Source organism: Chanodichthys erythropterus, chromosome 12 (genome assembly GCF_024489055.1).
Source record: "Chanodichthys erythropterus isolate Z2021 chromosome 12, ASM2448905v1, whole genome shotgun sequence".
Lineage (NCBI taxonomy): Eukaryota > Metazoa > Chordata > Actinopteri > Cypriniformes > Xenocyprididae > Chanodichthys > Chanodichthys erythropterus.
The window spans coordinates 9,560,167-9,704,345 of NC_090232.1; the positions used below are offsets into that span (position 1 = coordinate 9,560,167).

A 144,179-nucleotide genomic window follows, 5' to 3' on the forward strand; every position below is an offset into this window, starting at 1 on the left:
TTCTATAAACTTGCTACAGCTACTGTGTGTGTGTGTGTGTGTGTGTGTGTGTGTGTGTGTGTGTGTGTGTGTGTGTGTGTGTGTGTGTGTGTGTGTGTGTGTGTGTGTGTGTGTGTGTGTGTGTGTGTGTGTGTGTGTGTGTGTGTGTGTGTGTGTGTTTTGTTTATATTACATTGTCGGGACCAAATGTCCCCACGATGTAATATAAAACTGAGTTCACCTACATCGCGGGGACCAGCCACCGGTCCCCACAATGTAAATTACTTAATAAAAATACTAAATGATGTTTTTGTGAGAAAATAAAGGTGTGCACAGTTTCCTGTGATGGTTAGGTTTAGGGGTAGGGGTAGGGTAGGGGGATAGAAAGTATGGTTTTTACAGTATAAAATGCATTGCGGCCTATGGAAAGTCCCCACAATTCACAAAAACAAACGTGTGTGTGTGTTTTCAATCATGACAACTCTCGGAATAGATTTAAACGGAATTTATTAAAGGGTTTTACTAAAGGGTTAGTTCACCCAAAAAACGAAATTTCTGTGATTAATTACTCACCCTCATGTCGTTCCAAAGCCATAAGGCTTTAGTTGGTCTCTGGAACACAAATTAAGATCTTTTTGATGAAATCGGAGAGCTTCCTGTCCTTCAATTGACAGTCCACGCAACTGAAATTTCGATGCTTCAAAAAGTTCATAAAGAGATCGTAAAACAAATTCATATGAATTGAGTGGTTTAGTCAAAAATTTCTTATGAGACTCAATCACTTAAAATGATGAATAGATTGAATTTAGGCTTTTAGTCACATATAAACATTGATCAGTGAACATAAACAGAGACTCAACCGAACCTGCTTGATGCGCGAGAACAAACCTCTTGCTGAAGCTCAAACGTGCTGCGTAACACATTAAAATGAACCTCATTGGCACAGGATTTTTCCAACCATTTCTTCTACATGTGGTCGGTGTAAATCTGCAGAGGGCTCTCTTACCCATCTCTTTTGGACATGTATATTTAAGTGGTTTTCTGACATGTATAGTTTTGTGTTCAAGCTTGATCCAGAGATTGCATTATTTGGATATTCTGTTTCTTTGTCAGACCATAATATCTCTGTACAAAGCACCATTATTTATGGAATGATTATTGCTAAGAGCATCATTCTAAGACTTTAGAAATCGGATACTATTCCTCAGTTCAAGACCTGGTTGACTTATCTTACTGGAATATTGCATATGGAAAGAGTCCGGTATGGAATTATGGGTAACCTTGATAAATTCTACAGTATATGGCAACCATTCATGGATCATCTTAACCAGTTAAATGCTAGCTCTGGTCAGTAATGTAAGACATAATATGCTGTCTGCTCCGCCTTCTACTGAATGCTTGTTTGTTTGTGCTTTACTACTGGAATTGCATATGCGTCCTGTTCTCAGTCTTTTTATTTATTTATTTTTTCTTTTTTTTTTTTCTTCTTTTTTAAACATTATTATTAATGGTTGATGATATTAATAATTATTAATAATCTTTTATATTGTTGTTTTTATTGTTAATATTATCACTCATTGATTCGTATATATTTTTTAAAGGTCATTTTTTGTTGTTTTTTTGCCTTTTTTAAAATGTAAAATTCTAATAAAAATACTATTTAAAAAAAAAAAAAGAACCTCATTGGTTCTCCCACTTTAAGCAAGCATGCTTGAGCTTCTGTTTACCACAACTGATGTGTGAGTTGATGAATGTTTATATGTGAATATAAGCCTAAATTCAGTCTGTTCATCATATAAAGCGATTGTTTCTCTTTAGAAAATTTTGGAATAAACTGCTCAACTCATATGGATTAGTTTTACAATGTGTTTATGAATTTTTTTGAAGTGTCAAAGTTTCAGTTGCGTGGATTATCATTGTAGGGACAGGAAGATCTCAGATTTCTTTAAAAAGATCTTCATTTGTGTTCCGAAGATGAACTAAAGTCTTACGGGTTTGGTACGACATGAGAGTGAGTAATTAATGACAGAATTCATTTTTGGATGAACTAACCCTTTACTAAGAATGGAATGTACTTAGTCTTGGATCTGCTTCTCTGCTGATGCATGAGTGAAGGCTACTGACGAAAAATGCACATAAATAAGCAGATAGGCAAGTTGAGCCAGTTTCAAAATCTGCTAAGGGGTAATTAAATGTAATGTCAGAATCCGAATGCAAAGTTTCGGCGTAAGAAATGTCTAAAAACCAACACGTTGAACGATGTTCACTAACCCTGCAAAGTTTTTCAGTTGGATTGGTGTTTATTCTCTTTAGCATCCTGTATAAAGTATTTCACTCCGTTCCCTGATCATTCATATTCAATTTCAGCGAGTGAAGAATAAATTTATACTCATGCATTATGTATTACGTACGTTATTGTTTCTTACAGACAGCATGTTGACGCTGCTCAGGCCACCATTTTCTAGCATTTTCGTCCTCATTTTGACCCTCACTCTCTTCACACTCTATTCAAAACATCCAAAGGGTGTGGGTTTTCCAAGAAATGCATGGACCTCTGCTTCTCGTAAATACTATACCGTGTATCATGCATGTTATTTTTTTGACAAACATTGATGTTGTGATATTCAAATGATGTGGATTTGAGATGGATCGTAAGATAATAATTATTTATTTCTTAGCCAGCAAGTATACAGTGAAGTGATCGACTCCCATGAGTGTATGTCAAATGTTTTTAGTTCTAATATTCCAACCAACAGCCAGCCTAATTTTTTGACGGACGTGATAACTATGAAACATGCTAGAGACATTATGCTTTTTGTGTAGTTCATTTTAGGGAATGAAGTTTATTTTGTGTCTTAAATAAATTACGTCACTCAAGAGACTGACATGTTTGGCTTGTCAAAAATGCTGCATTCATCAAAAATGCACTGTAGACGTCCTCTCCTGTGTAGCCTATGGTATGTGAGTTATTCAGTACAGCATAATCACAACGGATGTCTTTGTTTCAGTTTTCTGTCCTAAAAAAAAAAAAAAACAGTTTTTCACAAGAACAAAGCATTTCTTCCTGTTTTATTCTGCTATGGAATTATCAAAGAAATGTGTAAGTACAGAGTTTTCCTGTTTTTGTATAAAGATTAAGACAATAAAAATATATAGTTTTAAACAAAATTCAGATATTAATGTATTTGCAACGCATATTTTCCCCTAGATGGGGCCATTTCTGTAAAACTAGTATGTGAGAGGTTTCTGATTCTTTTTTGGGTTGGGCTGAGTTACAAGAAACTAACCAAAGCGAAAGGGAAATGGAGAGAGAGGGCGGTGGGGGGTGGGGGGGATGGAGAGAGAGAGAGAGATGACGATGACAGCTGTGAAACACATAAAATAACTTATCTTTATTAATATTAAAAAGCAGTCCCAAACAAAACAAACAACTGTACTTCTCACTGAAATGCATATTTCTGCATAGCAGAATGACATTGGTATACAATACTATAGATTATGTAGTCTACATATTGTATATATGTACCAATATGTAAAATAATGAACTGTTCATACTGATATTGACGTAACCAGTGTCATGTGGTCAGTGGTTTACATTCATATATAAAGACAGACAATACTATTTAAAAGCGACTAAGTGGTCTAATCATTCATTTTACACAAATACAAACTGACCAGTACCAGCATGATTGTTATAAAACAATCAAAGGCCAATTGTGGTGTTGTGCTCAACTTGCTGCATGTCAAATAAAACATTTTGTAGTGCTTTTTTTTCTTCTGAGAATAGTCCAAACGATCACTACACATATAAATAGTAAATACATGTTCTAGTTGGGTCAATGAAGACTACAGTATCCTATGAAATGATCAAATAAATGATGCTTTGTTAAAAAGCTGCAACATCTGTAACTTCAACTTCAAATAAACAACACACAATCATATACTAAAAGGGTACAACAACAGAAATTCTTTAAGTTTTTTGCTCACAGGTAGTTGGTGAATACTATCTTTCCCATAACTCTGCATCACGGCTCTTCTTGCCAGCTCTTGTAGGCTCTGTGGCGCATCTCCCCGATACGGCATACTCAGACTCTTTTTTGGGGATGCAATATAGTATCCTATCAGGTGGAAAAGGCAAGTGAAAGTATGTTTACTCCCCGCTAAACTGAATCCTCCTCCTTTTAGGAGCACCCGCACACTGGTCGGGCCCTCGGGAGCCCGATAGCTGAGAGTGAAGAAAACATTTGCCTGCATGCTGTCCCGGATCAGGAACGTCCCAAGAGGGAGTTCGGCCAGTCGTGCATGAGCTTCGTCTGCTTCCATGGGACCCCAGTAAAATCCACTGTGGTTCAAGTAATTCACAGCCTGGGTGATGAGGTCACATTCCTGCTGGTCCCGAAAGGGGTGAAAGTGTGTGGGTGGCTCGGAGCAGGGTTTAGGGGGTTCGGCCGGCTTGGGGACTGGGCCCTGTGGCGCAACTGTATGGTCAGAGTCATTATGCTGGACCATTCTGAATCGGGGCCCACTCATACCATTCCTCCATGGTCCCAAAGCATAGATGAATGGTTCTGCAGCCTGTGCAAATGAACAAAGAGTACAAACATCAAGAGGTGGGAAGAGCTCATGCCCAGACACATTCAAGATCTGCGAGTGTGCGAGAAAGTGCACGAGACATGAGACAGTACATGAGACAGTGCGGTTGATTTTAAGCTCAGCTTTAACCCTCTGGTGCTGTATGTTTTGGTTTTTTGTAATTTTCTGCTTCATCGGAGTGGAATCATGGATATGATTTGAAAAGGTTAAATCACCACATTGGAAAGGAATGGGAAGCGAATTTCATCCACTGGAAACGTTTGTTACTGCACCTAAACAAAATCTTATACTGAAAGCTCAATTTTTGATATATCAACCTCAAATTTGGAACCCAACTTGTTTACTTGTTGAGCTTTCAACAATGTTTAAGTTAGAAATGTTATTTTTAGGTCTATGCTTAAAAATTGATTAACAGGTAATAAATGGATAATAACTATTCCAGAAATATAATTTAGTGCCATACAATCCTCTAAAAATACTATATATATATATATATATATATATATATATAGTGTGTGTGTGTATGTATGTATGTATGTATGTGTGTATATATATATATAGTGTGTGTGTGTATGTGTGTTTGTAGGTATGTGTGTATATATATATATATATATATATATATATATATATATATATATATATATATATATATATATATATATATATATATATATATATATATATATTAGGGCTGTCAAACGATTAATCGCGATTAATCGCATACAAAATAAAAGTTTGAGTTTGCCTAATATATGTGGGTGTACTGTGTGTAATTACTATGTATATATAAATACACACAAATTAATGTACATATTTAAGAGAAATATGTTATTTATGTACAAAATAATTTTATTTATATAATAAATTATATAAAAATATAAATAAATACATATAATTGTAAATATTTCTCAAATATATACATGAATGTATTTGTATTTATATATACATAATAATTACACACATTACACCCACATATAATAGGCAAACTCAAACTTTTATTTTGTATGCGATTAATTGCGATTAATCGTTTGACATCCCTAATATATATATATATATATATATATATATATAAAATACATACATGCATACATACATACATACATATATGTATGTGTATACAGCTATGGAAAAAATTAAGAGACCACTTAACATTGATTTCTGAACTTGGAGTGGTCTCTTATTTTTTTCCATAGCTGTATATATATATATATATATATATTATAAAAAACATTATTGAACTAAAATATAACTTTTTTTTTATAAATGTTTTAAAAATTGGTCTTTTTAACTGCCACACTAACAGCACCAGAAGGTTAAACAATTTATTTACTGGAAACAGAAAGCAAAAAGAATTTGACTATTTCTATGAAGATGACTCATAAGACTCAAAAAGCATAAAGAAAATTTTGTTTTAAAATAAGCCAAATCAAAGTCAGTGTGGCGTAACCAACATGCAAGATGCCAATTTGTTGCTGTGATAAAATTACCATAAAACAGAAAAGCAGACCCCTCATGACACTGTCAAACAACTTTTACATTTTTTGAAAAGGCACATTTTGTTCAGGTCAAATAGGATATCCCTTAGAAACTGTTTTAATATTAATACAAAAAAATAAATATTTAGAAAATGATTATTATACACTGATGACTGCGTACTTCACTCAAAGTGAAAGTATTTTTCACTTGATGGTTACAGGTGACCACATTTGTAAATCAAAATAGAAAAGTACATTTTAAGAAAAATGTATGAAACCAACATGAATCCATCGATTGCATTTAGAAGAACTTAGCATACATGTTTTAAAGTAGATTTTAAACTATTTCTCACTTTTGTCAACTCGAAAACTTTGTTTTATTTATATTTCCCTCACTCATAATATTCTATGAAAACAATATTTATATCAAACTTTAAAAATATATATATATATATTTTAGGCATATTTTAAACATCATAAATATGCCTAACACATTTTTCTATGTATGTTTATTTATTTTATTTTCTTTGCTACATAATTCTTCTAAAGTCTTGATGTTATAGGTTCTTTAAACGCGTTGGTTGTAACTGTTAGCAGAGGAAAAGCGAAGCCCCCTGCCTTCTTAAGCTGAAATCCTTTAGCCTACATAAGCTGAATGTTTTCTCGAAAGAACTCAGATAGGCATCACATGAACTGAATTAAGACGGTTCTCGTGTGTAACAGGCAGAACCTTTTCAATATTCGATTATCTGTCACCTACGTGTTTCAGAATAACCATGAAGTTATATGTATACTGAAAAAGGTTTCCATAAAACGGTGTCAAAAACATGGAGAACGTCACGGTGAAATTAAAGGTGACAGAAACACCTCCAGCCGCTCGCAGATCAAAAACCACTATCCAACTTACCGCAAATGCAGTTTGATGTTGACTAAGCCAGACTTCTCCACAACTGTGTACAGATTTCCTGCGATGCTACATTTTTAGTTGTAACATCATTGTTAGGCTGACCATTACAAAAGAATACCGAAAGCGAAAGTTTAAAAAATAAAAGGCGGTCTCGCCTGTCACCTCAATAACTGGAAGATGACATTTATTTCCACGAACTGCCAGGACTGTATGGACTCAATGTGTCCAACCGTCTCTTATTTAAACCATTCTCTGCACTCAATGTGTGATATGCAGAGTGAAATCCTAGATGTAGGAATGCGGTTGGATTTTGGCATCTCTCTCATTCAATTCAATAGGCTTCTCCTTCAAAATGGCGAAGATCTTGGCGATTTAAGCAAATAATGCATATATAAAGCCTGATATAAGCAAGCAACTGCAGTATATTCACTGACTGAAATTAATATGCATGCTAATTTTATTACATTTTCCTGATATTAAATGTGCACTTTTGTTTCACTTTCACTTTGGACGTTTTGGTTTACTTTAAATCACGTGATCTTCTCCAAATCATGGACAGGTTAATCGTTAAAAGTATCATGTCTTAGACCTGGCTTACTTTTATCAAGACTATAACCCTAAACACTGTGGATTACACACGACAGATAAAAATGAGTCACACGTTTATGAAAATAAAATTTTCATAGACTCGGAAAACAGCAGAAATTACACTATTTTTGTCATTTATACATGTATGAGAAGTTTACAAACATAAGATAGCTACATGACATAAGATACACAAATACATTATTGTTGACAATGTAGGATTGGGGTTTTGTAAGTAATAAACTTAGAAACACAACTCATCTTGCACCATTTGTGCTGCAGACATTATGAAAAAAAAAACAAGTCTTGTTTCTTGATGAAGCGAAATGTACTTTTCTAAGGAATCAGACTTTCAGTTTTTGCCTGGTAGCAGATAAAATCCCATAGACTAATGTAAACACAGATCATCCTTTAATGCAAATGCAGGTCAATATTATATAGCATCTTACATTAAGATTATTGCTCAAACAGAAAAATGCATAAATACTCATTTAAAGGTGAAGCAAAACGTAAACAATGTTAAAGTGTCCGGTTTGTTTTTAGTGTGCCAATAAACAACAGCATTCACTGGTAACTGGAAACACATTTTGGAGTGTAAACAGATGCTGTACAGTTAACTGTTCATTCTGTAGATGTCTTTAAGATAACTTTAATCAGACCATCTGTAAAAATATCTGATAAAACTATATCCATGACAGGAAAAGCAGAAAAGATTTACCTTGAATAATTCATCATACATTAGGTTATGATGCAGTTTCATCAGAAAACACTCCCAAATCCATAAATATCTTTAACAAGTATGAGGTTGCTTAAAACATAATTAATCATTATGCACTTCATTATATTTTAATCTATATTTCCTTTTTTTTTTTTTTTTGCGGATTTTGAAAAAAATACCTTGCACTGCACTGCAGATGAATCCAAAGATGAAATTTCACTTGAAGCAATGTGACCTTTGAAATGAGCCCCAAATTCCAAAAACATCAACTCTTGTGCCAGTGACATCAACTGCCTGATGTACCACAGCACCTGCACAGTCACCTAAAGAGAATTTACTATGGCTGTTCACTACTGCCCTATCTTTACAGGGAAAAAAAACTCACCACAACCCCCTCATAGACCTGTATTCAGGTGCTCTTTTATTTCAGTTTCACTTTAGCTGGGCTCTAACACATTCATGTGTAAACATTTGATGATTGCTGTAAAAGTGTGTGTGTATGGATACAAATAATATAGTATGCCATGTCTAAAATGGGAAAAAAATCAGAGAAAATTGGATTTTTAAAGGAAAGGGGTAGTTTTTCAGTCATGTGTTGATTGCCATAATAATGGAATATTGCAGACTGATGAAATCAATGGAATTAAATTAAGCTTCACTTTCAGAATGATGCCCAAACACAATTAACTGAAATGAACATCTTGAAACAAAAAGCAGAAAAACATATTACAACAGCACAGCTATTTCGGAAATACTTTCTGTGCATTTCATTTTACAGGAAAACGTCCAAATTTGCACTCCTAGTTTCACTAACCTAAAATCAACAGCTGTAAAATAACCACCCAATTTGCCTTTAGAGCAGATAAAGCAAACCGCTTCCAAGAAATGTACTTGACAAAAAGCTTACACTGCACTCTACTGGCAAATGACAAATGCTTTAAAGTGAGTGAGTGAGTGTATATTATTACTAACAAAAGTGAGTGACGTGACTTGTAGCTAAGTATGGTGTCGTATACTTGGAATTTGTGCTCTGCATTTATCCCATCCAAGACGCACACACCGTGAACACACACCCAGAGCAGCGGGCAGCCAATTTTTGCTGCGGCACCCAGGGAGCTGTTTCACCTCAGTCGTGGTACTGCGTCTCGAACCCGCAACCTTTGGGTTACAAGTCCGACTCTTTAACCATTAGGCCACAACAGCCCCTAAAACAACAAACAACATTGCAAATGTAATCATTTTTTTAAATGACAATCTGTGTAACATGTAGAAACATAAGCTTCATTAACCACAGTCCTCACATATAGTGATAGTAAATAATTTATTGTATTTTTAACCCCCCAAAACTTTCCATTTGTACTTTATGAGGAGGCAGATGCTGTTTCATGTTCCTCCTTCCTGCTGCTGCGTCTCAGCATGTAGGCAGCAGCTGTTAGAGCAAGAATACCATATGTGGCAAGAACAAACTGGAAAAGGGAATAAGCGGGAGAAGAAAAAAAAAATGACACATTGAGATAGTGGTGACGTGAGCAGGAGATGTTCTGGTTATCTTTGATCAGTCAACAATCTGACATGCTCTTAAAAGCAAACTGTAATTCTTTAATAATGACAAACATGAACTTACATTTCTGCGTCCTTGTAATGTGTAGCTGTTAAAATGCTTCCTCCATCCTATAAGTTCTGTTGGGGTTGGTGCTTCGATCCCAAAGAGCTGTCTCTGTCATAAAAATACACAATACAAAATATTAAGATATGACGCCATGTCCACAAAAAAAAAAAAAAAAAAAAAAAAAAAAAAAGAATTGGTAGGTGATATCATCATACTTTTATGTATGCCAATTTACTAAAAACACAATATGCATATGGCATTTTTATTATACTGTAATATTTAGTGTTATATATATGTATTTGTGAGCAACTCCTTATATAATGGTAGAGACTTCAAAGGCTAATTTTCATGTTTGTTCATTCATTCATTTAGGCCTATTCATTTATTTATTTATTTAACATATAGGCCTAATGAACAAGAGTGATATATTTTATATGTTTTATTTAAATATTTTCATATATATTTTATTTATTTAATATGACACCATGCATGGCTGCGATATGTTGAATAATGTATTATTATTATTATTATTATTACTATTATTATTTGTCTACCTTCACTTCGCTGATAAGATGACCAAAACTTGTGAGCGGAATCCGTGTCTTCACGGGGGAGGTCGGCATGTCTAGGCACAAAATACATATTTTAAAACGTGTACTGCTGTAAATCAAAACAAATGACGATGGAAATATTAGTATGTCAGTCTTGAAATGTATATAAAACCTCAACACTTACTGTATTACTCTAAAAAATACAGTTTCTACAAGGGCATACTTCGGTTGTTTACAACTGTGTTTAGTTCCGGAAATTTATAATGTCAGCTCAGCATCCAATTAAAACTCCCCTAACGAAGACTTTCAGCCAATGGCTGCAGGTTTGGAGGCGGGACTTAGATGTGGTTACGCAAATGATTTAAAGCGCCCGCGTTTGAATTTTGGTCAACATTCATTGTGTAAACGAACGTGCTAACCGATGTCAGAGGATAGGAAGTTACTGAGGCGATGGGCTAACGCACGGATATCTTTTAACGCTTTATTCCTCTAATGTGACTCCTCCAAACTAGTGACATAAATTTTAATAAAAGTGTCTTCCTTAAGGACACAATGAATTATTTTTTAAACTCTCCGTTTCCCAGATCCAGATTATCCTCTGAAAACATTATCCCATGGTTAATGACCCTTGGCATTTGGATGTTTAGTAGTGCTCTGAGATGTTTAAAAACATAAGATATGAATAACTTTATCATCTATAATTGGGGTTTTTAGCTTAATGATCTTAGGAACATAATTCGTCTTGCACCATTTGTGCTGCAGACATTACGTTATGTTTCTTGTTGAGACAAGATGTACTTTTCCAAGTAGGCTAATCAGCCTTTCAATTTTTGCCTAGTATGCAGATAAAATTTCATATAGCCTGCTTACTTTGAAAAAAGACATTTGAGGCCAGAATATCAAGATTTGATGTATGCTTTTTAGCATTAACTGCAAGGTTTCCTTTCTGTCCCATTAGTGTAAAACAGGTTCAAAAGTTACTTATAACAAAATGCATTTTTCTGTATGTGTGTGTGTACAATAAATTCGTATTTATATGGGAACATGTATGTGTATATATGTGTATATGTTACAACAGACTTCTAGTTCCCAGGATGCTTTGCTTCTGACTGTTAAAGGAGAGTAAATGTTAAAATTAAGTGTTATTTCATTTTTTTTTATTTTTTATTTTTTTTGCTCAATATTGATATAGGGGGAGATCTGTTAGTGTTTAAAGTTGTATTATTTTGGAATTTAAAAGGTTTTCTGGTATGTGTGAGTTTTTGGGGTTACCACTGTGCTGAAGAGTAGAGTCTGTGGTTAGGGTTATGATTGACTAAATACCATTAATAATAACTTTATTTAAAAAGTAATGGCTGTGCATGCTATAGAACAGTGATAGTCTCCTTGGTAGAAACTTTAGTGCAGGTGTGCTTTTGTTAACTAATTTGAAAAAAAACCCGAAATATTTAAAATTTAAATAATTATAAAATATAAGAAATGTGTTACATATATATGTACAGTACCATATCTGATCACATATAAATCTATATATTATGAAGTATATTACTGAATATAAAATTACATACATTATGATATATCAGTAAATATATTATCACATATTTTTCAATATATGAAAAGCAGCAGTTCCTTATGTATTATTCAATATATTGTAATATATTTATGCAATACACTATTCTGTATATTTTCAAATATACTGTTAAATCATGTAATATATTGATCATTCATATATATAGGGAAATATATTTTCTTTCCATAAGGGTTATGCTTTCTGCATGCACTTCTCTTTTTGATTCTTTGTTATAGGAGTCTGCATGTTTACACTAAACATGACGTATTCATTTTGTCAATATCTAAAATTGAAACAATACAAAAAAAGGTTGTTGTGCTGTCAATAAGTCAAATCAACTGAAGCAGAAATAGAAAAGTAGCCTTCATGTGTCCCAGGTGAATTGAGGAAGTTGTTTATGTCTGATATGGGCTTATGCCTCTTTTCACCTGCCACTTACTGGTTACACAAGGGAGGAGTCATCTTGCAATTTTAGATTGCCTTTTACCAGAGGAACTACTGAGGCCAAAAAAGAGAAGGCTTTTTGACATTTAATATCCTGTCAGAGTGGAAAAAAAGAACTCTCATCATGATATTGCAAATTTCTGCAACCAAGGAATCAACATAAAATCAAAAATATAGCCATTTAAATTAAATGTGTAATAAGCATGAGGATCCCAATATTTTACCAGGAGTCTTCTATTTTGTTTTATTTTGCTACGCATGTAAACCCGAATAAGTTGGTTAAAAAATGTAAAAATTCAAAGTTTAAGCAGAACTGGCAGATTTTTATTTTGTACTCATACATTTTAATTGTTCTTAACTTGAGTACACTAATTCAGGGACGACAAGTCCCCCTAATAATTAGAATTGGCCAAATTGTCCCCCCAATATTTGATATAATTGATGCTGCTCTGTTTTAGGCTGGTCTGCCTCAGCAATCTAACAGCATTCATCACTGACAGAATGAGTGAGCTGGCCAATCAAATCGAAGAAGGCGGGGCTTACTATTCACAGAAGATGAATGCGAATTCCAATGCAACGTTTTTGTTTTAGCAGTGAAAGACTACATAAAGAGTTAGTTGCTAAACATTATTTTACGACTTGAAATATTCAGAGACCGACAGTAATATCCAGTGATACTACTCAAAATTTGTATGACATTTTGCTGTTTTCAATTGAAAACATGCTATTATTTAACTAATATGATAAATGTAATTCATAACTGAATGTGATGAAACAAGAAACATTTTATGTTTTTGACAAATTAGACATACAAATAAGAGTGATTATTTAAAAAAAAGTTGCAAATAGTTTAAATTGATTACTTAAGTTAACTATAGACCTGTAACTTTTACCGATCTTATTTCTTTTTCATTATTCCCTTAATCCCTTTTAATTTTTTAATTATTTAATTCCTTTTAATGATAAAAAAAATTAAAAAATACCCAATAAAATAAATAAAGCCTGGTTTACTGAAATCACGTGACTTGGGCAGTTTGATACGCGCTCCGAACCACTGATTCCAAACAAATGATTCGTTAAGCTTTGAAGCTTCATGAAGCAGTGTTTTGAAATCACCCATCACTAGATATTGTTGAATAAAGTTGTTATTTTGTTCGTTTGTTTTTTGGTGGTGCACAAAAACTATTCTCATAACATTATAACATTAAGGTTGAACCACTGTAGTCACATGAACTGTTTTAAATATGTCTTTATAGCTTTCTGGGCATCTGAAAGTGTTAATTATCCATGCAGGCCTTACTGAGCCATCGGATTTCATCAAAAATATCTTAATTTGTGTTCCAAAGATGAACGAAGGTCTTACGGATGTAGAACGACATGAGGGTGAGTAATTAATGACAGTATTTTAATTTTTGGGTGAACTAACCCTTTAAGTTTGTCTAAATTAAAATAAATAAGTTCATAAATCTCAAACCAATGAAATAGTTAAATTAAAATATATAAGTTCTGTGAACTTGAAAGAAAAAGAAAGCACTGAAAAAAATTTAATTTGACTGAACTTATTTGTTTAATTTAAGTTTGTCCTACTCAAACCAATGAGTTATTTTGAGCATTAGGGTTTGCAGTGTATAAAATATAAAATACAAAAATATATAATATACAATAACTGTCTTGAATTAAAGCTGGTTATGTGGAGCACTGGGTGTGTCCAAAAACCAAGATGTGAAGTGATGCATTGTAGTGGTGAGGTTAAATACATGCCTTACTAGAAAAGGCTACTTCCTCTTTTTGTATCCTTAACTCTAAAGCAGTGTTTAGTGAAGTGGACATAAAAACATGTCTGAAATAGTTTTACAAAAATCTATTTGCATAAAAGACATTCTAAAATGGTCTGAAAAATTATTACCGAACTACAGCTACAAGTGCAGCATGTAAATCTATGTACACATGCTCTGTTTGACTGGTCTGCATAGTTCCCTTAAATCATGCTGCTGAAAAAGGAGACACGATTTTGTAAGTTTCAATCAGGCTATTCAGTTTCACTACCTCCTGTGACTCACTGTTTGCATGTTTGAATTCTGTTTGTTTTCCTTTATTATGGCTACTGCCAAACTGGAGTTTGCGTGCGTAAGAGGAGCAGACACAATAATAGGAGTCAGGTAATCAAATTTCTTTTTTTTCTTGGAATTTGCAGGACTGGCAGTACTTTAATATTCTAGTGCAAACGTCAGCTTGCGATTGTACAAAGTGTGGCCTAGAGAGTAGATATAACTGAGAGAGCACACGGCTGATGGAGTAGTCGTGAGTAAAAAAAAAAAAAAAAAAAACTAAAACAAATTGAACTACACTCATATATGTAATTAAAATACTACCAATAATACAAATATGTATAAAAAAATAGACTATATTATATATATATATATATATATATATATATATATATATATATATATATATATATATAAATAAAAATGTATGCTTACAACCTACATGTATGCACATTCAACTGGTTCAAGTTGAGTTGGTTCTATTCTACAGGAATGTTAAAATTGTTTATTGATCACATGAAACCACTGACAATAACATTGTGGAACATCCAGGGCATTAACTCATCAAGTTTTGGATGTAAAGTCAAAACCCTGGATTTTAAGAAAAGTGTATTAGACATAGACATAATATTACAGGAAACATGGCGCAGAACTGATGAGGTCACTCTTTGTCCCCCAGGATATCGGGAAATATCCATATCATCCCAAAAAATATGAAAAAATTACACGTGGGAGAGATTCAGGGGGCAAGAAAAAAACGTAAGCAGCTTAATCAAACTACGAAAGATATATTCTTATGTGCTATTTATATTCCTCCCTCTGAATCTCCTTACTATAATGAAAACATCTTTGAGACCCTCCACAATCAAATCAACCACTTCCAGGCCCAGGGATGTGTGTTAATCTGTGGGGATCTCAATGCAAGAACGGGATCCCTACTCAACTACACCACAGAAAACGGGAATTATTATATATTTGGACAGAGCTTTTAACAAAACAACATACATTTTTCAAGGATTAACTCGGCGGGCGGTTTGAGCTCTGAGATACACCTATAGTTCATTTTATGGTTGCTCAACAGTTGACTACATGATCACAGATTTAGATCATCCGCAAAGCGTTCCTTTGGATAAGCAGCATATGTAGCCTATTCTTTTTCAAAGCCTTCACGGTCAAACCACTAACACCCCTATCAGATCACAGCCAAATTACTGTGTATCTAAAAAGGACAGAAAATACTAACACATGCACAACCCAGTTAGCTGTATAACATTACAAAAAATTACAGATGGGACCAAAACAGCACAGAAAAATACCTGACTGCATTTGACCACCCCCAAGTGTGCTTTTTAATGGATAACTTTATAGAAAAATATTTATCCTCATAATGAAGATGGCATAATTATGGCTGTAGAAAACATAAATTACATATTTGATTATTTAACAACAATATCTAATCTTAAAACCACTAAGAAATCTCATAAGCAAAAAGAAAAAAATGAAAAATGGATTGATTTGGATTGTAAAAAAAAAAAATAAAGAAAAATTTGAGACAGCTTGAAAAATCAAAAACACAAGACAACCAGATGATTCAGATTTAAAACTATTGAAGAATGGGTCAGTTTTTGGGACAAATAGAATCTCCTGAATAAAAAGAATCATAACTATTCAAGACGGTGACACATGGAGAAAGCACTTTGAACAACTTTATAGCAAATTAAACATGAATAGAACAAACACAGATCATATAGAAAATATAATTTGCAAATATTAAATTCGGCTAGATTACCCAAACACTGAAAAAGAGCTGATGGATAAAATACAAACCCTTCCAACAAAAAAGGCAAGTGGACCTGACGGCATCCTAAATGAAATGATTAAAAATACAAATCACAAATTCAGATTGGCCATAATGAAACTGTTCAACTTAGTTCTGAGTGTTGTCATTTCCCTGACACCTGGAATAGAGGACTCATAACACCCATATTCAAGAGTGGAAACAAATCAGAACCAAACAATTACAGGGGCATCTGTGTCAGCAGTAGTCTGAGGAAGCTGTTCTGCACTATATCAACACAAGACTCATACACTTCCTTACAGAACACAATGTCCTGAGCAAAAGTCAGATTGGATTCTTACCAAATTATAGAACATCACACCATATCTTCACCCTACTTACTCTGATCGACATATACGTTAACCAAAACAAAATAAAATTTTTTGCTTGCATTGTAGATTTCTAGAAGGCCTTTGATTCAATTTGGCATGAAGGTCTTCTGTCTAAACTTCTAGAATCAGGTATTGGGGGTAAAACATACAACATTATAAAAACAATGTACTCAAACAATCAATGTGCTATTAAAAATGACAATAAACAAACCGAATTCTTCACTCAAGGGCGGGTTGTGAGACAGGGCTGCCCACTATCACTATCATTAATGAATTGGCAAAACAACTTGAACAATCAGCAGCACCTGGTCTCACACTACATGACTCCACTATAAAGTTCCTCCTGTATTCAGATGATCTGGTCCTGCTGTCTCCAACAGAAGAGGGTCTACAGCAGAACCTGGACATCCTGCATCAGTTCTGTCAGACCTGGGCCCTGACTATTAACCCAACTAAAATAAAAATTCTAACATTCCAGAAAAGACCTAGATGTTAGGGAAAGAAACACAATTTCACCCTTGGTACGAAAACAATTGATCATGCCACAAGCTACACATCGGGCTGAAAATAAGTGCAACTGGAAAGTGAATGAACTGAAAGAGAACGCAAGAAGGGCCTTCTATGCCATCAAAAAATCAATCCAAATTGAAATACCAATCAGAATCTGGCTCAAAATATTCCAATCAGTCATAGAACCTATTGCACTATATGGCAGTGAAGTTGGGGTCCTCTCCTGAACCACGAATTTAACAAATGGGACAAAACCCCAACAGAAGCCCTGCATGCCAAGTTCTGTAAGAGTATCCTGAGAGTACAGAGGAACACACCGAACAACGCATGCAGGGCAGAATTAGGCCAATACCCTCTATTACTCCGCATTGAGAAACGAGCCATCAAACATCTAAAAATGAGTGAGCCCAACTCTTATCATTCTAAAGCCCTTAAAGACCATGAAGTTAACACTGAAAAAAGCCCCCTGATTCAGATGGTCCTGAGGCTGCAAAAACAAACTAACACGACTAACAACAGCCACCCTCAACCACAGAATTCGGCCCAACCAAATTACAAAAGCACAAAAAGAAAATTACCTGACCTATTGGACTGAAACAACAGAAAAACAAAGTAAACTTGGATGTTATTTGGCCCTAAATAGATACTACACCACTGCAGAATATCTGAGTACAGTGAAAGACTGTAAATTAAGAAAAAGAATGACGAGGTACAGACTGACTGTAGAGACGGGCAGATACAGACAGAACTGGCTGCCCAGAGAGAGATGCATCTGCCCGTACTGTGACCTGGGAGAAGTAGAGACAGAGCAACACTTCCTCACTAGCTGCCCTAACTATGAGGAAATCAGAAAGAAATTTTATCCAAAATTCGAAATACTTTGCCCTAACTTCATAAAAGTAAACAATAAAACACAACTTCAACATTTATTAGGTGAAAAAAAGAGATTGTATCCTACTAGCAGCAAGATACATTGATACCTGTCAGAAAAAGAGGGAGGAGTTGACTAATCAGTAATGCGCTCACACACACACACACACACACACACACACACACACAGAATTCTAAATTGTTCATAGAATTCTAAGTGTTGATTGATTAATCATTCTGCTTTTTATGTTTCTATGTGTGCATGTGATTCACTGTATTGAAGATAGAAATGCTTTGGCAATGCCAATAAAGCACTTTGAATTGAATTGAATTATAACGAAAGTGGATTGATTGAGTGACTATTTTTTAAATGAAGAACTTTTTATGTTTCTGTTCACTAAATGATATGTTTTTTCTTTGATGAATAGAAAGTTCAAAAGTGAAGCATTTATTTGAAATAGAGTTTTACTATCAATTTTGATCAATTTAATGCGTCCTTACTGAATAAAAGTTTTCTTTTATTGTTCTCTTTTTACAGGATGGGACTCTTGGGAGCAAAGTCCATCATTCTTTTTATATTGATTTTGGCTCAGGGCTCAGAGTACTCTAGGACATGTAAATGTGATCAGCAATTTTTTTGCAATTGCTCCTCAAATCATCTCCAACAGGTCCCAAAGGTTCCACCAAACGCTCTTGGCCTTGACCTGTCTTTCAATCAAATTGAGTCTATTAACATAAATGATCTCAGCCCTTATAGTGAGCTGGAAACCCTGAACTTGCACAAGAACAAGCTCAGTTTTATACACAAGGAGGCATTCAAATCTCAACGTAATCTGAAAGTTCTTGATCTGTCCTTAAACAACCTGAAAGAACTGGATTCGTCTTGGTTCCATGAGCTAAAATCTCTTCAGCATTTGAACCTTGTAGGAAACCCTTACTCCACCTTGGGACCTGCTTCCATCTTCCAGTCTCTCGTTAACTTGAGGACGCTGCAATTTGGTAGTCCTTCACTGAGGGTGGTTCACAAGAATGGCTTAGATGGGCTCACTCATCTGGACGAGATGACATTTATTGGCAGTAACCTGAGGTCGTATGAGAACGGGAGCTTGAAAGCAGCCCGTCCCATCGGTTTAGTCTCTTTGAGCCTTCAGAATCTGTTTCAGAATGATCCAGAACTAGTCTCTAAGGTACTTCAAGATGTCTCCCACCCTGAAACTCTGCTGACTATCAAAGACGTCACACTCAGAACGAACACTTCGACAGAACCCTTCAAAGCGGCGAAAGAAGGTGGGACTAAAAGCTTGAGTTTCCAAAATGTAACCACAAGCGATGAAGCAATCACCTCTTTATTGCAGGTCATGGATGGTTCTCCTTTGTCTTTTCTGGGTCTCATAGATGTACATTTATTCGGTCAAGGGTGGTGGCAGAAAGCTTCGTACACACATTATGAAAACTTACATACGGCCTACATACGTAATCTTGACATCCAAGGATTTTTTGAGTTTAGTAGCATGATCCAGTTGGGATTTCTCCTGGAGCATCTCCATAAGGTGTCTGTGATCAACGGCACAGTGTTTGTCATTCCTCAGCAAACGACTTTTCTGTTGAGAAAACTTGAATACTTGGACCTTAGTCAAAATCTCCTGTCAGACCTGACAATTGAACCATCCTTATTTACAGGTTTCGGTGCATATCAAAACCTCAACACCCTTAATGTGAGCCAGAACATTTTAAAATCTCTTGGGCTGATGTCTCGGTTGGTAACTAACCTTAAGAGGCTCATATATTTAGACTTAAGTCACAATAGTTTTGTTTCTATGCCAGAAAAGTGTAGCTGGCCAGCGACTCTTAGGTTTCTGAACCTTTCCAGCACAAAGCTACGTACGGTGACCGCTTGCCTGCCTTCTACCTTGACGGTTCTGGATCTCAGCGAAAATGATCTGATGGTGTTCAACCAAAGATTTCCTCAACTTACTACACTTATATTGACAGGAAACCGATTTATGAAACTGCCACAGGGGGAATTATTTCCGAGGCTACGTACGCTGCTTATCCAGAGGAACGCTTTGCGGATGTTCAACGGGAGCTCTTTGAGGAGGTTTAAAAACCTGCAATACTTGGAGGCGGGTAACAACAATTTTGTGTGCTCCTGCGAGTTTGTATCTTTCTTCAAACAAGATGTTGACCGTTTCATCACACTACGGGATGGTCGTTGCAATTATGTGTGCGACACACCATTTACTCTCAGAGGTGATGCTATTGAAAGTGTCAGATTGTCAGTCTTCGAGTGTTATATGATCCCTGCTGTCTCAGTGCTTTGTTCTGTGATTATCATAGTGCTTGGACTTATTGTTGTCACCTGCCATAAGCTTCACATTATATGGTACCTGCAGATGACAAAAGCATGGATAAAAGCCAAACGAAAACCTGCAGTTGGTCGACTGGCCGAAGAGCTCCGCTATGATGCTTTTGTATCCTACAGTCAACATGACGCTGAGTGGGTCGAGGAGATCCTTGTTCCAGAGCTGGAGAGCTCTCAGCCTTCGTTCACCCTGTGTTTGCACAAACGGGACTTCCGGCCGGGCCGTTGGATTGTGGACAACATAATCGACTCGATTGAGAAGAGCCATCGGACTCTCTTTGTTCTGTCTGAGCACTTTGTTACCAGCGAATGGTGTCGCTATGAGCTGGACTTCTCGCATTTCCGCATAGTCGATGAGCACAATGACTCCGCCGTCCTAGTGCTTCTAGAGCCAATCAAGAAGGAGACCATTCCTAAGCGTTTCTGCAAGCTGCGGAAGATTATGAACTCCAGGACGTATCTGGAGTGGCCCGAGGAAGAGGAAAAGAGAGGCGAGTTCTGGACCAATCTGAGAGCCGCCCTACAGAGAGATGAATGTACAGAGGACGCCTCATGAAGGGTTTGTGTGACAAATTCAGCCCAATCAAAACTAGCCCAAAACTGGACCAATGCCAGAACTTAATGTCACTATGATGCATTTTCAGATTTAGTTTTATTTGTAGGCCTACTGAATCCATTGTTTTTATTGTTAACTAAAACTATTAATTGAAATGAAGCAGAAATATAATGACACTTACAAAACTTTAAAAGGGTTAGTTCACCCAAAAATTTGATTTCTGTCATTAATTACTAACCTAAGACCTTTATCTTCAGAACACAAATTAAGATATTTTTGATGAAATCCGAGAGTCAACGTGACGACAGTGGTTCAAGTTATGAAGTGACAAAAAGAAAAAAAGAACATTCTACGTCAGAATGCCGGCTTCTGATGTAGAACCTGCACTGTCAGCATAAACAGAGTAGGAGACTGGCAAGAAAGAAGAAATTGTTGGATAAAGTTGTTATTTTTGGGGGGGGGGTTTGCGCACAAAATGTATTCACGTCCCTTAATATTAAGGTTAAACCGCTGTAGTCAAGGTCTACTACCTTTCTGGGCCTTGAAAGTTGCAATGACCTTGCTGCCTATGGGTGGTTCAGAAACCTCTCAGATTTCATCAAAAAACGGGTTTGGAATGATATGAAAGTGAGTAATTAATAACAGAAATGTGTGAACTAACCCTTTTTTGAAAATTAGAAATGATGCCTTGGCAACTAAAAAATAACACTGCTGTATAATTTAATATAACATTTGCGCAGTTTAAAACGTCACATTCATTAAAATGGCAACATAGATACTGTAAGAGCATCTGCTAAATGCTTTAAAATGAAGAATTTACAAAGCGACAAAATACAATGCCTGTCAGCTGAGGCTTTAGCGGGTTGTTTGGATAATATAAGTGCAGACAGCCCTGCTTTTACTTCATACGTTGTTACCGGAGTATTACACAAGACGTGATCAGAGTACTAACACCACTGGAATGCACGTGGTTTGAGGAACAATAATAATAGTTAGCATAACAAATATTAACATTCCAGGCCATGTGTTATCAGTAGAACGTGTTTGTGTAATGTGAGCTGTTACAATGAAAGGGTTATCTAAATGTTATTTAATGTACTGTAATGGCTAACCGTTTATCTCCAGTATCATTTCAGCCATTATCAGTTCAGCCGTTTTCTGTTACTTGGTAAGTCATTTATTTTAGATTGAATGTGAGCTTTTGCAGTGAAATATATAGCAACAATAAACTGCTATAGAATCAAATACTGAACTTTTTTTCTTCTGATGATATCCTTTTATTCACATAATGATATTTTAGACTTATTTAGAAGGTCTTTCGTTTTTAGCATGTTGTATGTAGACTTTGGCTGAGGAACTGCTCTAGATATAGCTTTACTGGCTCAAACCATATATAGGTCTATTGATATAACACCTATCCTAACCCCATTTCCAGAAAAGTTGGGACATTTTATTAAATGCAATTAAATCAATAATCTGCGATTTGTTAATTTCTTTATTTAACTGACAACAGCACAAAAAAAGTTTTCCCAGACCAACTTAAGTGTATTTTGTAAACATAAACAAATTTGGATTTTGATGGCTGCAACACATTCCAAAAAGTTGGGACAGAGGCATGTTTACCACTGTGCCACATCACCTTTCATTTTAATTACACTTTTTAATCATTTGGGAATTGAGGATACTAATGGTTGCAGTTTTGCAAATAGGAATGTTTGCCCTGTCTTGCCTGATACAAGACAGCTGCTCAACAGTCTGTGGTCATCGTTGTTTGATTCTCCATTTCATGAGGAACTGTATATTTTCAATAAGAGTCAGATCTGGACTGCAGGCAGGCCAGTCAAGTACATCCACTCTATAGGGCTTCAGGGCCACTCTGTTGTAGCACATGCAGAATAAGGCCTGGGATTGTCTGGCTTCCAAGGAAAGATGTCATCTTGATGGCAGTATGTCTCTGTACAATCCCAAAATACGTATGGTACCTTCACACATATGCAAGTCACCCATGCTGTTTGCACTGATGTACTGTACCCCATACATGACAGATGTTTGCTTTTGGACCTTTCGCTGATGAAAGTCTGGATGGTCCCTGAGAACTCAATGTCTGTTTTTCCCCAAAACAAGCTGAAACATGGACTCAACTGACCACAGCACACATTTCCACTGTCTTTTGGACCGTCTGAGATGAGCTCGGGGCCCAGAGAACTCAGCAGCATCTCTGCATAGAACTGATGTATAGCTTTTTCTTTGCGTAACAAAGATTCAAGTTGCATTTCTTGATGCAGAAATACAATGGTTTTCCATAGTATTCCCGATATTTATATTTAAAGGGATAGTTCACCCAAAAATGAAAATTTTATGTTTATCTGCTTACCCCCAGGACATCCAAGATGTAGGTGTCTTTATTTCTTCAGTAGAACACAAATGATGATTTTTAACAACAACCGTTGCTGTCTGTCAGTCAAATAATGCACGTCAATGGGAACTCTATCAATAAAAGTAAAAAAAACACGACAGACAATTCCAAATTAAACCCTGCGGCTTGTGACGACACATTGATGTCCTAAGACACGAAACGATCAGTTTGTGCGAGAAACCGAACAGTATTTATATCATTTTTTACCTCTAATACACCACTATGTCCAACTGCGTTCAGCACTCGGTTAGTGAGGTCTGATCGAGGTTTTTGAGGAAAACATTCCAGGATTTTTCTCCATATAGTGGACTTCATTTGGGTTCACTGGGTGGAAGGTCCAAATTGCAGTTTCAATGCAGCTTCACAGGGCTCTACACGATCCCAGATGAAAAAAAATAAATAAATAAAAATAAATTATATACTTATTAAACACAAATGCTCATCTTGCACTGCTCTGCTCTGCGCCACGCATTATGTTGGAAAGGTCACGCGTGACGTAGGCAGAAAGTACCGCAGTAGGGTGAAAAAGTTTATCTACTTTTCTCCTCCAACTTCAAAATCGTTCAATATCATTATTTTACCTTTTTTATTTGTAAAGGGCGTTTGGCTTTGCAGGTTTGCTTTGTAGACACAGGATTGGTACATGTGACCTTTGTAGTGTGATTTACTACATGGAGAAGAATCCTGGAATGTTTTCCTCAAAAACCTTAATTTATTTTTGACTGAAGAAAGAAAGACATGAACATCTTGGATGACATGGGAGTGAGTAAATTATCAGGAAATTTTCATTCAGAAGTGAACTAATCCTTTAACAGAGAAGCATGATGAATTCTCATGCAGTGCCAACTGAGGACTTCGAAGGTCACACACATTCAACGGAGGTCTATTGCCTTGCCCCACACGGACTGAGATTTCACTAAATTCCCTGAATCTTTTCACAATATTATGTATGTTAGATGGTGAAAAACCTAATGTTTTTGCAATTTTTGCATTGAGAAGTGTGATTTTGAATTGTTTGACAGTTCTCTCATGAAACTTGGCACAAAGTGATGAGCCATGACTCATCTTTGCTTGCAAAGACTGAGGCTTTGGATGCTCCTTTTATACCCAATAATGTTACCCTCACCTTATTACCAATTCATCTGCTCATTATGGACTGTTTCAGAACAGTTTAACTTGGATATTCTGTAATCTTTTCACTTTTATTTTGCCCTTGTCCCAACTTTTTTTGGAGTGTGTTGCAGCCATCAAAATCAAAATGTGTTCATATTTACAAAATACGTTGGTCAGTGAAAACATTGGAAATCTTTTCTTTGTACCTTTATCAGTTAAATAGCGGTTCAAGAGAATCACAGAACTTTATTGCATTTTACAAAATGTCCTAACTTTTCTGGCCATGCTGTAAAAATTATATTTTTAAATAAATGTTTTATATTGATAAATATTTTTTAATTTAAAGCTGCTAAATAACATGTCTAAGGTCTAATGTCTATAGGTTATGGATGAGTAATTCCTTTACAATGTTTCTGTAATATATGTGTTGAAATAATCAATAAAAACCATTCATTCAAGTAACATGCCATAAAAAGTACTGAAACCAAGTTGTAGTCATTGCTTTTAAGAGGAAAATGTGGCTTTTTTTTTTAAGATTTCTTTTTTTAAGCAATCAGATTCAGATCTCTTTTTCAGTAAATCTCATGATTTGCTACTAAAAATGACAGCTTTTAAATTGTATTTTATGGTTTTAGCGCCACCTGTTGGATATTTTATGATTTTTCATTTAAGATGGGGTTTACAATTTGAAGGAACTAATTTTTAGCTGTGAACTCGTATCTAATCAGTGAAGATACTGGTGAGGTGGGAAAGACCAGATCAGAGTGTTGTTTGGGTTTTTTCACCTGTTATTACACCATTTCTCAAATGGTCTCACAATAAAATCTGCTTATTCTCACAATGAAACCCAAACCAGGGCACATTTGTCCAATGATATGGAAGTACAGAAATCACAAGATCTTCATATTGTACCTGCGTGGAGCTCAGCAGATGGTGGATGACTGTATCAAATGCTTTTGTTGCCAATTCAAGTGATTCAAAGAAAAGGTTTTGGTACAGTGATTACTGGTCAGGGTCGTATAAATTGTTGTCAAAGAATAAACTGTAACCTTTGACTAAATATTGCATGTTTAAATAATGTAATCACAGTCAGTGTCCTTATCATTAAACTCACCAGTGATCCTTAGTGGGTTCATCATCAAGCTAATTAGTGAACATAATGCGTGAGAATTTTATTCTTTGGCTCCAGAAGTATTTGCTCAGGAGTCTTTACAGATAGGCTCTGCCATCAAAATCAGAGTATCTCAGAGTCAGATAGCATTTAACAATAATCACATCATCCAACCTGTCTGATGAGAAGTGCCTCATTGATGAGATCTATTGTGTTTATTAGTAACCTGATTTATGAGCTCTAGTGCAGTGAGATCATTGGTCATCAACTGAATCAAGACATAATTACACCAGTCTACCGGAAGCTAGTTATTATAGTTAATAAAGTTTTAAATATGGATATTTTTCTTACAAAAACCCATCGCTTCGCTTCAGAAGGCCTTTATTAACCCCCTGGATCTGGATTATTTTATGATAGATGATAGATGCACTTTTTGGGGGGGTTCAAAATCACACACCCCATTCACTACCTTTATAAAGCTTGGAAGAGCCAGGATTTTTTAAAATATATCTCAGATTGTGTTTGTCTAAAAGAAGATAGTCACCTAGGATGGCTTGAGGGTGAATAAATCATGAGAGAATTTTCATTTTTTGGTGAACTATCCCTTTAAGTGAACCAAAATCCCTTTAAGACAAGTCATTTCCCTCGGCGGCCATCTTTGAAACGCCTCTCGGGCATCCTGGGCATCATGCAGCTCCTATCTCTTTGAATGGGGAAACATCAGATTCTCCAAAACTGTTCGCCAACCTTATGATTACATTAAATATTTGAAATCGCCAATGAAATCTGACAACGGCTGTCTTATAAATGTTTTATCCAAACGCTCGAATCATGACAAAAAAACGTATTTTTTAGGCTGGATCAAGCTAATCTAAATGCGCGTCTTTTCTGCCATGTTTCAGAGGCGCGCGTCTGACTGTTTCTATAGAAACCGGTGCTTCAAACGGCTGCTGCAGTGACGCGATGATTTTACCAGTCGGCGATTGGCTCTTATTTAGAAGGCGGGACTTATTCCGCCATATTGCGCGTTACACTTTCTCCCATTCAAAACAATACGAGTGACACGTCTTGGTTTATTCTATAGACTTTGAGTGAACGTGAACAGTTGAGAAAGAAAATGCACAGACTGTGTGTCAGGTCTTAAAGTGACCCAGTGATTGTCTACATGATGATTATGTCATCATTAACAAACAGCCAACATCACCCGCTCACTTTTTTTTTTTTTTGGCTTTCTTTGCCATAACAAATGTGCTTTATAAACAGTTACGGCAGCCAGAGAAAACTAATGTTAAAAAAGCAACTAAAGTCACCGCTGATCTCCATCGTTGTGACTTCAAATGAAAGTATTATTTTCATTAAAACAGAAAAAAAGTCAATCTGGTTAGTAAAAAGTAAAGCTGGTAATGCTATGTTTGTTGAGTTGTTTAATGCTGCTTTGCTGAGATCTTGAGAGATTTAATGTCTTTTATCTTCAGTTGATTTCCTCTGAGGCTGTGGCTGAAGTCAGTTATAGTTCTTGTTTTTCTCTTCCTTCAGTGATTCTGCTTGTTATCATCAAGTGTCTTCAATGTTGGCAATAAAAACAAGAGTTCTTAATTCATCTTTGATGTCTGTATGTTATTCAGATGTTTAAATTTTACTAATTTTAAATGGTTGACTTTTCATTCATTTGATTAATTCTTCCTCAATTCTTATTTGTTGAATTTAATTAATAATATTGCTTGTAATCTGTTGCCAAAATTTTAATGAGTAGATATATTACTTTTTACAGTGGTACTGATTTCAAAAGTGTGGCCGGTGAAAATGCTGAGTGGCTAGTAACTTTGGAAAACCAGCTAGCCACGGAGGCTGGTGAGCAAAAAAGTTACAGGGTTAGTTCACCCAAAAAATGAAAATTCTGTCATTAATTACTCACCCTCATGTCGTTCCACACCCGTAAAACCTTTGTTAATCTTCAGAACACAAATTAAAATATTTTTGAATCTGATGACTCAGTGAGGCCTTTATTGCCAGCAAGATCATTAACACTTTCAGATGCCCAGAAAGCTACTAAAGACATATTTAAAACAGTTCATGTGACTACAATGGTTCAAGCGCCGAGAATACTTTTTGTTCGCCAAAAAAACAAAGTAACGACTTTATTCAGCAATATCTAGTGATGTGCAATTTCAAAACACTGCTTCATGAAGCTTCGAAGCTTTACGAATCTTTTGTTTCAAATCAGTGGTTCGGAGTGTGTATCAAACTGCCAAAGTCACGTGATTTCAGTAAACGAGGCTTCGTTACGTCATAATGTTTCAAAATTTCAATGGTTCACCACTGGGGGCGTGACTTTGGCAGTTTAATATACGCTCCGAACCACTGATTGGAAACAAAAGATTTCTAAAGCTTTGAAGCAGTGTTTTGAAATCACCCATCACTAGATATTGTTGAATAAAGTCGTTATTTTGTTTTTTTGGTGCACAAAAAGTATTCTCGTCGCTTCATAACATTAAGGTTGAACCACTGTAGTTACATGAACGGTTTTAAATACATATTTAGTAGCTTTCTGAGCATCTGAAAGTGTTAATTATACTGCTAGCAATGCAGGCCTCACTGAGCCATCAGATTTCATCAAAAATATCTTAATTTGTGTTCCGAAGATGAACGAAAGTCTTATGGGTGTGGAACGACATGAGGGTGAACAATTACTGACAGAATTTTCATTTTTGGGTGAATAACAGTTTAATGTCATGCCAATATATATTTTTTGGTGTGTAATTATATCTCTGCTTCAAAGCACTTCCTAGTGTGACAACTAGCCCTGGTCACCTATATACGTAAATTAATTTTCAGACATTAACTATATCTCTCTGTGGGTCAACTTCTGGATGGAATTTGCCTCCTTTTAAGGATTAATCTCTTATAAATTCAAATGGTAAATTTAATGTAAATGAAAAAGGGAACTAGAACAAGTGGGAGGTCTCAACTGTTCCTCATTCAGTCATTTTATGCTTTGCTCTTGAACAATTAGTGCAATAACAGTCCCATTGATGGTACCTGAGGTTAAGTGTGCTCAAGGCCACTGAACTCTTATTCATGAGTCACCTTTAGGGATTGAATCAGTTCAGACTATAGGCTTCAACCACAATTTGCATCAATGCTAACAAATAGAAGTGGTACTCCTTCAGAAAGTGTCTATTTAAGTGACAATAAAAGTACTTGGTCTGAAAAACAACAGTCATCATTTTAAAAACAAATGAAGAACAAAAGTTCTCAGGCATGAAAATAGTCTTCCACAGAAACTAGATGAGTTACCACTCCTTCTGCACATATTATGAGGTGATTTGCATACACAGGCACACAGCTACTTGTGTTAATGTAAACAGATATTACTAGTTTCAGTGCCAAAAGTTCTCAGAGACTGGTTCTCACACACATAACACAGTAAATAGAAAATGTATTGATATGCCCTTTGGGGCTTCTCATACTGCCACAGTGAAACATTTGGAGAGTCCCTTCAAACAAGGCTAGTCCTTGAATAACTTATGAGGTTTCCTAAGATTGCATCATGACTTCAGAACCTTAAAGCTGAAACTTTATGCACAATGCTATCCTTAAGCTCCTGCAAAAAGTTCCTAAAATGTTTACACTGAAGTTTCTTGAGTATTCCACGTATTCCATTTAAATCTTGAATTGTGTTTAACTGGAATTATTGTGTTAATGAATGTTCATAAATGACAGTCTGAATCAGCAGGTGATTCTCATGTTAAATTGAACATAAAACATTCACACGTTTTTCCAAACTGAAAAAAAAAAATAAAAAATGAAAAGTTCAAATATAAATGTCATGGTTGACCAGACTGTGAGGGTTGTAACATTACTTTCACATGTACTTCTGTTGAACCCACAAAGATTGCACGAAATGGGACTGTCTATAAGCCAACATCTGGTGTAACTGCAAAAGTGACTAACATGCATTCACACTCTGTGGTGGTTTTGTGTGTGGTTTTGAATAACCATTTCAAATTAAAATGAACTGAACGGTAACGGTGGAGTAGTGCAACTGTCTTTGTCTAGACCTACAAGTAAATTTGATTGCAATAAATTCATCCACAACATTTAAAGTGTCCATGTTTTCTAATAGTGTTACAGCTCAATCCAGTAGTCATATTATACAGTGCTTCTTGTACTTGACATTAATTTACACACTTTGGGGATAAGCAGTAGATTTTCAAAGCACATTTACATGAATGCATTTAGCAGAAGCTTGCATCCAAAGGTATACACTTTATCAGTGCATGCGTTCGCTGGGAATCGAACCCATGACCTTGGGAATGATTAAAACGTTTAGTAAAAGGTTTCTGCCAAAATACTACAGTGGTTTCTACTGTATACTGGATAAAAATTCAATGTAAAGAACTGGCAGATGAAAAATACCTAAATGAAAATTCAAGTTATGCCTCTCCAGCACAATTACACAGGGTTACCCACACGATTGCACTAACATAATGCAATGGACATTAAATAATGCAGCATAAAAACACACCAGTGAGTGTAATAATTGATAACAAAAATAAGAAATCCACACGTCCTGGGAATGTCCTTTTCGCAATAAAGGCAATTCATATTTTTACTTTAAAAAAATCGTCAGTATAGCAATTTTAGCCTAAAAAAATATTGTATTATTGTATTATATTGTATTATTATAAAAAAGTATTGCATATTATCAATTTTTATATAGAACTAGTCATTTCTGAAAACTTCTTCAGTGTGTGTACAAAGCTTTCTAGAAACCTTGTGTCATTATTGATGACAGTGATGGACAATAACCACGTACAACAATTCCAGTGCAGTAGCTACAAATATTAATGTTATTAATATTATTTAAGCATCTTGACAGAAAGCTACGTTACCATGATAAATGTTTGCAGTGCGCCAAATCAACAAGTGAGCTGTGCATCAGGCGCTCGATCACTCACAATTAATGACAATTTCATCAGAAAGGATTTTAAACGGGTTGCTCAATCAGGATGCACGACCAAAATGTTTATGTCGACCGCAATAGTCATTCAAAACGAAGGGGGCGTGGTTACAGTATCACTGAAGCACCGCTGCCCGCGCGCTCCACCACAACAGTCAGCTGGGGAGAGGCAGGCGTGTGTGTGTGTGCGCGCGCGTGCCGACCAACCGGGAAGCGAAGCGCAAGCAGAGCAAGACCCCGTACAACGGCGCAGGCTACAAGTCGAGAAGATTTCTACCCACTACATCCATTCCGTCCCCATCATGGCCGACCCAACGGTTGCCGAGGGCGAGGGGGGCGCGCGAGGCTTCGCCAGGCAAGGCGCGCTGAGGCAGAAGAACGTGCACGAAGTGAAGAACCACAAGTTCATCGCGCGCTTCTTCAAGCAACCGACCTTCTGCAGCCACTGCACCGACTTCATCTGGTGAGTATGTTAGAGGACGTAGAGGTGTTGTTGTATATACACGGCTGCGAAGGGCACAGGTGACTCACTTGATGCTCGTGAAAGGAAAAACACCAAAGCGTTTGAACGCTCTCAGACATCCGCAGTGGTGTCAACACTGAACAAAGACGCTTGAGCGCAGACGGAAAAGACAAGCGCTTCGCGCTGCGAGTCCAACGCAATGCTGCAGCTCTACAAGATATTTATATGTCAGTGCACTTGTATGTTTACGCATTTGGGTCAGTTAGAGCACAGTTATTTAGGCTCTTCTCTTCATTTAGTAAGGGTAAATGTTAAAGTGTATATCACGAGAATGAAATTCCTCGCGCTATGATAAGCCATCATCATCATCCTAGAGATGGATTTGGCGATTTTGCGGAATATGGCGCGCGCCTGCGCGTCTTGCTGCTGCGCGCATAGGAATGCGTCCAGATTTGGTTTCTGTGCTGTAATCTCTTACACAGTCTCTCCTCTTTTGCAGGGGTTTCGGCAAGCAAGGCTTCCAGTGTCAAGGTAAGACTCTTTGCCCTCCCCTAGAGAAATTTGAGTCTGTACATTTTCAATGACTGCAACTATTCATGTTCTGTTACCTGACAGCTGCTTTCATTTTGAACGCTAGCAGTGTTGCAAACACGAGTACATGGCTCTTTCGTTTCATTTGCGTGTGTATGAGGAAGAAATACAGAGAAGCATATTTGGTTTCTAGTGGTGGGTTGAAGAAATTACTAGTGACAGTTTGTGTTGTACTGCAGGGGCTAGTTGTCACATCCAGCATACACCCATGACAAAACTTAACTATTTTACGTTCTGGCCAATTGGTGGCTAATTCCTATGAATTTTTGTACAACTTCATTCCTATGTTTCAGTACAATCTGACGGTTAACATTAGGGGTGGACCCATATTTTTGTACAAATTACATCATATGAACTGCAAATTCATGCAGAAATAGTTAAGTTTTCTCATTAGATATATGTTTGTCACAGTTTATACGCCAATGAATATTTACTGGGATAGCTTGTTTATGTATAGGCATTTACCTTAAAGTTTTAGCTGCAAAGTTATTGCACAATTACACCATTATTTCCATTGCATATGAAACTGCTGCTAGAGAATTGAATTGAACTTAATATGCTCTTAACTTGGTGTCATTGAGTATAGCTCTTGGTGACAACTTCCCTATATGAACATTTAGATATGAAATACAATATTCAGGCCGTGTTGCCTTGAATGTCAAACTGCCATTATACTGGCATTTGGCAGCATTATCCTGAACACATCACCTCCCACTCAGATCATTAATGGGCTGTTAAAAACTCATCATCCGCAATTACTATATTACAGTGGCTACTTTCTAAGACAGCGACAGTATATTGTGGCAGAAACCGGGGCTAGTTGTCACATTTTACAACAATTAACATTTCTTACTTAAATCAGCTAAAAAGCATCAAACTTACTTCAGCCACACAACAAACACCAGCCACTACTGTGAAACGAACTGCTTTGACTAACACAGGTGAAACTAAATAAGTTAGACGCAGAGGATTTAGACCAATCAAATATGATTCAATTACATGTGGACTTGGCAATTAGCTTAAAGGTAATTAATGAATCAAGATACCCCACCCCCTGCACACATCTGTCTGGAAAAAAAGAAAACCTGGAAATTCTGCTGTGGATTTTCTCCATCTGTTGTATGTGTATTTTCAGCAAATCATTTTAGATAAAATCTACCTGTATCAAAGTAAAACTTTCTAAATTGTTCCATGATGATCAGTAAGGATCTCACCGCTTTTGAGAATAATCTTTGATATTTAAGCTCAGATCTCAGTAGGGACTGCTATATTATAACATTACACCACAATTAATACACTGAAATTGTCATCTGTGTGTTTTAGCACAATGAGTTCTGTACAAATGGCCTGCTTGGCTTGTCTGCGGAGATAACGCCTCGTTCCCATGTTTCCTGCCTCCACATGGTCTCCAACAAATTCTAAATTTATGGAATTGATTAGCATATTTTATCACACTTGGAGAGACATCTCTCTTCCACGGCTCTTTATCTTTGCAGTCACTAATGTTGAGTACTGTTGTGAATTTGTTTGGGGTTTTTTTTTTACAAATTTTCTCATATTTCATCACTGCATACGAAAGCTTTTAACGTCAAATCTACCATCTCATGCCATTTTGTAAAGTATATTGGCATGATACCAATTTTTAGCAAACAATTGCTATTGCAATTTTCATTTTGGTAGATTTTATGTTTACCAAGCAAAAGACCATATTCGCTCTGTTGATAGATTTATAGTTCTCTGTAAGGGCCAGCCAGGGCCATTGCTGATGCAGCGATATGTTAACAATTCATGTTGATCATTTACTTTGTGGACACACACACACACACAAACAAATACACACACATAGAAATGCAACTGTAAAAGAAATAAAGATTGATTCAACAAAGCATAGATCTGGCCTCCATTTGTCTATGCACATTTGCAGATTGAATAGAGTGAGATAGAACAGCCTGCACTTTTCCTTGTGCCAAAATTACATTTACTCACTCAAGAATCATTGTCAATCATTTAGTCATTCATGTGGGCATTTAGTTGGTTTTTAAGGACACTATGAAATCCACATTTGAGTTTTGTTGCTTTTAGTCCTTGTCTGTTAGCTTGGAGACCATCCTTATTTTATAGTGTACTCCTAAAAATTGACCAAATCAATGTTTTTAATGGGAAATGCATCGACAAAGGACAGAAAACAAGATTCTCTAGTGATTTCATGGGTTCTTTAAATTCATTTTATATATATATATATATATATATATATATATATATATATAATATATATAATATTAGTATTTGTATTTGGTAGCAATGAAAAATAGAAGGCAAGAGAGGAGGTCAGAGCTGTGTGTCCCTGACCTGCTTCAGTTAACAAAGAGATGCGTTTGATACCAGCACAACAGCTATTTTTACCATTTAATTTTACTGGCAAATACTTGCAGACTGAGACTCAAGTGAAGAGAGAAAGAGAGCGAAAATGCAAACAAGAGGTTGAAGAGAAGGCTACTGTTCAATTAACCAAGACATGCTTGACAAAATGCTTATATTAATGCCTTTGTTACAGCCACAGCCAAATACAATGCTTTTTAATAATGCCAGCACATTAATTCATTCATTAACGTCATTGATCTTTCTAACACTGCAAAACATGTACTTGATGTGCACCTGCGTGTATGTAAATCTATAAACCCGACCAGGTAGGTTCGTATTAAATTACACAGACTTAAACACGATGGATCAGTGCCAAAACAGTTGATGTCTTTGTCATTCATTTCTATTATCAGTCCAATTCTTATCGTTTATATGTACGTTTGGGGTATGAAAATATGCATATACTTTGAGTGTATTAAAAAACTGTCTGATATGTAAACGGTCCATTAGAAAATTGAGTGCAAGCTAAAAATCGTACATTTTTCTTTTAAAGTTGGGTAATTAAAAGCATTAGGTTGCAAAAATATATATCTATTTTAGTGTTTGCCATCCCATGTTCTGGTCTCTAGTTCTGGTCCCTTCTTCAGTTTGTTTTGTTCACTCATTTGTCTAATAAAACTTGTCAGACCTAAAAAATATTGCCACTAGACAGACAATGACTATGAAGTAAACAGTAACATTTAGTTTACAGTAGCATTATAAATAAATGTGCACAACTAATGGGACAGTGGATGAAATGTTTGGAAATGTTATGATAGTAACTGCATGGACACTGTTGTTGCTTGGTGAGTTTTGAAGGGACAGACAAACTGATAGCAGGCCTTTGCTACAGAACCCCGTCATCACTGACTGCATGAACCTTCTGTAATGACACAGCTGTAATGACTGGAGGGCAATAATTGAATGCAAAGATATAATTAATAAGGACCTTGACTCTAATTAAGATGCATGTAGCTGTGGGATTTAAGAGATTCCATAATGAATGTGTGCGAAGTCCTAGTTTTGCCGGTTGTATGCGGTTTACGTACACTGTAATTCCTTTTATTGGTAGTGATTACTAGGACAGGCATCACAAGGGATTTTAACAAACCCCAAACCTTAAAGTTAATAAATTTCGAAGCTGAGTTTAACGTCAGCATGAAACAAAAGCTGTGATCGTCTGTTCTTTGCTATTGTGACATTTATCCAAGTGAAACAGCTTCTCGTACAAGAAAAAATGTAGGGCGGGACTTGATTTTGTCCATTGGGAATTGATTGGATGGTTGTGGTTTGCTATTGCTGTGATGTCATGTGATTGACAGGTTGTTCCGCCCTCCCGCCAGTAAACAAGTTATAGTTGAAGAGAAGAGGGGCCTCATTTATAAAATGTTGCACAGAAACCGTCCTAAATTTGATCTTACGATCATTTCTTCGATGTGCATTCATGTGATTCATAGAATGAATGTACGCACAGAAAACGAGCGTAAATCACAAATGATCTTGAACTTGTTCTCAGCTGAATAGTTTCAGTTCTCTGCGTTTTAAACAACACCCAATTAATGTAATTTACATATAAAAGATCACAGACATCGTCCGAAACCTTGGTGGGTTGCAAGAATAGCTTAGATTTCCAAAAACCTGCAGTAATCTGACTAGGAAAAGAGCATACGTCTACTCAGACCCTGACGTGTCGCTAAGCACTTTTCCACATCAAAGATCGTTTTTATAAATATGAGCGTTGGTGTGGATTTAATCATACGCACACTCTAAGATCAAATCTGTGCATACGCACACTTTATAAATGAGGCCCGAGATGGTGCTGCAAGAAGCAGAGGAGGTTATTTTGATAAAAGATTATGAGGGCATGTGAATAAAAAACAAAATAATGTGAACAGATAAATAATTTATAATAAATGCTGCAATATTTCATAAAAAATTTGATTGATGATTAATGGTGTGACAAGACACTTAGCTCAGATGAGACGAGATATGAGAGGGTCCACGAGAAAAGATTTTTGCACAGTATTTTTAAGAAATCCTCAATGACAAAATTTTTGACTGGAAAAACAGTCTGCAGGTGCATTTGAAATGTTTTAACTAATCATCTTCTATCAATTCTACTTTCCAAGTATGAATTATCATATGCATTGAAAGACAACAATATACAAGCACTGTAAAAGGTTTTGCCTCAAACTCAACTGACTGGCTTCTCTCCTGTAAGAGTTCACATGAGTTTCTTCAGACCTTACTGTACATGAATTATGAGCTTCCATAACTTCAGATTAAGGCTGTGTGTGTGACCTCCAAATTGAACTCCTTTCCACAAACAGTATAAATAACAAAAATAAATAACAGTTTTTTTTCTTAGACTTATTAAGTGCAAACAATAAGTGCAACCATAATCTAGTACTCTCTCAATATTCAAAGTGCAAACACAGAGCTAAGAGGTGGTTACAACTACACAGCCCAGCCTAAGATAGGTTTGATTTTGAGAGACAGGCTATTGTATGTAGGCAAGGCAATTTTATTTGTATAGCACATTTCATACACAATGGTAATTCAAAGTGCTTTAAATAAAGAAGAACCAAATACATAATAATAATGGAACACATAAGAAATTGATATAACAGTAAAAACTATCTAGATGTAAGAGTTAGGAAATTTTTGTTGTCCGTCAGAGCGGATCTAAACGGATCTATGCATCAGAGCGGATCTAAATGAATCTTCCTCACGCAGAGGGATAACTTTTTGTATTTGTCAGGTAGCTGTGCGTTTAAACATTACCCTTACAGACAAATCTTCCTGGACTAACTTTATGCAGAGCTGCATCCAGGGATAACAAAAAAAGAAGAAACTTACTTCCTAAGTCTCCCAGCTCTTTCAACCAGACAGCAAGATATAAAATGCATTAAAAGTCAGAAAATAAAAGAGATACATAAAATATATAAAATGCATTAAAAATGAAATAAATAAAAAATAAGAAAAAGAGTTGAAAGAATAAAAAAATAGTGTGTATAAAATAAAGTATAAACAGTTCGGACATAGCACAGTGCTCAATCAGCAAATGCATAGGTAAAAAGATGTGTTTTGAGTCTGGATTTGAATGTGGCTACTGTTGGAGCACACCTGATCTCTTCTAGAAGCTGGATCCAGCTGTGGCTGGCATAACAGCTAAAAGCAGACTCTCCCTGCTTTGAGTGAACCCTTGGTATTTCTAAATGACTTGATCCTGATGATCTGAGTGATCTGTTAGGTTTATATTCTATGAATATATATGCAATGTATTGAGGTCCTAGGCCATTTAGTGATTTATAAACAAGTAGCAGTACTTTAAAATCAATTCTAAATGCAACTGGAAGCCAGTGCAAGTCTAATTTGCACACATCAGGGAGCTCGCGTTTTACTTTCGCTTTCAAATTCACGATCACACATACTCTGTGCATAGGGAGTGGCGGTGCTGAGTATGCATTCTATAAGATAAGACAAGACATTTATCAAACGCTTAAGGGGGTCGCACACCGGGCGCGAAGCTCGGCGCCGCGCAGCGTCGCGTCTCTGACAACTCAGGTATCGCAAACCAGCCGCGCACATTATATACGCGCAAGCTCAATTTTGACTCGACTCCTGATAGAAGAGCTGCACAATGGGAGTGTTTTACGTCAACAGGGAAACGTTACATGCATATGCTTTAATATTTCGCACTGAGGTTAGTGTACATGGAAAAATGGCACAACAAAGCAAAAGGAAAGAAAATGCTATGTTTATCATACATTTTTAGACTTTATTCAAGCTGTTAAACTTTAGAATGTGAAACTAATGTATCTTGCAGCACAGGGTGAAGTCAGTATGTACATTAACGATGATTTGAGATAAATATAATATACATTTAATGTAAAACAATGTACATGGCGCTCTGTGGCGCGGCAGGATTTTAAACAACTTCCTGAGTCGTTGCTGGGCGCCGCGGACAGGCGCCGAATGTCGCCGCCGGTGTGCGTACTCTCATAGAAACAATGCGTTCGAATTTTAAAGATGTGGCGCGGCACCGAGCTACGCGTTCGGTGTTCGACCCCCTTTAGACTCTGTTGTGCAAAGAATCCTCTGCCATGGTCTTGTCAGTCATCTCGCCTTTTCTAGTTACATGATCAGTGAACTGTGATTCCTGCTGCACTGTGTGCGACTCTGCAGCTCATGCTGGATGAAGAGTGGCACAAAGGAAAACCAGTTCCTAAACAATCAACTTATATTGTCATGCCAACAGCATGATAAACAAAACCATTAAGTAATTAAGCAATTAAAAACTTGTTCTCATGCGCAAGTGTGACCACTTTTTAATTGATTAATCGTGCAATAAAATCTCTACCTGTATTTAGTGTACTCACGCAATCTTTTCATGTTCACATCTGCCTAATTTGGCTTGCTTCTACCAAATGTCAGGTGAATTTGCACCAACATACAATAGCGTTTGATTTGATTGGAAGCATAGCCTTTGACATCTACAAGAAAAGATATATGGGAAGCATTTATCTTCCCTTTTAAACTTTGTATATTTATTTTTTACATCCAAACGATGCATAATTGTTTGGTAAGATTAATTGCATTCTGTTACTTTCATTTAGCATTGTATTGTCATGACCCTCCAGTTAAACTTACATTGAATTTACATTGAAGGAAGGATCTGAGCCACATCTAATGATTATCCTAGAACATGAACCATTCGGAACACCCTAGTAACCACATAACAATGCCCTGGCAACCACATACAACACTTTAGCATCAGGCAGTGACATTTACAAGCACAGCTCTCTCTTCTTTAGTTCACTTGAGTTTGTTGTATTTAAGCGCCATGTATTCCAAGAAGCGCAGGAGCAGTTCAGGGTTAATTGGCAAGTGTGAGGGTGCAATGGTGTTCATAATTTTCTTGGTGGTGATGACCACACATCAAGTTAGTCAGTCTAAGCAAGAGCATCTTTTCTATCACTGCTATGCAATATTTTGGTGTTTGAGGTGGGATGTACCAAAGGTTGAACTTGTTAACTTCTATTGTGCAGGTTCAGACTTGTTTAGCTACTTAGAAAACATGCCAAACACGTCATGGTTGGAAAGTGTGTCTTATCATAATACAGAAATGCGTAGGTGTGAACTAAGCTAAGCTGTGCCACTTAAGTTGTCTCTTGTCAAGAACAAAGTTTGAGAAACAACTAATATGACAAATTATATTGCAAGATGTCTGTAACATAGACTTTATAAAAAATCGATCATGTCATGTAAGGTGAATAATTAGGAAAACTTAAACATTTCTATAACATTAAACTATCTCATGTAAATATATTAACATAAGTGAGTAGTTTGTAATTAAATAGAGTTCAACAGTGCCCACCCCCTTTTTCAGCAGTGCTGGTTCCGGAAGTATTTTTCCATAAATTTTTCCCATAGACTTCGTTAAAAATTATAAGCCATGAACCAAGCCAAACAGCTGGTGAATCATAAGATTACAAACTTTGATTTGAAGCAAACAAGTTTTTGAAAATTGGGCAAAATGATAAAGGTACAAGACTGTGTACTTAACGGCTTTAGTGAGGGAAAGGAGCCAAAGCATGGTTTTAAGATTTTTAGAGGAAATAAATTTGAAACATCTTTTTTAATCTTCCTTTGATTTAATTATTCTTTATTCTCGCCATGAATATAGCCTTTAAAGCTGGTATGGCGTTAAAAAAGAAAGAAAGAAAGAAAGAAAGAAAGAAAGAAAGAAAGAAAGAAAGAAAGAAAGAAAGAAAGAGAGAGAGAAAGAAAGAGAAAGAGAAAGAAAGAAAGAAAGACAGAAAGAGAAAGAAAGAAAGAAAAAGAAAGTGAGGGAAAGAACTACAATCCCATGGAGCATTGCGAACAGCATAATCAAATTAAAAACAATGGAGAAATATTAGGGTGCGTTCACACTTGTCATGTTTGGTTAGATTAAAATGAACCCTGGAGCGATTGCTCGGTTAGTGCGGTTCATTTGAACATGTGTGAATGCTGACGTCCGAACCCTGGTGCGCACCAAACAAGCGGACCGAGACCGCTGAAAAGATGGGTCTCGGTCCGCTTCCAAACGAACTCTGGTGCGGTTCGAATGATATATGAACGCAACATGGACCAAAAACATTTAAAAGAACCAAAAACAGGAAGACGAGACCCTAAAAAGGACAGAATCCTCACGCATGTCGGTTTTTCTCGTCATAGACGCGAGTTTGCTCATCACAGGCATCAGACGTGTCTCCGCGCAGCAGATCGTTTGTGTGTGACGAATGGATTCCCGCCGCTGTTTTGACTACTTTACACATTTTATAAGCTCTTCACGAGTTCACAGCTGGCCAAAATACCACCACATGCAGGCTACGCACCGCTACGCACACAAAACGAGTGCATATGCCTCAGCACACAGCATTGTTTTGGATGTTCTGTAGGTTCCGACTCAAAATAGGCAATACGTCATAAAATGTATTGTGAATGTATCCCTATGCCTTAAGGTTTGGTATCTTTTTGTTCGGTGATAAAATTGCCAATCTAAACGCTAATCGGACCAGGACTAAATGTTTTTTTTTTTTCTCCTTTGGTCCGGACCAAATGAACCAAATGAACCGAACTACAAGTGTGAACGCACCCTTAAACTTCTCATGTACAAAATGTTGATTATATATCTCAAAAACATAATTCACCAGTGCTTAATAGGAGTGTGTAGGGCTAAAGAGATGTTTTGGCCTGTGTTGCTTTTTTCAACACACAGCATCATGGGTAATGTAGTTTTTTCACTAGGATTCCTAATGTTGAATATGATTATTTTAAAAAATAAGCTGGAATAATGCAGGCTTACCATTGATTAACAACCTCATAGCTCACAGTAGGGCTGTCTTTAAAGGTTTCAAATTTATCATTCAAAATCTATTTTCCTATGGGGAAAATGAATGGAAATTTTACTTCTGGAACCTGACTATTGCACTCTTTAGGCTGCAAATGAATGCAGCATTGGTGAGCATAAGTGACTTCTTTCAAAAACTTTTGAACGAAATTGTGTATACTTTTTAGATTAAGGGAGATACGTGTTTTAACCTCTACCACATCTTACCCCACGCTCCTCTACATGTTTTTCATTGTGATATTGTCAAGAGTTAAGATCCTTTCTATAGGGCATATTGCAATAACTATATAAGCGTCCACACCAAGGCGTGATAACGTTCTGTTTATTATAAACACACACTGCAGTTTTGCTGTATGCTGCTTTAAATGCTCAAGTGCTTTAAAGCAGGATGAATTCTGATTGGCTGTCAATGTTTTTATCGTTCATCAGCTAGAAAAAAAAAGTTATTCCAACGATATTGTTACTCTGTGTTGTTATCGTTATAGTTGTGGTGTGTACTCTGCTATTCTTTTAAATTTTTAAACGATTTTTAAAATTAAATTTTTATCGTTATCCTCCTTGGTGTGAACGGGCCTTTAAAACTGAGGCAGACTATAAACTTGGCATTTAGCGGAGAGAACAGTTCCACCCTCTTTAACCCTTAGGTCTTGTTGCTAGGCAACAACTGACAAATTACAGAAGGAATGTCCTGGAATGCTTCTCTGGAAAAGGGGAAGGGTTTGCTGAATAGAATAGACCGTTTACATGTGAAGGGGAGATCCTTTAGCTTTAATCTGGCCGCTGTAACTCGACTGTACCTGCCTTCCCCTTTATGTAAATCAGAATTAATTGCAGTGGCTGGAATGTGCATGTCAGATTAGCTAGATTTACCATGCGAACATGTTTGTGGTTCCCTCTGTCACCTCCACCCCTGTAATTGTGTTTACCTAGTCTGTCAAGTTCGGCGAGGTATTCAAAAGGGTAAAATGTACATAAAGAAAAAGTGTTTTGCTGAAACAGATTTGCAGTTAAATCACAGATTGCAACAGTTGCCACTGAGTTATCAACCTCATAAATAATTTGACAAACTATGCATATTTAATAGTCTGGTTAATAATGAATGCTAGATGCCAGTGATTAAAGTCTGAAGGCCTATAATGTGTTGTTGTTGTTGTTGTTGTTGTCGTTGTGTGTTTCTTTATGGTTGTCAATCCAGTTTTATTTGTCAGAATATTCAGTTTATATTGCATATTTACAAAAAATGATGCTTTAATATAGGCATTAGGTAAGACAGATACACCTTTATGTTCCTGAAATTGTTAACAAAATAGACTGAACATGTTCTTAACAGGTTATGATGGTCAGCCATCATACATATTCAAAATTCTTGTATCAAAAGAGTCTTTAAGACTTTCCTTCTTTCTAGAAAATACATGTACTTATGAGCGTGTGAAAAAATTAATAATCAACTGACAGGAATAACACAAAATATGTATCATTCTGCAGCTTAGAAACTCAGCTTTTTAATGCATCTAACCATTTTGATCAACTCTTAACAAATGCGGAGTCATCCCTCTAAACCGAAGTGTACCGCCAGCCGGCACCACTTGGCTATGAAAAATTAAAAATCATATTTTTCAAAACTGCTGCCTTGATCAACACAAAATTTGAAAGCTTAGAGTCTGAACTTTACAATGCATGTAGCAATTTGATACTAAGTAGTGCTGAGTTATTTGCTGATAAATAATAATAAAAAAATGCATAATATATGAAATTTTGTTTTTTACAACTGTAATATTTCAAAAACATCATACGGCTCAGATAGTAAAGTGTCACATGTCATTTGAAAGGTCTCACGGAGTAGAATACAACAAGCACAATTGTTTTGGGCTTTGTCTAAACTTGAGCAAGTTTTTGTATGTGAAACACCCATACAGGTGCGGCATTTATGTCCCATATTTGATTCTCTCCATTAAAAAGAGCCCAAACTTACCATAATCTGTGACTTAGATCTAAAGATATTTCTCATGGAGTTCTAACACACATAAAACCCCACAGATGCACATGTAGCTAAGTAAAATCAAATGTAGCTTTCATGTGACGTTTTTTGCTCATAACTTCATGAAACATGCATAGATTGTGGAAAATGTTACGGTATTATTTCCATTAGTTATTGCATGTCAAATAAGAAAGATATGTAAAATTTCCCTTGAGCACACTTCATTTTTTTGTCTTTTATCAGTAGTTTGTAATGTAATGAAAATGTAATAATGAAATTTAATGATTTTTTTTTTCTTTCTAAAAATTCAAAAAGTTTTCTGTCCTACAGAAAATTACCTACCTTTTGACTTTACTTGCTATAGTTTTGGAGTCTCAGAAAAAAACAACTCTAAAAATGCCTTCAGGGATTAAAGGGTTAACAAGATAAATTAAATACTTATACTTAAATAAGTGTATTTTGTCTGTACTGCACTGTCAGATTTGTTTACTTTCTTAACTTGTTTGAACCTAAAACAAATGAAAAAAAAAAAAAAAAAAAAAATGTCAGTGCAGTACGAACAATACACTTTTATTAAAGATATGCTAATTATCTCAAACGGTGTTGCTTCTCAAGTACATTTATCTTGAGACAAATATTTTATAGAAATGTTAACCAGACAAATAACTTGTCTTTACTTGCCACACTGTTAGACTGATTATATATATATATATATATATATATATATATATATATATATATATATATATATATATATATATATATATATATATATATATATATATATATATATATATATATATATATATATATATATATATATATATATATATATATATATATATATATATATATATATATATATATATATATATATATATATATATATATATATATATATATATATATATATATATATATATATATATATATATATATATATATATATATATATATATATATATATATATATATATATATATATATATATATATATATATATATATATATATATATATATATATATATATATATATATATATATATATATATATATATATATATATATATATATATATATATATATATACAATTTTTTCCCTTTTCCAATCCCATGCTTTTAGGGATATAGGCTTTACATTTTCTAGTAAAGTATTATGAACTGATTTAATTTTTTATTCTGCTAGTGACAATATCATATTTAGACGGATCAATACATGCATTCTTTATTGATGACCATACATTTACTTGGCAGACATTCTGAAGTGATTTACAGTGACTTCAAAGTATACATTTATCATTATGTGCATTTTTGGCTAATTTGATTGTGCTTTATGATTTATTCTAAAACAATTTTTAAATATGTTTCACAGAATTTTCCTCTAAAAATCAGCACAGTATATTTCGTTTGGGTCTGCATGAAATCCATGGGATCCCTAATGGGAATGGCTTGGGCTCTTTTAGCATGTGATATGTTTTCATAGTTTCACCTAATGCTAGTTTAACTTTGTATGCAGAGATTTAGAGTGAATGTCACCCTTTATTTGTTCCAATGACTGTGATGAATATGAAAATATTTGTCATTGTCTTACCTTGTTGCTCTTCCTGTTTGTATTGGCCAGATAATTTGGTGTTTTGGTGATTCATTATAATTGTTATGGGATGTATTAGACTATTATTAGACAGAGGCACATTCTGGTATAACCTTGCGCTGTGAGGTTTATGATAACGCTATAGGCAAATTAGGCAAATACTAGTGGGAAGAGCAAGACTCTTGGCTCAGGTCCACAATTCTGCTAAACCAGCAAGACTGGGCTTGATGATGCAAAGTTTAATAACATATGGCAACTTTTATTGGTTGATATAATGATAGTTTCACTTTTCACTTACAGTATATGCAAATAATCCCAGAGCATTATGGGATATTACACTCTTAAAAACAACCCAAGTTGGGTTGTAAATGTTTGGGTAGTTTTATTAAAAAAAATTTTAACACAACTATTGTTTAAAAATGACTATATGGCTGGCTTAAAATGAACCTAAAATAGGTAGTAAATTGAAAATCAGACCCATAATTAATAGAGGCAACAATAATAATCAAAAGGTGAACATTTATTAATAAGCAATTTATTAAATGTTTATTGTTTAATTATTATTCATTAAACTTATTAATACATGTTAATTTATTAAACATATTATTAAATGTTCATTTCCAACCTATTTTGGGTTCATTTTAAGCAAGCAATACAGTAATTTTTTAAACAATAGTTGAGTTAAATAAAACTAACCAGCAGGCTGGTCAAACCTAACCCAACCGCTGGGTTTGTTCATTTTTAAACCCAGAATTTTTTGGAGTTCACATAACAAAATAGCAAAAACTGGAAATATAATGTATAAATACAATAATTGTAGTATATAAATAATTCTAAAATATTATATAATAATATATTATAATATAATTTCATCCTCCTAAAGATGTACCTACTGAAGAATATCTGCTTTTGAAGACATACAGTGTTTCCAAGAAGTATTTGGACACTTGAGCGTTACGTAAATATGTCTGAATGTGACTGCAATAGACCACAAAATACCTAACCACGTGGCATCTGCAAACAAATGATGCCACAGCTTTACTCGGAACTAACAGAGCATTTATTTTGAACCTGTTACACTAACATTTGACAACCACAAAGGTGTCCAAATACTTTTTGTCTTCATTCTGAACTGTGTATCTACCATTTTATCATTTAAAACCTAAGAACTGTACTTATGCTTTCTTTCTGTAAACTAAATGCCACTTGCTTTGATACTATATTGATATCGAATACAATAAAAAAAGACTAAATATGTTTTAGGGTCACTTGATAAAGTGTTCTCTTTATGCTCTCTCTCATCCCCAGTGTGCTGTTTCGTGGTCCACAAACGCTGCCATGAATTTGTTACTTTCACCTGCCCAGGGGCCGACAGGGGCCCTGCATCAGATGTAAGTGAAGCTTGTGAGCGCACTAGACCTCAAAAAACTCCCTCACCCACCCTCTTTGTATCCTTCAGCTTCTCTTGCGCCATCTTTTCTGATAGTGAAATACACTTCCTTTTCACTTGAAAGAAACTTCTTCCTGTGACTAAGCATTACACACACAAACACACACTTATTCATGTATACACACTGCTTGGTGAGCAGTTTAAATATTTATTCAGTGGTAACTGATTATGTACTGTTTAATGAAGCCTAACACTAATCATGTTCCTCATGTGTTTGCTTGCACTATATAATCACATGCACACAGTCAGAGACATCAGTTTTCTCTTCTCTAATCTCTATTTATAACCGCGCTTCCTCCCTATATGTGTAAAAGCAGGCGCACACATGCGCACTTCCTGTGTTGTGCTTTGTTTCTGCATTGCAGCCAATTATATTTGTTTTCCTTGAATGATACTGTACTTGACGAGGGATGTTTGTTGCACCTCCATTGTGTGATGCTGATGCATGGAAAAGCTTTGATTTTTGGCCTTTACACCGTTGACTCCTGTATAAAAGCTTGAAGAATGCCAGAGAATGTGTTGAGTGATTAGACCATCAACTTGCTTTTGTTTAATTGTTTAACTTTCTGCCATCATTTAAACAAAGGGAAAGCAGCAATCTAAAGTCTGCTTCTTCATATAGCTGCACTTTATTTTTTTATAGTGATATTTGCAGCATTTTATTCCTTGGGTCCCTGCGCTGGCGCCCCCTAGCTTTAGGAATTTAGCATATTGTTTTATATAGTGCTTGATATCCACTGAATTGTTTTTCAACTCCTTCCTGTATATCTTGCTGCAATTGACCCTTAGCTAAGCTCTGTTCTTTTTTCCATTTTTCTATTGATTTTTCTGTTCATATTTTTTGCAAATTTCTAAGAATCAATTGGGAATTGGAAAGTGATTACAACTGATAACATTAGTCCAGGGTTGCCATAGTAAACTAAAACTAAAACCGTAAAACTGTAAAAATCATCAAGTAAAACATTACTTGAAAATTAATAATTTCATTTTATCTAGTTGCCATGGTCTAATTTCTTATTTTTCATTTAGTTTAACTTGATATACTAAAATAACTAAAAAGTAAACCTGAAATAAAAAATAATAAAAACTATTTAGACATACTTAAAAAAAAAAAAAAAAAAAAAAACTTGAACATAAAAATGACACACACAAAAAACACCCAGCAAAATTACTAAAACTTCAACCAAAATGAAAATGAAAACGGAAAATATATAAATGAAAACTAATTCAAAATATCAATAAAAACTATAATGTTATCTCAATATAATTAAAATAACACTGCATAATAGTAGGTGAACAGACCTGTTTCTAATGTATTCGCTATGACATGATGAATTCCAGCAACACTGTAATATTAATCAATGTGTAATTTAAATGATGTTAAGCAACACTGGAGCAGATGATATATATATATATAATTATGGGTCAATGATGTGACGGGTCATTTTTTTGTCCAAAGGCTTTAATAATAATAAAAACAAAGATATGACATCCAACATATGTAAGGCAATACAACTAAATCTCTTTTATTAAATCCAAAAGGTTTTAATTTTTGCTACATATAAAGGTATTTTAAAGATTTTGAAGTGTCAAAAGGTCATTCTGTTTAACCATCCAAAGGCCAATACAGCCATTTCATTTGTGATTAAAATATCTTCACATGTAATAAAAGTATATATTTTTTATTCTGGCATGATTTTATAACATCATATATCAAAATAGTGCAAAATGGTATTAAAATTATGTGTAGAAGTTGTTATGAGAAAGAATGTCCGGAAAAATGAATTTAATTGATTTCATTCGGAGTAACCAAAATAAAGGGACCATTTTGGATCAAGTCAAGCAGTCAATATCATTTGACAGGATGTGACATCATTCAGACATCTGTAAAGGACCACATGGTCATGAAGCAAAGTAACTAACTCTCTCAACTGTTTGAAAAATTCATGTTTTCACTTGCTCATACGCATATCCCGAAACATCGGGTCATTCCGTTCAACTGCTATAAAACATGGAAAATGTTGTCATATTTTAAAAACTTGTACTAAATATAAAATGTTTGATTGTCCTTTTGTTAGCTAACTAGCAAGCTGACTAGATAGACATCAGCCTGTTAGCTTTGTTTGAAAATATTGTCATTCAGGATGTCATCCGGTAAAACCAAAATTTTGGTTAAACAGAATGACTTTTTTGGTGACAAATTTTGTCCATCTTGTAAAAAAATGACAAAAGCAGTGTTAATTGACTATAAAAACCACATAATCTCTTCTTTTTTTTTACACTTTTAAAAACCTTATTCATCAATGACCCATATATATATATATATATATATGGATATGTTGTTGTTTTTTTCTTATTTTAAATTAGTTATCTATTGATTTTAAATAAATATCACAAATATATATATATATATATAATAGTACTAAATAATGTTATTATTATATATTCCAAACCTGTATATACTCTACTTTCCTGCTATAGCTTGCTTTGTAGCTTTGCTTGGCTTTTGTATTATCATTGTAACCTAAGGTTTAGCAATATCACTTTCCTGTTGAGGTAATTTCTTGCTTTGATAAGAAATCGTATGTTTTTGTGTCACAGGACCCTCGCAGTAAGCATAAATTCAAGGTACACACATACTCCAGCCCCACATTCTGTGACCACTGTGGATCTCTACTGTACGGGCTCATACACCAAGGGATGAAATGTGACAGTGAGTCTAAACCTGCACACACACACACACTCACACAGTGTGTCACTGCACAATGAATCCCCTCATACAGTGACCTCTGCAGGTTATGATGATGCATTACATGATGCACTGTTTGAGCTACTCTGTTGCATATGTAAAAATATCTTGTTTTTAAATCTTGAAAATGTTATATTTATTTTTGTGTGTGGTACAGCTGTTTATTAAGTGTTGTTCTGTAAATGTTTTTTTTTTTAGTGTGGGTGTGATCTTTTGTGTGACTGTGGGTGTGTTTGAGTGTGTATGTGTGTGTGTCCTGTGTCTGCAGTGTTTGTGTGGGCACTTCATAGTAGTGAGTGAGAACCAAACGCTACATGTGTAATGCTGTCAATCTAATTATCTGTGGTTTTCTGCAGCTTGTATGATGAATATTCATAAACGATGTGTGGAAATGGTTCCCAGCCTGTGCGGAACAGACCACACCGAGAGGAGAGGACGGCTGCATATCACTGCTAGTATCACAAATAATGTTCTCTCCGTGACCAGTGAGTTCACACACACACACACACAGACACACACACACACATTCTTTATATATATAATAATGTTCTTAAATTAAGCAAATTTAGTGATTCACAACACCTCCTGCAAAAAACCCAGAACACTGTAGCAACTGTCTGAAATACCCTAGTAACCACACATTTTAACACATTAGCAATGTCCTGGCAACCGAATCAGCCACATAGCAATGTCTTGGTTTGCTGGTCTTAGCTGGTCTCTTGGCCTGGTCAGGCTGGTCTTTACACCATCTTTCAGAAGTTTGGGGTCAGAAAAAAAATAATAATAATTTGGAAAGAATTTAATACTTAATCAGCAAGGACGCATTAAATGGACCAAAATGACATTAAAGACATTTATAATGTGACAAAGAGTTCTGTTTCAAATAAATGCTGAATAAAATATTAAAGGCCCACTAAAGTGCCTTTGAATGCACAGCATTATTCAGTGTTTTGATGTTATTTCCACTGAAACAGGAAGACAGGGCGGGACATATCTAACAGCTCCTCACCCTTTTTGAAATAGCCAGTAGCACTCGGCCATTGCTGCTAAGTTGGTAAAACCTCAGTTTCTTTTCAATCTCTAATAGTTTCTCCTCCTAATCTACTCTATTTTGCTTCAAAATGCAGCATTCTGTGCAGAATTCAAATGGGTCTGATACTTTTTCTGGTCTGCGCCGACTCATCTGCTCTGTGCTGTCGTGTCTCTGGACCGGAGCAGAGTGTGTGCACGCTGTGGCAGTTCTCGTGACACTAACATCAAAGCAGACTTCATTCGCCTCAATGGAAAGCATATTTACACTCTCTGAATCGTTTCCTATCCCCTTTATAGTGCACTATGCGCCATTCACCATGTAGAAAATAGTAAATGTGTGAACAAGTGACCAATTTCAGCCACAGCATCTATTTATAACATAGGGGGCGGGAGGCTTTAGATTCTAGAGAGCATTTGATTGGACAGTGCAGGGTGATGTCATCGAAATCGTTGATCCATATTGGCAGAAGTGAGAAACTGTAAGTTTTGAACGCTTATATCTTCTAAATACGAATTTTGCCATTGTTTTGGAGCACACTAGCTTAAAGATAAGAGTAAGGCTAACATATTCATACCAAACGCCAAAAAACTTTGATTTCATGGCAACTTTAAAGGTTTCCACAAAAATATTAAGGAGCGCAAGTTGTTTTTAACAATGTTTCTTGATCACCAAATCATCATATTAGAATGATTACTCAGGGATCATGTGAAGACTGGAGTAAAGTTTTGGACACTTTTCAACTGGTCAGGCTAATATAGCTTGACTCAAAATTGTTCTAAACTTAAATCAGTTTAAATCACCTTGACCAGTTTGGTTATCTGACAAAACCTTTTATAACCCCAGACACTAAAATGTAGTTTTTTAGGTTGCACTATCGGTGTGTGGATATTTGGTCCTGACATAGATAGATAAAGATTTTATTGGTTTAGAGTTAACCCTTTACAATAAGGTCCCATTAGTTAATGCATTAGCTAACATTAACTAACAATGAGCAATACATTTGTTTAAGTATTTGTTAATCTTTGTTAACATTAATTCATAAAAATACAGCTGTTCATGTTAGCTCAGATCCATTAAATAATATACAACTTTTGATTTGAATGTATTAGTAAATGTTAAAATGAACATGAGATTAATAAATGCTTTTTTCATTGTTAGTTCATATTAACTAATGTAATTAACAAGTGTTAACAAATGAAACCTTATTGTATAGTGTTAGATACACAGATAAAAAAATGCACTGGGTTTTTATGTGTCATTTGTGCTTTTTTTAATTGGTTGGTTGCTTTTCCAACAAATGCTCTGATAATAATTTACTCATCTTTATGGACTCGAGGTGCTGAGGAAGGGCTTTGTTCAGAAACTAGAATAGCCACAGCTGTGCTGGTTTTGAATATGGGATGTTAAAAGCAAATATGGTCAGTGCTGTTGTGGGTTATGTGATGTATTAGCAGGGCAGAAAGCAAACTGCTTTACTAGCTTCAGCCAGGCATGCAAATCAGTAGAACAAGAGAAGAGAATTGGAAGGAAATGTTGCAATAATAGTAAATTTTGCATTTTTTTTTAGCTTAGCTATGGAGGATTTCTAGATCTTGTTACAAAAGAAAAAATGAGAAAATGGTTTTCATGAGAAATATTTCTATTACTCAAAAAAAAAAAAAAACACTGCTCAGCAACAAAGTGTTCTAAACGAGTTTGTGTTGTTCCTCAGCTCTTTTTGCCTTGGGCAGAAACAGCATCCTCTGGAAACATGAGATCAATCCGCCAACGATCGCCCCACATCCCATTCACACACACCCACACACCAGCTCACCCATCCATCAGCTCTCTACAGCTACATTTAGAAGACTGTTTGTATAGATAGCTGAAGTTTCATACACTTTGCCTATTATTTCTAGCAACCTTACAGATTTTTTAGTGTCAAAAGGTGAGCTGCATATGACATTGTTATAATATAATCCTAGCAACAATCACCCAGCAGCATGGTAGCAATATTCTAGCAATAGGGTTGTCAAAAGTACCAACTTCGGTACCAAGTGGGTACTGAAATTTTAAAAATGTGACGATACCAGTATTTCCCCCTAGCCAAGCATTTTGAGCACTGTTGAGCGGATTCTTAAACAGCTCTGATTGGCCCTTGTGTTCACACACTCAACAGATATGTCTGTGATTGGCTACAATGATAATCTGAATATATTAGGGATCCACTGATAGAGGTCTGCTTTCAAACGTTCCTGTGTGTATCTAAAGATGTCTGTTTACAACGTTTTTGAACCGATTATCATTGTAGCCAATCACAAACATATCTGTTGAGTGCGTGAACACAATGGCCAATCAGAGCTGTTTAAGAATCCGCTCAACATGCTGGGGGGAAATGCTGGTATCGTCACATTTTTAAAATTTTTAAGACTTTCAGTACTGAAGTTACCTACTTAGTACCCTACTAGCAACCACACAAAACACATTAGATGCCTCCTAACAACACCCTAGCAACCTCCTAAACAGCCTAGAAACTACCTAGCAACCACCCATAACACCCTAGCAATCACCCAGAACGCCCTATAAACTGCCTAGCAATTCTACTAGAAATTTAGTTTAGCTCAGTGGTATTATTGTTAACTAAAGCTACTAAAAATCATTTTCGTTAGTTGAGAAGAAGCTGTTATAAAATGAGATGAAAACTTATAAAATAATGAAAATTAGAAATGGTAGCTAACAAATAAAATAAGTTGAAGTACTAACATTGCTAAGACTGAAGTAAAAATAAATTAAAGCTAAATAGAAATATTAAAAATACTAATAACATTGACAAAAGCACATAACGATTGCTAAAATTCTAAGAAAAGGAAAATGAAAACTGAAAAAATAAAAGATAAAAGATAAATTAAGAATATTAATAAATACTATAATAGTATTTGAATAACACTAAAATAATGCTTTGTTTTGATGCTTTGTAATACAAATTGCACATAAAAGCGCTTCAGTTGAAATTGTGCATGTACATATCATCGCTGTCGGGTGGAAACCTTATATCTCTAAAAACGCTACTTTTCAGGAAATGGAAAAAACACAATTTTTTTTTACCCTTATGTCTTGTTCAGGTCATTTTGACCTGGAGAGGATTTTCTTCAACCTACGATCAATCAGTTCTAAAAAGGAAGACAAAACCTGTCCTAATTGAAAGAAAACTAGTAAAAAAAAAAATTTTTTATCCAGTATTTGGACCATAAAATAGCATAATGAGCAATTTTCAAGCAATTTTTAAAAGGCTGGTCATTTTTGACTGGGAACACCAAGGGTCCGATTTACTAAAAGCTTGCGCCAGCGCAAACCCTATTTTGGCGTGAAAAACAACTGTCAGGATTTACTTAAGACACGTAGTAAAAAATTAGAACAGAAAAGGTGAGGACAAGTTTATTTTTGCAGCTGACCTTATTGCACATGCATTTGTAGGAGTTTCCCTTTCAGAAGCAAACATTTATGGGAGGAGAGTATTTAAAGGAACACTCCACTTTTTTTGAAAATACACTCATTTTCCAACTCCCCTCATTTTTAAGCGCGATGCTAACAGTCTAATCAGATTCAATGAACTATGCTAAGCTATGCTAAAAGTGGTACCGCCAGAACCGGAGATCGGCTGAATGGATTCGAAAACGGTAAAACTCAACTGTTTAACTCTAGGGGAGTTGGAAAATGAGCCTATTTCCAAAAAAAGTGGAGTGTTCCTTTAAATGAATCATGCAAGGTGATTTAATAAGGTTTGCACTAGTCAATTTACTGGTATTTGCGCCATTATTTACTGCCCAAAAAAAGCATGTCTTAAACCAGATGCTAATTTGCGCTGCTCTTTTTCGATTGTTTTGGTCATTATGGAAATGATCCGGCCGTGTCTGTGTTTTTTAATTGTGCGTCTTCAGTAGATCACTTGCAGAACTTTCCACTCCCATCTGCACTTTTTTGGAATTGCCCTAATTTACCTTGTCTAGTAAATCTGGCCCATAATGTGTTACAGGTTTTTCAGCAAATAATTAAACACAGCGTTGTCAAAGTTGATAATATGACTTTATATGTGGTCAGACACTTGCAGGTGACATTATAGTAACATTTTGCCAAAATCAAACTCAAATGGAGTTTCGAGGTTTCCGCCTCACAGCGAAGATATAATAATGCTTTCATTCCTGCATTCATTGGTTTTCACATTGTGTATTTTAATTTACAGTCAAGGAGGCTCGTAACTTGGTGCCAATGGATCCAAATGGACTGTCAGATCCATACGTGAAGCTTAAATTAATTCCAGACCCAAAGAGTGAGAGCAAGCAGAAGACCAAAACCATCAAGTGCTCCCTCAATCCTACCTGGGAGGAACACTTCAGCTTGTGAGTGAAAAATAAACCAATCTGCAATCAAGTGCATGCATTTATGTGGATGTGGATTTTTAACATGTGTGCAATGTCTGTTTCCATCTTCATGTTATCATAGTAACCTCAAAGATACAGATAAAGACAGGCGTTTGTCAGTGGAAGTGTGGGATTGGGATCTGACCAGCAGAAATGACTTCATGGGGTCCATGTCTTTTGGCATCTCTGAGCTGCAGAAACAAGCTGTTAATGGATGGTAAGCACTAACATGATGAGATACACCTGCACATCAGACCTCAGTGCTCGAGGTTTGAGACCATCACCTTGATCTGTGTGGATTGTAGGTTTAAGTTGCTGGGTCAAGAGGAAGGGGAATATTTCAATGTTCCAGTTCCGCCAGATGGAGAGGAGGGCAATGAAGAACTGAGGCAGAAATTTGAGGTGGAGTCCACCTTCTCATTTTGCAGACACATTTTTATTTTTTACATCTAGCTTTTCTTCCTTACTCACAATATTCTGATTTCTTAACGCCAGAGAGCCAAGATTGGCCCCGGTACTAAGAATATAGATGGCTCTTCAAAGAACGACATCTCCAAATATGATGCCAATGGCAACAAAGACCGCATGAAGCTCACAGACTTCAACTTCATTATGGTGCTGGGCAAAGGCAGCTTTGGCAAGGTAGCACACACCATTCATGTACACATACACATTCACACATGCCATCATGTTACTATAAGGGCTGTTGAAGCAAACATTACATTTAGAGATTAAATACACTACTGTTCAAAAAGCTTGGGAGAATAAGAGAACAAAAAAACAGCATTTATTTGAAATAGATTTTTCTTTATTGTCACTTTTAATGTGTTTAATATTGTCGATTTAATGTGTCCTTGCTGAATAAAATAATTTCATTTTAAAAAAAAAATTTATTGTAAGATGTTTTGGTAACACTTTATTTTACAGTGTCCTTGTTACGTACACTTTAAAGACTGATTGAATAGTCAGAAATTTATAAGAAAAAAATATTAAAGGTGCCCTAGAACCAGTTTTTACAAGATGTAATATAAATCTAAGGTGTCCCCTGAATGTGTCTGTGAAGTTTCAGCTCAAAATACCCCACAGATTTTTTTAAAATTAATTTTTTTAATTTAAATTTTTTTAATTTTTTAAATTAATTTTGGGGCATCATTAACTATGCACCGATTCAGCGCACGGCCCCTTTAAATCGCGCGCTCCCCGCCCCCCGAGCTCTCGGCTATAATACAGTGCATAAACAAAGTTCACACAGCTAATATAACCCTCAAATGGATCTTTACAAGATGTTTGTCATGCAGCATGCATGCGTCGGATCATGTGAGTATAGTATTTATTTAGATGTTTACATTTGATTCTGAATGAGTTTGAGGCTGTGATCCGTGGCTAAAGCTAACATTACACACTGTTGGAGAGATTAATAAAGAATGAAGATGTGTTTATGAAAATAGCAACAACTTTCTTGTCTCTGTGAATACAGTAAAAAACGATGGTAAGTTTAACCACATTTAACAGTACATCAGCAACATGCTAACGAAACATTTAGAAAGACAATTTACAAATATCATTAAAAATATCATGTAATCATGGATCATGTCAGTTATTATTGCTCCTTCTGCCATTTTTTTGTTGTTGTTCTTGCTTGCTTACCTAGTCTGATGATTCAGCTGTGCACAGATCTACACATTAATATTGGCTGCCCTTGTGTAATGCCTTGAGCATGGGCTGGCATATGCAAATATTGAAAGCGTACATATTAATGATCCCGACTGTTACGTAACAGTCCGTGTTATGTTGAGATTCGCCTGTTTTTCGGAGGTCTTTTAAACACATGAGATTTATATAAGAAGGAGGAAGCAATGGAGTTTGAAACTCAATGTATGTCTTTTCCATGTACTGAACCCTTGTTATTCAACTATGCCGAGGTAAATTCAATTTTTGATTCTAGGGCACCTTTAAAAACACAACATTGTATCCCATACTTATCAGTAAATAATTTAAAAAGACCTTCTTAACAGAAAATTTATTTATAAATGAAAGCCATCATGGGGTGTTTAACAAAAAAACAATGTCCTTTCTAGGCTTCAAATTATGTAATGTAATTATCATCACGTCAGTTATACATAATTACTCAAAAAAGCATGTTTATTTTAAATTGAAATAAACTATTAATTAATATTTCAATTATTTGAATCACTATCACAGTATTCATGCTCTGTCTTTCTCCAGGTGATGCTGGCCGAGCGTAAAGGCTCAGATGAGCTGTACGCAGTGAAGATCTTGAAGAAGGATGTGGTCATTCAGGATGATGATGTGGAATGCACTATGGTGGAGAAGAGAGTTCTCGCTCTCTCTGGCAAACCACCCTTCCTCACTCACCTCCACTCGTGCTTTCAGACCATGGTACACATCACACACACATCACATACACATGACAACCACTTTATAATCTCATACTCAATTGTGTTGTTGTTTGTAGGACCGCCTTTACTTTGTGATGGAGTTTATCAATGGTGGAGATTTGATGTATCAGATACAACAAGTGGGAAAATTTAAGGAACCCCATGCTGTGTATGTATTTACTCCCAAGCACACAAAACTCTTAAATAATGACAAAATTAATTAGATAAATATTCATTTAATTATTTATTGAAAAAAAAAAGCTATTTTATTTTTTATTTTAAGACCGGAGTAATATCTGCTGAAAATTCAGCTTTGATGTCACAGGAATAAATTATATTTTAAAATATATTATAATAAAAAAATACTGTTATTTTGATTTATTCCTAGAGTGGATCAGTACTTTAGCTTGTTTTAATTCTAGTTTTTGTTTACCATCAGGTTCTATGCTGCAGAGATTGCCATCGGCCTGTTCTTTCTTCATTCTAAGGGAATTATTTACAGGTGACATGTTTGTTTTGTTGGTTTGTGAGTGTATGGTGAAAATTCGAACGGTGGAATCTAAGCATAAAAGTTAAATGCAACAATTGCATAATTTAATTGTCTTTTACAATAACACACAGTGTATTATGCATTTTTTACCACTGTGATGTAAATTGTCCCTCCAGTTAATTTGTGTTATATTTTTGAAAATAAATTATGTAGTAAATTTGTAGCACCAAAGTAATGGAATCAATTTTTTTGCTATCAAATTTCTCATATTTCATGATTCATTGCATTGTTAGTAAAGAATCATACTCAAATTGTTGTGAGAGAAAATATTTACTAATATATGTATTCGTGTGTGTGTGTGTGTGTGTGTGTGTGTGAACTTTGTGTAGAGATCTGAAGCTGGATAATGTGATGTTGGACTCTGAAGGTCACATTAAGATCGCTGATTTTGGCATGTGCAAAGAGAACATGTTTGATGGGGCCACAACCAAAACCTTCTGTGGCACTCCAGACTACATTGCCCCAGAGGTGTGTGTGTGAACATATTATGTGAAGTAGAGCGAGTCTATGTTAGTGTACACGAGGCATATAAACGCTCTCCTGTGTTACAGATCATTGCATATCAACCGTATGGGAAGTCTGTTGACTGGTGGGCTTATGGAGTTCTCCTGTATGAAATGCTGGCTGGACAGGTAAACTAATATTACATTAATTCTGGGTTTAAATTCAGATTGGATGAGCCATTTTCATAAGTAATTACGTATTTGTTTGTGATAGATACAGTGGTGCCAATGTTTTTCCACCCCTTTAGCCTCCTTTTGATGGTGAGGATGAAGATGAGCTATTCCAGTCCATCATGGAGCATCATGTATCTTACCCGAAATCTATGTCCAAAGAAGCAGTGGCCATATGCAAGGGGGTAGGCCACACAGACAAGCACACACTTTATACATTCTTGTCTATGAAAAGTGAAAGTGACATGTGAAGGCCAAGTACTGCAACCCATACTCAGATTTTGTCTTCTGCATTTAAAGGGTTCGTTTACCCAAAAATGAAAATCCTCTCATTAATTACTCACCCTCATGCCGTTCCACACCCATAAGACCTTCGTTCATCTTCGGAACACAAATTAAGATATTTTTGATAAAATCTGATGTCTCAGTGAGGCCTGCATTGCCAGCAATAACACTCCCTTTTTCAATGCCCAGAAAGGTACTAAAAACATATTTAAAACAGTTCATGCGAGTACAGTGGTTCAACCTTAATATTATAAAGCAACGAGAATACGCCAAGCTTCGAAGCTTTACGAATTTTTTTTTTTCGAATCAGTGGTTCATAGCGCCAAGATCACATGATTTCAGTAAACGAGGCTTCCTTACATCATAAGTGTTTTGAAATTTCAATACTTCATGTGATTTGGCAGTCTATACGCGCTCTGAACCACTGATTAGAAACAAAAGATTCGTAAAGCTTCATGAAGCAGTGTTTTGATATTGTTGAATAAAGTCGTTATTTTGTTGTTGTTTTTTTTGGCACACAAAAAGTATTCTCGTCGCTTCATAACATTAAGGTTGGACCACTGTAGTCGCATGAACTGTTTTAAATATGTCTTTAGTAGTTTTCTGGGCACTGAAAAAGGAAATGATCTTGCTGGCAATGCAGGCCTCACCATCGGATTTTATCAAAAATATCCTAATTTGTGTTCCGAAGATGAATGAAGGCCTTACGGTTGTGGAACGAGGGTGAGTAATTAATGACAGAATTTTCATTTTTGGGTGAACTAACCCTTTAACCCATCCAAGTTAGTGCACACACATTAGGAATAATGAGTAGTGAACACATACACACTGCAAACCGTGGACACACACCCGGAGCAGTGGGCAGCCATTTTGCTGTGGCGCCCAGGGAGTGACTGGGGGTTAGGTGCCTTGCTCAAGGCCACCTCAGTCATTTCCTGCTTGTATTGAGAATCGAATCAGCAACTTTTGGGTTACCAGTCTGACTCTCTAGCCATTAGGCCACAACTGCCCGTATGCTTGCATACACTAACAGACAATCACGCGTGTTTGTAGCTGATGACCAAGCACCCAGCGAAGCGTCTGGGTTGTGGACCAGAGGGAGAACGAGATATTAAGGAACACGCTTTCTTCCGCTACATGGACTGGGATAAGCTGCAAGATAAAGAAGTTCAACCCCCCTTCAAACCCAAAGCAGTAAGTAATAATGGAGCTGTGTATGTTTTTATTTCTATAGTCCACTTCAGACATTCTTCTGTCTAGAAGTAGCTTTGCAACTACAGTCAACTAGCAGTCATTAGAGTATTAGTAGACTGTCTGCTTAATATCTCCTAAGGGGCCGTTCACACAGAACGCGTTTTTCTATTCCAATGCGCTACTTTCCCATTGTTTTTCTATGTAAACACGCGCTTGACGGATGTGCATGACCGTTACGCTCGCGTCTCGCGTCTTTTGCAGCGCCTCTCACATGAGCGCCGCGTTTTTAAGACGGCGTGTCAAGTTAAAAGAATTTCAACTTTTACACGCAGCGCCGCTCATCAATGTCAGTTCCAAAACAGTGGACCAATCAGAAGAACTCGAAGGCGGGGCGAGCGTTGCGAGCTTCTGTTTACAGTAGCAAGTTGGCATGACAACTGTTTTATATGACGGCAAGATGGCGGAGGAGGCGCTCATTATTATCTTATTTTCTTTTTTTCCATGTCAAAACTTGTATCTGTCAATTCTGCTGTTTGCCTATTTCTATTATTTCCGTTATTGTCGTTATTTCCTCACGTCTCAAAAGCGCGTTTCGAGACCCTCGCGTTCTACGCTGCGCTTTTTTTAAAACCACTCCTGAGCGCCGCGTCTCGCGTTTTTAGACGCAAAGACGCGTTCTGTGTGAACGGCCCCTAACACTGTATTTTGATGTTCCCCAACAGACATTCTACTGACTATAAGTAACTTTGCAGATCCATGTCAACTTATTCTACTAACCTGAACCCTAACAGTCTACTAATAATCTAATGAGAGTTAGATGACATGTAGTTGCAAATTTACTTACAGTTAGTAGAATGTCTAAAGTGAACCATTGAAATAAAGCGTAACTGTGTTCTTATCAGGAGGGTGCATTACAGCACAAGTGGCAATAAAAGTACAATGGCAACCTTTTTACACTTCTTTCTCATAGTACACTGTATTTTTGCTGCAGCATATCTGTTATTTAAGTGCCTAATTTTCAGAGAAGATTTGGTGCATGTGGACAAGATGCTGTGGTTCCAACCTGCTCAGTGCAGGAAGTAAAGCGTCACAGTTCATGTTCCACTGTTAAACCACAAAGAATTTGTGAACACGAATATGTGAAAAGTTTGCATTCAGATTCAGACTCACGAATGCTGTAGAAAACAATAATGGAGCATTTAAAAAAATTTTGAATTTTGATTGTGCAGATTTTGCGGGTTTTCAGTGTTGTTTGGTGTGGGGCTGAGTCTGATTTAGGATGTGGATATACAGTGACCCCAACCACCAAAATGTGTGAAAAGCGTTGATTTTAAAAAAGTATAGCACACTTTACACACATTTCACAATAAAAGAAGTTAATAATGACAAAACAATACATATTCTGTTTCAAAGCCAACCAGCTGCTTTGGCTTTATACATGTATATATGATTGTATGTTTGGTAAGATTTATTTAATGCATTTAAAAGAAATGTCTAATGCTCACCAAGGCAGCATTTATTTGATCAAAAAACAGTAATGGTGTGAATTATTACAATTTTAAATAACTATTTTCTATTTTAAAATATTTTAAATAGTGCTGTCAAATAAATTAATCACAATTAATCACGTCTAACATAAAAGTTTGTAAATAATGTATAATATGTGTATATACAGTGCTGCTTGAAAGTTTGTGAACAACTTGCAGAATCTGTGAAAATGTGAATAATTTTAACAAAATAAGAGTGATCATACAAAATTCATGTTATTTTTTGTTTAGTACTGTCCTGAGTAAGATATTTTACATAAACAATGTTTACATAAAGTCCACAAAACAAATAGCTGAATTTATGAATATGACCCCATTCGAAAGTTTATGAACCCTTGATTCTTAATACTGTGTGTGGTTACCTGGATGATCTACGACTGTATTTTTTGCATATCTGAATCCTTTCCAGCAGTGACTGAATGATTTTGAGATTCATCTTTTCACACTGAGGACAACCAAAGTCCCTTTAAGACAAGTCATTTCCCTCGGCGGCCATCTTTGAAACGCCTCTCAGGCATCCTGGGCATCATGCAGCTCCTATCTCTTTGAATGGGGAAACATCAGATTCTCCAAAACTGTTCGTCAACCTTACGATTAAATTTGATATTTGAAATCACCAATGAAATCTAAAATCAACCGGCTCATAAATTTAGTTTCCAAATGCTCGAATCATGACAAAAAAACTATATTTTTTTCAGGCTGGATCAAGCTAATGCGCATGCGCAGACCTAAATGCGTGTCTCTTCGGAGGCGCGCGTCTGACTGTTTCTATAGAAACCGGTGATTCTAACGGCCACTAAAGTGACGCGATGACTTTACCAGTCGGTGATTGGCTCTTGGCTTTAGAAGGCGGGACTTATTCCGCCATATTGCGCGTTACACTTTCTCCCATTCAAAACAATACGAGTGACACGTCTTGTGTTATTCTATAGTCTTTGGGACAACTGAGGGACTCAAACACAACTATTAAAAAAGGTTCAAACATTCACTGATGCTCCAGAAGGAAACGTGCATTAAGACCCGGGGGGGGAGAAAACCTTTTGAATTTGAAGATAAATTGTACTTAATTTGTCTTCTGGCAAACATTTAAGTGTCTTCTGTTGCTTCCAAAGGGCAGTACTAAATGAGAAAAAAATTATATTTAAACAAAATAAGAAAAAGTGGACATCTTCATCCCCTTCAAAAGTTTTCACCCCCAGACTCTTAATGTATTGTGTTTCCTTCTGGAGCATCAGTGAATGTTTGAACCTTTTTTAATAGTTGAGTTTGAGTCCCTTGATTGTCCTCAGTGTGAAAACACCGGTCTCAAAATCATACAGCCACTGCTGGAAAGGGTTCAAATATGCAAAAGATGCTGGAAATCTCAAGAATTTTTGAGACCTGGAGTATTTTTCTGAAGAACAGAGCTCAGTTTAACTGCTCAGGACTAGGGCTGCACGATTAATCGCATGCTATTCTCACGCGCATTTCGTCAGTAAAGCCGGTTCCCTGATTACCGCTAAATCGCCATCACCTGCTTTCAAATGAAGCGGCATTTAATAGACAGAGCCGTAGATCACTGAAAAGCCACGCAATATCGCGTTCATATCGCAGATGAATCGCCTGCGATAATGAATGCGATATTGCGTGGCTTGTCTGTGAACTACGGCTCTGTCTATTAAAAGGCGCTCCGTTTAAAAACAGGTGATGGCGATTTAGCGGTAATCAGTGAACCGGCTTTACTGATGAAATGCGCGTGAGAATAGCATGCGATTAATCGTGCAGCCCTACTCAGGACAAACAAGAGACTCATGAACAACCATCACAAAACATAAAAACAGTGGTGGATCATCAGGTATCCACACATAGTATTGAGAATCAATGATTCACATACTTTTGAGCGGGTCGTTTTTATAAATTGAGCTATTTTTTTGTCTTGTGGACTTTAAGTAACCATTTTTTATGTAAAATATCTTACTCAGGACAGTACTAAACAAAAAATAAAATGCATATTGTATGATCCCTCTTATTTTGTTAAAATTATTCACATTTTCACAGATTCTGCAAGGGGTTCACAAACTTTAAAGCAGCACTGCATATATATATATATATATATATATATATATATATATATATATATATATATATATAAACCATGATACAATTTTTTAAGTTCAAAGGAATGATTAAAATAGAAATCTTTTGTAACAATGTAAAAGGCTTTACTGTCACTTTTGATCAATATAATGCATCCTTATTGTATAATATTAATTTCTTAAAAAAAAATCTTACTGACCGAAAACGTTTGACCAGTGTATTTATGCAAATTTATATCCGTAGCTGTTGCAACAAAGTTTAGTTCTAATAATTAAAGTGACAAAAATGCTCAAGTAATTGCCAGAGCTTCTCATATGAATGTATCCATGGCAACTAAAAAAAATCATGTGGTATGTGTTAAGAAGAGGGGCTAATGAGATTTTTAATGCTTCTCTCCCACTTTTCAGATCATTCCTAAACCCCTGCTCTTATGTTACAAACTGCATTTGATAGAAATCGCATTACGAGTATTTTAACGTTTAATTTTATTATTTGTTTAATTTTGACTTCTTTGTGAAGAGTCTTTGTGTATAGATGACCATATAACAGTGCTGCCGGAGTCAGATTAATGTTCGATTGTAATTTTATTTAAATTCTAAGCGTATATGTCTAATAATGCATTTGACTGTGGCCTGATTGGCCAGTTTAGTAAGCTACGCCCCCACTTTATGTGACACGAGTTCAACGAATAAACATTTTAATGTTAAATTAAAATGATTTCATCCGTTCACAGGTAAGTGGTTTGGATACAGATCCCTTATTATTTTCTCACTATCCCTCTTCACTCTCTCACTTTTGTAATGCTTGGAATTTTCCAATTCCACGGAGCACATTTTTCTGAATGCTGCACCTTCATCGCCTGAAAACACAATGCTTCTTTAACATGTGCTGACTTACATTCTGTAATAGCAAAATAATTGGCAGCATCAGAAATATGCTTCCAACACAGAAAATGATGTGCCTGAAATGTTTGCAGGAAGGTGATTGTAATACAATATGTTAATTCATATATTGTAGTTATGCAATACAGATATATGCTCATCATTTTCTGTCATTACGCATTCCCTCGATGAAGGGAATGTACAAAAGTACTGTTATTATTATCACACTTTTGGATGAATCTTTTCCCATTTTTTCACATTTGAGGCTTCCATTTGTCATTAATTCTTCATTTGGTTGCTCATGCCGTTTTATCATTTTCCCATCCCATATCTCTCTTCTCTCGTCTTCTCCACAGTGCGGTCGAGACGCAGAGAACTTTGATCGTTTTTTCACCCGCCATCCTCCCGTCCTGACCCCTCCTGACCAAGAAGTGATTCAAAACCTGGACCAAGAAGAATTTCAGGGCTTCTCGTATATTAACCCAAATTTTGCATCTGTGAAATCCAAGTAGCCAGTTTTAGCCAAGCACAATACAGGGACCAATGAGATTACAGATCTTGAAATTACATAGTGTGAATGAACCAATGAGAGAGTTCAACCAGATTGATGGAGGAATGGGTTTTTTTTCAATCTATTTTGTTCCTTCCTGTTTATTACTTGTTTGATTTAAAGGATCAAGGGAAGAGATTGACTAACTTTGTAAATGAACTTCTAAAGAGTGAGCGAGTGTGTGGCGGCTTTGCGAGATTTTGACTATTTGATGCTTGTATATCATGGACTGTGGTGTTACGGGTCTCAGAAAACTCAAAAAAAAAAAAATCTGGGTGAATCCAGTGTCCCAGTCCCATTTCACCCCAAAATCAATTTATTTTGCTTAAAGGCATGAAGCTGTTTTGCGAGCATAACTTTTTTTTTTTTTTTTTTTTTGCATTGTGACATTATTGTCATCACAAGTTAATGAGAATCAAACAAATAACATGCTTAATTGTGATGAAAATGTGGCAAAAATGTTTTATCATTTTAAAAATAGGCTTAATTATTTATTCTTACAGAGCCCTGCCCGTGAAATGCTGGGAGAAAAAATATGTACATTGCGGTCACAAACTAAAAATTTGTTCCCACGCCTTATACATTAGTGTTGTCAAAAGTACAGACTACAGTACTGAGTCAATACTGAAATTTTAAAAATGTGTAGATACCATCATTTCCCCCTAGCATTTTGCGCAGATTCTTAAACACCTCTGATTGGTCATTGTGTTCATGTGCTCAACAGATATGTCTGTGATTGGCTACAGTGATCAATACTTCAAAAAAATGTTATAAATAGACATCTTTGACGCTCTTCACAAAGAACTTACATTCAGATACACACAGGAGCGTTTGAAACTAGGCGTCTATCAGCGGATCCTTAATATATCCGCTCATAGACGCCTGCTTTCAAAAACTCCCGTGTGTATCTGTATATGTAAATATGTCTATTTAATATGTTTTTGAAGCGTTGATCATTTTAGCCAATCACAGACATATCTGTTGAGCTTGCGAACACAATGGCCAATCAGATGCGTTTAAGAATCCGTTCAAAATTCTAGGGGGAAATGCAGGTATCGTCACATTTTTTTAGATTTCAGTACCGAAGAAGGTACTTTTGACAACAATATAATACATAAATAGTAAATGTAATTTGTTCCCTCGTTTTAAGTAAATCATACACACAATTTGTCCCTTGATTTTCTAAATCGAGGCCACATTGTACTAATTAATTTCCTTGTTTTATTTAAATCAAAACAACAAATTTTGTTGAACTAACAAATTAGATCAACGCAGCCACGATTTACTGAAACAAGGGGATGAATTTTTAATTCGTGGCCATGACATATATACTTTTGTCCGTATGTCATGTCCGGGGGCTCCGTATATTCTAAATGTTTTTTGTTTTTGTTTTTCAGTTTGGGGTGAAATGTAACCTGGACATGTCCTTGATAGGTTTTATAAGATTCATTTATTGCTTCTGATGTAACATATCTTTAGAATTTTCAAATATAGCTGCCAAATCTCTCTGTCTCCCCATAACACACACACACACTTACACAAACCATGCGCCTCAGATGAACCATTTACCACTTATTGATCAGGATGTTTACTGGGTCACCCCATTTTAGTGCTTTTTTCGGTTGGGTGTCGTACGTGTGTTTGTGTGAAACTGTGCCAAGTCAGAGATTAAAAGTTTAGGAACTGGTCATGCAACGTGTAGTTTTCCAACCAGTGCTGCTTGGATACTCATAACCACATCCTTGAACCAACTGGAAATGATAGTGATTTAACTACAACAACTTAATTCCAGACATGATGATGATGATGATGATGTAACTACTAACGAGAACATATCTTTTATGTCTTTATTCTGCCAAATCTGTGATGTATGACATTTTTTGACTTGTTACCTGTGCCTGGCAGTGTTTGGATCAAATTACTGTGAAACTGTGGACAGACTGTTTCTATAGAGGAAAATATATGAATATGTATTTGGAATATATTAATGATCTCTGTGTGTCTGTATATTTTCCTCCTCTGTGTTTATTCTTGCACACACAAACAGTGCCGAAACGAAGTATATGGATACTGATATTTTAGAATGTTAATATATATTTAAGTTAAAATATAGTCCATAAAATGAACCATAATTTTTAGATGACAACATTTCATTTTCATACAGCTGGTGAATATATGTCTGCAATTTAAAGAGATTTTTTAATGTTTTTGAATCAAACATTTTTTGTTTTTGTTTTTGAAAGAAGTCACTTGTTCTCACCAAGGCTGCATTTTTTTTTTTTTTGTTGATCAAAAATACAGTAAAAACAGTACTATTGTGAAATATTATGATTTAAAACACTGTTTTCTATTTTAATATATTTTAGAATGTGCAATTTATTCATGTGAAAATCATTTTAATATGCTGATTTGGTGCTCAAGAAACATTTCTAATTGTCTTATGGAAACCTGATACATTTTTTTTAGGATTCTTTGATGAATGAAGTTTAAAAGAACAATATTTATTTGAAAAATAAATCTTTTGTAATATCATTTTTTGGCACTTTTGATCAGTTTAATGCATCCTTGATGAGTAAAAGTGTTCATTTCTTTCAAAAAACAAACAAAAACTTTTGAATTATAGTTTACTATCCATTTTGAGCATAAAGAAAGCAAATAACATCAGCTACAATGATACCAAATACCAGCTTGAGCTGGATTTTCCTGCAGGGAAATAATGATTATAGATTTTGAAACATAAAATGTGATAAATAGAGATAGCGATGTTCATAATGCGAATAGTTAATAAATTTCCACAATGCAAGTACACTTTCACCAGTCTTAAAAATATGCTATCAACTCTTCTGAACTCACATGCATGCTTATTTATTATCATAGCGTACCAATACTACCTGCGAAATAACCATCCGCGAACAGCAGATCCATTAGAGAACAAAAGGAGCGTTTTGTATAAATTGTGCATTTGGACTTCTGGGTCTCATGAGAACATGATGGCGTAGTTGTTGAGTAGATACAGGGACCAGACTCTCAAGAAGCACTTCTCTCCAAGGGCCCTTTTTCTTGAGCTGGTTTTGGGCCTCTGTCAGAAGGTAGGACCTTGTTGATTGTCCTGTCTTGAATGAAAGGGCATTTGGTGTCTCTGTTAATGGTTTATGTGTTTAGCAGAACTTTCTTGAGCTGTTTGTCTCCAGTTGGTGGCTGGACTTGATGTCCAAACATTCATCTCATTCTCATGGGTGTTTTTCAGATGTTAATGGTCCAGTCTGCTCTCCTCTGTACTGTCCCTCTATGTTTTTTGTGGTTTATTCTGCCTATTCCAGATTGACTCTCAAAGTTTTGTTTGTCTTGAGTTTTTGATTCTGAAGCTGTGGGTTCCTCTTCATCAATTTCCTCTTGGTCTTTTTTGCCGTTTATTACTTCTATCTGATTATCTTCTGTGATGTTTTTGTTGTTGTTGTGTGTTATCTTATGCATTTATAATGATAGACGTTTGCTTTAATGTCAACATATAATCTAAACTGTCCCTATTTGCTTTCTTAAATGCATGTTCTTGATCTTTTGGCATTTTTTCCAAAGTGCCTATCATCAACTTGCTCCACTTATGAAATTATTTAAGTTTTTGATGTCACCAAGACCTCATGGGCTATTAGATAATGTTAACCAATTAGCAGTTTCCAATGGATACATTTTTTCTTGTTGAATATCCTGTTTCAGTCAGAAATGCACCACATTTTGGAAGTAAATGCAATTTTGTATTGACTTTAAAACCAAATTTTAATTGCATTTTTGCTAGAGCAAAAGTTGTAAAATGTGGTTTATGCTTTTCAAAAAAATCTATCCCATTTTGTAGAGATGGAAAAATCAAATAGTCGATTCAGTTAAAAAAAATGGTAAAAGAAAAAAAAAAAATTTAAAACAAAAATTCTTTCACAATACAGTGATTAATGTTAATTTTGGGGTCGATAAGATTTAAAAAAAAAAAAGAAACGAATAATTTTATTCTGCAAGGATACATTAAATTGATCAAAAGTGACAGTAAAACATTTATAATGTTACAAAACAAAAATTTATTTCAAATAATTTTGAAATAAATTTATTTTAAAAAGTGCTGTTCTTTTGAACTTTCTATTCATCAAATAATCCTGAAAAAAAAAGTATCACATTCATAACTCTCTTTCTCTCTTTTTCTTTCAGAAAAATCGACGTGACACTGGGAATTTCGACAAGGAGTTCACCAAGATGGCGGTTGAGCTGACACCAACCGATAAACTCTTCATCATGAATCTGGACCAAAATGAATTCCAAGGCTTCTCCTACACCAACCCTGAGTTTGTTATTCAGGTTTAACACCAAACAGACGGTCTTAATACCCAGAAAGCATTATTTTGTCCCTGTGCATCTTGATTGTCCTCTCTCTTCACTTAAAAGGCACAAACCCAGCAGGATCAAGCAGAACCAAATCAGGATTATACTCAGTTTTTCAACCAAGGCCTCAGAAACTCTTGAAATTGAATTCGCCAGAGGAGAGAGAACGGTTATAAAAGAGTGTATTCATAGTCTCCATGAGAATGTCTTGTCTTTTCATCTCCAAGAGAATTATCCTACCTCTTTCTTTTATACATTCTCTCCATTTATTCAGTCAGCATTTTACTGCAGCCCCTCGTTTCCAAATGAATTAACCTGACAACATGCAGCACTAATGGCTTTTTTCCCCAGAGCTAATTAAGCCTTGCACACCCTTGAGCCTTTTAAGTTAAAATCTGGTTTAAATTAGTAAAACATTTCGGTATCGATTCAAAGCAAAGTTCCAGTGCATCAGTAAATGATAGATAAGCAAATATCCTCAAGCATTTATTGCTAGATGTTGGTTTAAATGGATGATATCTTTCAGCTTGTTGTGAGATTCTGAGCATTAGCTTGCATATCATCAGAAGCAAACGGTCAAATAATGATATCCATATGGCCTTTAGTTTGCTACTGGCATAATGGCTTCTGTTCATTATTTATGTCATGATAGCTGGTGGGAATAACATAGGCCATCAGGCTTAATTTATAATTTACATGCAACTCAAAAGCACATAAAGCTTTGAAAATCAACATTTTTATATTAAAACATATCACTTTAGTTAAGTGGCAAAAATATGTTGATTGTTTACCTTGTTTTACATATCATTTGGTATTAAGAATATTTTAAATAATTAAAAACTCTGATATTAAAACAGTCTCAAAGGTGCAGTAAGCAATTTCTGAGAATTTGAAATCAAACCGCTTTTCTTATATAGTTCTGGCATGAAACTCTAGATGGCACAAGCTGATAGGTCTAACTCATTTGGTAGCAATCACGTCATTATCTGCATAGCACAGCCGATTGGTTGTTGTTGCATCAGCAGCCAATGAGTTTCGGCTCAACATTCAAATAAATACCAGCAGTGTTTGCTGTTAGCAGTATGCAGCATGCTTTCAGAAACCCTTTACCTTCCCCAGCTCCACCTGTATAGATCTGCTATGGGGTTAATTCAGGTATGTTACATGTGCAGCAGCAGCAGCACGTCTTACAACCTCACAGCAATGCCTGTAAATGTATTGGCTGTAGCAAGTCTCGGTACTCGCTCTGCAGCAGCAGCGTAGCAGATTTATTCCACCAAGACCAAATACATTAACATTACCATATGCATGCCAATCTCTATTACCATACCAATCTCCAGAGAGTTGTCAGACTGATCCACTTTCAACAGTGTTTCTCAGAAATTGCTTACTGCACCTTTAAATCAATTAATGGGCCAATGTGAAAAACAGTTATGGCATACTAAGTCACAATAAAAAAAGTTGAATTTATGACATAAAGCCAAATTTGTTTATATATGTGATTTTTACATTTTAATCTCCTAATTTCAAGTTTTTGTGTCATATTTCCGGAAGAGGATTAGGGCCAAGCAATAATAAAAAAATAATAATAAATAATAATAGCAATAATAAAATAAATAAAATCTCGATATTAAAGTTGTTAAATTTTGAGAAAAAAACTCGTTAAATTTCGAGAAAAAAGTAGAGATAAAATGTTGAGAATAAACTCATTAAATTACGAGAAAAAAACTCGTTAAATTTCAAGAAAAAAGTCGAGATAAAAAGGTTGAGAATAAAGTCATTAAATTACAAGAAAAAAGTTGTTAAATTACCAGAACAAATTCGTTAAATTATGAAAAAAATGCCGTTAAATTTTGAGAAAAAAGTCAAGATAAAATGTTGAGAATAAAGTCATTAAATTAACGAATTTATTCTTGTAATTTAATGAATTTGTTCTCGTAATTTAATGATTTTTTTTTCATAATTTTATGAGTTTATTCTCGTAATTTAATGACTTTATTCTCAACATTTTATCTCAACTTTTTTCTCGAAATTTAACGAGTTTGTTCTCGTAATTTAAGAACTTTTTTCTCGTAATTTAATGACTTTATTCTCAACATTTTGTCTTGACTTTTTTCTCAATTTAACGACATTTTTCTCATAATTTAACGAATTTGTTCTCGTAATTTAATGACTTTTTTCTCGTAATTTAATTACTTTATTCTCAACATTTTATCTCGACTTTTTTCTCAATTTAACGAGTTTGTTCTCGTAATTTAACGAGTTTATTCTCAACATATTATTTCGACTTTTTTCTCGAAATTTAACGAGTTTTTTCTCGAAATTTAACAACTTTAATCTCGAGATGGTTTTATTTTTTTATTATTGCTTGGCCCTAATCCTCTTCCAAACATATTTGAATTGTGTCATTATTTCTTTTTAATCTCCTAATAATTACAATTTTTGTCATAATTATTCACTTTTATGTCATTTGTGACTTTTCTGTCATAATTTTGACTTTTTTAAACTCATAATTATGACTTAATATGTCATAATTTCAACTTTTTATGTCATAATTAGGATTTACCAAAGGATGTTTTTTTCCCTTATGTAGCGGAATTATATTTTTTACTGAGAAGTTTACATAATTTCTAGAGTTTGAGAAGGAAACTTTCTGCAAGCATGACACAGAAGCAGTGACTAGCAAAAAGTAATATTAAACAAATAGATGAAAATTAGCTTGTGAATAGGGATAATGAGACATCTTTGAGGGCACAGAACAAATGATATTGTAGGATTTTGCAGATTTTTGATTTGCAGACTGATTCCCTGATGTATTGGTACATGTTGTAGTGCACATTCAACCTTTACTGTGTTTAAAGTATTAAGTTTTACCACATATTTTTAATTGATTTACAAACAGATGACGGGTGCATACGGTTGCAATCCTTGATAAAGTGCGTTAGTGCTGTTAATGGCATCGGCATCAGACGTTGTTCCATGCATATCACGGGCTGCAGAGAATGTGATTCATACCGTATGAGCTGAAAACTACAACTCCAGCTACCAGTCTTGACTGAAACCCTAATGTGCCATATATTTTGTTGGGGAATCTGCAGTGTTTAGGGAGCTCATTGTGTGCCATGTGTCTGTGTTAAACAGACTCCATAAGGAGTTTTAGTCTACCCTATGCATGCCTGGTAGAGCCCTTGCTCTTTAACTCTGTGTTTACTTATTAACCAAGTGTGTCAGTAATGGTTGGATCTGTTGTAGCATAGATCCTTATAAGGTTGATGGTGTGTAAACATTTATATTTGTTAACGTTTCATTTTGTAATTAGATATATGAAATAGAAATATAAGTATTCTAGTCTTCCAAATGAAAACACATTGTGTGATCATGTAAACAGTGACAATATAAGTATAATCTGCTTTTCCCGAGGCGATAAATGGAAAAGTGGGGATACTGTAAAGATATTGTATAATATTTATTGTATAGTGTATATGGAAGGATAAATGTTTTTGAAGGACCTGTAGCCTGAACTACACAGATGTGAAAGCCAGACTGAAGGATAGAAAAGCTGTTATCTTAACTGGATGTTTTATGAAAAAGACATCAGAAAGTGCAGATACAATAAGTGAGTATACAAACTGACAGCCTTGCTACCGTTCCTGTCCTGAACTATTAAATTGCTTTGGCATGATGTGCATAACTGTAAATTAATAATGTGGCCTTTAAGTGATCAAAGTAATTGTCACACCTTTGAAATAAACGTGCATATTTTAGCACTGTAAACCCCTGGCCCTGGTTAATTTTTTAGTTTTTCTATCATGATGAAGACTTTAAAGGGCTTCCTGTGCAAGAATCAATCCCCCCAAATGAGTTTTTATACTATGCAAGACAGATGCATGTCATTGACGACACATAAACATTAACATCCAGACAGCAGCAGTGGTTGGCTATATTGGGGAGGGATATCGCTGGTGATTGCAGAGATATTTTGCATGTTATTTATTTATGCTATGTGGATTATTAAAGCTGAAGTTTTCAAATGCCAATCTGTGTGTTCTTAACTTTTGTAAGATTGTGTTATGAGGTTAAAAGGTTATGAGTCATTTTAGCCCCGTGGGGCCCATTCACAAGAAACTGAGAAATCTGCACCTGAAAATTATAGGATTTTTTTCTAGCATTTTACTTTAAAAGTCACAGCTTAACTTTGCCACAGACATTGTTGAACCACAGTAGGGGGCACATCTACCCTAATATTCATACTAGTAGGCTATATGCATATTATGTATGTATGTGTGCATCTGCATGTGCTTTTGTTTATATTACATTGTGGGGACATAATATAAAACTGAGTTCACCTACATCGTGGGGACCAACCACCGGTCCCCACAATGTAAATTAATTAATAAAAATACTAAATTATGTTTTTGTGAGAAAATAAAGGTGTGCACAGCTTCCTGTTATGGTTAGGTTTAGGGTTAGGGGTAGGGTAGGGGGATAGAAAGTACGGTTTGTACAGTATCAAATGCATTGCGGCCTATGGAAAGTCCCCACAATTCACAAAAACAAACGTGTGTGTGTGTGTGTGTGTGTGTGCCTCTGTGTATGTGTGTCCATGTGATGCTCACAAATTGGGGCAAAAAATGAGTAAAATACAGAGTTAAATCTATTTTTAAAAATGTAGTATTTGTTTTCCTGTTAAATATATCAGTCATTGGGACACAAATAGTTTTCTGAGAATGAAAGTATAAAGCAGCGACTGTCAATTATGAAACATACAGTCAGACATATAACATTATCGTACATACATTAAACTTGAACATCAGAACTATCACATAAGCAGGCAGAATACTGAATAATAGGCTAAATGTAGCAACTTAATATTGTATACTGTAAAAAACAACATAATGTCAAAATAGCATCAGTGTCCATCTACGAATAGCCTATTACAATAATTGTATACGTTTTATACGATTTCATAATTATTTTAATAAGTTTCCATTAATTCATAAAATTTTTTACAAGATTTTAGAGTTTTAACTAGCTAATTAAATTTGAAGTGGTCTAAAAAGAACAATAAATTAAATATTATTGCGCTAAAAGTGTGGCCACTTATGCATCTTACGAAATTAAAAGTTGATTTTTACTGTTTTAAAATTATGTTCAGTTAATTTGTTAGTTTGCAGTATGTTCTTCTTTAAATTGCACAGATACTCTTTTGCATTGCGTAACTTTGCACTATCGAGCGCAAAGTAAGAGGCGGTGCTTTACATTCACAAGCACGAGCAGAGAGAGACCCACCAGAGACTCAACCAAAACCACCTCAGCATGTTCCACGGGAATGCGCACGGTTCAGTCATGGGCAAACTTCACTTATCTGAAGGAATACCGAGAAAACCCGACCTTACAGCAATGACTGTTGGGAGAAAGTCATTCTTGGAGTTGATTTTTGATGTATAAGGTAAGTTTGGAGCGTCAAAATGAGGATTTACCTACTTGAAGGAGATAAACCCAAATTATCTCTCTCACTTACCGCGTAAAAGAGCACAGCATGAGGGGCGCGTGCCAAAACTTAAAGAAAACTTCACTGACATATGAGAGAGTTCATTAACACCAGTGAATTTCCTTGTGGATAAGCCGGTCTTGGCCCTCACTTGTGTACACTGATGCCAGAGAGCCGCGTGCAGGATGAAGGTGTGTAACCGTGGAGTGCAGATGCTCCTCACCACGGCGGGGGCTTTCGCGGCCTTCAGTCTGATGACCATCGCGGTGGGCACCGACTACTGGCTGTACTCGCGCGGCGTCTGCAGAACCAAAAGCGTGAATGACAATGACACGAACCGAAAGAATGAAGAGGTACTCACGCACTCTGGGCTCTGGAGGCAGTGCTGCATGGAAGGTACATTGTTTTAAAAACGGTGATAAACCGCTTTTTACTGCATGTTTATGTGGATGAAATGAAAGCAATATATATTAGTGCTGTCAAACGATTAATCGCAACCAAAATAAAAGTTTGTTTTATGTGTGTGTGTGGTGTATATATAATATATACATGTATGTGTGTGTATTTAAATATACATAATAATTATACACATCACACACACACATATATTATGTAAAAACAAACTTTTATTTTGGATGTGATTAATCGCGATTAATTTTTTTACATATATCTAAAATTGTATATATGTGTTATTTTTTTATACATTTTGACCCTGATAATTCCAACTAAAATACCTTACCATTATAGTTATTGTTGCAATAAAACTGGTACTGAACAAAAATAAATAAATCATCAAATGATCATTAATGAAATGACAGAAAGGTTCTGAAACCTGCAGTGTTTGGTTGAGATTTAATGGTTGATTTAATTTAATGTACTGAATAATTGAAATATTCATATAAATCTACTTTTTTCATTTCATACAATAGTTTTACTGTGTGTTTTTTTTTTTACATGTTCCATGCTAGTATCATGCTTGAAGTATTTTGGATTACTCATGAATATAGTAGCCTAAACACTATTCAATGTCCACTATTACATATCATTCCTAACTTATATAATCTCTCATCTATCACCATGACTGCTCTTCACTTTTTTTGCAGTGGAGTTGTGTTGACTATAAATGTATCAAAGTTGGAGCTGAATCAAACCTCTTTCCTGTGGGATGATTTCTTTATTTAATTATTGATTGAATTATTTTTACTTTCTTGCACACTACGCGGTCCTCTAGTTTCGACCCATCCCTCACACCCTACTCTCTGACCTATATCTGTTCAACGTCAATTCTTTTAATGGAATGTGTAATGAAGCGTTCACTCTGTTAAAAGGGCATCAAAGTGGCAGAGTTCACTTTATGTGTGTGAATGCGAGAGCGAGTACGAGATGCTTAGGGTACGAGATGGCAGTTATGAAAGATGGTTGGCACAGACTGTGCACTTTCTCTACAAATGTCAATTATGCACACAAAGAGCTACATCAACAGAAATACATCTCCTAAACATCCAGATACAGACACACACACACTAACATACACCCATATGGGGACCATTTTGTCAATTTTATATTGCACATAACAACAAAAATAGCAATGGAGGCTCAGTTTGTAAAGTTATGCCACTTTAATCAACTTCTATATTTTGATTTACATCTTTAATTATAGTTATGTGGTTCATATGTGGAATGAAACTATAAGAGAAAGAGAAAATGTGTTGCCCATTTAAAAGAGAAATAGAGGGTTTGCCTGTGTTTTTTTAGTGACTAATTAGATGGGAGGATATTGATATTGTTAATGATTTGATAGCATTAGTCCAATCATGTGGAAAATGGCATTGGCCATTAACTGACGCACGTGTGACTGTGAAGGCGTCTGGATGTGTGTGTGTTTCTTACAGGCGTATTTAAGGGAGTTTGTAAGAACATTGATCATTTCCCAGAGGATGCAGATTATGAGCAAGATGCTGCGGAATATCTACTGCGTGAGTATCTACAAATGCTTGACATTCAGTTAAAGGTCAAACACATACAATAAAAATAGCACTTAAAAACTTTATAGAGCATATTAAAAAAAATTATAGCAACATTTTAAATTACAGTTCAATTATTTAGATAAATCACAACAAATACTGACTTTAGATCAGAGATACTAATGAACTTGTGTGTGAAAATAAATAATATGCCAAAATATTAACAGTCAGTTGTACATTTTTGTTTTGTGCGTGTGTGTGGCAGGTGCTGTGCGCGCCTCCAGTCTTTTCCCTATAATGAGTGTGGGACTGCTGTTCATTGGTGGAGTGTGTGTAGCCGCCAGCGAGTTCTACAAGAGCCGACACAACGTCATTCTGTGCGCAGGCATCTTTTTTGTCTCAGCTGGTATGTCTATGCACATATATAGACTTTTACCTAGTTATTTAAATGGGTATGTACCATAGATGTTATTTTCAAATACATCTAAATATGAATATATCTGAAAGTGGCTATCACAGGGTGAACCTCTCCAATAGCAGCCTATTGTTAAATTAAGATTTTTAGCCTTTGACCTGTAGGTGGCACTGTAACCAAATTTATGTGGTGTTTTTATGGCAATGAAATGGAAGCCAATTTCTGCCACACACACAAAAAAAAATGCTTTGGTAAATCATAATTGATGCTTTGCAAAGACCTGACCCCCTTAGTTACTCTTGCTATGTCCGATAAGCCAAGGCGCTCTCATGCCACACATCATGTTATAATATATAGCGGAGCAAAGAGGACACTGACAATATGCCAACAGACAAGAGTTAATTTTGGTATAAAACTAAGTGTTAGCTTTCAAATTTTGTCATTTTTGTAAGAAATTCAAACAATAAGTACCATTTTGTGACCATGTTTCGTGACAGATCGCCTCAGTTCAAGCGTCATGTACACCAATAATCTCTTCCTACTAGTTATAGCACGAAATAAACATAAATGAACATCAGAAGGTAGGTTGTCAATACACAATTTTTCCCAAAAAAAGTCCACCGATGTTAATCTACTAACTCTCCTGTCTGGTTTCTTTGTTGGACAAAATGGTGAATTTGCCGTTATGATTGGACAGATCACCTGTCAATCAAACCAAGGGTGAATTTTGACAGAAAAATCATAATTATGACGTAAAAAATATAAATGATGAGATACTAATTCAAATATGACAAAAGGTCATTATTATTACTAAAACCAAAAAAGTTAAAATTCTGATAAAAAGTTGTCAAAAAATGTCAAAATGTTTACATGTCATTTCAACTTTCCTTTTAATTTCATAATTAGGACTTAGTTTCCCACAATTGCGACTTTTATCTCATTTTTTGGGGCGATTTTTGTCTTTGTTATGATAGGGTAGTATAAAGTGGACAGGAAGCGAGGTGAGAGAGAGAGAGGGATGGGATCTGGAAACGTTCGCAAGCCGGGACTCGAACCCGGGTCGCCCAAAGTGCAACAGCGCTATATCCCGGACATCCTAACATAATAACTTCTATGAACATTTAGCTTATTTCTAGGTACATTTTTTAGCAAATTTGTCCCCAAATTATGACTAGGTTTGAAACACACACACACACAGACATGGATTGCAGCAAAACAGGGAAAATTGATTGCATGCTTTTCTTTCAGGTCTCAGCAACATCATCGGCATTATCGTGTACATCTCGTCCAACGCTGGCGACCCCAACCAGAGCGAGTCCAAGCGCAGTCACTGGTACGGCTGGAGCTTCTACTGCGGCGCTCTTTCCTTCATCATAGCAGAGACTGTGGGGGTCCTGACCGTGCATCTGTTCATCGACACGCACCGTGTGTTGAGAGCGCGTTCGCATCGCACTTTCCAAACCAGCACGCATTCCCTGCAGCATCGCCGCTCGACCAGCTACCGTTCCCGCTACCGCTGGAGGCAGGGTCAAAACCGCTCGTCTGACTCCCGATCTCGCGAACCCTCCCCTGCCCGTCGCGGGAACGACCTCGGGCTGTACGCTCTGGGACGCGGGATTCCACCCACAGCTACCCACATGCTCGCGCACAACTCCCTCAGCACTAGCCATGGTTTTGCACATTTTCATAACTCTGTCATTGTTAATAACAGCTTTGCAAATCCTCACTCTGTGAAATCAGAAAGAGGGCTCCCGCACATACAAAACTCGTTGAGCACTGAGAAAGGGTTTGCACATGGACAAAATTCAGTCAAGCCGGAAAATGGAGTCATGCTGTCGCAGAACTATAAGCTCAACTCAGTAAATCCCAGTAAAAGCCCAGCGCACGTGCAAAATTCTGGGAATGACATTGCACACGTGCAAAATGCTGTAAAAGAGCCCTCATATGTGTCTCAAAGTGGGACAAGAACAACTCCAGTGTGAAAAGAAATGCTGCTATTTGAAAAGCTATATATGAAAGGTCTGAGTGAAGATTAGCTTACCTTTACTGAATATGTGCATATTATTTTCTTTTAACTTTATGTACTAAATTATGAAAGCTTGTTTGCACCATATGATTAAAAAGGTAATTGTAACTTTATGTCTCACAAAATAACTTTTGAGTTTATATCTCGGAGTTCCGACTTTATAAACACAATTCCAAGTTTATATCATGCAATTCTGACTTTATAACTTGCAATTAATTGTGTTTAAATCTCGCAATTCTGAGAGAAAAAAAAAGTCAAAATTGTGAAATAAAAAGTCGCATTTACCTATTTGTTTATTTAGTGGCAGAAACAAGCTTCCAAACTAAATGGAGTGGATTGACAAAAATGGTGCTGTTTATTGTCCCTCTGCTGTCTTTATGCAGAAGCAAACATGCTACTTCGTCCTTACTTTGGATGTTTTTCGGATGCAATACTCATAATGGCCACATGAGCAGCCAAGTGCAACTGTCATGTCAAAAATAGACACTCAGTATTGGTTCATCCTTCATTTCTAGATCCTTATGAATCATAAAATCAATCCAGTGTAAAATAACACAATGCATGATCCTCAAGTCAGTGCTCACACATCTGCAAATTCCAGCCAGTGGTTAAACTTAATATTATGATGGTGCCATATATCTTTGGCTGAGGAAAACATGCACAAACCAGTACTTTTAAGCTGACAGTGTATTCCAGTGTTTGGGAACTGTGCAAATTATTATCCTCAAAAGAGACATTTTCAGTGCAGCATAGTAGCAAATAGCATTTGGGCTTTGGTGTATATTTTGTATGTGTCTATTGGATTGGGTGATTTAACAGACAATTTTATACAAATTAATGACAACTCAATTGATAGGACAGATAGCTTGGGGCAACGAGAGTTAAGTGGATTGATTTTAGATTCGGTGACGACAGAACAGAATGGTGACATTAGTGTCTGGGTCACACATGACTATGACTGAACCTTGAACCCTTGTTTTAGCATATTAGCCAATCGGAAAACATAGAGGCGTCTCACTGCCTCATTCATTTGTTGTCACCGTTTGGAAGGCAGAGCGGGAGTGTTACAAAATTTTTAGAAATTTTAGTTTTTTATTTTAGTCTTTTGATATGAAAAACTATGTGTTATATCTTACAGAATAAGTACCTCATTTTATTTAAATTAGCAAATTTTATGTACACTATTGCTCAAAAGTTTAGGGATGGTAGGATTTTTTATGTTTTTAAAGAATTGTCTTCTGCTCACCAAGGCTGCATTTATTTGATCAAAATAAATGCAGTAAAAACTGTAATATTTTTAAACATCAGTACAATTTAAAATAATTGTTTTCTGTTTTAATACAGTTAAGCTGTAATTTATTCCTGTGATGATGGCAAAAGTGAATTTTTAGCATCATTACTCCAGTCTTCAGTGTCACATGATCCTTCAGAAATCATTCTAATATGCAACAATTGTGCTGCTTAATTTTTTTGTGCAAACTGTGATTCATTAGAAGTTCAAAAGAAGTTCCTTGCTGAATAAAAGTATGAATTTACTTAAAAATAAAATAAAAATTAAACTTACTGACCCCAACGGCAGTGTACATTGTGCAGAGTGCACTGTAAGAAAATTAAAAAAAAAAAATCTTTTTTTTAGTTAAAAGAGATTTTATTAAGATGGATCCATATCAGTTTGGCACAACAATGGTGTTCCTTAAACAGATGAAATATTCTCACTCTTGGCCAGAAGGTTTCTCTGAATCTTCGTTAAGCTGTCCAGCTCTTCTCTAAATCTACAAGTTCCATGCCTTCACAGTAAGAGCGAGGACGAGACACTTTCACCTGGATAAGTAGCATAGTTTTCACGCTACAACAATACAATCTCAATCAGTTACAACAATTTAGAAACAGAGTCTGTGTTTGTGTCTTACCGTAGTTGTATTCCTGCTGAGCTGCTGCAGTAAAGGGAATGGTGTCCACTGAATCGGCTCGATTGGCCAGCTACAGACCGACAGGTCACTAGCTTTCCCTGAATCCACTACACCATCTGCCAAGCTGCAGTTGCTGAGATCCCAACCATACTGAGAACTGTAAGCCCAAACATACACAGAAAAATCAAGTTAACAACTTACTCTACTTGTGTACTTTGGAATATTCACTGCCAATCAAATGTTTGGGATGTTTGTATGTTTAGTTTTAGTTTTGTTAGTTTTATTCAGCAAGGACACATTCAATTGATCAAAAGTGACAGTAAAGACATTTATAATATATATAAAAAAAATCAATATATCAAATATCAAATTTCAAATAAATGCTGTTCTTTTCAATGTTTTATTCATCAAAGAATCCTGAAAAATGTATCAATGTTTCCACAAAAATATTAAGTGTAACTGTTTTCAACATTGATAATAAGAAATTTTTCTTGAGCAGTAAATCAACATGTTAGAGTAATGGCTGCTAAAAATGTAGTTTAGAAATAAATTACATTTGAAAATATATTGAAATAGAAGACTCGCCCACTTTTTCATCAGCATTGGTTCTGGAAGTATTTTCCATTCATTCCTCTAGGGATTTCAAAAAAGTCTTCGTTAAAGCGTTATAAGCCATGAACCAAGTCAAGCAGCTGCGAGATGAGTCATAATATTACAATAGTTATTTGAAGCAAAAAAGAATTTTAAAATTGGACAAAAATACAAAGGTTCAAGACTGCGTATTTAACGGCTTTTGTGAGGGAAAGAACTGCAATCCCATGAAGCATTGCGAACAGCATAATACAAACAGCATATAAGTTTATTGCAAAATATGCATATATACTGAAATATTTAAATATTTTGATTACACTCGATTACATCATTCGCAAGGCTTCATGGGAGTTGGTAAACACGCTTTTGGAGCGTGTTGCTTTTTTCGTTGGTGTAATTTTCTGTACACAATCATGGATAATCTACTTTTTCACCAGGAATTCCATTGTTAAACACTCTTAAAAATAATGCGGACTGACAGCTTCAACAGAAGCATGTACCATCGATTAACAATCTAGTAGCTCACAGTAGGGCTGTCTTTAAAGGTTTATAAGTTATCATTAAAAATGAATTTCCCTATGGAGAACTTTAAAGGTGCCCTAGAATTAAAAATTGAATTTATCTTGGCATAGTTGAATAACAAGAGTTCAGTACATGGAAATGACATACAGTGAGTCTCAAACTCTTTATTGTTTCCTCCTTCTTATATAAATCTCATTTGTTTAAAAGACCTCCGAAGAACAGGCGAATCTCAACATAACACTGACTGTTACGTAACAGTCGGGATCATTAATATGTACGCCCCCAATATTTGCATATGCCAGCTCATGTTCAAGCATTAGACAAGGGCAGGACGTCTGCATGTGCACAGCTGAATCAACAGACTAGGTAAGCAAGCAAGAACAATAGCGAAAAATGGCAGATGGAGCAATAATAACTGACATGATTCAAGATTACATGATATTTTTAGTGATATTTGTAAAATGTCTTTCTAAATGTTTTGTTAGCATGTTGCTAATGTACTGTTAAATGTGGTTAAAGTTATCATCGTTTATTACTGTATTCGCGGAGACGAGAGCCGTCGCTATTTTCATTATTAAAAACTTGCAGTCTGTATAATTCATAAACACAACTTCATTCTTTATAAATCTCTCCAACAGTGTGTAATGTTAGCTTTAGCCACGGAGCACTATCAAACTCGTTCAGAATCAAATGTAAACATCAAAATCAACACTGTACTTACGCGATTAGACATGTTGCATGATGAACACTTTATAAAGATCAATTTGGAGGGTTATATTAGCTGTTTGAACTTTGTTTATGCTGTTTAAGGCAAGCGGGAGCTCCGGGGGCGGGGAGCGTAAGCATTTAAAGGGGCCGCAGCCTAAGTCGGCTCATATTTAATGATGCCCCAAAATAGGCAGTTAAAAAAAATTATAAAAACAAAAAATATGGGGTATTTTGAGCTGAAACTTCACAGACACATTCAGGGGACACCTTAGACTTAAAAAAAATGTTCTATGGCACCTTTAATGGAGATTTTACTTCTGGAACGCAATTGTTGCACTCTATAGTAGTGTTGTCAAAAGTACCGACTTTGATACCAAGTTGGTACTGAAACTTTAAAAATGTGACGATATCTGCATTGATTGGCAACAATGATCAACGCTTCAAAAACATGTAAACAGACATCTTTGACGCTCTTTACCGAGCACTTGCCCAGACCGGTCCGCTGATAGGTGCCTGCTTTCAAACACTCATGCTTTCAAAATGCTTTTGAAAACACCCATGGGCTTTCAAACGCTCCCGTGTTTTGATCATTGTAGCCAATCACAGACGTATCTATTGAGTGCATGAACACAATGGCCAATCAGATGTGTTTAAGAATCCACTCAACAGCAATCAAAATGCTAGGGGGAAATGCTGGTATTGTCACATTTTTTAGAATTTCAGTACCAACTTGGTACCAATGTCAGTATATTTGACAACACTACTATAGTATAGTATTTCACTGTTTTACTGTATTTTTGATCAAATAAATGCAGCCTTGGTGAATATAAGAAACTTTTTACAAAACATTTAAAATCTTGCCGACCCCAAACTTTTGAATTGTAGTGTACCATGGTACTGAAATTCATTTACCATGGCATTCACAGGGTACTTTAAAGAATACCATTGTATTACTATGGTACCATGTCCAAAAAACAATGGTAAACCATTGTTTATTCAATAATATGCAAATAATCTTACGGTACCCGTGAGGATATATGGTGTTGAGGTGTGTTCCGCTTCCATGGTATGTGGATACCACAGAAAGAGTGTCATCATGGTAACAGCAGGTACGATCAAGTGCTCTCAGATGTAGTAATTCATCTGAGCGGGTGAAGGCAGGGTTATCCAACGAGTCGTCAGAGCCTGGCCAGGACCTTCCCCAAAAACGAGCCGAAAGCTCATCAAAGTGATTGAATCTGCGATAACTGTGTCCACAGATACAGAATACAAAAGAATATTAATAAAATTCACATATAAGAGTGTCTGTGTGTGTTCACTCGACCCTGTCCCTCCCTGTGCCACATTCAGTTTTCAGGATTGTTTTAACTAGCTAATGATATCCTGCAAACTATTTCCAATAACAAAGCCAGGCTACTACAGATGACTTCATTGGAGTGTTTGTGTGTTTAAAACGATTGCACATGATACCTGCTGCGTGTTTGTTCCACTTTGGCCTGCATAAGCATGCTTTTATATCGGCGCACTGCGAGATAAGACAGAAGAGCCATGACTGCAGCGACAGCGATCAGTACCCCAAAACACATGCCAACCAAACGCGGTCGGGTCATGCGGAGGTCACAGCGCTGCCCCATAAACCAGTAATCCTCTCCAACAGGACACCTTCAGAAAGAGAGAGTTTGGTCAAACCTGCAGGTCATTTCAGCAAGTATTTTTAATTAGTTCTCCTGGAAAGTTGCATTTACAAGCTATACGTATCAGTGAGAAGGTTTCTTCCTTTATAAATGGGAAGATCTTGACTAAAAAGCTGCAATGAAGGCCAGATTTATGCCGCAAGTACATGTAACTTACTGGCAGATAGGCTGTTGCCCGAGGCGATGGACACAGATGCCCTGATGTTTACAGTATTCAGAGTGGCAAACAGATGTACAGGTGGCATTGCCTTTCGAAGAAACACACTGGAACCCAGATGGACATTCAAACAACCATTCACAAACATCTGCCTGCAAACCTGAGAAAGAAAGAAACAAAAAAAAAAAAGGGGGGGGGTATTTTCAAATGCTATTGCGTTCCCCAGTGGAACTTTGCGGAATAATATGAGGTGTTAAGGACAACTATATTTCAGTGCTTTTGAGAGCTAATGCAGTTTCTTGAGTAACACAAATGTTATGCAAGCGAACGCACATCTAATTTTTTTCAACCGCCCTTATAAGCTCCGTATTATACGAATAAATGCGAGAGATATTAAAAAAGATGTAACTGGTTAAAGGGATAGTTCACCCAAAAATGAAAATTTGATGTTTATCTGCTTACCCCCAGCGCATCCAAGATGTAGGTGTCTTTGTTTCTTCAGTAGAACACAAATGATGATTTTTAACTCCAACCGTTGCCGCCTGTCAGTCAAATAATGCTAGTGGATGGGTAAGTAGTAAGGTCTGTAGGTCTGATCACGCTCTGACAGCAGAAGTGATGTCTAGCACTCATTGAAGTATAAGCGCGAGACATCACTGCCGCTGTCAGAGCCAGATCAGACCTCACTAAGAGAATGCTGAACGCAGTTGGACATAGTGGTGTTTTAGAGTTAAAAAATTATATAAATACTGTTCGGTTTCTCGCACAAACCGATCGTTTCGTGTCTTAGGACATCAATGTGTTGTCACGAGCCGCAGGGTTTAATTTGGACTTGTCTATGCAAGTTTTATTTACTCTTGTAGTTGAAGTTCCCATCCACTAGCATTATTTGACTGACAGACGTCAATGGTTGGAGTTAAAAATCATAATTTGTGTTCTACTGAAGAAACAAAGACACCTACATCTTGGATGCGCTGGGGGTAAGCAGATAAACATCAAATTTTCATTTTTGGGTGAACTATCCCTTTAAGATCTTGTTGTTCAACACTCACCTCCCACAGTAATATTTTTCACTTTAACTCCTCCCACAAATATTCCTTTCTTCGGTAGTGGGTTTAACCCCGCCTCCTGTAACAGAGACTCCACCCTTCCCAGCCAGGAGAGTGCTTCCACTGTTTGGAATTGAACTACTGTTTGCAGAACTGGACCACTGATGAAAACACACATGACAGAGTCAATCAAAGGCATTTAACTGACACGCCATCAACCACAGATATTTTAGATCAGGTTTTTACAATTTTTTTTTTATCTGCTGAAGAACAACTGTGACTTTAATTAAGTACTACCTAAGATTTTAAACTTAAAATATATTTTGATTGTTTTAATAATTTATATCTAACAATATATTTTATATAGCCTAACAATATAATGTATATTTAATAATACATTGTTTTTTTAAATAATATTTTAATTTAGCTTCATTTTGCATTTGCATTTCTATCACAATCTCATGAACCCTTTGCAGTTCAATTATGATCCTATACATATAATTAGGGTACATCTACATGACAACAATATACTAAAAACTGAAAAGTTTTTTCTTTGTGTACAGACAACACCATTGTCAAAACGATCCCCATTCACACGGATTCGCGAAAAAGATTAAAATGCTGTATTCTGCTGCAAGGCCAGTAGTTGGCGATGTCACTTTGTAAAGAAACACTATGCACCTATAGACTGAACATGCATGCGCATGACGTCACTGTTTTCACAAATTCGTGTTTTTGTAGATTGTATGGAGACGATAATTGTATCGTTTTCAAAAACATGCACTTTGAAACCCATTTTCAAAAGTTTGCTTTTTTAGGCACCCAAAACGCCATTGTCATGTGAATGAATGGCCAAAACGTATAAAAAGTGTTTGATTTAGTTGAAAATGGTGTCGTGTAAATGGCCCCTTAAAGTTTAGACAATCAGTCAAAACACTTAAAGGAACACTCCACTTTTTTTGAAAATAGGCTCATTTTCCAACTTCCCTAGAGTTAAACAGTTGAGTTTTACCGTTTTCGAATCCATTCAGCCGATCTCCGGGTCTGGCGGTACCACTTTTAGCATAGCTTAGCATAGTTCATTGAATCTGATTAGACCATTAGCATCTCGCTCAAAAATGACCAAAGAGTTTTGATATTTTTCCTATTTAAAACTTGACTCTTCTGTAGTTGCATTGTGTACTAAGACCGACAGAAAATGAAAAGTTGCGATTTTCTAGGCTGATATGGCTAGGAACTATACTCTCATTCCGCCATAATAATCAAGGAACTTTTCTGCCGTTCCATGGCTGCAGCAGTGCAATGATATTACGCAGCGTCTCTCACAAATGTCTCCATGGTTGCAAGGCACGCTCCCTGTACAAAAGGGGGGTCACAGGCGGTGCATAATATCATTGCACCTGCTGCAGCCATGGAAAGCTATGCTAAAAGTGGTACCGCCAGACCCGGAGATCGGCTGAATAGATTTGAAAACGGTAAAACTCAACTGTTTAACTCTAGGGGAGTTGGAAAATGAGCCTATTTTCAAAAAAAGTGGAGTGTTCCTTTAAATTACATTAAAAGAAAAATGTGTTCATTTACATCAACAACTACTTTTTTAAATACTGACTGAATGGCAATAATGATTTCAGCAAAATCTAGTCTCTCAGCTAACCTACAATGCACATCTCTAAACAGATGAATTGCAAATATACAGGCCAATAAAGCTACCTGTGCCAGGTCACTTGTTGATTCTGGAATCCAGAAAGGCTCTGCAGAAATGTCTCCACCTGCAGGAGTGGATGATTACCAAACATTATTGCAATGCCAATCAAATGGGATGAAGCATCTAATGACATGAGTGTGCATACACTACAGTTCAAAGGTTTGAGGTAAGATTTTTTTTTTTTTTTTAAGAAATTAAAATTTACTAGTTTTTTTGTACTAGTTTCCACAAAAATATTAAGCACAACTGTTTTCAACATGAACACCAAATCATGTGACACTAAAGTCTGAATATTAAAACAGACCATTTCAATTGTAATAATATTTCTCAATATTACTGTTTTACAGTATTTTTGATCAAATAAATGCAGCCTTCTTTAAAAAAAAAAATGTACCAAACCTTTGAACGGTAGTGTACATAAAGTAATTCAAATGGTTTTACCTCAAGCAGTCTCATACTAGGGGCATAATCCCCTTCCAGGATGATTTGTAAGAGTACTTGAAATGTTTTCTCTGTAAAACAGAACAAATGTTTTTCATGAAAACAAAAGAGATCCCTTTTTAATCAGACATGTGTAATAACAAGGAGTCTCAGAGAAGCAAAATCAACAGAAATGTTACTCACCCTTGATAATTGCTGGCTGGTCCTCCACTATGAAATAATGCTGCCCATGTGGCCACTTCCTGTCAACGCTCGATGCAGTAGAATTGATCTTAGATGTTTGGGTGACTGCTTGTGAAGATATTGTGTGTGCTTTTGTTTGAATAAGATAAGAGCTTGTGGTCATATGTTGGGGAGGTCTGACAGTGCTGGGTTGAGGCACTGGGATGTGCGTACGGACCTGGGCTGAAGTCGTTTCTGTGGACGTGGCATGTGGATTCATCTGCAGTGTAGTTACTGAAGGTGGGTGAACCGCAGAAGTCTGACTGGTTTCCCAATGTGGAGTAGTCACACTAATAGGTGTGCTTGTCCGAAAGGCACGATCAGTTGTACTGACCTGAGAGATGTAGGAAGCTGTGGTGTCAGATGATGAAGTACTCAATGTTATGGTAGTGTGGGCAGTAAAGACATTATTGTTTTCTGTTGATCCAGTATGAATGTCATTAAATGGAGATAAGCCAAGAGTCGTCTTCAGACTTGTCGCACTAGTCAGAGTAGGACTGGAATGACTTACACCCATTGTTTGACCACTACTCATCTCGTTGATATCTGTTACATCGGAAAATCCCACATTGCTCTGCGTGTTTTCAGAAGATGGAATTGAATACTGAGGTGTAAATGTAGGGAATTCAGTATGCATACTTGAATTTGTGTTGGCATTCTGTGATGGGGACACTTCAGGTTTCTCAAATCTAACTGTAGAGCTATCTTCAACCATGAGGTCAGAAGTCACATTAGGAATAATCGGAGGACTTGCAGAACTTGACAAAGAGATCGATGGAGAGCTGGTAATGGGGCTTTCTTGTTCTCCTAGTACTGTAGATGGTAAATACGATGTGCATGGAAGACCAAGACAATCACTTCCAGATGGTGATAGACCCTCGTCCTCTTCTGGTGTACTAGGACCTTCAGTAGGAGTCAGGTTTGGAGGGATGGTAGTTGGGAAAGTGGTGAAGGCACTGGTTTTGTTATTGTTGTGTGCCGTCAGATCAGACATTGATGCAGATGCGGAGCTGGTTTCTTGGGTGCTTGTATTGTGCTGACTCTGGATGGTGTGTGAGATGCGAGGGGTTGATGCTTCCAAAGAAGTTAAAGTTGGAGTTGGAAGTGTGTTAAGTGAAGTGTGCATGAACTCGCTTGAGGTTGTTGGCTCATTCTCAGTGGTAAGAGTTATTGGTGGCTCACTTGGAGATGTGGAGTAACCTGAGTATTCAGTCATGTCGCTATCAGAAAATGCTAATGGATTGGTTTGATTAACAACTTGAAACTTTGATACTGTAGCAGACGTACTCCGAGTAAGAACTGAATCATCATAGATTGTTTGATTTTGATTAGTTGACCTTGGAGAGCGATCTGTCCTGTCCATTTCCGATGCTATAGGCTGGTTGTCATCTGTGATAGTGTTTGAACTAAAAAAACTGGCCTGAAATTCACTCGTTCCGACATTCTCTGGTATTGTAAACACATCCTTGTTTGGGAGCGTCACTATTGTAGCTTTAGCCTTGTTAACAGTGTCACTAAGGAAGTCTTTAAGTTTAGAAGTTGTATCAAATGGCTGAATATTTTGTGGACTTACCGTAATAAAGCTGGAAGTCGGAAACATTGAACTTGGAAGACCTCTTTTAGTCATTTTGGACTGAATTGTGTATTGTGAACTTCCTCTATGCAATTTAGTGTATGCAAAATCAGTAGTGGCTAAAAGTGCACTTGTTTTTGACGCAACGTCAGTTGCCTGTCTGGGTGTAGTTTGGACAGACAGCAATGGTGGTTGGATTTCAGTAGAAGCCAAAGAAGGTTCATGGGACAACCCGACGAGTGTGTTCATGTGTGTGTCAAGGGCAGAGGTGGTGTGCGTATCAAAATAAGAATGTGTGCCAGTGAGTGCGAGGTCGGAGTTCCAGGCTCCAGCCGTTTCCTGTCCATTGTTGGTGATTTCCTGCAGAAAGAGGGGGCTGCGCTTATCAGCCAGGTCAGACACACCTCCGCCCTGCTGTATATTCTTGCCCCTGAGAGCGTGTGTTTTGGGGGCTGCATTGCTGCTCACTGGAACATCTGCGGTGTAGGTTACATCGTTTGAGCCACTCGGAGAGTTAGACACTGAGTTAGCGTCAAAGTGGGTGTAAGGAATCATAGCAAGAGTGTGATTGTCCTCTGACGTGTTCCATCCTGAGAAACACACACACACACACACACACACACACACACACACACACACACACACACACACACACACACACACACACAGAAGAATGGAAACAGGAATTATGAGATTATTCAAGACACAGGATTCTAATACTAAATAAATAAACATACAACAACCTTCTCTGAAAATATTCTAATATGCTGATCTAATATGCTTGAGTAATGTTTCATATCAATGTTGAAAACAGTGAAAACAGTGATACTTTTTTAAGATTCTTTGATGAGTAGAAAGTTTAAAAGAACATTGAAATTAATTGAAATGTTACTGTAAGTTTTGATCAATTAATATGTCTTTGATGAATAAAAGTATTAATTTCTCTACAGAAAAAACAGATTGCTGACCCCAAACTTTTGAATGATAGTGTAAATATTAATATGAAAAAATATTACACTGATATTGATGAACGCTAAATACATCAACATCGAAGACACTTGTTTTTTGTTCTGATGTGTTTACAAGATTAGCAGATTATATGTGTACAAAAAGTACCATGCTGTTATTTTGAACTTTTTGTTCATCAAAGAATCCTGAAAAAATTATCACATTCCTCAAAAATGTTAAGCAGCACAACTGTTTTCAACATAGATAATAATAAATGTTTCTTAAGCACCAAATCAGCCGATTAGAATGATTTCTGAAGGATCATGTGACACTTAAGACTGGAGTAATGATGCTGAAAATTCAGCTTTGCATCACAGGAATAAATTATATTTTAATCAAATAAATGCAGCCTTGGTGAGAATAAGAGTCTTCTTCCAAAAACATTTAAAATCTTACCAACCCCAAATTTTTGAATGATACTTATAGTATTTTGGACATACCATGGTACCCCTTACCAAGAAGCTACTGTACCATGTCCTTATAAAAAATGTATGGTTGTGGTATTATGGTATAGTGATGCTAATACTATGGTACTTTGAAATTTACCATGGTCCTAAATTCATGTGGTATTTACATGGCACTCTATGGTACTTCCTAGAATAACATGGTACTACCACAGTACATGAACAAACCTTTGATACTTGGTATTGGCATTATACGTGTCCAAAAAACATGGTATTACCATATTTACCTAAGTACTATGTCTAAAAACATGCTATTGACATCCAACTGGCAGGCATGTAAGTGACCTTATTACACTTACTCAGATGTAATGTGGCAAATGTTTTATCAGTCCTTCTCAAGCTCCATTCAATGACGGTTCTCCCAGTGCCAGAGAATAACGCACGCTCCTCTTTTTTGTAAGTAAGTGTATCCCCATTCCCAAACTGAATCCTAAGGGCACCTTTCCCAACAGAAATGACATCTATCCAAACAGTCTGGTTTTCATGTGCAATAACCCAAGTGCAGGTAACATTCAACAGTTTTTCTGTGCTTTCGTTGGTTATCCTGTTAAATAAAAGGCTGTTTGGGCGTAAAGAGTACCGGATTGAGCCACTCCTCTCTCCAAGAATTTTAACGCCACAGTCTTGCACGTTTAACAATGTCTTACCTACAGAGAAACATCATTATTCATCATCACCTTCAATAATTAAGAAGCATTACATATTTCTTCTGAAAGTTAGGCCATGAATTTCAGTACCATATTTCAAAGTATCAAAGTATTAACATCTGATACCAACACTATTGGTGGTAAAGTACCACCACAGCACTTTTTGTAAGGGGTAATACTGTGGTACTTTGATAAATAATATACTGAGTTCATGTACCATGGTATTTACATGGTACTTCCAAGAATACCATAGTACTACCATGGCATGATGTCCAAAAACATGGTAGTACTTTTGATAAGTGTGTAAATTCTGTGGTGCATAACAATTCACTAGGCCTAGTATATGGAATTTTAAGGTTACTTTACTATAAGGTAAATTTATGTAGGGATATTATATATAGCTAAAATATAAAAAGAAAACTATATGAAATACAGTTTTTTTTTTAAGAATATTGCTTATCAGTAGGCTACATTTTTAACATAAAGCAGGATAATAATATGTTTAGCATTTAAATATCTCCTATCGTCTATTAATGAAATTATCTTCTTACCTGGAGCGAAAATAAATAACAAAACATAGACAAAACGAAACATTTTGCGAGACAAAACATTCCAGGATGGAATCCGTCCACACAGTTAATTCCATAAAGATTATTATACTGTTCTAAAATATGATGTAGACAATACTTAAACTAGTCGAGAAGAATGTGTAACGAGTGCCAATAGCAGTTTTCGTTCTGTTTCTTTAAATGGACCTTTATAGAAGAGTCGAGTTCATCCTTCAGTCCGCCACAGAGAGGTTGAGTAGAACTCACCGCAGCTCACTTAAATGAAGCGCGCGCGTGCGTGCGTTTCTGTGAGCGCGCAAGCTCGCCTACAGAGTGTAGAAAACAAGGCAACGTGCAAACATATGATTACGATTAGGCATCTTTTTAAGAGGGAAAATGGGACGGAAGCGGTTAAAAGTTAAGGGGACAGACAGAGAAGATTTTTAAGATTAGGTTAACTACCCAGGTTGTGTGTGTTTGTGTGAGAGAAAACAGAGAGAGTGCTTGTTTTCACTCCCCTGACGAGCTTGTGCTGTCAATTCAAACTAAAAAATAGTTTAACACAGAAGGTCATTCAGAGATCATTGTCAATGTTGACTCATCATGCGTCTCAAAATCAAGAGATACCTATTTAGACAGCAGTTTTGGGGATTGAATGCACCTAAAACAAAACAAAACAAAAAAAAATTAGGATTACCATAGTATTGTTACCACAGTATCTTTGTGTGAGGGTGTAGACACAAGTACAAATCAGTTTCAGTACCAATATTACTAAAACAATGTCTTCTTTGGAGCTGCATTTGTATAGGCAAGTGAAAACTAATACTATACTATTTCAAACTCTAATATCATTGCATTTAAAACTCTGCTTAACCATTCCCAAATGCACAGAAATTCTGACACTCACAAAAGAAGGAAATGCCTGAAGCGTCCCTCCCTAGCTTCTCATCATCTCAGTGAGAGGTATGTTCACAGACATACTAACACACACATAAACACAAGAGGGAGGGAGAAGGGTTTATTACACCTAAAAAGGAAACATGGGCTTATTTAAGTTAATAAATGGGAGATAGGAGTGTCTTTTAAATCTAAAATCTTTTGAACTTAACATCAACTAAAGTCTGAAATTAGCCATTATGGCAATAGCATATTGCTTATTTATTAAGTCTAGATTAAGGATGAATCATATGTCTAAAATTGCTGTAATCCTAAATTTTGATATAGATTAGTTCTCACTGAAATTGTGTTCTCCGCATTTTGCTCCTCAAACTATTTTGACTATTATGTGAAATATGTAATATTCTGAATGAAATACAAGGTTGAGACAGACACATTAGTCCTTTTATGTTCAAGAGAAAATCCTGAAATACACAAAATTTAGAAATGGCATTAAAGGAATTCATGTGCAAATGTGAAAGTATTCACTATTTTAAGCCACACTGTAATAAATGTCTACTGCTTGATATTATTTAGGGTGAGTTAAAAGTTATAGTGGAAGATTGTATTAGTTTTATTACAATGATGATTGAGTACTGGACAAGAAATGTTTCCTAATATAGCCTGTTTAAACTCTTGGTTCCAGCTCTGGAAAAGACTTTGGGTAAAATTTTTACCTTACTTTGAAAGCATTTCCAGTAGGTGGTGCTGTGACATACCAAACACAACCACTCCTAAATATGATTATGAACTCTTGCAGTTTCTTGTTTTGTACATTACCATTCAAAGTTTTTTTCTTTTTTGCTGTTTTGAAGGAAATTAAATACTTTTATTCAGCATGGATGCATTGAATTGATCAAAAGCTTAAGTAAATAAATTTAGAATCTTACAAAAGATTTCTGAAGGATCATGTGACAATGAAGACTGGAGAAATGATGCTGAAAATTCAGCTTTGATCACAGGAATAAATTACATTTTAATTAAAAAAAAAATGTAGCCTTCGTGAGAATAAGAGACTTCTTTCAAAAACATTTAAAAAAATCATACCAACCCCAAACCTTTGAATGGTAGTGTACTTAACATTGATACTTAATTCGGTAACACTTTATTTTACAGTGTCCTTGTTACATATGTTACATGTACTTACCATAGTAATAACAGTAAATTATGCATAATTACATGCAACTAACCCTCAACCAAATCCTAATCCTACCCTAACCCTATAGTAAGTACATGTTGTCAATTAATATTATTCTGTACTCAATAAATACAGTGGGTACAGAAAGTATTCAGACCCCCTTAAATTTTTCACTCTTTGTTATATTGCAGCCATTTGCTAAAATCATTTAAGTTCATTTTTTTCCTCATTAATGTACACACAGCACCCCATATTGACAGAAAAACACAGAATTGTTGACATTTTTGCAGATTTAATAAAAAAGAAAAACTGAAATATCACATGGTCCTAAGTATTCAGACCCTTTGCTGTGACCCTCATATATTTAACTCAGGTGCTGTCCATTTCTTCTGATCATCCTTGAGATGGTTCTACACCTTCATTTGAGTCCAGCTGTGTTTGATTATACTGACTGGACTTGATTAGGAAAGCCACACACCTGTCTATATAAGACCTTACAGCTCACAGTGCATGTCAGAGCAAATGAGAATCATGAGGTCAAAGGAACTGCCTGAAGAGCTCAGAGACAGAATTTTGGCAAGGCACAGATCTGGCCAAGGTTACAAAAAACTTTCTGCTGCACTGAAGGTTCCTAAGAGCACAGCGGCCTCCATAATCCTTAAATGGAAGACGTTTGGGATGACCAGAACCCTTCCTAGAGCTATCGGGGGAGAAGAACCTTGGTGAGAGAGGTAAAGAAAAACCCAAAGATCACTGTGGCTGAGCTCCAGAGATGCAGTTGGGAGATGGGAGAAAGTTGTAGAAAGTCAACCATCACTGCAGCCCTCCACCAGTCGGGGCTTTTTGAATGCGGCCAAGTACAGGATATCCTGGACGAAAACCTTCTCCAGAGTGCTCAGGACCTCAGACTGGGACGAAGGTTTACCTTCCAACAAGACAATGACCATAAACACACAGCTAAAATAATGAAGGAGTGGCTTCACAACAACTCCGTGACTGTTCTTGAATGGCCCAGCCAGAGCCCTGACTTAAACCCAATTGAGCATCTCTGGAGAAACCTAAAAATGGCTGTCCACCAACGTTTACCATCCAACCTGCCAGAACTGGAGAGGATCTGCAAGGAGGAATGGCAGAGGAGCCCCAAATCCAGGTGTGAAAAACTTGTTGCATCTTTCCCAAAAAGACTCATGGCTGTATTAGATCAAAAGCGTGCTTCTACTAAATACTGAGCAAAGGGTCTGAATACTTAGGACCATGTGATATTTCAGTTTTTCTTTTTTTAATAAATCTGCAAAAATATCAACAATTCTGTGTTTTTCTGTCAATATGGGGTGCTGTGTTTACATTAATGAGGAAAAAAAAATGAACTTAAATGATTTTAGCAAATGGCTGCAATATAACAAAGAGTGAAAAATTTAAGGGGGTCTGAATACTTTCTGTACCCACTGTATATAATTACACTGTAACAATGACACCTTAAAATAAAGTGTAACCCTTAATTTTTATAAATACTTTCTGGTTTATACGTCAAAAAACAAAAAATCTTATCAGTGAGCGAACTGATCACATTGACAAAGATTCATAACGTACATCTGAAGACATAATTAAGATGCTTCAAACTGATTTAAAGTCTTTATTGTTGTAGCATTCATATGAATTATTAACATTATTTGCAAGCTCTTTTTGTATGAATGAGGAGCTTGTATGTGTATCTAGCATAGAATGCTGCAGACCTGCAAATCACAAGCAGCCACAAACAAAATTATGAACACCGATTTAAACATGTATCTAAATACAAAAAGAATAAAGAATGAAGAACTGCAGAAACAAACAGTTTGTGACAAAAACTCCATGGTCTTTGTCATCTGACGGGATGATCTTTATCTGGATGAAAAAGAACAAATAAACATTCATAAGCATAAGCTCCACCAGAAGTGAATGTTCAAGATAAATCTGCAGAACTGAGGCCAGTGGCGTCAGACCAGAAGTTCTGGTGGTGCTGACGATTGCGTATCCCGCTCCAACCACTAACCCTACCTTTCACTATATCTAAAAGCTCAACCCTAATGAATGCCCAACTACTAAACCTACCCTTAATGATAAGCTATACCCCAACACGGATCTGAGACTGCTCGTCTGGCACTGCTGTCCTGTTGTGACGTATGGCTCTGCGGTTCTGCAGTTGGTTATTATTGGAATATTTAGAAATTGCAAACAGTAACTAAACTCACAATGAATATTTATGCTCATTCATAGACATCCTTCTTGTCTGCGATGTACTGAGCAATTTCTTGTGGTGTCATCAACTTCTCTGCCTCGGCGTCAGGGATCTCAAAACCTGTACACGTGAGAAAACACTGTATCAGCTGGGTAAATACACATCCAACAATGCATACATTCAAAGAATCCATAAATACAAAACAATGGTCATAATGTGAAATGTAATACATGAAATTAATTATAACCATTTGTAAATGCAAGTACAAACCAAATTCATCTTCCATAGCCATGATGATCTCCACTTGATCTAAACTGTCCAATCCCAAATCTTTCATGAAGTGGGACGTAGCCTGAAGCTATAAAAATAAAAATCATCAAACAGTTAATCTGCAGAGAGCAATATATTTGGAGCTGGTTTGAAATATTTCAGACAAACATGTCCATCTGATCAAACTGATGGAGTATTTACTTTCTCAGGGTTGATCTTGTCATAGAGCTTCAGGACATAGAGGACGCGGTCATGGATCGTCTCTAGGGTTAATGGAGGCAAGTCACCGTACGCCCTCCACTGAAAGACCTGAAACGAACTGCCAGAGATCTACAGAAGAAAACAAAACATTTTAGAAAGTATATATGTGATCCCTGGACCACAAAATAAGTCGCACAGGTATATTTGTGGCAATAGTCAACAATACAGTGTATGGGTCAAAATTACCGATTTTTCTTTTATGCCAAAAATCATTAGGATGTTAAGTAAAGATCATGTTCCATGAATATATTTTGTAAATTTCCTACCATGAATATATAAAAAATGTATTTTTGTGAGTGGATAGGCATTGCTAAGAACTTCATTAAAAGAGATTTTCTTAATATTTTGATTTTTTTTGCACCCTCAGATTCCAGATATTCAAAGAGTTATATCCCGGCCAAATATTGTCCTCTCCAAACAAGCTTATTAATTCAGCTTTTAGATGATGTATAAATCTCAGTTTAAAAAAAATGGACCCTTATGACTGGTTTTGTGGTCCAGGATCACATATAGACACCTAGAGCAGTGTTGTTTTAATAATATTTATATATGATTATAGTATTAAAGTTTTGAATTAGCTTTTATTTTTATATTTTCAGTTTTCATTTTATCTTAAGTTTTAGCAGTTTTGTTATGTGCTATTGTCATTTTCATATTTCTATTTACTTAGCTTTATTTTTTATTTCAAATTTTAGTAATGTTAGTACTTCAACAGTTCGATTTTTTTTTAATTTAAGTTTCTTAAGATTAAGTTTTTCATCTAATATTTATATTTTATTCTATTTCAATTACCAAAGACAATTTAACAGTTTTAGTTTTAGGTAACAATAAAAACACTTTAACGAAACTGTTCAGTTAATGATAAATGGTGAGTATTATGATAAGTGAATCATATATTTGTTTAATATCTCAGAATATCAATGAGAAAGAATGAATCAAAGAAAATTGTTGCCATTATACTATACATTTTTAAACTTTTAAACATTCATAAAGGTATTTGTACGTACAATCTTGTAATACATACAAACTATTATAATTGTTAAACCATGAGTGATTACAGCAAACGATATTAAAAATTGATAAATAAGAAAAGACCAATCTAATTATCTGTTATGCCACATTAAGATAACACATTAAATTAGAAACAATTTCGCTGACTGCATTCAGCTCGCTTGGTTCACACCTATTTCGTTGCTGCACACCGTACATAAACTGAAAAGAAGTGAAATAAGGCAGTTTGTCCATCATGTTGAAGTCATAACTAAAGACACGGGTAGGTCATTGGATGTCATCAGTCAATCATTAAAACACACCTGCGCCAGCGGAGACTTGTGTCCATTAGTCAGATGTGAAAATGTTCGGCCATGGGTGAGCGGAGCTGCTGTTAATGTCGCGGCACTATTTACACGGTTAAAATATACGGAACGGTGGTTCAGGGATCGGACACACCGGGCAATGATGCGCGCCGCCATGTTTCTCAATCCGCTCCCACAATGCACGAGACTGCCACTGCGCATGCGCGACACACTGTCCTCACGAGACATCAAAAATTACTTTTTAAAAATGTAAGTTTAAAGTAAAAATTTAAATTTTAGTTTGACCACACATACTATATTACATATTAGTAAATATTCAAATAACTATGAACTTTAACTATAAAAGCTGTTATGACCTTTTCTTTTTTTGTTCTTTTTGTTGCATTTAAAAAATAATGGATAAAATAATATAGTTCAACATCCTCCCAACTAAAACCTTAAAATTAAAGACATATAAAGTATTTAATCTTTCACAGAAAAAAAAAGTCCATTCACAAAATTATATTTTATTTTGTAAAATATTTTTACATATCACATACAAAAAGTACAAATTCTCTGTAACAATTAGCTGTGCCCGTATTGAGATTTAACAACACAAACACAAAATCTTGTGTAATCATTTTTTAAAAAGATTTTAACAGTGTAAGATTTTAAATGTTGTTGAAAAATGGTGTTCAAGAACTTTGAATTAAAGTGACTGACAAACATTTTGTTGAACTGGGACGTTTGATCTGTTTATGAAGATTTGTAATGAAACACACTAACATCCCCATTTAGATATCCAGTCAGCAGAGTGTTTGGCCCTGCCCATCGAGCTAGTCGACACAACTCGTCCAGCACGCCAACAACTTTCGCCACGCTTCCTCTAAGATCCCAAACAACAACATGACCAGACTGAAAAACGCCAACGAGCCCAGAGCCCAAGACATCACCATCTATTAACCTAGAGAAAGAGAGTAATATTGATTCAACTTTACTGCTAACATAATGTGCACTAACATCACAACATTTATCGCTTCTAGTCTTACTGCTGTTTGTGTTGATCAGGGTAGTTGATAGAGGTCAGTGTGATGTGTTTGCCAGTAAGAGGATTCATGGCAATCAGAGTAAAAAGGGATGCGTTACTCTCTTCATCACACACATTTCCTGCATTTTGAAGTAATACACACAGCACACCCTGCAGGAATGAAAGCACAAGGTTATTACTGGCACATACTCATTTTAGTAACATGAGAACAATACTAGGGATGTCCCGATCACGTTTTTTTGCCCGTTTTTTTTAGTCCGAGTCCGAGTCATTTGATTTTGAGTATCTACCGATACCGAGTCCCGATCCGATACTTCTATAATACATGAAAAACAATAAAGAAGAGCGAAAAAACAGATCCAGGAACAGTGCTTTTCAGGTTTTTCAGGTATCTAACAGTCGTTTTCACGTACAGAAAATGGATAAAGTAATCAAATATAAAATATCACTGCATATTATCTTTACTGTATAAAATAAATAAAGATTAATCATTATTGAAGTTACAAAAACTATTCAGTCAAGAGCAGTAAGTGATTTCTTTGTTATTTGTTGTTTTATTTAACATTAAAAACAGGCAGCAGGAATATTTTTTTCTCCCTTTAAGGCATGCACAATCCAGTACATACCTATACTGCTCCACATGCGATGTCTTTCTCGACTAATATACGTTCACTTAAGACATAACCGACTATGTTTGCTAGGATAATCGCTAGGACGGGCATTTTTAAATAATTTTTGTATGAATTTGTCCGCCGAAGCGCAAGACTTGAAAGAGAACTCAGTATTTGCGCGCTGACTGGAATAAGCGTGTGCGCGCTTCGGATGAGCGCACACAAATCTTCTCACAGCGCATGCAAGTTCTCTTTCGCGTCTTGTTCTTGAAGGTTTAAATCAGCAAGGCTTAAATGAGTTAGTTTAAATACAGATAGCAACGTGTGCTGTTCAGGTCTCACCTGTATCAACACCCGGGTGATGACGGTGTAAATGACTGGACATGAGAGCAGACGGCACTCGCAGTTAACAGTTTACAAAGAGTGACTGTTTTGTCCACGCTTTTTGATTATCGTTGTTGTAACGTTTTGCGCATCCATCGACTGAAACGTACATTATTTGAACTCTGTCTGTTTTCCACGTTGCTATTTTAAACAAACCATACGGCACGGTTCGATATTTTTTTTTTTACCGAGAACCGTTGCACCCCTAATACATATATATCCGAGTCCTGATCGGGAGGTAACGTCCGATTCCGATCGAGTCTGAAACCACGTGATCGGGCCCGATTTCCGATCACATGATCGGATCTGGACATCCCTAAACAATACACTCACTCACTCTGTAAGAATATCCCTTCATGCAGTTTGTCATGGTTAGAGTCTTTTCCAGGTATATAGTCTGAAGCAGCTGGCCAGATTTCATGCTCCTGAAATACACAATTATGACAAAAGAGATAATCATTAAAAAAAAAAAATCATTTACTGAAAAAAGAAAATGCACAAAACTGACTCTTAGTACCATATCAGAAAATAATTTAATCAGAAATTAATAATTAAAAAATCAAAACAAAGATCAGTACAACATCAATATAATAATAGAAAACTTGTAATTGTATCTCAATGTACAGGACAGATACAGTTAAAAAGTTAACTAAAAAATCATTTAAAAGTTTAAGGCTCAATATTGCCCAATTCATCACCATATGAGGAGGGTTTTGCATTCTGTCCAACCAATCAGAGCATCTTTTTCCTCCTCTACAGGTGCAAGGGTCCGAATGTTCTGCTTTGCAGACACCAAGGGAAGAGTGTTCACTACCCTGTAATTATGAAATAATGAATAGTTTTGCTAAAATATTTCAAGTGAATAATATATATAAAAGGGTTTCGGGTTTTTAAAGGTTTAGTTCACCCAAAAATGAAAATTCTGTCATTTGTTACTTACCCTCATGTCATTCTACACCCGTAAGACCTTTTTTCATCTTTGTAACACAAGTTAAGATATTTTTGATGAAATCTGAGAGGTATATGACTTTTTAACCGACACTTTCAAGGTTCAGAAAGGTAGTAAAGACATTCTTAAAACAGTTGACGTGACTGCAATGGTTCAACCTTAATTTTATGAAGCGACAAGAATATTTCTGTGCGCAAAAACAAAACAAAAATAATGACTTTATTCAACAATCTCTTCTCTTCCCTGTCAATATCCTTAAGCAAGTGACGCAGTAAGCACAGTGAAGGCTTCTGTGTTTACGTCCAGATGCTAGCTCAGTATTGGCCAATGCTGATCATGTGAGCAGCATGATGCATGCGTGTGATGCTGACGCAGGAGCCGGCCAATAATGAGTTGGCGTTCTGACATACAACCTGGAAGCGCTGGACGTAAACAACGTATGAGAATGACACAGAAGAGAAGAGATTGTTAAATAAAATCGTTATTTTTTTCAAAAATATTCTTGTTGCTTCATAAAATAAAGGTTGAACCACTGCAGTCACATCGACTGTTTTAAAAATGTCTTTAGTACCTTTCTGGACCTTGAAAGTGGTGGTTAAATTGCTGTCTATGGATGAGTCATATACCTCTAGGATTTCATCAAAAATATCTTAATTTATGTTCTGAAGATGAACGAAGGTCTTACAGGTGTGGAACGACATCAGGTTGAGTGATTAATGACAGAATTTTCATTTTTGGGTGAACTAACCCTTTAATATTGGCATGATGGTTTGTTACCTTCCCTCTTGAGTCACTGTTAACACATTGACCCTTTGTTGATCTCCAGGGGTGGAGCAACACACAAGCCGACTGTTAGACACACCCACCACTGCTTGCAATGTGTCCTTGCACACCACGTTCTGAGAGAACGTCCCATCCATACTTTGACAGTAGAGCACCCTGCACTCAAGAACACAGAGTGAATTAACTTAGCGTTTCAGATTATTGAATTCTAACACAAAAACTCATCTTGGTTTTTGAGCGCAGTTCTCAAAGTGTTTGAGTTCATTGTTTTCAAAGGATGAAATTAAATTAAATGGTAATTTTGCTAATTTTATATTATGCCATTTTTGTTACCTTGTTTCTGTGATTTCCAAGTGACCCAAAGTCACACAAAGCAAGCCCGAAGAGTCTGGAATCACTTGCAAAGACATCACGGGCTACAGATTCAAACACAGGAGTCAAAGCAAAGGGATTTAGGCATATTTTTTTAATTATTGTGATAATGAGTTGATAAATGAGTCACCCACAACTGAAAATTCTGTCATCATTTACTCACCCTCATGTTGACATTATCTTCAAAACACAAATTAAGATATCTTTAATGAAACCTGACAGGTTTCTGTCCCTCCACTGAAATTCCAGGTAACTAAAACTTTTATTTACATTGAAAAAATTATAGACACATACATAGAGCACATCACATACGGTAAACACGCAATCTTAAACGTGTTCATTTCACAAGAATCAATGAGGCTTGTTCTAACTTATGGAGCATTCCGTGTTACTATATGCAATGTGCTCTATGTATATTTGTGAATAAAAACCTAAATTAAATCTGTGCATCATACACAACGATCATATCTCTTCACAAGACTTAAATTAAACTGCTCGATTCATACAGATTCGTTTTACAACAACTTTATGACCATCTTCTAAGTTTTGCTTACTTGAACTTTCAATGAAAGGAAAGAAACCTCTCGGATTCATTAAAAATACCTTAATTTGTGTTTTGAAGATTAACCAAAGACTTATGGGTATGGAATGGCATGAGGGTGAGTAAATGATCTTCGTTCCTAACCCTTTAAAGTTGGCATGAAACAGAAGTTGTGATAGTCTTTTCTTCCCTATTGTGACATATTTAAGTGAAATGGCTTCTGGAATGAGAAAAGAATGTAAGGCAGGTTTTATTTCATCCTTGGGAATGGATTGGATTGTAGGAAGTTGGGCATTGCTTAATAAATGCAACGCCCTGAAGCAAATGAATTGCTGCATTTCACAGAAACAACTGGAATTCAAGCAGCGAAACATGGATTTGCAGTTATCATTTTGTGTCAGATATGCTGGATTTAGGGGTAAAATTATGCCCTAGGTTATATAATGTATTGACAACTCATCAACTTAATATTTACCATCTTATATTCTGAGCAACTGTAAAGTTTTTGTCAACATTTGTCAACTGTCAAGTCCAACTGCCTTTAATTTAAGATAGTTTGCTTTACTCCCATTTTCGGCGTTTCCTCTATTTAAACAGGTCATGTTGCAGGATGTTTTGTCACTCAGTCTAACTGAGGGGGCATGTCCTGGCAGGAAGGTACTCTCAATGCATACCCTCTATTCAATAATTATGTTCATGTATTTCCTGGGAATTGATCCCATGATCTTGGCAGTGATAACTAAATGGAGGCAGATCTGAATGCCAAATTGAAGTTTTGGAGGATATTTAGTTCCACCCACTGCCGAGATATACGTCATGAAAAGAGCAGGTTACTGTTTTGAGAAGGAAGGGAGGTTGACGTTTTTGATTAAAGATTAGGGCACATAAATAAAAAAAAAAATATGTGCACAGATAAATCATTTATATTTATATTTATATTATATTTATGATGAAATGCCATAGCAAATTGGATTACCTGTGCAAAAGTCCAGGTGTGTAAAAGACTCCAAGACTGAACTCCCTTCATCTGAGCCCAAAGGCAAACGCTCCATTCTCCTGCCACACAAATGCACCAATCCTCCAATGACCATCGCACCAAACACAAGTCCAACACGCATCCGCCCTCCAGTGCCTTAATACAAAGACAAGCACCAACCACATACATATTAGGTAATTAGACAATTAAGCACATATCATTGCTTTGCATATCAATAGATTATTTCTTTTAATTTATTGATACCTTAAAAGTGTGCATCTCCTGCAGGACTCCAGAACAACCAGCTGCATCACTGGATGATGTGGCAGTTACGGTTTCCTCATGTAATAATGTCAGATTGTTGGATGCATCAGTGTTACGTTCCTCTGATTGAGTTCTGTTATTGTCAGAATCTGTCGTTGTTTCTGATCGCCGAATGGTGGAAGTGTCCAAAGAGGTTGTCTCAACAGGAGTTTGATCTACATTACCAGACTTAAACTGTTTCATATCTGTAATGGCATTACTTTGGATTTCTGACCCAACCTCAGTGTGTTTATTGGATTTAACCTCCATTTCAAAATTGTTCTGGGTTTGGATTTCAGACTCAAAAAGATTTTTAAATCTCCCTGGGTCAGGAATAACTTCATTTTCTGGTGTGCAATTGATTTTATTTCCACATTCAAGATTGCTTTTTGTATTGAAACTGCATTCACGTTCCTGTTCATTTTCTGAGATGCATGAGAACTCCTTTTCTGGGCTGTTTAAGTTTTCATATCCCAGTGCATTGTTTTGTAATGGAGTACCTGGTTTCACAGTATTTTGAACTTTTGTCATTGTTTCTTGACTAATTTGAGTTTGATTTGGTGTTTCAGAACCTCCCTGATCCCCACTATTAGAAAAGCTACAATTTTTGATGATCCCTGATGTTTTAGCTGAGACTGATTCTGGAGACACACACCCCTTAAGTGAGATTGAAGAGGGAGACCTAAAGACACCAGATGGAGAAAAGAGAGGTGACCGGAGGTCTATGGGTGAACCTGGAATCAAAAAGTGAGGGGACATTCCCAAAGATGGTAGAAGAGGATCTTGACCTTTCTGCATTTGTGGGGTCAGAGACGGACTCAAGTTCAATATCACGGGGCAAAGCGAGGTGTTCTCAGAGGGCATGTGAGATTCTTTTTGCATCTGGTTTATGTGAAGCTCACTAATGTTTTCAGGTTCAGAAGATTCCACTTTTGTCTCATTACTTATCCTTTTGTCTGGTTCAGTTTGGCCAAACTGTCTGCTGTCCATGAGATCTGAAGAGATGGTCTTCATTTCATTTACAACGTTGAGGTCCATCTGTATCTCTCTCTGTGATTGGTTAGTGGGGACTGACTGAGAAAGAGGTAAACTATCCTCAAGAGAAGAGGTAGTTAGGGGTTCTCGAGTAAATAGTTCACACTCTGAGTAGCGTACTTCACAATTTCTTATTCTCCCACTCACTCTCTGGCGCCTGCTGCTCTGCCGTGTGTTGTACACTAGGGGGCGTTGTGCGAAAGGTTCTACAGCTGAAGTTGACAAGCGCAATCTTTCGAGCTTTAGTTGTCCAAAATCATCATCAGGTAGGTGGAAATCCTGGATATCAACAGCAGCCAGCAGTCCAGTTTTCGTATCATTTTCTTGAAGAGCTTGAATGAGTGAAGCTATTGATGGCAGAAGAGGTGACTGATCTAAAATGCAAAAATGATTCACAAACATTATTATTGTGAATGTGACTGTTACGCATCAATTTTTATTCACATTTATGCATTTGGCAGATGCTCTTATAGAGGGCATGACATGACACAAAAACATGACATCACAGTAGAGTTGCTGCGGTTACACCCAGCGAATGGCAAAAAGACTGAGCCTGCGTCTCAATGTGCATACTATCCATCCTAAATAGTATGTGACACTAGTAATTTTCAATACTATTTAGGGCTGATAGGGTGGATAGTATGCACATTGGGATGCAGGGTGAGTGGCAGCATAGAGACAGAGTGACACGCGTCATAATCTGAAAACCACGCCTACCAGGGGGGGAAACAATCCAACCGTCTCCATTGACTTTGTATTGCGTGAGGCTGCCTCCTTGTCATTTCTGACTTATAACAAAAAACAGGAAAATGTCTAAAAGCTGCTATGTGACAAGGTGTGCAGAAAACAAGCTAAAAAACCCAGAACCAAAAACCCAGAAGTTTTTATAAGCTTTCGACCCAAAAAACGAGCGTTTAAGGACACAAAAGTGGATACAGGCAATTGTGACATGTTATTTTACATTGAGAACTACGTCCACTGGAGGGGAACGTAATCAGCGACAGGAAATATAATATATAAAACTGACATTTGGATATTTGACTTATCAGTGACTAAATGTTTACTGCACACATAGTGTAGGCATACTGAGGCATATTGAATGTGAGGATTTACCTGATGGTTTAAAAGCTGATGCTTTACTTCTTACTGCCTGTATCCATTTTTTTCTCCTTAAAAGGCTGGCTTTTACGGTTCGGTAGCTTATGAAAAACTTAGTTCTGTTTTTTATTTTAGCTTGTTTGCTGCACACCTTGTCACATAGCAGCTTTTAGACCTTGTTCTGTTTTTTGTTATAGGTCAGAAATGACAAGGAGGCAGCCTCCCGCAATACAAAGTCAATGGAGACCGATTGTTTCCCCCCGGCATGGTGTTCAGCTTGAATACCGTAAAAAAAAAAAACACAAAAACCATCTAAAATGAGAAAGACCTTCATGATTCACTGTACAAAAAGATTCAACAAGAAATCAGATCTTTTTTGAATCGCTGCAATTCACAGAAACAACTGGAATTCAGGCAGCGAAACATGGATTTGCAGTTATCATTTTGTGTCAGATATGTTAGATTTAGGGATAAAATTATACCCTAGGTTATGTAATGTATTGACAACTCATAAATTTAATATTTACCATCTTATATTCTGCATAACTGTAAAGTTTTGGTCAATGTTTGACAACTGTCAAGTTATAATTATGTTCATGCATTTCCTGGGATTTGAACCCATGACTTTGGCATTGCTAGCACCATGCTCTCCTGCAGTGGCTCCCAATCCTGATGCTGGAGTACCTCCAACACTGCACATCTGGGATGTCTCTCTTAGGCCAGCCACACACTTGAATATTTTAAGGCCGATTTTGAGCCCGATCTGCACACTCCAACAATCTAGGGGGTGTGGCCCAATTCGAGGTTTCTCGCAACTGACTTTTTGTCCTCAATTGCGGTGTCATTACGATTATTTCACTGCTCCCAGTCACGTCAGAGCATGTTTGATATTTATGACTCTTGATCAGGCTGGACAATGAGTGAGCAAGCTTCACCAACTGGATGTTGCATGCTTCTATAGCAGCCCCAAACATGCCACAAAAGTGGAGTATTGAGAAAGATCACCCATATTCTTTTTTTCTCCTTTTTCTTCCTGTAAAACAAAACTCGCACTGTCGATCGTCCTCCATTTGTTTTTCTTCTGAAGTCACATTTGATCTCACGAGTCTCAGTCTGACTGTAAAAATGTTACTACAATCGACAGGTGTGCAATGGTCTCGCGATCCAGACGAATCTTCCAGTGTGTACATTCGAAGGATTATACTGCTAAAAATTGGTTGAAACTGCCCTTATGTCTGTGGTCTCCCACAGTTTTAAAACAGGTTAAGATTTTAAAAAATCATTAGTGTATGGCCAGCCTTATCGGACAGACCCATCTGAGGTCTTGAAGTCTTTACTAACGAGCTGATGAGTTGAATCCGATGTTTTTGAGGGCGGCATCTAAACTGTGCAGTGCTGGGGTTCTTCAAACCTGGACTAGGGTTGGGAACCATTGCCCTAATGTTTGATTTACACAGGAATAAATGTAATAATACATTCATAAATAAAAAACATACAAGACAGACAAAATATTTTAAAATATAAATCTCACCATCTTTTTTAGAACTTGTCTGACACTCTCTTCCAGTTTGTCCATGTTTTCTTCTGAAAATAGGGTATAAATTTGAATCTGGGAGGAGTTGGGAATCAAAGTAAAGCTGAGAATCTGGGAGATGCTTAAAATCTTGAGTAACTCCTTGCTCTGGGCTTGTCTTCAAACTCACTGTAGGCCCAGGTGACTGGATTGTCCAAGTTTCTGTCTGTGGTTGTTCAAGAACCGATTGTGATTGGCTGAGTGATTGAGTGTCAGACTTTGATTCTATGAGAGACTCTGAATCTGCTTGAGAATCACTTGCAGGATGCGATACTGTACAATCTAGAGCAGCTTTGGCACATGAGGCCCTACCTACAGTGCCTCTTCCTCTCCTCCCTCTCTGACCTTTTCCTCTGAATCTGGCCTGATACAAATCTGAATCCACGAGAAGTTGGGAATCAAAGTGAAGCTGAGAATCTGGAAGATGCTTAAAGTCTTGAGTAACTTCTTGCTCTGGACTTGTTTTCAAACTCGCTGTAGGCCCAGGTGACTGGATTGGCCAGGACTTTGCCTGTAGCTGTTTGAGGAGCAACTGTGATTGGCTGGGTGATTCAGTGTCAGACTTCAATTCCATAAGACACTCTGAACCTGCTTGAGAATCACTTGCAGGATGTGATACTGTACAAACTAGAGCAGCTTTGGCACATGAGGCCCTACCTACAGTGCCTCTTCGACGGCCTCTCCTCCCTCTCTGACCTTTTCCTCTGAATCTGGCTTGGTACAAATCTGAATCCACACGAAGTTGGGAATCAAAGTAAAGCTGAGAATCTGGGAGATGCTTAAAATCTTGAGCAACTCCCTGCTCTGGCCTTGGCTTCAAACTTACTGTAGAACCAGGTGAATGGATTGGCTGAGATTCCTGTGGCTCATCAAGGACCAAATCTGATTGGTTGGTTGATTCAATGTCGGACTTTGATTCTATAAGAGATTCTGAATCTGCTTGAGAATCACTTGCAGGATGTGAAATTGAACAGTCTTGGGCAGCTTTGTCACATGAGGCCCTACCTGCAGTGCCTCTTCGACGGCCTCTTCCTCTCCTCCCTCTATGACCTTTTCCTCTGCATCTGGCCTGGTTTGTGGACTTGGAGACTGATTCTGAACGCTCTGGGGTCATGTGACCTCTACCACTCATTTGTGATTGGCTGAGCCTGCGTCTGCCCCGCCCCCCAGTGAGCTGGCTGTAAATGACAGCATCTAGATCGACAGAGCTGTGAGATGCAGCCATGCGCCGTGTCGTCCGAATATAATACTCCACAGGAAACGGTAAACCCTCAACCAGCGTGCAAGAATCCAGAATGCCAGATGTAAACGAGGAGTGTTTAATGTCTATTCTGTCATCATAACCTTTATTTGAGTCTGTGAGCAACTGGTTTGTTTGTTTAAGCATCTCTTCTGATTTGTCAGTAATCTGTACTGCTTCAGATGGCTGAGAGAAAGATGAGGTTTGAATAGGCACTGCTGAACCTGACTGTATTTTTTCTGACTGTATTTTTTTCTCAACAGGCCGATCAATCAGAGGTACGTTATCTTCTTTCTTGCTCCAGTGAATGTTTTGAATTTCTAAATTATTTTCTTCACTTGAAATCACTGGCAGTTTGTTATCTGATTGGCTCACAGAGCAGTTTAATACACAATGCCCTTCTCTTTTCCCATCATTCTCCAGTTCTTGTGATGCTTTAGAAACTTTACAATCTGTACTTACTCCTATAGGCCTCTCCTGGTTCTTCTCCCCTATAGCTGGCATCATCTTAATTTCTTGTTCTTGTTTTCTTGTTCTTGTTTTCTTTTCACAGTCCTTCTCTTCCTTCTTACCTTCATTTCTCACTCCTTTCAGACTTTTCTCTTTATCAATAAATTCACTACCCTTCTCCTTTTCACGAATATTGTCTTCACATCCATCTCCTTCTTTCTCTTGACTGATGTCAGTGTCCGATTCTCGCTCTTTGTTCTGTAGGCGCAATCGACTGCGCTTGGAGCGCAGGCGGTGGGCAGGAGTTCGCCTGCATTCAAGGGAGTACAAAGGTGGTGTGGATGCAATCTCTGTGTGTTGCAATTTTATGGCAGGAATTTTCTGTACAGAGCTGTTTGTTTCTGCAACTATGTCTGAAAAAGCAAAAAGAAAAAGTATTTAGAATTGAATAGGTTCTGGTATGCATTTAACTTATTTTCAACACTCTTTAGAGGGATAGTTCACCCAAAAATGAAAATTCTGTCATCATTTACTCACCATCATGTTGTTCCTGTATGAATTTCTTTCTTCTGCTGAAGACAATAGAAGACATTTTGATGGATGTCGGTAACCAAACAGTTGATGGGCACCATTGACTTCCATAGTATTTTTTTTATCCATACTATCAAAAGTCAATTGTGCAAATTAACTGTCTGGTTACCCATATTCTTCAAAATTTTTGTGTTCAGCAGAAGAAAGAAATCCATACAGGTTTGGAACAACTTAAGGGTGAGTAAATGATGACAGAATTTTCATTTTTGGGTGAACTATCCCTGTAACATTAATATTACAATTAAGTATGGGAAAATAAATATTTTGGGCATTTTTCAATCCTATGGGATGTTTTGCCAGTTCATATGTCCAACTACTTAGATAGAGCGCTATTCCTTAAGTGGTGAAAACAATGTGTGGTAAATGTTGTTAAAACTATTTAATAAACTATTAAAAATTGTTTTCATTAATCGAAACAAAGCTGAAATATAAAATATAATTAGATTAAACATTTTCTAAATGTTGCCTTAAAAACAAAGTACTAAAATAAAATGAAATAAAAATAAATTAAAGAAAAATTGAAATATTTAATAAATGAATTAAAATGACAAAAGCACACAACAGAATTACTGAAATGAAAAAATAAAAGATAATACAAATATTAGTAAATACTATAATTGTATATAAATATAAAATAAGAATAAAATTAAAAATCTTAAAATGGTGTATATGGTCATCAAAGGTATCTCAAACTACTCAGGCTTCCAAATGAATAGTGCCACATTTACAATCTTGTATGGTTTAGGAACAAGAACACTGAAACATGTTTGTATTTATTCATGTTTGATTAATTTAATACTGAAGATGGCCTTACTGGTCCGTAGTCGCAGATTCTGATGGTTTTCAGAATATTCTGAGGTCGGCATGAAAGAAGTCGTAATAGACGGCTCAGATGTGTGTGCAAAGTCAATCTGTGTAAATCTGTTGTGGTCAGAGTCTCCGTTCTGCACACGCCTGCAAGTGGCATCATGATGCTCTGCTCTCTAAACAAAAAACACACAAACAATCATTAACAGGTTTTAACAAGTTCGATTTTATGACAATTCAAGCTCTATTATACTGCAGAAATCATTGTTTTAACATCAGTTTGAAGACAAATTCTTCCATTATCACAAATACAGCATGTCTTTACCTGCAGTCTCTGTGCCGTCCTCTCATACTCTCGCTTAAGCTGCTCCAGTCGTCTTCTCAGCTTAATGACAAATTAAATAATGATGTTTTTATCTGTCATGTTAAGTAATAACATTAAAAAAAAAAACACTAAAACGTAAATAAACGTTAATCTTACATATAAAAACATTATATGGTACCTTTAAAAGTACTACTATTGTACAGAGAGAAAATCAGATGTTAATACCATGTTACTACACCATGTATGCTGAAAGGTACCATAGTATTTACACTGTGTACCATGGTATAATTTTGTCAAATGGTGCTTCCACAATATGAACTTACTGTCTCTTTATCTTCGTTATGGAGAATCTCCTCTGACATCCTGTAAACTAATATGCTAATATGTTATTTCTTTATTTATAAGATGCAGGTGTACATTTGACATGAAAACATCAACCAACTGTAAACAACCTCACAAACATCTTGACTGAGACGCACTTATGAATAAACACAGATTTGGCTGCCCAAACAATCATTTTCATTTACTAAACATTCGTTTACATACCCAGGTGAATTGTTTTATTCTCAAAAGCTGGTTTTGAGTTTTGTTTCTAACCTGACAAGACTTGCGGAATATTTTGCCGCACTCAACCGTCCCGCGAGTTCTGACTGCAGACAAAAACAATCGACAACAGATCACATGCTGTGAACTTTAGGAAAATGTTAACTTACTCGATTTTCCTACTGGTATTAAAATAGTTCAATATAACATTAGACATATAATCTATTATATAATTAAATTAAATGGCCTCCAGAAGAGCATGATTTAATTTTAGACAGACGTATGCATTATCCGTCTCATTTAGTAATGTCTGTTTCCAGACTTCTTCTGGCGGAGCAGAAGATGGCGGTAATGCACCAATAAGCTGAGCCGCCCGTAAAACAAGAAAGAATGAAGAAGAAGAAAACTTGATCTGAGTGGTACCAGTGAAGTAGTACTTTGTGAGAAGAACCGCAGTGTGGTAGATTAATATTAGCTAAAGGTGTCTATTTGCATTAGAGGAACGGTGCTCAAGTCAAGTAACGTTAGTCAAGAAGCCTACATAAAGATGACATGTAGAAGGAAAATATAGATAAAATAGTTTTATCAGCAGCTGATGTTAGTGGCAAATAGTAGCTTTTTTATTGAAGCTTCTGCAATTTAAATGAAATCCATTAAAAACATTTTCGTTACTTGAAATGAAATAGACATTAAAGGTGCAATATGTAAAATTTTAGCAGTAAAATATCCAAAAAACCACTAGGCCAGTGTTATATATTTTGTTCACTTGAATACTCACGATATCCCAATGTTTTCAACTATTTGTAAATCGTGAGAAAATTAAAAATTTTAACCAAAGGTGCGTCCCAATTTGCGTATTTGTGCACTATTCTATGTCGTTTTTAAGTATAAATAGTGTGAGTAGTGCGTTCACACTGAAAATTCCAAAAAGAAAAAGTGCACTTTAAATACCCGGATGATGCACTAAATTAACGGAAAAAACGAAGTCTGGAATGTTGGACACTTCGTGCACTCAACTGTCGCAGCTTTAATTACATAGAGGAGGGGGTATCGGACTCCGTTGTTAAATGACAAAATAACCTTATACAATTCACGCACTACATGGATGAGTGCATAGTGCACAAGTACATAGTGTATAAGTATGTAGTGTATAGTGCGTCATTTAGGACGCAACTCAAGTCTCCGGGATGTGTGAGGAGTCGCCTGTCAATTGCGTCATACCCACATTACCCTCGGTTTCCGGTTTTATTTTTTTAAAAAAAAACATGGAAACACCAAAGACGCTTTAATATTTACATATTTTAATAGACAAGGGAACAACTGTTTGGTTACGTTTATAGACAGAAAATGAATTGTTATATTGCAGAACAGTAATACATAATTTTCTCCATCATACAATACGTTTTAAAATTAATTGCATGCCATTTATCAACACAAGCCATCCAGCATATATGATATTCTAAAATCGATCTATCTTACTGCAGTGTGTCTCACAACAGCAGGCAAGCGAACGCACAGAGTAACGCTATAACATTTTCAACACACTCAAATGCATCTAATATTATAAACAGAGCTGTGTTACCTCATGCTTATGACCGGAAAAGCAGCACCGGTGACTGTGTCATAATAAAAGTCCCGCTGCTCGTGAGGCGTGTGTCGCACAATCGCTCCAGCGGCCTCGTTCAGCTCCCACAACACTCAATCCTGCTCTGCTTCATACTTCATACCGCATCCATGAACATGATCTCTTCCTGAGTCCTATCCCTATTGTTTCTACTGGCCGTTGAGGTGAAGACCACATGTCTTAAGATTCCGCGCTCAAACTTGGCGTCATCAAGCTACGCCTTTGTTTTGAATAGGCTTCTAGCGACCTCTAGCGGACAGAACTCTTACATATTGCACCTTTAACTGTAATAAAATAAATAAAACTTATTGTATTTCAGCTAGTTGTCAAATCAACATCCCTCATTTTCATTTAGTTTAAAGGGATAGTTCACTCAAAAGTTAACATTCTGTTCAAACAGTTGTGGGGCACCATTGACTTATACTGTGGAATTCAGTGGTGCCCCACAACTGTTTTGTTACAAACACTCTTCAAAATATCTTTGTTTGTGTTCATCAGAACAAAGAAATGTATACAGGAACTTGTGGCTAAGTAAATGATAACAGAATTTTAATTTTTGGGTGAACTATCCCTTTAACTTGATGTAGGCCTACTAAAATAACTAATACTAAAACTGAAAGGAAATCAATAAAAACTATATATAGACATTTAAATAATAATAATAATAATAATAATAATAATAATAATATGACAACAACATAACACTGGAAGGCACCGTAGCTAGAATGATTTTTACTTTTTCTGAAGAAAATGTGAGTGTGGTGCTTGTCCATCTTACTTCATTGACACTGGTGCAACCACCTTGCCACAAAGACTCCCTCAAGGAAAAAATAGGCCTACTTTACAAAAGTAATATCACATGTCTTGTGAGGTTTGCATCAAACAGGACATTCATTCATTCTTTACAAGCATGGATGTTAAGGGTCCATCCAAGAAAGGTGGGTCTCCATATGTCATGGTTCCTTGGAGGTGATAGTGTTGTAGTGTATGTGTGGGTGAAGAGGATGTCTATGTTAATCCTGGCATTTACATACAAAATGTCACCTCTCTGCTCTCTGACATTTGCTGTCTGATGTCAAAAAGTCACATGCTGTCCTGAGCACAGACTTATGTCTTAATAAATATAGGTTAATCACATTATGTGATTTTGCATTTTTATTAGTACATATTTATAGAATATTAAGTATGTGATTACATAATATTCTATAAATATGTACTAATATAAATTTACTATACTGCATTAAATATACTAATAAACAAGACAAAGTTCAGAAAAGGCAGAACTGGAAGCCAAATAAAATTAATCATGTCTTTTATGCTATATATATGGAAATAGACAAAGCACTTCATAGCCTTCAGACTTGCGTAAACAGTGTTTGTGTGGAAAATGTCAGTGCTCCGAGGTGGCCATGTGTATTGCCATCCCTTCCATCTGATACTTCAGTTTTAATATGCAATGAATGGAAACTCACCTCTGACGTGATGAGCTCATGAAACAGTTGTTTGAAGTATTACGGACCTCAGGATGCGCTTTCTGTCTTCGAATTAATGGCAATTAAGTTGCAGCCTTGCTTAAGCAATTAAGCATATAATGCTGTTTTGAACATTTTACACATTTTAATAAGTACTCAACCATTTTTTTATGAAAGGACAACATGATGAAACAAATAAATTAAGATCATTAAATAGGTAATTTCCTGAAGTCTTATGAAAGTCTTTGAAAGGTCAGTCAATACATCAAGTAAAATATTAAATATTAGACATCAAAGAACTGGCTTGTTCACACATTAGTTCAATAATTAACCCTGATGTTAGATAAGCATACATGCAGGGCAGAGTAAAAAAAAAAAACTTTCTATAGTTTGCCAAACCGCTCAAGAATCAGGCTCAGAAATCCTGGCTGGAATAGCACACTTTTCTTAACTTACTGTATCCTGCTAATTCAATTTTTTATTTTTTTTTTTGCTAATTCAATTTCCACTCTGAAATTTCAATTTTTTTTTGTGAAACACACTTCAACGATATTTGTTTATGAATATGAAATATGTTTAGCAAAAATGAATAAAATTGACAAATAAATAAAGTGAGATTTGACAAATTAATAATTTTTTCAAATGTTTCAGCAACCTCAAAAGTTAGGTTATTTCACCTGTCATAGACTCATCATGTAAACAAATCATGACTAAAGAGGTAACCATAGCAATACCGTCCCGTGTTTAGTTTTACATTCATAAAAAGTACTGTCATCATTCACCACTTTATTATATATTTGCATATCATAAGTGTACCCCTCCCCAAATTTGAAGAATGTCGGTGACCAAACAGTTGATGGGCCCCACTGACTTCCATCACTGGGCCCATCAGCTGTTACCCATGTTCTTCAAAATATCTTCTTTTGTGTTCAGCAGAAGAAAGAAATTCATACAGGTTTGCCATGGCAACAATTTCTACTCATTTCCTTGTTATTCAGAAAAAATACAATATATTGCACTATGGGAATTAAAAGGGTATGCCTTAAGGTTGCCAATGATGTGCTGTTTTTAATTCCCATGACATTTGAATGTCCCTCAAAAACTCTCTTTCCCACTGTCACCCTCACTAGGAGGACTGTTGAAGTCCTCCAGAAATTGCTCTCATTTTTAATCATCTCTTCTCAAGGGGGATTTTTTTGCAGCATCTTTGACAAGTAAAGTAGAAAGTTTTATTTATACAGTGGAATTGCAGTAATGTATTTCCCCATTGGGATTTTTTTCAACAATCAACAATATGATTGCAGTTATTTATTTATTTATTTATTTTTATTTTTTTTTTTTTTTTGTAGTATAGTTGTATTTATGTATAAATAACACAATTATTTCTTCTTTTCAGAAAATGCATAGCAATATTTTACGGAAAGGGCAATAGGAAGAGTGCAGAGTTAGCTCTACTTAGAGTTAGGGATCTGCTTATTTTTGGTTTTCATGAGTTCCAAGTATATAAATCTATCAATTTCTAAAAGAAATGTGCATTTAAATAGAAAAGAAAATCATAATTTTATTGAAAAACTACTTTCCATTGTGGTACAGAGTTGCCAAGTACCTTCCGCCCCCATAAAATTATTTTTATTTTTTTTTATTTTTAAATCTTTTTCGATTTCCATAATTGAAGCTATTTCATGCAATAAAAACGTATTTGAAAAAATATTTCATGGTTAGAGCATAATGCGTACCATAGAGGGTTATGGCACCAACAGACAACTTTTGCACGAGATTAATGAACCCCAACAGTTTGCGCCTCGACATTTTCCTACTAACCCCTAGCTGAACTCCTGAATTTAGTAAATATTTCGCACAATGTGAAACTCTACAACACAGAAACCCACGCGTCACGTCACTCGCGTTTCCATTGGCTACAACTGAGTGATACGTAGGACGTATTCAGGCAATATAAGGGCAGCATCCTTGTCTCTTCTCACCACTGAATACCGGATCTCGACGACATTAGCACACTCAAAGTATCTGATTCATATGTGTTATTGAATGTTTGCTCATCAAAAATCTCTTCTGCAAACTATAATTTATAAAATTAACGACTGAAGGAATATGTCTTTGTTGGTGCGGGAGCATCGGTCTGTGCGCTTTGTGTTTCTGGGCGCCGCCGGAGTCGGAAAAACTGCCCTGATCACCCGCTTCTTGCAGGATCGCTTCGATTCCAAATACACGCGCACGGTGGAAGAGCTTCACGCGCTCGAGTACGACACGGACGGCGCGAGGGTGCGCATTGAGATCTTGGACACGAGCGGCAGTTATGCCTTCCCAGCGATGCGCGCTCTGTGCATCCGAACCGGGGACGCGTTTGCGCTTGTATACTCCGCCGACGAGCCAGACTCCCTGGATGAGGTGCAGCGACTCCGTGAGGAGATTCTGGAGTTGAAAGGGGAGAAGTTTACGGGCATCACGGTGATAGAGAACAAAGCGGACCTGGGCAGTCGGGGTCGCCAGGCTACTGCTGAGGTGATGCGCACGGTAGAGGAGGACTGGGGCGCGGGCTTCGTGGAGACGTCCGCGCGCACCGGCGAGAATGTCAACGGTGTGTTTCGGGACTTGCTTCAACAGATGAAGTTACCGAGCCGCGTGAGCCCGGCACTGCGCAGACGGACGCAGACAGTGACCAGAGAGCTTACAGAGACACGGAAAAAAACTCAAATGAAGAAGAACAACAGCTGTATCTTGTCTTAATGGACATTTACGGGACGTTATATATTGTTATGCATCATACTGATGCTTGAGTGTTCTGGATCAAATAGACTCCATAAATGTTGAGGGACACTGAATGTTGATACTTTATCATAAACATAAAAGGGTTTTCTGTTCTATGACTGCTATTCTGTGAGATCTTAAATGAATGAATAAATGCAAATTATGTTCCAATCAATATGTGTTTTTCTTTGCATACTCCTTGGCTTGTTCCATAGAAGGTAATAGTCAATCAAATGTGACTATAGGCTACAAGAAAAGTAGCCTACAACAACAAACTTGTGCATGCAACAGACAGACATGTTTTTATTTGTATAGGAATGAAGGAGAGGCATATACTTTATATCCATTCATTTGAAACATTATCATTATCTAGGCCAGACTGTCAATAAGTGTTTTCTGCACCTTGCTGCTCTGACTTATAGAAGATGTGAAGGGTTTTGCTACATGTGCTGAATGTCCTCACCTTTCCTCAATAAATAATGTCAGCTCTGCACCTTACAGATGGTCTATCAGTCTGTGTGCTCAGGTATTTGCATGACTCAACACCGTGTCACACCCTTTCTTTACTATTGGGATCAGACATGAGAGCTCACAGACTGCAAATAATATCATCATGTCCTTAAAGGGTTAGTTTACCCAAAAATTATTAAATTACTCACCCTCGTGTCGTTCCACACCCATAAGACCTTTGTTCATCTTCGCAACACAAATTAAGATATTTTTGATGAATTGGCTCAGTGAGGCCTCTATTGCCAGCAAGATCATTAACACTTTCAGATGTCCAAAAAGGTACTAAAAACATATTTAAAACAGTTAATGTGACTACAGTGCTCCAACCTTAATATTATAAAGTGACGAGAATACTTTTTGTGCGCCAAAAAAACAAAAAAATGACTTTATTCAACAATATCTAGTGATGGGCGATTTCAAAACACTGCTTCATGAAGCTTTACGAATCTTTTGGTTTCAAATCAGTGGTTCGGAGTGCCAAAGTCATGTGATTTCAGTAAACAAGGCTTCGTTACGTCATAAATGTTTCACAATTTCAATAGTTCACGTGACTTTGGCAGTTTGAAACGTGCTCCGAACCACTGATTCAAAACAAAAGATTTGTAAAGCTTCAAAGCTGCATGAAGTAGTGTTTTGAAATTGCCCATTACTAAAGTCGTTATTTTGGTTTTTTGGCACACAAAAAGTATTCTCGTCGCTTCATAACATGTAGTCACATGAACTGTTTTAAAAATGTCTTTAGTAGCTTTCTGGGCGTTTGATAGTGTTAATTATCTTGTTGGCAATAGAGGCCTCACTGAGCCATCGGATTTTATCAAAAATATCTTAATTTGTGTTCCGAAGAGAAACGAAGGTCTTACAGGTTTGGAATGACATTTTCTGTCCACTCATGATGGGTGAGGAGAGAGAGAGCAAGAGGGAGATTTGAAGCAAGACTGTAGACGGAGAGATGGCTGAGAGACATTACAAAAGAGAAAAGGTCAGAGGAATATCACTGGAAAAAGAAGGGATATGATCAGGCAAGAGTTTAGGCCTTTAATTTTAGAAAAGATTTCCAGTGCTGGAGAGACCTAAGCAGGAAGGCCTGAAAACGGACACAGAGGTTGCGGTTTTGCTGTGTTTCTCAGAACCAAGATGTGCTGTTGGTGTAATGTTAGCTATAAAACAGGACAGTTTTAAGTGTTTGACTGGAGCTGGTGTACTGCTGGCGACTGACAACCAACTCTTGCTTGTTTATACTAGTTCATTTTATGTTCTTCCTTGACATATGTTCGTCATCTTCGCTTATTTTTTTCAAAGCATTATTAAATCATTAAAACAATAAAAGCACAGTGAAATGTTAGTTGGAATAACTTTCAGAATGATTGACAGCATTGGCAGTCAATCAGAATCCAGAATCCATCCAGCTTTAGCATTTAAAGTGGCAGACTACAAAACTGCAGCATGCACTTATAAACAGAACGATATTATGCGTAGGTGTGGATGCTAGTTATTGTTAGTTATCATTCTTGGTGTGAATGGGCCTTTACTGTTGTTGCTTATTTGGAATTGGACCCAATTTCCATGAAGATTTCAAAACTTTCCATCTGAACGCATTGCAGTTCTCCTTGCTTCCCTGCTTTGTCACCTCCTAAAAATTATTTACAAGGTTCATGGTCATAATAGCATTATAATGCACAACACAATTGTGGAAAAAACTTTGCTAAATATGCCAGCTACAGTCATATCTGGCAGTTTGTCAAAATTAAGAATAATTTCAATGTCGGCACATAGTAATGTACCAGCTGGCCAAAGATAAATGACTATGCGTAGGTTACAGTATTTTGGGACTGTCTGATTTAGCCTATTTATAATTTATTTAGCTTTCAAGGAGGCTTACATTTTTTATGCAAAAATTAAGTACTTCCTTTCTCAACCATGCAACCCACCTTTTTATACATGCTAAAATGATCTAACTGCCATGACAACCTATTAGAGAGACACTTGTGCTGTTTTAATAAGGAAACGGTGGGTGTATGCGTGCATTTGTGAATGAAGTAGGCCAGGGATGGTCGTGAGTGCTAGAGTGGGAAAGCTGTCATGAAAAACAGTAAACAACCTTATTAGGAAACACTTCACAGTATTCACAAAGACACAGGCATACGCTCAAAAAAGCACCTAGCTAATCTAAGTCATGTCTTTTCTTTATGGGTTGATTAGCTATGGAAAAAAATACATTTGCATAGATTTTTTTTTTCTTCACGTGCATTCATGAATGCTATTTTTACATCTGAGGGTACTGGATGAGACAGTAAAATAAATTCTAAAATGGTCCAATAATGTAATGTAGGCTAAGATATTGTACATATTGTTTGTACAGCACACTGTTATGTTTTTGACACAAGGGCACTCTTTCTGTTTATCTCTCTTTCTCTCCTTCAGAACCCACACCCACACTTGTACAAACATAAAAACGTGTGCAATGATAGGTGATACTGTACTATTTTTCCCTTCCACAATCAAAAATGTGCCCTTATTTGATCTTTCTCACGTACAAACACCCACAAATGTACACAAAGCTTTAAAAACACGTGGGTTAAACTGGAGCAAGAAATTTACTTTTCCAGATCAGATATGCATGAATGAATGTGTATAAACAAAAACCCAAAAATGCATTTAAGCGATTGCAATAATGTACAAAACCAAAGAGCAAATAATATACTATAACCAGTTTTGTCCGCAATTAAATTGTTTACATTTAATATAAATCATTTACATTTAATAAATAATTTATTTATTACACGATAGTAATGTTGTATTTAAAACGAAGACCTAATAAAATCTATAATTCATATAATAAATCATAAAATATAATACTGTACAAATAGGAAACCTAACACTTTCCAAAGTTAAATATCCAAAGAACACAAATAAAGTTTTTCAGAGCGTGCACGCGGAGTCCCATGATGCGTCGCTGTGTTTGGTCAGAATTTAAATCCCAGCAGCCAATCAGAGGCGGAGATAACGAATCGAGCACAATTCAAAAAGTAGCAGGACTCACTGCATTCCCATCTGAGCAGCGGGCCGACGCACTTTATCTATGCCCGTTTGATTTCAGGCTTTTCTGCGAAATCCGACCGACGCGTTCTTTAGGGCGGCGAAAATAGAGCTTTTATCTAAAATACAGCGTTTATTGTGAGGTTTCTAAGTTAGTTGTTGAGGTTATTATTTGAATGTAGTTTTCGGTGCTTCGCAACGGATGTGGATGATTGGCGAATCGCGTGCTGTTTCGGGATAAAGGAGCAAGAAACTTCGCCTCAGTTATTTATTTTTCAAGACTTTAGGGTGCTTTATTTTACTCAAATCATCTTGTGCAACGATGAGTGCTGGAATTGCGAAGACGGCGAAGCCACCGGCTCACGTCGATCCCAAATCTGCTCCTCTGAAAGAGATCCCTGATATTCTGGTGGATCCCAGAACCATGAAGAGATACATGCGAGGTCGCTTTTTGGGAAAGGGAGGATTTGCGAAATGCTACGAAATCACAGATATGGACACAAAGGAGGTTTTCGCAGGGAAAGTGGTGCCGAAGTCGATGCTGCTGAAACCGCATCAGAAAGAGAAAATGAGCACCGAAATCTCCATTCACAAAAGTCTCGATAACCCGCACGTCGTGGGATTTCACGGTTTTTTTGAGGATGATGACTTCGTTTACGTGGTGTTGGAGATCTGTCGGAGAAGGGTAAGAACAGGGACACCGATTTGAAAACAGACCGTCAACGGTCGGTATTCCTGTCACTGGCTGATAGTATGTTACAATGCTTGAGGTTTGACGCGTTAAACGAATGAAATCCTGTTAAGAATAACAGGTGCTCCTTTTATTCTTTCAAATGTCATTTGTTTATTCGTTTTAATAATGTACGGTTATGGTATATAAGCTAAAACCAGTTTTACATCTGTATGCCTCTAGTGGATTTTAAACTGGAGGATGTGACGTCAGTTGGTTTTGTTTCTCGGAGGTGATGATGTTAAAGGGTTCACCCCAAAATGAAAATTGTCATTTACTCACTCTTAAGTTGTTCCGAACCTGTATGAGTTTCTTCTGTTAAATACACAATATATTTTAAAGAATGTTTGTAACCAAACAGTTGATGTTCCCTATTGACTTCCATGTTTTGTTTTTATTTTTTTCTCCATATTATGGAAGTCAATGGGACCTATCGGCTGTTTGGTTACCCATATTCTTCAAAATATGATCTTCTGTTCAGCAGAAGGAAACGTATACAAGTTTGAAACAACTTGAGGGTGTGTAAATGGTGTTTTTTTTTTTTTTCAGTTTTGATTTCATAAGTTTGTTCATGTATATTTGTGTTTTTGTGTGTAGATTCTGTAACTTCAAATACTCCTCAAATCCTAGAAATGATGTAATATCGGAAATTGTTTGCAGTAGGTTTTTAGATTTCTTACTTGATATCTTATAGAATTTCTGAGAATAACATTTGTATAGATTTAGTTCACTTTCAAATTAAAATTTCCTAATTTACTCACCCCCTTGTCATCCAAGATGTTCATGTCTGTCTTTCTTCAGTCAAAAAGAAATTAAGGTTTTTGATAAACATATCAGGATTTTTCTCCATATAATGGACTTCAATGGCCTCCAAACGGTTGAAGGTCAAAATCAGTTTACAGACATCCCAGATGAGAAATAAGGGTCTTATCTAGCCATCGCTCATTTTCTAAAAAAAACAAGTAAAAAATGTATACGTTTTAACCATAAACGCTCATCCTGAGCTAGCTCTATTTGAATTCCAGCAGTTTAGACACTGCTAAGTGTATTACTGCCCTCCGCAGGTCAAAGTTGAATTAAATTGTCATATACTTGCACTAGCATATTGTATAACAGTTAGTTCAAACTTTAACCTGTGGAGGGTAATACACAAGTAATACACTTAGCAGTGTCTAAACTGCTGGAATTCAAATAGAGCTAGTTCAGGATGAGCGTTTATGGTTAAAACATAAAATTGTTAGTTTATTTTTTTTTAGAAAATGGGTGGTTTCTCTAGATAAGACCCTTATTCCTCATCTGGGATCATGTACAACGTTTGAAGCTGCACTGAAACTGTAATTTTGACCTTCAACTGTTTGGGGTCCATTGAAGTCTACTATAAGGAGAAAAATCCTGGAATGTTTTCATCAAAAACCTTAATTGCTTTTTGATTGAAGACATGACCATCTTGGATGACATGGGGGTGCGTAAATTATCAGGAAATTAATTAGAAAGTGAACTAATCCTTTAATTTCTTTCCTTACAGTCTCTCCTTGAATTGCACAAGCGGAGGAAGGCAGTTACGGAGCCTGAGGCCAGATACTTCATGCGCCAGACTATTCAGGGTTGTCAGTACTTGCACAACAACCGGGTCATCCATCGGGATCTCAAACTAGGAAATCTGTTTCTCAATGATGACATGGATGTGAAGATCGGTAAGTAAGCAATTGTGGTTCTTTGCCTTTTTTCTTTTCTCCTGACCTTTTAAATCAAGACTGTGTTGTACTTCTCACTCTTTAGGTGACTTTGGTTTGGCCACTAAGATCGAATTTGATGGCGAGAGGAAGAAGACCCTGTGTGGCACTCCAAACTACATCGCCCCAGAGGTGCTCTGCAAGAAAGGCCACAGCTTTGAAGTAGATGTATGGTCACTGGGATGCATTCTGTAAGTCCCACGTTGAATTACATAACTATGGATGTGTTTTCATAACACTAGTAAGTAACGGAGTATTATGTCTATCAGATACACTTTGCTGGTTGGAAAGCCACCATTTGAGACATCCTGTCTGAAGGAGACCTACATCAGAATCAAGAAGAATGAGTACAGTGTTCCTAGAGTAAGTATATTTGCATCAGGAGTTCGACTTTTATGTCTTGTGTAATGCACACCTCAAAATCCAATCAACAACCAATGCATAGATCCTCCCCCCTGCCTTTGTTGAACTTTTAATCCAACTTAAAAAGTGAATCTTGTCTGTGAGAAACAGATTGGTGGCTTATCGCATTATGCCTTTTTCATTTCTTGTTTAGCATATTAACCCAGTTGCTGCTGCTCTGATTCGCCGGATGCTCCACGCTGACCCTACGCTCAGACCTTCTGTGGCTGAGCTGCTGGCCGATGAGTTTTTCACCTCCGGTTACGCGCCTCTGCGGCTGCCCACTTCCTGTCTCACTGTTCCTCCCAGGTTCTCCATCGCCCCCTCCAGTCTGGATCCTGCCCTCCTTCGCAAACCCCTCTCATCACTTAATAAAGGTATATGTAGAGACAAATCCAGGTTTAAAATGCAAATTGTATTTTGGCACAGCTGTTTTGTGTTAGATTTCAGGGTTTTTCCCCTTTGTTGAATATTCTGTCACTTTGAAATAAAGTAAAATGGATGCCTGTAAGTGACCTGTAACTGTTCTTCTGTGTGTACAGGAACAGACAGTCCTATTGAGAAAATGGGGAAAATGGAGCAGCCACAGAGGGAAGATCTTCAGCAAAGGTTGGTTTTATCAGTGTAGATATTGGAGAACTATTTTAAAACTAGTTTTGAACGCCCATTTGGCCAACACGATCAAAACCATGATTGTTAATATAGGCATGCATTCTAGTCAATTATAAATTTAGAGTTTGGGCTTATATTTGTATTCAGTGGCTTTATACATTTTCAGGGATGGATCTGAACAAACTGACTCCAACCTAAGTGACATGCTGCAGCAGCTGGTCAGTGTCAACAACGCCAGGCCTTCTGAAAGAGACTTTATTAGACAAGGTAACAACATTGCATCTTGCGAGTGAAGAGTTGTGGCTGTATTTTAATGGAAATGAGAGTAGTAGCTTAAATGATAGCAGAAATCAAAGTATACTTCATGCATTTGTACGTAAATCCAAACAAAATGTAGTCAGGTGCTGTTTGGTTGGTTTAAAAAATGCTCAAACTATTGACAAGCACAATGCAATGATCTCTTTTTTTTTTTCCCCCTTCCCCTTTACAGAGGAAGCAGAGGACCCTGCTTGTATTCCCATCTTCTGGATTAGTAAATGGGTCGACTACTCTGACAAATATGGACTTGGTAAGACACCACTAAATTCAGATTCAAATTCAGTGATTCACCGAAATTTCATTATTAAGAAAATAAGGCAGAAACTGCAGCAAAAAAAAGGAATTTTGGGTTTTGTATGAAAGAGTTCATTTTGACTGTCTATTTCATGCACACAACGTAGATGAGCTACAACAGGTGAACATGTCAACAGACAGTGCTGTGTTGTAACTGATTACACACCTATTATCGCTTTTCCAACGTCGGGCTGACTGGTACTTAGAATGGTAAGGAACTGTTTCAGTTGTTTCTACCGGAGCCTGGTATGGCACGGCTCTATTACAAACTGTTCTCGGCCCGGAATTTGTGCCGAATCGTGTTGGTAGAATACGTGAGGTGACGTCGCCACTCAGGATTGGTCCCTTGTCTGTTGCCTGGCTGCCAGTTTCTTTGTAGCTGGCTAAGCACTCTATTTGAGTAACGTAAACACAAATTGATAATTGATAATAAATTAAAAGAAATATCTAATCATCCTCCATAGTATGGTCGTTATTTACATCTCATATCATAAGTAAACCGTTGTTACCAAAGCAACGACTGACACTTTTATATTACATTCCAAAGAGTGGCTGTTATCAGCCCCACAGTGGAAAATGAAACCGCAACCGGATCAGAATGGAACGGTTACGCAACGAGAACCGTTCGGCCCAATGGTGGAAAAGCGATTTATGTAATCTGGATAACATAGGATAATTTTCTACCAAGTGAAAATCTGATTATTTAAATGTATGTGAGATGGCTAGAAGTAATTAAAAAGTAGTGATATTACGAACTACAGTTTATCATGTAATTTTTATTCAGTAATGGACTGCAATTTGTAAGTAATCTACCCAGCTCTGTAAGCAGTGTGGACGCACTTCACTGTGACAAAATTATGCTTGCATAGCAATATTGGAAATTTGTTTGGTGGAAACATAGACTGCTAATTGCTGATAAACTTGACCGGTTTAATTTATCAGCTTCAGTTATCCTGATTACTGAAACTATTTTTGGTTTTAAATAATTGACCATCTTCAAATACAGGATAACATTTATCGTTTCATCTGCACTCTGAGGTGCAAGTAATTTTATGATGTAAAATTCTGGCAAATGACCTTTGGTATAAGTGGGATAAACCACGGCTAGCTGTGCATTAAATAATTTGAATGCACTCTGTGGTGGCAACCGCCCTAGCTGTGTTATCCCTTACATGTTTGTGATCATTACAACTGATGTGATCATTGATTGCCATTGCAACTTCAGATGGAAACATGGATACTGATTAACATGCTTTCCAAAAATATTGTCCTTATGCTACTGTATTTTCCCCCTTCATAGGTTACCAGCTGTGTGATAACAGCGTAGGTGTTCTGTTCAATGATTCCACACGTTTGATCATGTACGCTGATGGAGACAGTCTGCAGTACATCGACCGCAACTCTGCAGAATCCTACCTCAGTGTTCGCTCCTACCCCTCTGCACTCTCCAAAAAGGTCTGTCTACTGGAAATGATGTGATGCAATGAATGAGTTTCATAATGGTTTCTGGTTATCCAGGATCCCTGACTTTTTTTTTTATTTTTTTAATAGATAACACTCCTCAAATACTTCAGAAATTACATGAGCGAGCACTTGCTGAAGGCCGGGGCGAACATAACACCTCGCGATGGGGATGAACTGACCCGGTTGCCTTACCTTCGTCATTGGTTCCGCACAAAAAGTGCTATCGTGCTACACCTGAGCAACGGAACTGTGCAAATCAACTTCTTCCAGGTGAGAAACAAGGCCCCATGAAATCTTTTATTTTTATATATATATATATATATATATATATATATATATATATATATATATATATATATATATATATATATATATATATATATATATATATATATATAAAAAAAAAATAACTTTGATTTAATGGTAAATTTTTTTTATAATCAAACGTTGTCTAATAGAAATCATTAAAGCTATGCAATTTAACATTTTTAGGGCCCTATGGAATTCTCCTAAATTCTGTTTTCAGTTTTAATTTTTCTGGATTCCATTTTCATTTTGAAAACCATGTCTAATCAATTTAGGGCTGTCAAACGATTAATCACGATTAATTGCATACAAAATAAAAGTTTGAGTTTGCCTAATATATGTGGGTGTACTGTGTAATATAAATACAAACACATCCATGTATATATTTGAGAAATATTTACAAGTATATGTATTTTTTATATATATATAAAAAATTTGTACGTAACATATTTCTCAAATATATACATTAATTTGTGTGTATATATATAATTACATACACACACATTACTCCCATATTATGCAAACTTTTATTTTGTATGCGATTAATCATTTGACAGCCCTTCATTCTTTTATGAAATCAATTGATTTCATAAAACTTAATTTTTTATTTTTTTGCAAAACTAGGGCCCTATGAAATGCATAAATGGCATTGTGCCAGTTTTTTTGCATTTCAGCCAAGTTTTCTTTTGATTGGGCACCTGCTTGAGTAATGTGCACCTACAATGAATTTACAGCCCTACTGTATAATCATCCAAAATTTGACGAATTCTGTGACATTCTGCAACGCACACTAAATCCCATTTTTATGACTAAACTTTATCCACGTTTTCCACATAACAGAATTCATTGAGCCCTACTTGTTAAAAAGGTCAAGTACTGCACCTGGGTACCTTTTGACATGTCTAACAAAATACAGGAGTCAAAATTGACAACGGACTCAACATTTTCTCTTTGTGCCTTCCAGGACCACACTAAGCTTATTTTGTGTCCTCTGATGGGAGCAGTGACGTACATCAACGAGAAGCGAGAATTCTGCACCTATAAGATTAGCTTAATCGAGGAGTTCGGCTGCTGCAAAGAGTTGGCCAGCCGTTTGCGCTACGCTCGCAACATGGTGGAGAAGCTCATGGCCAGCAGAAACACGGCGGCAGCCGCTACTTCCGCCCGCTAACCTACTGACGTCACAAAGTATAGCTATGAGAGTCCCCATCGATTCTGATCTCCCTCACTTGAGTCTGAGGGCCCTTAAATATTATAGCAGCAAAGCTTGTACAGTTTTCTGAGTTCTACACTATGAATTCATCCTCCTGATCTGTTTACTCTATCACTTGTTTTTCTGGATTGGGGAGTTTGCCAACTATCTGTATCATGTGAATGCTCTTTGTACATGTTTTAATGTTTTAGAACTTGTCTGTTTACCTTTTGACTGTTCCTTGTATAAAAGCTTTTGAACATTAATCTTTTAATTTGTAAGAGAATATTTGAAATAAGTTGGTATTCCAAAATAAAGATCTTTTTAGAGAAATGTTGATTGTTAGATACTGTTAATGATAAAAGTTTATAATTACGAATTCAATTAAAATGTGTTTTGGAAATGTGGTGTTTGAATCAATGTGAAACTTTACTATCGAACAAATATTTCACTCATTAAATAAACAACCCCAACATATTAGAGTAACATAATTGATATGGGGTCCACTTTGTTTTGTAAGGTAATTAATATACACTACCAAACAAGTTTGTTTTTTTGGAGGGAACAGCTCAACCTGGTTCCCTTGAATGTTTTTTTTTTTTTTTGAGTAAAATATGTGCACTTTAGTTACACACCCCTAACATTCTTATTTAAAAACCAGTAAGGAAACCACAAGCAAATTTGTTTTCTGTGTTTTGATGGCTTTCTTGCACCACTCTATACTTTTATTCAGCAAGGATGTGTTAATTTGAACAACTGATAAAGACATTTCTATTAATGCTATTAAATTCTAATTTTACAATATTACGGTATTTTTGACCAAATACATTCAGCCTTAGTGAGCATAAGAGGCTTTGTTCAAAGTCATTAAAAATCTTACTGACCCTAAATATAATATTGCATATTTCTGCATTATGCATACTTTTCTAAGCTTTTATGCTCCTTTGTTAAGACAACATGTGCAAATAAGAATGTTTGAGCAAAGACCATGAGGGTCATTGCAGATACTTCCAAGTGTCATTTATTTACATTGCCACTGAGAGCACGAACAAACATTAACTGTCTACTCTTACTTTAAAGCCTGCCATTTGCTTCTGTCAGTTACCAAGACCACCTGTATTATCATTAAGAGGAATGCTGGCCCATCACAAAGCTGGCAAATGATTCAAACGCTTTTCAGTACAGCATTTACCACAACATAATATTATGGACCAGATGGGATATACTTGTTCTGTTAGGAGCTGACTGATTTATCAAGGATAAAATAAAACTGCAAGGAAAACTAATAAAATGCTTAAAAGTACAGTTTATTTATTTGTGCACTAAACAAAAAAAATCAATATATCACTGCCCAAAGTGTTTTGCAGGGCACCAAGTCAGTGTAAAACATGTTTAACTGGAACATTTTTTCATGTAGTTCCATGAAGTTGGTAGATGCTATAGTAAAGTGGCACATAAAAGTACCATGGTACTACCATGTTTTTGTACATGCACCATGGTAATATAATGATATTTTTAATTAAGTACCTTGTAATTATCACAGTGTGTGAATACCACCTGATACAGTCAGTATTTGTGCAATGAAAATCCATAAAAAACCTGTTTGCAACAACATTAATCTGAATCAAGTATAACAGTTTTTGTATGTGTGTGGCACTTTAACAAATAGTTGCATTACAGATTTTTTTTTTTGGCAAAACATAATATAAATGTACTCAACATTTGGTAGAAAAACAAAGGCACTAGTATTTCCACATTTGGTGAATATTTCCAGTGGCAAAAATCTTCATAACACTTAATTTATAAAAATAAATGTTTTTTTTAAACTAGTAGTATAAAACTAGTGTACAGCAGGCTGTAAAATACTTCAAGAAAACACCATATTTGTGTTTTAAAGCTGTAACAGAGAGATGAGGTTGAAATGTGTGGTAGACTGTAGAAGATCCGTAAATGTAGCATGAAACTGCACATTAAAAACACAAAGGGGGGAAAAAAAATGTCCAAATTTATCTGAATCACACAAATACATGTACAGTACACTTGGTGTACAATATGACACAGGAAAAAAAAAGATATTTCTTGTTTTTAGTTCACAAATTATCAAAGATCTTCATATATTTGCTAATATCAATAGATGTTGTGCTGGCTTTTATCATTCTTTTAGCATGTAACCGGGCTAAAGAAATAGTTCACCAAAAAATGAAAACAGACGCTCTGTTTTGGCTTCAGAACACTTAGAATATACTGCACAAGATAGACTACATTTATGATATTTTTAGAGTATTTTTCACCCTTTTGAAGCATCCATTCATTGTTATTGAATGGAAAAATGGCACAGTCTTCAAAACTTTCTCCTTTTGTGTTTCATGGAAGAAAGTCATTCATATGACTTGAGAACGACACGCGGGTGAATATATGATTACAGAATTTTAATTTTGCAGTGAGTTATCCCTTTAAGAAACCATGTCCTTAATATAAAAATACTTTTACCACGTAGAATTCTACCTATCAAGAATATAAGTAGTCAGCTGGAGATTCACGTAATCTTGCGTGTTAAAAGCCAGAACTAAAATAAAACAAACTGACAGAAATGGTGGAACATATGCCAATCTATTGGCTGATGTCAACTCATCAGAAAATATGGCCTTTTTATTTCTTTGCTATGTGGTTCTGTCAGCAAAACCAGCAGCAAACAATGGCAGCTTTGTAAAAGCCCATTAATAAACTCAGTAACTTAATCTGACCTATAAAACTCGCCTCTATAAAAGCATAGGCATTAAAATCAGCAAGTCCAGTGGGATGTTTTGGAGAAAATTGTCAGTAGTACCCCAAAACAAAATGTGCTCGCAGTTCTGACGTCCAGAATTATAGATCGGTAGTGTTTAGTCTAGTCTTCAAAGTCTCTGTTTCCTCAAGCACCCTACTTTTCCTCTCCAGTCCAGTGTAGGAACAAACAAGCATGTCTCTGTGGATGTTTAGTGGTGGTAGTATGGATGAAACAGTCTCTCAGGGGCACAGATGCTAAGCGCTGAATGTGTGTGAAGCAGTAACCGGGGGAAACGGGAGGTAAAATATGCCACAAAGCCATCAGGGACTTCACCGAGAGCTATCTGAACCTCTGATGGGAGTTCATGGTAATGATGTTTCTGTTGAAAAACATTAGAAGAGAGGTTAGGATATATTATATAATATTATATTAGAGCAATGTGAATTGTTTTTTGTGATTACTGACTGTTGTATGCAGTAGAAACACATTGAAGTTCTAAACACTTACTTTATTTCTCATTGCTCTAAGTAGGTCTCTCACAGAGTTTCCTTTATATGTACGAAATTTTCTAAGATCTGCCAGATGTAAAAAGGTTTATATTAGACATGCAAATTTATTGACACGAATAAACACGAACTGAAAATTGTTCTTTTCATCTACAGTGGGTATGGAAAGTATTCAGACCCCCTTACATTTTTCACTCTTTGTTATATTGCAGCCATTTGCTAAAATCATTTAAGTTCATTTTTTTGTACACACAGCACCCCATATTGACAGAAAAACACAGAATTGTTGACATTTTTGCAGATTTAATAAAAAAGAAAAACTGAAATATCACATGGTCCTAAGTATTCAGACCCTTTGCTCAGTATTTAGTAGAAGCACCCTTTTGATCTAATACAGCCATGAGTCTTTTTGGGAAAGATGCAACAAGTTTTTCACACCTGGATTTGAGGATCCTCTGCCATTCCTCCTTGCAGATCCTCTCCAGTTCTGTCAGGTTGGATGGTAAACGTTGGTGGACAGCCATTTTTAGGTCTCTCCAGAGATGCTCGATTGGGTTTAAGTCAGGGCTCTGGCTGGGCCATTCAAGAACAGTCACGGAGTTGTTGTGAAGCCACTCCTTCGTTATTTTAGCTGTGTGATTAGGGTCATTGTCTTGTTGGAAGGTAAACCTTCGGCCCAGTCTGAGGTCCTGAGCACTCTGGAGAAGGTTTTCGTCCAGGATATCCTGTACTTGGCCGCATTCATCTTTCCCTCGATTGCAACCAGTCGTCCTGTCCCTGCAGCTGAAAAACACCCCCACAGCATGATGCTGCCACCACCATGCTTCACTGTTGGGACTGTATTGGACAGGTGATGAGCAGTGCCTGGTTTTCTCCACACATACCGCTTAGAATTAAGGCCAAAAAGTTCTATCTTGGTCTCATCAGACCAGAGAATCTTATTTCTCACCATCTTGGAGTCCTTCAGGCGGGCTTTCATGTGTCTTGCACTGAGGAGAGGCTTCCGTCGGGCCACTATGCCATAAAGCCCCGACTGGTGGAGGGCTGCAGTGATGGTTGACTTTCTACAACTTTCTCCCATCTCCCGACTGCATCTCTGGAGCTCAGCCACAGTGATCTTTGGGTTCTTCTTTACCTTTCTCACCAAGGCTCTTCTCCCCCTATAGCTCAGTTTGGCCGGACGGCCAGCTCTAGGAAGGGTTCTGGTCGTCCCAAACGTCTTCCATTTAAGAATTATGGAGACCACTGTGCTTTTAGGAACCTTAAGTGCAGCAGAAATTTTTTTGTAACCATGGCCAGATCTGTGCCTTGCCACAATTCTCTCTCTGAGCTCTTCAGGCAGTTCCTTTGACCTCATGATTCTCATTTGCTCTGACATGCACTGTGAGCTGTAAGGTCTTATATAGACAGGTGTGTGGCTCTCCTAATCAAGTCCAGTCAGTATAATCAAACACAGCTGGACTCAAATGAAGGTGTAGAACCATCTCAAGGATGATCAGAAGAAATAGACAGCACCTGAGTTAAATATATGAGTGTCACAGCAAAGGGTCTGAATACTTTTGGACCAAGTGATATTTCAGTTTTTCTTTTTTAATAAATCTGCAAAAATATCAACAATTCTGTGTTTTTCTGTCAATATGGGGTGCTGTGTGTACATTGAGGAAAAAAAAAAGAACTTAAATGATTTTAGCAAATGGCTGCAATATAACAAAGAGTGAAAAAATTTAAGGGGGTCTGAATACTTTCTGTACCCACTGTACAACATCAAAAATTCCACATTTTATTGAATATTTCTATAAATTTCTTACCAGCCTGCAGTGGTGCTGATATGTGCATCCTCCAGTTGGTTCTTACGACAAACCTGCCTGAGTTCTCCAGACGGGCCACTATAGTGCTATCAGCTGGCTCCTTCTCTATTCTGTCACTGACATCCTATAGCCAAAGAATGAATTCACTTTCTCACTATACACTTCAATTTAACATGCTTCACTGAACACACACAAGCACACACCTGAAAGAACTGCAGTTGTTTCTCTGGACTCCAGAAGAAGGGATGTTTGAGGATAGACGCTGCTGAAGGACGGGACTCTGGCTCTGCACTGATCATCTGCTCAATCAGATCTCTGCCAATCACGTCCTCTACAAACACCAAAATAGCCATTAAACAATTAAAGGGATAGTTCACCCAAAAATAAAAATTCTGTAATCATTTACTCACCCACATGTTGCTCCAAACCTGTATGAATTTCTTTCTTCTGTTAAACACAAAAGAAGATATTCTGAAGAATGATGGTAACCAGAGAGTTGAAGGTAGTCATTGACTTCCATAGTATTTTTTTTCCTACTATGGAAGTCAGTGGCTACCAACATTTTTTAAAATATCTTCTTATTAGAAGAAAGAAACTCATACAGGTTTGGAACAACTTGAGGGTGAGTAAATGATGACAGAATGCACACAAATAAATTAAACATTTTTTTTACCTAATAAATACCTAAAATTGATCAATAATATTTTGAAAACACAAAATTTGTATTCATTGACAAGGTTGGGTTGCACTTTATTTTACAGTATGTGCACTTTCAATGTACTTACAGTGTACTTACCAAGAAAGTACTGAATAACATAAGGTAACTACATGGGTTAAGATCAGGTTCAGGGGTAATACCTTGTTACTACCTGGTTATTGCAATTATTACAAATAGTATGTACATGCGAAACAGGACTGTAAAATAAAGTGCTACCCAAGGCTGATTTTAGAATTGATTTATTGAAGGGGTCCTACTTTGCTTTTTTACATTTTCAACTTTCTTTAGTGTGTAATGTTGCTGTTAAGCATGAAAAAGTTCTGCAAAGTTACAAAGCACAAAGTCCACTTCAAAGGGAGTTATTCTCTATATCAGTGCGCACTGTTTCTGAACTCCTTGAAATGCCTCAATTGTAGTTTCTTGAGTTTTCTTCCAGGAACAAACACATCACAATATTCCTCATTTAAATAATTCCCTCCCAAATAAACACAAATAACAGGGTGAGACCTGGTTGAGTTGCATTAGTAGTGTGTTGAAACTCACAGTTATGGTAAAGGCATGATATTTCCAAAACAAGCTCAAAGTGGTTGACCAATCAAAACACACTGGTCCAGCTGACCAATCAGAGCACACTATGCTTTTTGGAAGGAGGGGGTTCAAAGAGACTGGAACTAAACTAACCTGCATCCTAATGTGCATACTATCCAACCTACCTGCCCTGATTAGTATTGAAAATTACTAATATCACATACTATTTAGGATGGATAGTATGCGCATTGAGTGTTACTGACAGACTGCTAAGAGAAGTGCTGCAACAATGTAAAATATGTAAAAATAAGTTGAAAAATCAAGCATGAAAATCTATTCTAGTAGACCCCAAAAACAAAATCAAGACTTTGAAAAAGGGCATAATAGGTCCCCTTTAAAAGCCACTTGTTAGTCAGCCAAACAACACAGTTGTTAGTTGATGCCAATAATTTTAAAATAATCAAATAATTGGCCGATTGTTCAGATGTATAATCAAATTCTTCAAAGCCAATTGTTAGAAGAAAAAACATACAAACAAGTCATTTCTACTGATGTGACTTTTTGTGTGACATTTAGCAGTTTATAAGAGTTTCTAAACAAAGCTGGAAGCACTTCTGAAACAAAGAGCACACATACATATACAAGCATGCACACAAACCATGTATATCCTCCATAAAGTGGTCGAGGTTATAGACTCCAGAGAGGATATTAGCTTGACGCCGCAGAGTGTCACCAAATGGATGCTGTCCTTTGGACGTCACATAGTAAAACACACATCCTGCAGAAAATATATCCACTGCACTCGTCTAAAGAGAGAAAATAAAGGGGAATAAGAAACAATGCAATGAATTACAATGTAATATATGAATATATCTTATTTTGAATCTGACTTAGTTTTTAAAATTCAGTACACCACAGTATCTGTTTTTCAAACTCAACTAAACTGACGTGTGTGTTTGTATGCATGTGTACTGGCAATCGTACAGGGTTCCCTTTCTGTGCATTTATGAGTAATTCAGGGGCAATCCAGCCTTCGGTTCCTGGTATCCCAGAGCGTAGGCTGAAACTATGGCGACCATCTGGAAGCTTCTTACACAAGCCGAAATCTGAGATCACTGCCCGGACTCGACCCAGTGCCCCCGGGAGTGAGAGCAAAATATTCCGTGGCTTTAAATCCCTGTGAACTGAGAACGAGAGGGTCACGTAATTATAAATGACAGTGGGTTGCATATATGCCGTCATCATCCAGTTACTCGTTTAATAATAAACATCAGTGCAATGCAATACCACCATGTGCAACTATGATGCATTTTTATGTAGTTACAGGAAGGAATCGTTGCTATGACAACAGTGACTCACCTATGTTGAGGGAGTGAAGGTGACTGAGGCCACACATTGTCTGGTCCAGCAGGGACACTGGGTTCAGGCTTGAGTAAGGACAGCTTGGGTCCTCCACATACTACATACAAAAACAGAAAAACCCCAATCAGAGTGCATGGAAACAGATCAGTTGAGATTAAACAGCTGAAAATACTGCTGATTATACAGATGAAATTGAATACTGAAACTGTGATTAATTATACAGTTAGTAAATAGAGAATACAGTATACTGTTGTGTTAGTAGTGGGGAAAATCTAATTTTTTCCTCTATCACTATTTTTTCTGGGGTTTTTAGAAGAAATATTGAAATCCTAAATTTTTTTTTTAAATTAAGCATTTTGTATATTTGTCAGAGAATGCTTCTTGAAATACAAGTCCCTTTAAGGCAAGTCATTTCACTTGGCGGCCATCTCTGAAATGCCTCTTGGACAGCTATTTCAGTCATTCAAGTGCAGCTCTTATCACTTTGAATGGGGAAACTTCTCAAATTTAAATTCTCCAAATCTGTTCACCGAGCTTATGATTAAATTTAATATTTGAAATCACCAATGAAATCAGGCTGGACCAGCCAATGCTCATGTGAAGTCCTAAGCGTGCATCTCAGAACTAAAGGCAGCACCAGTGATGCAATGACTTTACCAATTGGCAATTGGTTGATTTATTTAGAAATTTGGACTTATTCTGCCATATTGTGCATTGCCTTTTATGCCATTCATACTAATGTGGCTGCCTTTGAAGCATGCATTTCAAGGTAGGAAGGCATCAAGGCATGTCCAAATCCAATGTTAGCTTCACTTTCTGTCGTCTGAGATACCTTCATCTGATCAATTTTTGAAGGCAGCATAGCTGTTTCCTTTGCTGCCTTTGATATCCCACAATCCTATGCTTTCTATTCTGTGAAAGCTGAGCTAAAAAAAATAAAGATGGCATCTGAAAGTTGCAGTTGGCGGTCCATTTGTGTGTACATTTTTGACCAACATTTTTTAACCATTTTGACCAACGTTTTCCACTTTTGATGTTATTTCTAGCAAGAAATTACTGTTGTACTAATTAAATATTTGCTTAATTATCACCAAAGCTCGCTCTATACTGCTGTAGATCATTAAACCATTACGCTGCCTCAGAAATCAGTTTTGTGAGTTACTTTCATGTGCAAATGAGGCAACAAGTCAGCTGCCTAAGTTTTCAGATACAGCCTTTGACAGACAGCCTTAGTATATCTGAAGTCTTTAATATAAGTGCATTTTTTCCATATGTAGATCATTTTAAGCACAAATCTTACTAGTTTAATTTTATTTCCTACTTGCTGCAAGTTTTTGTTATTTAGGCTATTGTTAACAAACTATTAAAGCAATTGTTTTTTGTTAATTAAAATAAAATAAAATACAAATATTGGATGAGAAACTTCAACTTAAAACAAACTTTAATAAAAAATGTTGCCTTGCACACTAAATAAAATAAGTATTACAATTATTAAAACTGAAATAAAGATAAAGCTAAATAGAAATATATATATATATATATATATATATATATATATATATATATATATATATATATATATATATATATTAAAAAACAGTGAAAAGTGGAAGACAAAAAGATTAGAATCACCATTCATTGAATCCATCATTCTATGAACACACACACTCATTGAAACACACCTGCTGGAGTGTGGCGGCACACAGCTCTATGGCAATGTAAGTGAACTGTCTGTCCCGCTCTGTGCAGAAGTAACGGATGACGTTGGGATGCTCGTCTGATTCGCGGAGGAGCTGAACCTCTCGCTCTGCAAACTCTACACACTCTGGAAGGATACGCTTCACCGCCACACGCCGACCGTCAAAATGACCCCTGTGTGCACAACACCAGTGAACAGCCAACCAACCAAACCAGTAAACAAAAAAACATGGTGTTACCTGGTTGCCTAATCCTAACCCCACACCTAACCCAAAATTTACCTACACTCAGGGGGGTAATAATCTGGCGGGGGGCAGAATACGGCAAAACACCGGCAGACTTTTGTTAACAAATAAATGTAAATCGCTCGCTCCAGGAAACATGGAGAACGAGGAAACATTGTTAATTTACATATACTACTGACATTGCAACAATACAAAGTGAGTTGAAAGTTGGCAAAGTTACACTTTAACTTCACAACACAGCATAAGCAAACTAGTATCATAATCCATGAAAACCCACCGGAACACAAAGGTTCCCTCCGTCCCATGGCCCAACACCTCAGCAGGACTGAAAGAGATTTTACCAACTTCCACAACGTCAGGATGTTCATCTGAAGAATATGAACAAACAAATTATAATGCTATGCAATGGGGAAAGAACTAAGAAATGATAAACCTGACATTTTTTAAACATAATTAAAAAACACAATTACCTAAAATAAGCATTATAGTGAATAACATATAGGTTTGTTAATTAAATAAACTGCTTATGTAGATGAATAGAAAAAAACAAACAATAGGCCTCACTCATGAATACAGGCAGAACAAATGTGTTGTGTAAATTATTTGTAAAATCCTTCTTTAAAAAAAATCATTCCTATAATCAGCAACAATTTAGCTATAACAATAGCTTTACAGCTGGGATTTAATTGTATTTACACAGAAATTTGTTTTTGTGTTTCATTAATGAGGCTCAGTAGAATAGATTCCGTACTCTGTGATTGGCTGGCTGTCGTTATTGGGGCGGAGTCTTTGCTTGAGAATGGCTTTGTTTGATTGGATGCAACAGAACTAGTCTTCTCTGAATTGCTGTTGTTGCTGTAAGATGATGTTGAGTGTGGAGTGTTGGGTTCTGTGGGAGCGCTCTGATTGGTCAGCCCGGGCAGAAGGTTGGAGTCTACTGGCTCTTCGGTTCTCTGGGATATTTTGACAGGCTGATCAAAAAGAGAGCAACAAACAGTTTTTATGTTTATTTTTTTAAAGTCTAATTGCTAATATATATATATAATCAATGTATAGGTCTGTTATATATACTGTATATGATATATATATATATATATATATATATATATATATATATATATATATATATATATATATATATATATATATATATATATATATTTATATCACTGACACTGATACCAATTAATTCAAAATACACTCTCTAAATCTATTACTCACCCTTTTGTGTGTTAGCAGGAAGGCAATCCATGCTCCCAGCAGCAGTGTCACCACCAGCACGGTCATAGGGTCAGAGGTCAAGGAGTCTGGCAACACGGGGGAAGAGCTGGTCTTTGTTACTGGCGGCAACTGTAAACAAAAAATGACAAGTTTGTGCTTGGCAGTTCAGAATGCTTGCAATTTCATCATGCATGAGATTTTTAACGGCTTACAACCACTTATGTAGTTGCTATAGACACTATCATCTGAATCTCAATTTATTTCACAAATTATTTCAGAACTATGTAAGATTTTCTGTGAAATAACTTAAAATTCAGTCTTTTTTCTCCAAAGCTATCATATGTCTTCCGAAGACTTGGAATAAAGTTGCATAGATTACTTTTATGATACTTTTAAATTGTCCTTTTTTAATGTTTTCTGGAAAACAGCATTGTGAACATTATGCAAAATATCATTGTATGTGTTTGTATGTGAATGTGAAACATAACGCACACACTAACATAGTTGTTCATGTTCCGAACAACACGAGGGTGAATAAATGACTCGTCATATTTTATTTTTATTTTTAAGTGAACTACCCCTTTAAGAGTGTGTGTGGAATTATGCATTGGACTCACTGGGTGAGAGGCAGAGCGGAAAGAAGAACCAGAACCTCGAGGTGGGATGACATCACCAGAGCGCTGCAGGTTCTCTGGGAAATCTCTCAACATGGTGGTGTGAGCCACAGGAGGGACTTCATGGTGACCTACACACACACACACACACGTTTTATGTTTAAGTTTTCATGTTTTATGGTGACATTCCATATACATAATGTTTTTTTATACTATACAAACTGTATATTCTTTCCCCTAACCCTAAACCTAACCATCACAGAAAACTTTCTGCATTTTTACTTTTTCAGAAAACATAATTTACTATGATTTATGAGCTGTTTTCTTCATGGGGACCAAAAAATGTCCCAAGGTCGAGGATTTCGGATATTGCCATCTTTCTAGGGACATTTTGTCCCCATAACATAGGATATACCTGAACCACACACACACGTACAGTCCAAGCAACATGCATAAATGTAATAAAAGATACTTTGAATTGGTTGAATGAACATTAAGAAATGCTCTTTCTTTAACAATTTAATTTTGTTTTGTTAACTACATTTTTGAACATATAATATAATACAATATAATAATGTTTTTAAGATGATTTTTGTCATGTATCTCTTCACAAAATAATCTGCCCAGCCCAATGGTTTTAAAAGAGGTTTAAGTAGGTTCAGAGGTAAGAATATTAACCTCAGTCCTGAAACTACTGAACTAGAATTTAACCTGTGGGTGTTACAGCATTGTATATGCATGTATCTTGAAGTACACACATTTTAGTATGTAAGTCAGTGTCTATGCATATATAAAATTAAACACATTGTGTGTTCAAGTGTACGATTGGCCGTACCAATCAGCAGCCACTGATTCTGCAGGGAGGTGCTGCTTCCTGGTGGATATTTCACATCAGTGCTGGGCGTGATCTCACACTCGGGCCGCCCATTACCCATTGTGACGCCAGCTGTGATTGGCCCCTCAATGCGCGCAAGAGTGAGACCTTTTGGCTGCCATGGAAACAAAATAAGGTTAATCAGAAGGAAGATTTACTATTGGTTTTGAAAAAATGGATAGCTGAACTTACCACTATTGCAACACCTTGATGCACAAGGGAGGTAGAAGCATACAGATGAGAGTCCGTCTTGCCAACATAGAGAGTAGGACTACCAAAAAAAAGCACACACAATTACATAATTATATTAAAGGGGACCTATTATGCCCTGTTCCAAAGTCTTGATTTTGTTTATGGGGCCAACTACAATAGGTTTTCATGCTTGAATGTTCAAAAAACATTCACATATTTTGCATTGTTGCTCTCTTCCCAGGCCCTGTCCCAAATGACACACTTTATGTGCACTTGTGGTCTTGTGGACTTACAATGGACTCACAAGACCGTAGAGTGTTCCATTTGTCATTTTAGGTTTCAGAAGTGTTTTATTTTTGGGTGACCTGTCCCTTTAAATAAATGGGATTTAAAAAACTATTATAAGATTGTCTTACACTAGCTGAGTCTTAGTGCTGTGGCTCTCTTTTGTGAACTGATAGGCCCACTTCATGGTGTGGGACTGTGTGTTTTCGGCAGTGAAGGTCAGGTAACGCAGGGTTTCTGTTGCAACTGTCATGTGAGGAGCTCGCCGCAGACTGTCCTGACTCCATAAGTAGAATCCTGCCACTGGAGAATCAAACTTCTGCATCCACAAGACCTCACCAGAGTCCCGATCCACCGTAACCACCAGACCGTCCCCACTCGATGCAAAGTGTGACATCTCTGTGATACACAGACAAACGCAACCATAAGGAACTCGAAAAACACCCCAAATATACTCATATGCATTCACATGGCTTGTTAAATCTGTGCATGTGTGGTGAGGAACCTACTGTATTCATATTTCTTGTCATCATAGAGAGGAGCCGAGTAGTCGTTATAGGTGGCATTCCAGCGGAGTTCCTGAGTCTTCGTGTCATACATGGTGATCATATATTCTGCAGACATACGTGCATCACATGAGTTTGGGTCAGTGAGATTTTTGTATGTTTTTGAAAAGAAGTCTCTAATGCTCACCAAAGTATAGTAAAAACAGTAATATTATTACAATTTACAATAATTATTTTCTATTTTAATATACAACCCCATTTTTAGAAAAGTTGGGATTTTTTGTAAAATGCAGTAAAATCTGTGATTTGTTAATTCTCTTGAACCTTTTCCTCATTTAACTGACAAAAGTACAAAGAAAAGATTTGCAGTGGTTTCACTCACCAACATTCTGATTTTGATGTCTGCAACACACTCCAAAAAAGTTGGGGTTGTATTTTCAAATGTAATTTATTCCTGTGATGCAAAGCTGAATTTTCAGTATCATTACTCCAGTCTTCAGTGTCACATGATCCTTCAGAAATCATTCTAATATGCTGATCTGCTGCTCAAGAAACATTCAATTTGTACAATTGTACAAAATTTTTGTGTACAATATTTTTTTTCAGGATTATTTGATGAATAGAAAGTTCAAAAGAACAGTGTTTATCTGAAATCTAATCTTTTGTAACATTATAAATGTCTTTACTGCCACTTTTGATTGATTTAATGCATCCTTGCTGAATAAAAGTATTCATTTATTTAATTTCTTTAAAAAAAAATAAAAATAAAAATTCTTACTGACCCCAAACTTTTGAACGGTAGTGTATAATGCTACAGAAGCTTTGTATTTCAGATAAATGCTGTTCTTTTGAACTTTCTATTCATCAAGGAATCCTGAAAAAAAAAGTACACAACTGTTTTCAACATTGAAAATAATCATAAATGTTTATTAAGCAGCAAATAATCATAATAGAATGATTTCTGAAGGATCATGTGACACTGAAGACTGGAGTAACAATGCTGAAAATTCAGCTTTGCATCACAGGAATAAATTACTTTGTCAAATATATTTAAATAGTACACATATATTTTAAATTGTAATAATATTTCACAATATTACTGTTTTTACTGTATTTTTAATTAAATAAATGTAGCCTTGGTGAGCAGACGAAACTTCTTTTAAAAACATTAAAAATCTCAGTGGTTCCAAACTTTTGGACTGTACTGTATATATATATATATATATCTTTAAAAATATATGTGCCATGTCAGAATGACTCAGGTGTATATAAAGGAATCTAATGTGCAAAGGGACACACATAGACAGGCATGAGTGTGCTGAGTTATAAGACAAGGTTCATGTGCCTGTGTTCGGACCTGTGCGACCAATGTACAGCAGAGGAGCAGATGGGCATATGGAGTCTGAGGAGGAGGTGCTCAGACTTGTCTGTTTTTCACCTGTCTGAGGATCAACCACAAACCATGTGTCCTGTTTTTTACCTGCAAATGTACACAGTACAATAAATGAGAGTAATTTTCACAAGTTTCACATTTTATGAACATGCCATCATGGTTCCCAGACCACTTAATATTATCAAGTCTATGCAAACACTCTAAGAAAGCGAATCTAGCCTATTAAATCGCTCAGGAAAATTAAAAGTATGTCCATGACTTTTAAGCTTTTATTAATTTTCATGACTTTTAGAAAATCACATTGAGCCCATGGGAATTCTTCACTACAGATATCAAACACTGATTTCACCATAAAACATTACAAACATGTAAGACGTTACCCGTGTAGAGCACTCCATCAGAGCTCCTGCAGGGAGAAGACTGGACCAATTCTGGAATAGTGAACGGCAGTTTCTGCAGAGAAGATTTATATAAATGACATGAGCTGTAACTGCCTCAAACACAATCGCAGCACATTCGCTGCCCGTGACACTCACCATCAGACCCTCTTTGCGCTTGCCTCCTAGAACATACAGACTGCCATCATTGGGATCCGGTAAAAAGCCTGGCCTACAAGAGTTGAACATTAAATGAAAATACAGATTACAAGTTGGATCCTGAAAATGAGCATTACATACCAGAATGGAGTCAGATCTGAATGCAGGATTTTAAAGCAATGCCTAAATTTGTACTTGGCTTTTGGTAACATTATCTAATAGCCTGCACAGTATGGAAGCTTGTTTCCACCATTAAATAAAAAATAAAAAAGTTAATTGCGACTTTTTATCGCACAATTATGACTTTTTCTCTCACAATTGCGAGTTTATATTTCGCCGTTCTGACTTTATAATGCACAATTGTGAATTTATATCTCACAGTTCTGACTTTATAACTCGCAATTGTGAGTTTATATCACGCAATTTTGAGAAAAAAGTCGGAATTGAGAGATAAAAAGTCGCAATTATACCTTTTTTATTTTTTATTCAGTGGAGGAAACAAGCTTCCATACTTAGGCTATATAATTGGAAAAGTGATTACAATTTGATGAAAGACTACAAAGATAAAAAAAATGATTATGAATAATATTGATCAATGAAACGATCACAAGATCAGGAACAAGCAATAATAAAGTAATCAGGATCAGTTTTGATTTAATCACATGCACATACACTACTGTTCAAATGTTTGGGGTCAGAAAGGTGGTATTTTTTTATTTTTTGAAAGAAACTGATTCTTCTATTCAGCATGGACACATTAAATTGATCAAAAATGACAGAAAAGACATTTATAATGTTACAAAAGATTTCTATTTTAAATAAATGCTGTTCTTTTGAACTCTCTATTCATTAAAAGGAAAAACAAATCCTGGAAAAAACTTTGGTTGGTTTCCACAAAACAATTTAAGCAGCACAAGTGTTTTCAACTGTTTATTTAATTAAGCATATTAGAATGATTTCTGAA

At 36.3% G+C, this 144,179-nt stretch overlaps 10 protein-coding genes across 14 annotated transcripts in view; 5 read left to right on the forward strand and 5 right to left on the reverse strand.

Annotated features, from left to right (window-relative positions):
* Positions 1-1,998: 1,998 nt before the first annotated feature.
* socs1b (suppressor of cytokine signaling 1b) lies at positions 1,999-10,678 on the reverse strand. Of its 2 annotated transcripts, XM_067404934.1 has the most exons (7): positions 10,602-10,678; positions 10,421-10,491; positions 9,882-9,974; positions 9,618-9,723; positions 8,437-9,462; positions 3,967-4,554; positions 1,999-2,996 (listed from the first exon to the last, which is right to left on the reverse strand). In XM_067404934.1, the coding sequence occupies exons 5-7, from the start codon at positions 8,542-8,544 to the stop codon at positions 2,964-2,966; spliced, it is 729 nt and encodes a 242-aa protein (XP_067261035.1). In that variant the 5' UTR covers positions 8,545-9,462; positions 9,618-9,723; positions 9,882-9,974; positions 10,421-10,491; positions 10,602-10,678; the 3' UTR covers positions 1,999-2,963. The 2 variants fall into 2 exon arrangements, with proteins under 2 accessions (XP_067261035.1, XP_067261034.1); XM_067404933.1 differs by lacking the exon at positions 1,999-2,996 and having other exon boundaries at positions 3,353-4,554.
* A 3,755-nt stretch (positions 10,679-14,433) lies between these two features.
* Positions 14,434-24,938, forward strand: tlr2 (toll-like receptor 2). The gene is made up of 2 exons (XM_067404303.1): positions 14,434-14,590; positions 18,567-24,938. Exons 1-2 carry the CDS (start codon positions 14,499-14,501, stop codon positions 20,944-20,946), a joined length of 2,472 nt encoding a protein of 823 aa, XP_067260404.1. The 5' UTR covers positions 14,434-14,498; the 3' UTR covers positions 20,947-24,938.
* A 5,753-nt stretch (positions 24,939-30,691) lies between these two features.
* Positions 30,692-68,818, forward strand: prkcba (protein kinase C, beta a). Of its 2 annotated transcripts, none has more exons than XM_067405224.1 (17): positions 30,692-31,012; positions 31,512-31,543; positions 45,780-45,862; positions 48,523-48,634; positions 49,027-49,155; positions 53,923-54,079; positions 54,183-54,317; positions 54,406-54,502; positions 54,596-54,742; positions 56,327-56,500; positions 56,577-56,668; positions 56,939-57,001; positions 57,379-57,517; positions 57,601-57,681; positions 57,801-57,908; positions 59,062-59,202; positions 68,451-68,818. In XM_067405224.1, exons 1-17 carry the CDS (start codon positions 30,852-30,854, stop codon positions 68,601-68,603), a joined length of 2,004 nt encoding a protein of 667 aa, XP_067261325.1. In that variant the 5' UTR covers positions 30,692-30,851; the 3' UTR covers positions 68,604-68,818. The 2 variants fall into 2 exon arrangements, with proteins under 2 accessions (XP_067261325.1, XP_067261324.1); XM_067405223.1 differs by lacking the exon at positions 68,451-68,818 and adding an exon at positions 64,063-66,543.
* A 5,226-nt stretch (positions 68,819-74,044) lies between these two features.
* Positions 74,045-78,807, forward strand: cacng3a (calcium channel, voltage-dependent, gamma subunit 3a). Its single transcript, XM_067404310.1, has 4 exons — positions 74,045-74,508; positions 76,005-76,088; positions 76,342-76,482; positions 77,740-78,807. Exons 1-4 carry the CDS (start codon positions 74,298-74,300, stop codon positions 78,471-78,473), a joined length of 1,170 nt encoding a protein of 389 aa, XP_067260411.1. The 5' UTR covers positions 74,045-74,297; the 3' UTR covers positions 78,474-78,807.
* A 1,136-nt stretch (positions 78,808-79,943) lies between these two features.
* Positions 79,944-92,042, reverse strand: si:ch211-14k19.8 (uncharacterized). Of its 3 annotated transcripts, XM_067404307.1 has the most exons (11): positions 91,760-92,042; positions 90,861-91,208; positions 87,478-89,679; positions 87,295-87,365; positions 86,859-86,917; positions 85,152-85,309; positions 84,100-84,259; positions 83,719-83,910; positions 83,274-83,495; positions 80,428-80,584; positions 79,944-80,338 (listed from the first exon to the last, which is right to left on the reverse strand). In XM_067404307.1, exons 1-11 carry the CDS (start codon positions 91,800-91,802, stop codon positions 80,264-80,266), a joined length of 3,687 nt encoding a protein of 1,228 aa, XP_067260408.1. In that variant the 5' UTR covers positions 91,803-92,042; the 3' UTR covers positions 79,944-80,263. The 3 variants fall into 3 exon arrangements, with proteins under 3 accessions (XP_067260408.1, XP_067260409.1, XP_067260410.1); XM_067404308.1 differs by lacking the exon at positions 90,861-91,208; XM_067404309.1 differs by lacking the exon at positions 90,861-91,208 and having other exon boundaries at positions 91,964-92,018.
* A 3,410-nt stretch (positions 92,043-95,452) lies between these two features.
* Positions 95,453-98,073, reverse strand: ndufab1a (NADH:ubiquinone oxidoreductase subunit AB1a). Its single transcript, XM_067404578.1, has 5 exons — positions 97,893-98,073; positions 96,520-96,648; positions 96,319-96,406; positions 96,062-96,168; positions 95,453-95,714 (listed from the first exon to the last, which is right to left on the reverse strand). Exons 1-4 carry the CDS (start codon positions 98,049-98,051, stop codon positions 96,077-96,079), a joined length of 468 nt encoding a protein of 155 aa, XP_067260679.1. The 5' UTR covers positions 98,052-98,073; the 3' UTR covers positions 95,453-95,714; positions 96,062-96,076.
* Positions 98,074-98,474: 401 nt separating this feature from the next.
* palb2 (partner and localizer of BRCA2) lies at positions 98,475-111,595 on the reverse strand. The gene is made up of 13 exons (XM_067404422.1): positions 111,507-111,595; positions 111,284-111,330; positions 110,961-111,020; positions 110,643-110,811; positions 107,506-109,650; positions 103,803-105,250; positions 103,539-103,694; positions 101,983-102,065; positions 101,644-101,805; positions 100,616-100,732; positions 100,255-100,342; positions 98,924-99,072; positions 98,475-98,838 (listed from the first exon to the last, which is right to left on the reverse strand). The coding sequence occupies exons 2-13, from the start codon at positions 111,320-111,322 to the stop codon at positions 98,631-98,633; spliced, it is 4,824 nt and encodes a 1,607-aa protein (XP_067260523.1). The 5' UTR covers positions 111,323-111,330; positions 111,507-111,595; the 3' UTR covers positions 98,475-98,630.
* A 5,002-nt stretch (positions 111,596-116,597) lies between these two features.
* rasd3 (RASD family member 3) lies at positions 116,598-117,514 on the forward strand. Its single transcript, XM_067404997.1, has one exon. The coding sequence runs from the start codon at positions 116,709-116,711 to the stop codon at positions 117,342-117,344; it is 636 nt and encodes a 211-aa protein (XP_067261098.1). The 5' UTR covers positions 116,598-116,708; the 3' UTR covers positions 117,345-117,514.
* A 3,389-nt stretch (positions 117,515-120,903) lies between these two features.
* plk1 (polo-like kinase 1 (Drosophila)) lies at positions 120,904-128,426 on the forward strand. Its single transcript, XM_067403962.1, has 11 exons — positions 120,904-121,596; positions 123,167-123,335; positions 123,421-123,565; positions 123,644-123,737; positions 123,931-124,153; positions 124,319-124,385; positions 124,555-124,655; positions 124,879-124,956; positions 126,301-126,455; positions 126,552-126,734; positions 127,735-128,426. Exons 1-11 carry the CDS (start codon positions 121,234-121,236, stop codon positions 127,939-127,941), a joined length of 1,785 nt encoding a protein of 594 aa, XP_067260063.1. The 5' UTR covers positions 120,904-121,233; the 3' UTR covers positions 127,942-128,426.
* An 863-nt stretch (positions 128,427-129,289) lies between these two features.
* Positions 129,290-144,179, reverse strand: part of ern2 (endoplasmic reticulum to nucleus signaling 2) — an 18,878-nt gene continuing 3,988 nt past the window's right edge. Inside the window, exons 4-22 of the mRNA XM_067402827.1 lie at positions 143,216-143,288; positions 143,060-143,132; positions 142,644-142,766; positions 141,290-141,394; positions 140,912-141,179; positions 140,496-140,574; positions 140,265-140,418; positions 139,433-139,560; positions 138,816-138,944; positions 138,346-138,565; positions 137,872-137,962; positions 137,334-137,523; positions 135,649-135,748; positions 135,274-135,473; positions 134,948-135,095; positions 133,247-133,374; positions 133,044-133,167; positions 131,237-131,304; positions 129,290-131,108 (exon numbers count right to left, since the gene is read on the reverse strand). Of these exons, the coding sequence (XP_067258928.1) occupies positions 130,938-131,108; positions 131,237-131,304; positions 133,044-133,167; positions 133,247-133,374; positions 134,948-135,095; positions 135,274-135,473; positions 135,649-135,748; positions 137,334-137,523; positions 137,872-137,962; positions 138,346-138,565; positions 138,816-138,944; positions 139,433-139,560; positions 140,265-140,418; positions 140,496-140,574; positions 140,912-141,179; positions 141,290-141,394; positions 142,644-142,766; positions 143,060-143,132; positions 143,216-143,288 (2,572 nt within the window). The 3' untranslated portion in view covers positions 129,290-130,937. The remainder of the gene's footprint in view (positions 131,109-131,236; positions 131,305-133,043; positions 133,168-133,246; positions 133,375-134,947; positions 135,096-135,273; positions 135,474-135,648; positions 135,749-137,333; positions 137,524-137,871; positions 137,963-138,345; positions 138,566-138,815; positions 138,945-139,432; positions 139,561-140,264; positions 140,419-140,495; positions 140,575-140,911; positions 141,180-141,289; positions 141,395-142,643; positions 142,767-143,059; positions 143,133-143,215; positions 143,289-144,179) is intronic.

Excerpts from the sequence above, each read along its gene's own strand:
- tlr2 (XM_067404303.1), top strand. The coding sequence starts at position 14,499 with ATGTTTGAATTCTGTTTGTTTTCCTTTATTATGGCTACTGCCAAACTG. Across the intron at positions 14,591-18,566 it reads GACACAATAATAGGAGTCAG|GATGGGACTCTTGGGAGCAA; the intron begins GTAATCAAATTT and ends CTCTTTTTACAG.
- ndufab1a (XM_067404578.1), bottom strand. The coding sequence starts at position 98,051 with ATGGCGGCGCGCATCATTGCCCGGTGTGTCCGATCCCTGAACCACCGT. Across the intron at positions 96,649-97,892 it reads ACAAGTCTCCGCTGGCGCAG|ATCTCTGGCAGTTCGTTTCA; the intron begins GTGTGTTTTAAT and ends TTTCTTCTGTAG. Across the intron at positions 96,169-96,318 it reads GGCTATGGAAGATGAATTTG|GTTTTGAGATCCCTGACGCC; the intron begins GTTTGTACTTGC and ends TCACGTGTACAG.
- prkcba (XM_067405223.1), top strand. The coding sequence starts at position 30,852 with ATGGCCGACCCAACGGTTGCCGAGGGCGAGGGGGGCGCGCGAGGCTTC. Across the intron at positions 48,635-49,026 it reads CCAAGGGATGAAATGTGACA|CTTGTATGATGAATATTCAT; the intron begins GTGAGTCTAAAC and ends GGTTTTCTGCAG. Across the intron at positions 59,203-64,062 it reads CCCCCTTCAAACCCAAAGCA|TGCGGTCGAGACGCAGAGAA; the intron begins GTAAGTAATAAT and ends TCTTCTCCACAG.
- plk1 (XM_067403962.1), top strand. The coding sequence starts at position 121,234 with ATGAGTGCTGGAATTGCGAAGACGGCGAAGCCACCGGCTCACGTCGAT. Across the intron at positions 123,566-123,643 it reads TGGTCACTGGGATGCATTCT|ATACACTTTGCTGGTTGGAA; the intron begins GTAAGTCCCACG and ends TATGTCTATCAG. Across the intron at positions 124,957-126,300 it reads CTCTGACAAATATGGACTTG|GTTACCAGCTGTGTGATAAC; the intron begins GTAAGACACCAC and ends CCCCCTTCATAG.
- cacng3a (XM_067404310.1), top strand. The coding sequence starts at position 74,298 with ATGAAGGTGTGTAACCGTGGAGTGCAGATGCTCCTCACCACGGCGGGG. Across the intron at positions 76,089-76,341 it reads TGCTGCGGAATATCTACTGC|GTGCTGTGCGCGCCTCCAGT; the intron begins GTGAGTATCTAC and ends TGTGTGTGGCAG. Across the intron at positions 76,483-77,739 it reads CATCTTTTTTGTCTCAGCTG|GTCTCAGCAACATCATCGGC; the intron begins GTATGTCTATGC and ends CTTTTCTTTCAG.
- palb2 (XM_067404422.1), bottom strand. The coding sequence starts at position 111,322 with ATGTCAGAGGAGATTCTCCATAACGAAGATAAAGAGACA. Across the intron at positions 110,812-110,960 it reads GGACGGCACAGAGACTGCAG|AGAGCAGAGCATCATGATGC; the intron begins GTAAAGACATGC and ends TTTTTTGTTTAG. Across the intron at positions 100,343-100,615 it reads TGCAAAACCCTCCTCATATG|GAGCATGAAATCTGGCCAGC; the intron begins GTGATGAATTGG and ends TGTGTATTTCAG.
- socs1b (XM_067404933.1), bottom strand. The coding sequence starts at position 8,544 with ATGTCACTGGCACAAGAGTTGATGTTTTTGGAATTTGGGGCTCATTTC. Across the intron at positions 4,555-8,436 it reads CATCTGCAGTGCAGTGCAAG|GCTGCAGAACCATTCATCTA; the intron begins GTATTTTTTTCA and ends TCATTTGCACAG.
- si:ch211-14k19.8 (XM_067404307.1), bottom strand. The coding sequence starts at position 91,802 with ATGTTTCGTTTTGTCTATGTTTTGTTATTTATTTTCGCTCCAG. Across the intron at positions 89,680-90,860 it reads ATTTGCCACATTACATCTGA|GATGGAACACGTCAGAGGAC; the intron begins GTAAGTGTAATA and ends TGTGTTTCTCAG. Across the intron at positions 85,310-86,858 it reads CAACAAGTGACCTGGCACAG|TGGTCCAGTTCTGCAAACAG; the intron begins GTAGCTTTATTG and ends TGTTTTCATCAG.
- rasd3 (XM_067404997.1), top strand. The coding sequence starts at position 116,709 with ATGTCTTTGTTGGTGCGGGAGCATCGGTCTGTGCGCTTTGTGTTTCTG.